Source organism: Schistocerca serialis, chromosome 3, assembly GCF_023864345.2.
Source record: "Schistocerca serialis cubense isolate TAMUIC-IGC-003099 chromosome 3, iqSchSeri2.2, whole genome shotgun sequence".
In the NCBI taxonomy this organism is placed as follows: domain Eukaryota; kingdom Metazoa; phylum Arthropoda; class Insecta; order Orthoptera; family Acrididae; genus Schistocerca; species Schistocerca serialis.
Genome location: NC_064640.1, coordinates 1,088,757,287 through 1,088,901,465, shown reverse-complemented (window position 1 = coordinate 1,088,901,465; position 144,179 = coordinate 1,088,757,287). Strand labels below are relative to the sequence as shown.

At 41.6% G+C, this 144,179-nt stretch overlaps 1 protein-coding gene across 1 annotated transcript; it reads right to left on the bottom strand.

Annotated features, from left to right (window-relative positions):
* Window positions 1–53,356: 53,356 nt before the first annotated feature.
* LOC126471395 (molybdenum cofactor biosynthesis protein 1-like) lies at window positions 53,357–140,354 on the bottom strand. Its single transcript, XM_050099520.1, has 7 exons — window positions 140,337–140,354; window positions 120,081–120,273; window positions 115,632–115,858; window positions 103,955–104,179; window positions 92,275–92,420; window positions 78,847–78,932; window positions 53,357–53,436 (listed from the first exon to the last, which is right to left on the bottom strand). Exons 1-7 carry the CDS (start codon window positions 140,352–140,354, stop codon window positions 53,381–53,383), a joined length of 951 nt encoding a protein of 316 aa, XP_049955477.1. The 3' UTR covers window positions 53,357–53,380.
* Between the last annotated feature and the right edge of the window lie 3,825 nt (window positions 140,355–144,179).

Genomic DNA, 144,179 nt, shown 5'->3' with positions numbered 1-144,179 from the left:
TTGGTTTGCCCATATCTGGCCTTGTCCAAGGCAGTTCGATGTGTAAGAGGGTTAGGGCTGTAGTTTGTAACTCATACAATGAATCAAAGCAGTAGTGAAATTTCACTTATAGGATTGGCAGACTAAGGTATGCAGAATAATGTAAATCGTTAAGAACTTCGTGTGATTTATCCAGCTAATGTGAAACAAAACGAGGAAAAGAATTTAAACAATGAATCACATCTATTTAATATTTATGTTAAGATTTATTGGGATGTTTGAATGAATTTTGTTTGCCGTGGCTTCCGGCTGCATGAAAGAAACCAGCCTGGAGCTGTTAGCGAGCGCGCAGCGCAGGCGTAGGTGCGGAGTAGGCAACGGCACGTCAGCGGTTATGTGAGAAGGCGTGTAGCCGCGAGAGACCGGTCGCTACTGCAGCGACAAATATCACGCGCTTAGCGTGTACCAGAAATAACGATGAATTAGAAATTGCTAATTATCTAGCATAAGAGTTTTTTTTAAAAAAAAAAAAAGGCTGTTAGTTACATAAACTGATGGTAAGTGCATTGTAGTCTGTCATACACGGAGGATAGGGCAGTAATTTGCGGTTTGTTTTTGTAACTACTCGGACGCGCTGCGTGTTGAGACGCTGGAGGCGGCAGCGCACGTGGTGATAAGATACGTCATCGCGCGGAGCGCTGTTACTGGCTGAGAAGGAATGATGGCCGCTGGCCAGTTCTTGGCGAGGAGACGGGACAGCGCTGAAGAGGAGGGGAGGCGACAGCTGATGTTTTGCCCCGTCAACAGCTGGTCCCGTAAACAAAGCGTACGAGGCGTATGCATTTCAAGTCCTGGCTTTATCTGTTCCGATTACTTACGAATAGCTGCAGCAAATACAGAACTAGGACATATAGTTCAATACACTAGACGTCAACGTAACAAGTATTAAGAAAAGCTCGGAGTAAAAATACTCCACATGTACTGGTTTGCCAAATAGATGGCAATAGAGGACATTGAAGAATATTATTCGGAGTTAGCAGCCGCGGTTCTGCCAACAACAAGTGTAATGGTTGCATTTGAAGCAAGTCAGTTGCGTGACGTCTAATGCGTGGCATTGCTTGCAAAACATAAAACATAATCATACATATAAAAATGAGCAAAAATACATGACCGGACTGGAAACTGACAATTGAGAATGGCTGGGAACTCCGTGGTGGGCAGGCACATCTTGCTTCCAAGTCCCTGGAGAAAATGACTTAAACTAAGCTGCAATAGAACATATCATAAAACTCTAACTAGGCGTGATTAATCACGCGACCTCAACCCATAAGGGTGTCGATTCCGCAGAGGGTATCTACAACCCTGTGGAGGTAATCTCCTCCGTTTTTTATTTCGTTTTTGTTCTACTTGAGGTGGAGGTGACACAGGCGGATCGGGGGCTGCGACCTGTTGTGGTGACACAGCCCTACCGTGGTAAGGTTGCAGGCGGTCAAAGTGCACTATCACCGTACGATCGGTTAATTGCAGTTCTGCATTGACTGGTGAGGTCAACCGTACAATCCGATACGGGCCTTCAAAGCGGGGAGAGAACTTTTTAGTTCGTCCCTTTTTGATTGCCGGGTTTCGTAGTAACACTAAATCACCTGTCTGATAAGTCGGTAAAACAGCATTTTTGTTCTTCCTGTGCAACAGTTTATTAGTAGCTTTGATATTATTCCTCTTTACCTTATACCAGATCGCTTTTAGCCGGCGGGCTAAACCTCATACTTCCTTTATTTCTACACCTTGAGGTAGTTTGTCTATTTCGAACGGCGAATTCATCGGGGGTCCAAACACAGCTTCGTAAGGGGTATACCCTGTGGATTCATGTATTCGGGTGTTGTATGCCGAAGAAATATACGGTACATATCTGTCCCAATCAGCGTGCGTTTTTGCAACATAATAGGATAACATTTTACAAATTCTACGGTGTACGCGTTCAACGCGACCGTTGGCTTTAGGATGGAAGGGAGTTGTACGCCATTTTTTGATTCTTAATAGTTTACAAACTTGTACAAATAAAGCAGACATGAAATTGGTTCCTTGATCCGTTAAAATGGCATCAGGACTTCCAAAAGGTAGTATCACACGATTTACAAACTCTCTCGCCACAGTTTCAGCTGTCATGTCGGGGAGGGGAACCAAAATTAGATAACGTGAAAAGTGATCAATAATAGACAAAATGTATTTGTTACCTTGTTGCGACTGTGGAAAAGGACCTTGGAAATCTAAAGCAAGAATTTCGAAGGGTGACGATGCCTGAGGAAGTGTTTGCAGCGGCACTCGCGGATGCCTATTTTGTGCTCGTTGTGCACACGGCAGGCAAGATCTTACATACCTGTCCACATCACGTTGTCGGTATTGCCACCAATAACGTGTCGCAATTCGAGCGTTCGTAGCGCGTTTTCCGCTGTGACATGCTTGGATGGTATCATGGCATTGCCGTATTATACGTTGCTGCAAGCATTCCGGTATTACCAAACGATTCCCATGTGGAGTTCTTCGATACAAAAGGTCGTCTATTACTTCAAATTCTGGGAAGGTGGCGTATCTTTGACATTGAACGTCCACCTGCTGTGCTTCTTTTAACTCTTCAATTGATACCTCATCTGATTCAATGACACGCACTTTTCTACTTAACGCATCAGCATTTTGATGCAACCGACCAGGCTTGTGCCGAACTTCAAAATCATATTCTGACAGTTTCATGGCCCAGCGCATAAGTTTGCTGCTAGGTTCTTTAAGATTCAATAACCACTGCAGAGCAGAGTGATCGGTAAGAACTGTAAATTTGCGACCATAGAGGTAACATCTAAAATAATTAATTCCAAAAAGAAGGGCAAGCAATTCCTTTTCTGTAGTACTGTAATTAGTTTCTGCTTTATTCAGTTGACGAGAGGCATACCCAACGGGTTTTTCCTCACCATCTTGCACTTGGCTTAGGACACATCCTACAGCAAAATCAGATGCGTCACAAGATAAAATAAAAGGTTCAGCGAAGTCTGGGTAAACAAGTAGAGGTGAACTAGTTAAAATAGTTTTCACTGTTTGAAAGGCGGTCGAACATTCATCCGTCCAAACAAAAGGAGTATCCCTTTTCAACAATTTAGTAAGTGGTTTGGTAATAGTAGCATAATCTTTAACAAAACGGCGGTAATAATTTGCAAGGCCAAGGAAGGATTGTAATTCCTTTAAATTTGTTGGAATAGAAAAAGTGTCTAATGCTTCAGTTAATCGTGGATCTGGTTTGACTCCGCTGGAACTGATGACATGACCTAAATACTGCACTTGTGATTGAGCAAAAGAACATTTTTTCTAATTTTAAGCTTAAATTAGCATTTTGCAAGCGCAACAGTACACTGCGTAGATGTTCAGCATGTTCAGCAATGGATTTTGAAAATATAATTATATCATCAAGATACACAAGGCACATAGTAGGTTTCAACCCACGTAATAGCAGATCTGCAAATCGCTGAAAGGTTGCTGGTGCGTTGCGAAGCCCGAAAGGCATCCTTAAGAATTCATATAAGCCGCCAGGAACTACAAAAGCTGTCTTAGCTCGATCTTCAGGGGCAATTGGAATTTGATGATACCCACTGCGCATGTCTAATGTTGTGAAGTACCGGCAATTGCCCAGACGATCGAGTGTTTCATCGATCCGGGGTAATGGATAATGATCTGGAGTAGTAACTTTGTTTACTGCTCGCATGTCTACACAGAGGCGATAGGATTTTTCTCCGTCTATAGATTTCTTTGGAACGACTACAATTGGGCTAGACCACGCACTAGAAGAGGGTTGTATTATTCCTGCTTCTAGTTGCTGTTGTATAGTTTCCTCTACCACTGACTGAAGATGGTAGGGAATTCGGTACCCTTTTTGAGCTATTGGCCTAGCATTTCCGGTTGGAATCTCATGTTGGATTAGATCTGTTGCTGGTAAATATTTCCTGTCTTCAAACAACCATGAATACTCATTCAATACTTCATTTATTAGCTTTTGTTCATGCAATGGGAGGTGACTAAGCTTAGCTTTAAACTTATCTGTCAGATGTGACGTGATTGTCAAAAGGTGTTGAGAGGCGGCAGCAGTCTTTTTCTTTTTCAGAGAAGGGGTTCTCTTTGACAACTCATCTTCTGGGATAACCTGTAAGCTGGCTAATACTGTACCACGCGGTATGAAAGCTTGCTTGTGACTAAAATTGTCTAAACACACGGGTACGCAATTTTCTTTCTGTACTTGCTGCGCTTTGCACAGGCTACGTTTTACGTGGACCTGCATCTGGTCAAGAGTTTCATTCTGGCAGAGTGGATCTACCAAGAAATGAACCTCTTCGGATTTACGTATCCCGACAGGCACCCAAAGGATCTTTCCTGTGCCTTCTGGTATCTCCACGGGATTATCGGCTTTTAGCATCGTTACGGGAGACTCTGAAACTTGGGAAACGGATCCTTTTTTCCCAGTTCCGCTCGCCCGCAACGTGCAGTCACGTCCAAAACGGTGCACGTTGTCGCCGAATTGGACGGTATTAACCTATAGTCAATAACCCCCTGGAAATGACGCAGAAAGTCACTTCCTAGGATGATGTCGTAATCCATGCGCCTGTTTCGTACAACCTCCATCGTAAAAGCATATTCTGTGGAGTCCAACATGAACTCAACGCAACAGCTTCCATCAGGTTTCACTATGCCGGGACCAATACCACTGATATGGTACCGCGACAGTTGCAATGTTCTTTTATCTCTCTTCGATAAAAATGCCAAGCTGATCTGTGCGCCTGTGTCAATTAGCACGCGTATTGGTTTGCGGCCTCTAACACCATCGACAACCACGCTTGCCACCTGCGTGATTCCCTTATCAACTAGGGGGGTCACTATTTTTAACGGGGGCCGGGAGGGGTGGCACTTCCTGCCCCGCGGCCGTTTCCCGAATTCTGTGGTTGGTTTGCATTTCGCCTGGAATTTGCAGGCGGTTGTGGCCTACTATTTGGACAATGCACGCTTTGGTGGCCCATGTTCCTGCACTGATGACAATATGGCACGCGACATTGCTCTGCCACATGTCCTTGTCTATTACAGCGCCCACACTTAGTATCGTTCGAAAAGACACGTCGGGGCTCACTTTGCCGCGCGGAGACGGCCACAAATCGGCTCGCCTCCTCTCTCAAGAGTGCTAATCGCACGGCTTCGTGTAAGGTGCGGGGGGAAGCTACCTTGATTTCGCCCCCTATTTGAGGGTTTATGCCACGAATAAACACGTCTATCGCACGACATTCTGATTCTTCCAACAGAACTTCGTTACGAGCAGAACTGGCACTTCGTGCGTACGTGTGGCATGCAACGCTTCGAATCCTGTCCGCGAATGCTTCTAAATCTTCACCCGTTTTTTGCTTGAGGGTGGAAAGCAAGTCGCGATAGTAACTAGTACCACGTTTGTCTGTATACCTTTCAATCAACCCTGTTGCAAGGGACTGGAAGGTAGGGGCATTTTTCAAGCTCTCGACCGACTGCACGTAGTTCCGCGCTTCGCCAGTGAGTTTCATTTTCATCACGTTTAAGAGAAATTCATCTGGCCAACCGCAAAGCTTTCCGATGTCCTGGATATTCTGGACAAGCGTTTGAATATCCTCGTGCGGCTTTCCAGCGAACGCCGGAATAAACGCTACTGCTGGGAAGCTCTGCACCAAAGTTGAGGTGGCTACTGCCACAGGTGATTCTGCACTAGTGAGTGGTGGAATCACCTGCTTCGGCTGTTCTTCCACTAGCACTGGCTTAGCAACATTAGATTGCGGAGAAGCCATTTTGAGATCATCTATCTGTTGCTTAAGCTCCGCGTTAGTCAGAATTAATTGATTTAACTGGGACTGCAGCGCCAAGAGGGGATCCTCATCCGCTCCGGCTGCTCCTGCCTCCGATTGCTGCCTGGTGATCGGCATGTTACAATAGTGTGGGCATCTACACCACCGTAGCGTCGCTAGCGACTTACATTATTTGGTGGCGTGCAGACGACGGACGGCGGCGGTGTCGACGAGCGGCGGCAGGCGCGTTGATCACGCGTGGGCGCAGCAGGCGGCGGGCGACAGCACGGACAGCTGCGACGGCGGGGCGGCGCGAGGGCCACACTCCGGACCCTGGCGCAGGCGGTGACCCGTGGCAGCTACGGACAGCGGCGGCGGCGGTGGCGGCGAGCGTGACTGCATCGCGGACCCTCCTCGGCTCGCGTCCGGTGGCGAACTGCGTCACGCTTGTGGCGCGCTAGTGCGCGGCCACGCACATTCTGCAACGCAGGCGCCCGGCTGGCACGTGCATGGCGCGCTGCAGCCTCGCCACGTTCGGTCTATTTTCCCTTAATTGCTCAAACTCGGCCCCTTCGTAGTACTCATACTCAACTGATGAGTTGATTTTACAACCGTAAGGTGGGTCGCATCCCACTTCTGACACCATTTGTTCGTCAGGATAGAAGTCAGGAGCGGAGGGCGTTGTAAAATGAAAATTAATTGAGTGGAATGGACCCAGTTTATTCTTGTAATGATGGTACAGTAGTGCCTACGTAGGGCTGAGCAGCCCCAAGAGGGGTTGCCGTCTGCTCATCAGAGAGGCAGAGGCTAGAGGAGCGACTACTCGGGGCCGAGGTCAGAAGCTAAGAGAGCGCGGAGCTGTTTCCAAGTCGCCCTCGCCGCTCCCGGCCGCGTCCCCACGTGATCACACGATTAGTCTCTGATTGGAGGATTGATTCCGCCAACGCGGCTTGCTAGTAGCGTGCTCCCGTCAGCGCAACCAACCCGTGGGACTTGAGTCTGACCGAGGAGCACGTGGCAGGAATGTGCCGACCATGGTCTTCCGGCCAGCACCTTCCACCACAGTATGCCCAAGCCGGCTACGGCCGAACATTATGCATTGAAAATTTATTTAAATAAAATTTTGTCGGCAATGATCCCTCTTGGGGGTCTCCTCCCTGCACATACTTAAGTCAGCATTGTCCCTTTTGTATTCAATCCCGATGCCATTTCTGTGTTTCATGGTCAATGTGAAGGTCCAAGGGATACAGCAAACCTGCACTGATGCTTCGGAATCTAATACTGGTCTCCAAGGAGCCGCACATAGCAGAAAATTTTAGAAGATTCTGTCTTCTTGTACTTAAGTCGGCATTGTCCCTTTAGTATTCAACCCCGATGTAATATTTTTGCTTAATGGTGAATCTGAAGGTCCAAGGGATACAGTACACCTGCACTGGTACATCGGAATTTAATACTGGTCTCCCAGGAGCAACTCAAAACACAATCTCTTAGACGATTCCCTCTGCTTGTGCTTAAGTCGGCATTGTCCCTTTTGTATTCAATCCCGTTGCGATTTCTCTGTTTCATGATCAATCTCAAGGTCCAAGGGATATAGTACACCTGCACTGGTGCATCGGAAACTAATACTGGTCTCCCAGCAGCCGCTCAAAGCATCAACTCTTAGACGATTCCCTCTGCTTGTGCTTAAGTCGGCATTGTCCCTTTAGTATTCAATCCCGATGCAATTTCTGTGTTATATGGTCAATGTGAAGGTCCAAGGGATACAGTAAAGCTGCACTGGTGCTTCGGAATCTAATACAGGTCTCCTAGGAACCGATCAAAAGCACAAACTCTTAGAAGATTCTCTCCTCTTGTACTTAAGTCGGCATTGACCATTTTGTATTCAATCCCGATGCAATTTCTGTGTTTCACGGACAATGTGAAGGTCCAACGGATACAGTAAACCTGCACTGGTGCATCGGAATCTAATACTATTCTCCCAGGAGCCGCTCAAACCACAAACTCTTAGAAGATTCACTCTTCTTGTACTTAAGTCGGCATTATCCCTTTTGTATTCAGTTCCGATGTAATTTCTGTGTTTCATGGTCAATGTGAAGGTAAAAGGGGTACAGTAAACCTGCACTGGTGCATCGGAATCTAATGCTGGTCTCCCAGGAGCCCCTCAAACCACAAACAATTAGCAGATTCACTCTTCTTGTACTTATGTCGGCATTGTCCCTTTTGTATACAACCCCGATGTAATATTTGTGTTTAATGGTCGATCTGAAGGTCCAAGGGATACAGTACACCTGCACTGGTGCATCGGAATCTAATTCTGGTCTCCCAGGAGCCGCTCAAATTACAAAGTCTTAGACGATACCCTCTGCTTGTGCTTAAGTCGGCATTGTCTCTTTTGTATTAAATCCTGTTGCGATTTCTCCGTTTCATGATCAATTTGAAGGTCCAAGGATACAGTAAACCCGCACTGGTGCATCGGAATCTAATACAGGTCTCCCAGGAGCCGCCCAAACCACAAGCTCTTAGAAGATTCACTCTTCTTGTACTTAAGTCGGCATTGTGCCTTTTGTATTCAATCCCGATGCGATTTCTGTATTTCATGGTCAATGTGAAGGTCCAAGGGATACAGCAAACCTGCACTGATGCTTCGGAATCTAATACTGGTCTCCAAGGAGCCGCACATAGCAGAAAATTTTAGAAGATTCTGTCTTCTTGTACTTAAGTCGGCATTGTCCCTTTAGTATTCAACCCCGATGTAATATTTTTGCTTAATGGTGAATCTGAAGGTCCAAGGGATACAGTACACCTGCACTGGTACATCGGGATTTAATACTGGTCTCCCAGGAGCCGCTCAAAACACAATCTCTTAGACGATTCCCTCTGCTTGTGCTTAAGTCGGCATTGTCCCTTTTGTATTCAATCCCGTTGCGATTTCTGTGTTTCATGATCAATCTCAAGGTCCAAGGGATATAGTACACCTGCACTGGTGCATCGGAAACTAATACTGGTCTCCCAGCAGCCGCTCAAAGCATCAACTCTTAGACGATTCCCTCTGCTTGTGCTTAAGTCGGCATTGTCCCTTTAGTATTCAATCCCGATGCAATTTCTGTGTTATATGGTCAATGTGAAGGTCCAAGGGATACAGTAAAGCTGCACTGGTGCTTCGGAATCTAATACTGGTCTCCTAGGAACCGATCAAAAGCACAAACTCTTAGAAGATTCTCTCCTCTTGTACTTAAGTCGGCATTGACCATTTTGTATTCAATCCCGATGCAATTTCTGTGTTTCATGGACAATGTGAAGGTCCAACGGATATAGTAAACCTGCACTGGTGCATCGGAATCTAATACTATTCTCCCAGGAGCCGCTCAAACCACAAACTCTTAGAAGATTCACTCTTCTTGTACTTAAGTCGGCATTGTCCCTTTTGTATTCAGTTCCGATGTAATTTCTGTGTTTCATGGTCAATGTGAAGGTAAAAGGGGTACAGTAAACCTGCACTGGTGCATCGGAATCTAATGCTGGTCTCCCAGGAGCCCCTCAAACCACAAACTATTAGCAGATTCACTCTTCTTGTACTTATGTCGGCATTGTCCATTTTGTATACAACCCCGATGTAATATTTGTGTTTAATGGTCGATCTGAAGGTCCAAGATATACAGTACACCAGCACTAGTGCATCGGAATCTAATTCTGGTCTCCCAGGAGCCGCTCAAATCACAAACTCTTAGACGATACCCTCTGCTTGTGCTTAAGTCGGCATTCTCTCTTTTGTATTAAATCCTGTTGCGATTTCTCCGTTTCATGATCAATTTGAAGATCCAAGGATACAGTAAACCCGCACTGGTGCATCGGAATCTAATACAGGTCTCCCAGGAGCCGCCCAAACCACAAGCTCTTAGAAGATTCACTCTTCTTGTACTTGAGTCGGCATTGTGCCTTTTGTATTCAATCCCGATGCGATTTCTGTATTTCATGGTCAATGTGAAGGTCCAAGGGATACAGTAAACCTGCACTGATGCTTCGGAATCTAATACTGGTCTCCTAGGAACCGCACATAGCAGAAAATTTTAGAAGATTCTGTCTTCTTGTACTTAAGTCGGCATTGTTCCTTTTGTATTCAATCCCGATGCAAATTCGGTGATTCCAGGTCAATGTGAAGGTCCAAGGGATACAGTAAACCTGCACTGGTGCATCGGAATCTAATACTGGTCTCCCAGGTGCCAATCAAACCTCAAACTCTTAGAAGATTTCATATTCTTGTACGCATTGTCCCTTTTGTATTCAACCCCGACTAAATATTTCTGTTTAATGGTCAATCTGAAGGTCCTAGTGAGACAGTACACCTGCACTGGTGGATCGGAATCTAATACTGGTCTCCCAGGAGCCGCTCAAAGCACAAACACTTAGACGATTATCTCTACTTGTACTGATGTTGGCATTGTCCCTTATGTGTTCAATCCCGATGCAATTTCTATGTTTCATGGTCAATGTGAAGGTCCAAGGGATAGAGTAAACCTGCACTGGTGCATCGGAATCTAATACTGATCTCCCAAGGGCCGCTCTAAACTCAAACTCTTAGAAGATCAAATTTTCTTGTACTTAAGTCACCATTGTGCATTTTGTATTCAATCCCGATGCGATTTCTGTGTTTCATGGTCAATGTGAAGGTCCAAGTGATACAGTAAACTTGCACTGGTGCAACGGAATCTAATACTGGTCTCCCAGGGGCCGCTCAAGGACAAACTCTTAGAAGAGTCACTCTTCTTGTTCTTACGTCGGCATTATGCCTTTTGTATTCGATCCCAATGCAATTTTTGTGTTTCATGGTCAATGTGAAGGTCCAAGGGATACAGCAAACCTGCACTGATGAGTCGGAATCTAACACTGATCTCCCAGGAGCCGCTCAAACCACAAACTCGTAGAAGAATCACTCTTCTTGTAGTTAAGTCTGCATTGTCTCTTTTGTATTCAATCCGATGCAATTTCTGTATTTCATTGTAATTGTGAACGTTTAAGGGATACAGTAAACCTGCACTGGTGCATCGGAATCTAATACTGGTCTCCCTGGAGGCCATAAAACCTCGAACTCTTAGAAGATTTCATATTGTTGTACTTAAGTCGGCATTGTCCCTTTAGTATTCAATCCCGATCCAATTTCTGTGGTATATGGTCAATGTGAAGGTCCAAGGGATACAGTAAAGCTGCACTGGTGCTTCGGAATCTAATACTGGTCTCCTAGCAACCGATCAAAGTACAACCTCTTAGAATATTCTCTCCTCTTGTACTTAAGTCGGCATTGACCATTTTGAATTCAATCCCAATGCAATTTCTGTATTTCATGGACAATGTGATGGTCCAAGGGATACAGTAAACCTGCACTGGTGCATCGGAATCTAATACTGGTCTTCCACGAGCCGCTCAAAGCAGGAAATCTTAGAAGATTCACTCTTCTTGTACTTAAGTCGACATTGTGCCTCTTGTATTCAATCCCGATGCGATTTCTGTGTCATGGTCGATGTGAAGGTCCTAGGGATACAGTAAACTTGCACTGGTACATTGGAATCTAATACTGGTGACCCAGGAGCCGATCAAGCCTTAAACTATTAGAAGATTTGCTATTCTTGTACTTAAGTCGGCATTGTCCCTTTTGTATTCAATCTCGATGCAATTTCTGTGTTTCATGGTCAATGCCAAAGTCCAAGGGATACAGTCATCCTGCACTGGTGCATCGAAATCTAATACTGGTCTCCCAGGAGCCCCTCAAACCACAAACTATTAGAAGATTCACTCTTCTTGTGCTTATGTCGGCATTGTCCCTTTTGTATTCAACCCTGATGTAATATTTGTGTTTAATGGTTAATGTGAAGGTCCAAGGGATACAGTACACCTGCACTGGTGCATCGGAATCTAATACTGGTCTTCCAGAAGCCGCTCAAAGCACAAACTCTTAGACGATTCCCTCTACTTGTACTTAAGTTGGCATTGTCCCTTTTGTGTTCGATCCCGATGCAATTTCTATTTTTCATGGTCATTGTGAAGGTGCAAGGGATACAGTAAACCTGCACTGGTGCATCGGAATCTAATACTCATCTCCCAGGAGCCGCTCTAAGCTCAAACTCTTAGAAGACTCACTCTTCTTGTACTTTAGTCGGCATTGTCTCTTTGTACTCAAACGCGATGCAATTTCTGTGTTTCATGGTCAATGTGAAGGTCCAAGGGATACAGTAAACCTGCACTGGTGCATCGGAATCTTATAGTGGTCTCCGTGGAGGCGATCAAACCTCAAACTCTTCGAAGATTTCATATTCTTGTACTTAAGTCGGCATTGTCTCTATTCTATTCAAACCCGATGCAATTTCTGTGTTATATGCTCAATGTGAAGGTCCAAGGGATACAGTAAAGCTGCATTGGTGCTTCTGAATCTAATACTGGTCTCCTAGGAACTGATCAAAGCACAAACTCTTACAAGATTCTCTCCTCTTGTACTTAAGTCGGCATTGACCCTTCTGTATTCAATCCCGATGCAATTTCTGTGTTTCACGGACAATGTGGAGGTCCAAGGGATACAGTAAACCTGCACTGCTGCATCAGAATCTAATACTGGTCTCCCACGAGCCGCTCAAAGCAGAAAATCTTAGAAGATTCTCTCTTCTTGTACTAAAGTCGACATTGTGCCTCTTGTTTTCAATACCGATGCGATTTCTGTGTCAAGGTCAACGTGAAGGTCCTAGGGATACAGTAAACTTGCACTGGTGCATCGGAATCTAATACTGGTCTCCCAGGAGACGATCAAGCCTTAAACTCTTAGAGGATTTCATATTCTTGTACTTAAGTCGGCATTGTCCCTTTAGTATTCAATCCCGATGCTATGTCTGGGTTTCATGGTAAATTTGAAGGTCAAAGGGATACAGCAAATCTGCACTGGTGCATCGGAATCTAATACTGGTCTCCCAGGTGCCAATAATACCTCAAACACTTAGAAGATTTCATATTCTTGTGCTTAAGACCGCATTGTCCCTTTTGTATTCATCCCGATGTAATTTCTGTGTTTCATGGTCAATGTGAAGGTCCAAGCGATACAGTAAATCTGCACTGGTGCATCGGAATCTAATGCTGGTCTCCTAGGAGCCCCTCAAACCACAAACTATTAGAAGATTCACTCTTCGTGTACTTATGTCGACATTGTCCCTTTTGTATTCAACCCCGATGTAATATTTGTGTTTAATGGTTAATCTGAAGGTCCAAGGGATACAGTACACCTGCACTGGTGCATCGGATTCTAATTCTGGTCTCCCAGGAGCCGCTCAAATCACAAATTCTTAGACGATTCCCTCTGCTTGTGTTTAAGTCGGCATTGTCTCTTTTGTATTAAATACCGTTGCGATATCTCTGTTTCATGATCAATGTGAAGGTCCGAGGATACAGTAAACCTGCACTGGTGCATTGGAATCTAATACTGGTCTCCCAGGAGCCGCCCAAACCACAAACACTTAGGAGATTCACTCTTCTTGTACTTAAGTCGGCATTGTGACTTTTGTATTTAATCCCGATGCCATTTCTAAGTTTCATGGTCAATATGAATGTCCAAGGGATACAGTAAACCTGCACTGATGCTTCGGAATCTAATACTGGTCTCCCAGGAGCCGCACATAGCAGAAAATTTTAGGAGATTCTGTCTTCTTGTACTTAAGTCGGCATTGTACCTTTTGTATTCAATCCTGATGCACATTCTGTGATTCCAGCTCAATGTGAATATCCAAGGGATACAGTAAACCTGCACTGGAGCATCGGAATCTAATACTGGTCTCCCAAGTGCCAATCAAACCTCAAACTCTTAGAAGATTTCATGTTTTTGTACTTAAGTCCGCATTGTCCCCTTTGTATTCAATCCCGATACGATATCTGGGTTTCATGGTCAATGAGAAGTTTACAGGGATACAGTAAACCTGCACTGGTGCATCAGAATCTAGTACTGGTCTCCCAGGAGCCCCTCAACCACAAACTATTTGAAGATTCACTCTTCTTGTACTTATGTCGGCATTGTCCATTTTGTATTCAACCCCGATTAAATATTTATGTTTAATGGTCAATCTGAAGGTCCAAGTGAGACAGTACACCTGCACTGGTGCATCGGAATCTAATACTGGTCCCCCAGGAGCCGCTCAAAGCACAAATTCTTAGACGACTCCCTCTACTTGTACTTAAGTTGGCATTGTCCCTTTTGTGTTCAATCCCGATGCAATTTCTGTGTCTCATGGTCAATGTGAAGGTCCAAGGGACACAGTAAACCTGCACTGGTGCATCGGAGTCTAATACTGATTTCCCAGGAGCCGCTCTAAGCTCAAACTCTTAGAAGTTCCAATTTTCTTGTACTTAAGTCAGCATTGTGCATTTTGTGTTCAATCCCGATGCGATTTCTGTGTTTCATGGTCAATGCGAAGGTCCAAGTGATACAGTAAACCTGCACTGGTGCAACGGAATCTAATACTGGTCTCCCAGGGGCCGCTCAAGGACAAACACTTAGAAGAGTCACTCTTCTTGTTCTTACGTCGGCATTATGCCTTTTGTATTCGATCCCGATGCGATTTTTGTGTTTCATGGTCAATGTGAAGGTCCAAGGGATACAGCAAACCTGCACTGGTGAGTCGGAATCTAACACTGGTCTCCTAGGAACCGATCAAAGCACAAACTCTTAGACGATTCCCTCTGCTTGTGCTTAAGTCGGCATTGTCCCTTTTGTATTAAACCCCGATTAAATATTTATGTTTAATGGTCAATCTGAAGGTCCACGTGAGACAGTACAGCTGCACTGGTGCATCGGAATCTAATACTGGTCTCCCAGGGGCCGCTCAAGGACAAACTCTTAGAAGAGTCACTCTTCTAGTCCTTACGTCGGCATTATGCCTTTTGTATTCGATCCCGATGCGATTTTTGCGTTTCATGGTCAATGTGAAGGTCCAAGGGACACAGTAAACCTGCACCGGTGCATCGGAATCTAATACTGATTTCCCAGGAGCCGCTCTAAGCTCAAACTCTTAGAAGTTCCAAATTTCTTGTACTTAAGGCAGCATTGTGCATTTTGTGTTCAATCCCGATGCGATTTCTGTGTTTCATGGTCAATGCGAAGGTCCAAGTGATACAGTAAACCTGCACTGTTGCATCAGAATCTAATACTGGTCACCCAGGAGCCGCCCAAACCACAAACTCTTAGAAGAATCACTCTTCTTGTACTTAAGTCTGCATTGTCCCTTTTGTATTCAATCCGATGCTATTTCTGTATTTCATTGTAATTGTGAACGTTTAAGGGATACAGTAATCCTGCACTGGTGCATCGGAATCTAATACTGGTCTCCCTGGAGGCGATAAAAACTCAAACTCTTAGAAGATTTCATATTGTTGTACTTAAGTCGGAATTGTCCCTTTAGTATTCAATCCCGATGCAATTTCTGTGTTATATGGTCAATCAGAAGGTCCAAGGGATACACTAAAGCTCACTGGTGCTTCGGAATCTAATACTGGTCTCCTAGGAACCGATCAAAGCACAAACTCTTAGAAGATTCCCTCCTCTTGTCCTTAAGTCGGCATTGTCCATTTTGTATTCAATCCCGATGCAATTTCTGTGTTTCATGGACAATGTGAAGGTCCAACGGATACAGTTAACCTGCACTGGTGCATCGGAATCTAATACTATTCTCCCAGGAGCCGCTCAAACCACAAACCCTTAGAAGATTCACTCTTCTTGTACTTAAGTCGGCATTGTCCCTTCTGTATTCAAACCCGATGTAATTTCTGTGTTTCATGGTCAATGTGAAGTTCCAAGGATACAGTAAACCTGCACTGGTGCTTCGGAATCTAATACTGGTCTCCCTGGAGGCGATCAAACCTCAAACTCTTAGAAGATTTCATATTCTTGTACTTAAGTCGGCATTGTCCCTTTAGTATTGAACCCCGATGTAATATTTTTGCTTAATGGTCAATCTGAAGGTCCAAGGGATATAGTACACCTGCACTGGTGCATCGGAATCTAATACTGGTCTCCCAGGAGCCGCTCAAAGCATCAACTCTTAGACGATTCCCTCTGCTTGTGCTTAAGTCGGCATTGTCCCTTTAGTATTCAATCCCGATGCTATTTCTGGGTTTCATGGTAAACGTGAAGGTCAAAGCGATACAGTAAATCTGCACTGGTGCATCGGAATCTAATACTGTTCTCTCAGGTGCCAATCAAACGTCAAACTCTTAGAAGACATCATATTCTAGTACTTAATTCCGCATTGTCCCTTTTGTATTCAATCCCTATGTAATTTCTGTGTTTCATGGTCAACGTGAAGGTCCAAGGGATACAGTAAACCTGCACTGGTGCATCGGAATCTAATGCTGGTCTCCCAAGAGCCCCTCAAACCAAAAACTATTACAAGATTCACTCTTCTTGTACTTATGTCGGCATTGTAACTTTTGTATTCAACTACGATTAAATATTTGGGTTTAATGGTCAATCTGAAGGTCCAGGTGAGACAGTACACCTGCACTGGTGCATCGGAATCTAATACTGGTCACCTAGGAACCGATCATAGGACAAACTCTTAGAAGATTCAATCCTCTTGTACTTAAGTCGGCATTGACCATTTTGTATTCAATCCCGATGCAAATTTCTGTGTTTCATGGACAATGTGAAGGTCCAACGGATACAGTAAACCTGCAATGGTGCATCGGAATCTAATACTGATTTCCCAGGAGCCGCTCCAAGCTCAAACTCTTAGAAGATCCAATTTTCTTGAACTTAAGTCAGCATTGTGCATTTTGTGTTCAATCCCGATGCGATGTTTGTAATTCATGGTCAATGTGAAGGTCCAAGGGATACAGCAAACCTGCACTGGTGAGTCGGAATCTAACACTGGTCTCCCAGGAGCCGCTCAAACCACAAACTCGTAGAAGAATCACTCTTCTTGTACTTAAGTCTGCATTGTCCCTTTTGTATTCAATCCGATGCAATTTCTGTATTTCATTGTATGTGAACATTTAAGGGATACAGTAACCCTGCACTGGTGCATCGGAATCTAATACTATTCTCCCAGGAGCCGCTCAAACCACAAACTCTTAGAAGATTCACTCTTCTTGTACTTAAGTCGGCATTGTCCCTTTTGTGTTCAAACCCGATACAATTTCAGTGTTTCATGGTCAATGTGAAGGTCCAAGGATACAGTAAACCTGCACTGGTGCATCAGAATCTAATACTGGTCTCCCTGGAGGCGATCAAACCTCAAACTCTTAGAAGATTTCATATTCTTGTACTTAAGTCGGCATTGCCCCTTTAGTATTCAATCCCGATGCTATTTCTGGGTTTCATGGTAAATGTGAAGGTCAAAGGGAGACAGTAAATCTGCACTGGTGCATCGGAATCTAATACTGGTCTCCCAGGTGCCAATCAAACCTCAAACTCTTAGAAGATTTCATATTCTAGTACTTAAGTCCGCATTGACCCTTTTGTATTCAATCCCTATGTAATTTCTGTGTTTCATGGTCAATGTGAAGTTTACAGGGATACAGTAAACCTGCACTGGTGCATCGGAATCTAGTACTGGTCTCCCAGGAGCCCCTCAACCACAAACTATTTGAAGATTCACTCTTCTTGTACTTATGTCGGCATTGTCCCTTTTGTATTCAACCCCGATTAAATATTTGTGTTTAATGGTCAATCTGAAGGTCCAAGTGAGACACTACACCTGCACTGGTGCATCGGAATCTAATACTGGTCTCCCAGGAGCCACTCAAAGCACAAATTCTTAGACGACTCCCTCTACTTGTACTTAAGTTGGCATTGTCCCTTTTGTGTTCAATCCCGATGCAATTTCTGTGTCTCATGGTCAATGTGAAGGTCCAAGGGACACAGTAAACCTGCACTGGTGCATCGGAATCTAATACTGATTTCCCAGGAGCCGCTCTAAGCTCAAACTCTTAGAAGTTCCAATTATCTTGTACTTAAGTCAGAATTGTGCATTTTGTGTTCAATCCCGATGAAATTTCGGTGTTTCATGGTCAATGTGAAGGTCCAAGTGATACAGTAAACCCGCACTGGTGCAACGGAATCTAATACTGGTCTCCCAGGGGCCGCTCAAGGACAAACTCTTAGAAGAGACACTCTTCTTGTCCTTACGTCGGCATTATGCCTTTTGTATTTGATCCCGATGCGATTTTTGTGTTTCATGGTCAATGTGAAGGTCCAAGGGATACAGCAAACCTGCACTGATGAGTCAGAATCTAACACTGGCATCCCAGGAGCCGCTCAAACCACAAACTCGTAGAAGAATCACTCTTCTTGTACTTAAGTCTGCATTGTCCCTTTTGTATTCAATCCGGTGCTATTTCTGTATTTCATTGTAATTGTGAACGTTTAAGGGATACAGTAAACCTGCACTGGTGCATCGGAATTTAATACTGGTCTCCCTGGAGGCGATAAAACCTCAAACTCTTAGAAGATTTCATATTGTTGTACATAAGTCGGCATTGTTCCTTTAATATTCAATCACGATGCATTTTCTGTGTTGTATGGTCAATGTGAAGGTCCAAGGGATACAGTAAAGCTGCACTGGTACTTCGGAATCTAATACTGGTCTCCTAGGAACCGATGAAAGCACAAACTCTTAGAAGATTCTCTCCTCCTGAACTTAAGTCGGCATTGACCATTTTGTATTCCATCCCAATGCAATATCTGTGTTTCATGGACAATGTGAAAGTCCAAGGGATACAGTGAACCTGCACTGGTGCATTGGAATCTAATACTGGTCTCCCACGAGCCGCTCAAAGCAGAAAATCTTAGAAGATTCACTCTTCTTGTACTTAAATCGACATTGTCCCTCTTGTATTCAATCCCGATGCGATTTCTGTGTCACGGTCGATGTGAAGGTCCTAGGGATACAGTAAACTTGCACTGGTGCATTGGAATCTAATACTGGTCTCCCAGGAGCCGATCAAGCCTTAAACTCTTAGAAGATTTCATATTGTTGTACTTAAGTCGGCATTGTGCCTTTTGTATTCAATCCCGATAGATTTCTGTGTTTCATGGTCAATGTGAAGGTCCAAGGGATACAGTGAACCTGCACTGATGCTTCGGAATCTAATACTGGTCTCCCAGGAGCCGCACATTGCAGAAAACTTTAGAAGATTCTGTCTTCTTGTACTTAAGTCGGCATTGTCCCTTTTGTATTCAATCCCGATGCAAATTCTGTGATTCCAGGTCAATGTGAAGATCCAAGATATACAGTAAACCTGCACTGGTGCATCGGAATCTAATACTGGTCTCCCAGGTGCCAATCAAACCTCAAACTCTTTGAGGATTTCATATTCTTGTACTTAAGTCCGCATTGTCCCTTTTGTATTCAATCCCGATACAATATCTGGGTTTCATGGTCAATGTAAAGGTTAAAGGGTTACAGTAAAACTGCACTGGTGCATCGGAATCTAGTACTGGTATCCCAGGAGCCCCTCAACCACAAACTATTTGAAGATTCACTCTTCTTGTACTTATGACGGCATTGTAATTTTTGTATTCAACCCCGATTAAATATATTGTGTTTAATGGTCAATCTGAAGGTCCAAGTGAGACAGTACACCTGCACTGGTGCATCGGAATGTAATTCTGGTCTCCCAGGAGCCCCTCAAGGCACAAACTCTTAGACGATTCCCTCTACTTGTACTTAAGTTGGCATTGTCCCTTTTGTGTTCAATCCCGATGCAATTTCTATGTTTCATAGTCAATGTGAAGGTCCAAGGGATACAGCAAACCTGCACTGCTGCATCGGAATCTAATACTGATCTCTTAGGAGCCGCTCTAAACTCAAACTCTTAGAAGATCCTATTTTCTTGTACTTATGTCAGCATTGTGCATTTTGTATTCGATCCCGAAGCGATTTTTGTGTTTCTTGGTCAATGTGAAGGTCCAACGGATACAGCAAATCTGCACTGGTGAGTCGGAATCTAACACTGGTCTTTCAGGAACCACTCAAACCAGAAACTCGTAGAAGAATCACTCTTCTTGTACTGATGCCTGCATTGCCCCCTTTTGTATTCAATCCGATGCAATTTCTGTATTTCATTGTAATTGTGAACGTTTAAGGGATACAGTAAACCTGCACTGGTGCATCGGAATCTCATACTGGTCTCCCTGGAGGCGATAAAACCTCAAACTCATAGAAGATTTCATATTGTTGTACTAAAGTCGGCATTGTCCCTTTAGTATTCAATCCCGATGCAATTTCTGTGTTTCATGGACATTGTGAAGGTCCAACGGATACGGTAAACCTGCACTGGTGCATCGGAATCAAATACTGGTCTCCCAGGAGCCGCTCAAAGCAGAAAATCTTTGAAGATTCACTCTTCTTGTACTTAAGTCGACATTGTGCCTCTTGTATTCAATCCCGATGCGATTTCTGTGTCATGGTCAATGTGAAGGTCCTAGGGATACAGTAAACTTGCACTGGTGCATTGGAATCTAATACTGGTCTCGCAGGAGCCGATCAAACCACAAACTATTAGAAGATTCACTCTTCTTGACCTTATGTCGGCATTGTCCCTTTTGTATTCAACCCTGATGTGATATTTGTGTTTAATGGTCAATGTGAAGGTCCAAGGGATACAGTACACCTGCACTGGTGCATAGGAATCTAACACTGGTCTTCCAGGAGCCGCTCAAAGCACAAACTCTTAGACGATTCACTCTGCTTGTACTTTAGTCGGCACTGTCCCTTTTGTGCTCAATCCCGATACAATTTCTTTGTTTCATGATCACTATGAAGGTCCAAGGGATACAGTAAACCTCCACTGGTGCATCGGAATCTAATACTGATCTCCCAGGAGCCCCTCTTAGCACAAACTCTTCGAAGATCCAATTTTCTTGTACTTAAGTCGGCACTGTCCCTTTTGTGTTCTATCCCGATGCAATTTCTATGTTTCATGGTCAATGTGGAGGTCCAAGGGATACAGTAAACCTGCACTGGTGCATCAGAATCCAATACTCTTCTCACAGGAGCCGCTCAAACCACAAACTCTTAGAAGATTCACTCTTCTTGTACTTAAGTCGGCATTGTCCCTTTTGTATTCAAACCCGATGCAATTTCTGTGTTTCATGGTCAATGTGAAGGTCCAAGGAATACAGTAAACCTGCTCTGGTGCATCGGAGACTAATACTGGTGTCCCAGGAGCCGCTCAAACATAAAACTCCTAGAAGATACACTCATCTTGTACTTAAGTCGGCATTGTACGACTTGTATTCAATCCCGATGCTATTTTTGGCTTTCATGGTAAATGTGAAGGTCAAAGGAATACAGTAAATCTGCACTGGTGCATCGGAATCAAATACTGGTCTCCCAGCAGCGGCTCAAACCACAAACTCGTAGAATATTCACTCTTCGTGTACTTAAGTCGGCATTGTCCCTTTTGTATTCAATCCAATGAAATTTCTGTATTTCATTGTAATTGTGAACGTTCAAGGGATACAGTAAACCTGCACTGGTGCATCGGAATCTAATACTGGTCTCCCAGGAGCCACTCAAAACACAAACTCTTAGAAGATCCACTCTTCTTGAACTTAAGTCGGCATTGTGCATTTTGTACTCAATCCCGATGCGATTTCTGTGCTTCATGGTCAATGTGATGGTCCAAGTAATACAGTAAACCTACACTGGTGCGACGGAATTTAATACTGGTCTCCCAGGAGCCGCTCAACGACAAAATCTTAGAAGAGTCACTTATCTTGTACTTAGTTCGGCAATGTGCCTTTTGTATTCGATCACGATTCGATTCTTGTGTTTCATGGACAGTGTGAGGTCCAAGGGGTACAGTAGACCTGCACTGGTGCATCGGAAACTAATACTGGTCTCCCAGGACCCGCTCAAACGACAAACTATTAGAAGATTCACTCTTCTTGTGCTTAAAACGGCATTGTCCATTTTGTATTCAACCTGATGCAATTTCTGTGTTTCATTGTAAATGTGAAGGTTCAAAGGATACAGTAAACCTATACTGGTACATCGGAATCTAATACTGGTCTCCCAGGAGACGCTCAAACCACAAACTCTCACAAGATTCACACTTCTTGTACTTAAGTCGGTATTGTCCCTTTTGTATTCAATCGCGTTGAGATTTCTCTGTTTCATGGTCACTAAAGGTCCAACGGATACAGTTAACATGCACTGGTGCATCGGAATCTAATACTGGTTCCTAGGAGCACTTGAAACCACAAATTCTTAGAAGATTCTCTCTTCTTGTACTTAAGTCGGCATTGTGCTTTTTGTATCCAATCCCGATGCGATTTCTGAGTTTCATGGTCAACGTGAAGGTCCAAGGGATACAGTAAATCTGCACTGGTGCATCGGAATCTAATACTGGTCTCCTAGGTGCCAATCAAACCTCAAACTCTAAGAAGATTTCATATTCTTGTACTTAAGTCCGCATTGTCCCTTTTGTATTCAATCCCGATGTAATTTCTGTGTTTCATGGTCAATGTGAAGGTCCAAGGGATACAGTACACCTGCACTGGTGCATCGAAATTTAATTGTGGTCTCCCAGGTGCCGCTCAAATCACAAACTCTTAGACGACTCCATCTGCTTGTGCTTAAGTCGGCATTGTCTCTTTTGTATTAAATCCCGTTGCGATTTCTCTGTTTCATGAACAATGTGAAGGTCCAAGGATTCAGTAAACCTGCACTGGTGCATCGGATTCTAATACTGGTCTCCTAGGAGCCGCCCAAACCACCAACTCTTAGAAGATTCACTCTTCTTGTACTTTAGTCGGCATTGTGCCTTTTGTATTCAATCCCAATAGATTTCTGTGTTTCATGGTCAATGTGAAGGTCCAAGGGATACAGTAAACCTGCACTGGTGCATCGGAATCTAATACTTATTTCCCAGGAGCCGCTCAAAGCAGAAAATCTTAGAAGAATCACTCTTCTTGTACTTAAGTCGACATTGTGCCTCTTGTATTCAATCCCGATGCGATTTTTGTGTCATGGTCAATGTGAAGGTCCTAGGGATACAGTAAACTTGCCCTGGTGCATTGGAATCTAATACTGGTCTCCCAGGAGCCGATCAAGCCTTAAACTCCTAGAAGATTTCATATTCTTGTACTTAAGTCGGCATTGTCCCTTTTGTATTCAATCCCGATGCAATTTCTGTGTTTCATGGTCAATGCGAAGGTCCAAGGAATACAGTCATCCTGCACTGGTGCATCGAAATCTAATACTGGTCTCCCAGGAGCCCCTCAAACCACAAACTATTAGATGATTCACTCTTCTTGTGCTTATGTCGGCATTGTCACTTTTGTATTCAACCCTGATGCGATATTTGTGTTTAATGGTCAATCTGAAGGTCCAAGGGATACAGTACACCTGCACTGGTGCATCGGAATCTAATACTGGTCTTCCAGGAGCCGCTCAAAGCACAAACTCTTAGACGATTCACTCTGCTTGTACTTAAGTCGGCACTGTCCCTTTTGTGTTCAATCCCGATGCAATTTCTATGTTTCATGGTCAATATGAAGGTCCAAGGGATACAGAACAACCTGCACTGGTGCATCGGAATCTAATGCTGGTCTCCCAGGAGCCTCTCAAACCAAAAACTATTAGAAGATTCACTCTTCTTGTACTTATGTCGGCATTGTCCCTTTTGAATTCAACCCCGATGTAATATTTGTGTTTAATGGTCAATCTGAAGGTCCAAGGGATACAGTACACCTGCACTGGTGCATCGGAATCTAATATTGGTCTCCCAGGAGCCGCTGAAAACACAAACACACGATTCCCTCTGCTTGTACTTAAGTCGGCATTGCCACTTTTGTATTCAATCCCGTGCCGATTTCTCTTTTTCATGAACAATGTGAAGGTCCAAGGGATACAGTATAGCTGCACTGGTGCATCGGAATCTAATACTGGTCTCCCAGGAGCCGCTCAAACCACAAATTCTTAGAAGATTGACTCATCTTGTACTTAAGTCGGCATTGTGCCTTTTGTATTCAATCCTGCTGCGATTTCTGTGTTTCATGGTCAATGTGAAGGTCCAAGGGATACAGCAAACCTGCACTGGTGCAACGGAATCTAATACTGGTCTCCCAGGGGCCGCTCAAGGACAAACTCTTAGAAGAGTCACTCTTCTTGTACCTACGTCGGCATTATGCGTTTTGTATTCGATCCCGATGCGATTTTTGTGTTTCATGGTCAATGTGAAGGTCCAAGGGATACAGCAAACCCGCACTGGTGAATCGGAATCTAACACTGGTCTCCCAGCAGCGGCTCAAACCACAAACTCGTAGAATATTCACTCTTCGTGTACTTAAGTCGGCATTGTCCCTTTTTGTATGCAATCCAATGAAATTTCTGTATTTCATTGTAATTGTGAACGTTCAAGGGATACAGTAAACCTGCACTGGTGCTTTGGAATCTAATACTGGTCTCCCAGGAGGTGCTCAATCCACAAATTATTAGAAGATTCACACTACTTGTACTTAAGTCGGCATTTTCCACTTTGTATCCATTTCCGATGCGATTTCTGTGTTTCATGGTCAATGTGAAGGTCCAAGGTATACTGTAAACCTGCACTGATGAGTCGGAATCTAATACTGGTCTCCCAGGAGCCACTCAAAACACAAACTCTTAGAAGATCCACTCTTCTTGTACTTAAGTCGGCATTGTGCATTTTGTACTCAATCCCGATGCGATTTCTGTGCTTCATGGTCAATGTGATGGTCCAAGTAATACAGTAAACCTAAACTGGTGCAACGGAATTTAATACTGGTCGCCCAGGAGCCGCTCAACGACAAAATCTTAGAAGAGTCACTTATCTTGTACTTACTTCGGCATTTTGTGCCTTTTGTATTCGATCACGATTCGATTCTTGTGTTTCATGGTCAGTGTGAGGTCCAAGGGGTACAGTAAACCTGCACTGGTGCATCGGAAACTAATACTGGTCTCCCAGGAGCCGCTCAAACGACAAACTATTTGAAGATTCACTCTTCTTGTACTTAAAGCGGCATTGCCCATTTTGTATTCAACCTGATGCAATTTCTGTGTTTCATTGTAAATGTGAAGGTTCAAGGGATACAGTAAACCTACACTGGTACATCGGGATCTAATACTAGTCTCCCAGGAGCCGCTCAAAACACAAACTCTTAGACGATTCCCTCTGCTTGTGCTTAAGTCGGTATTGTCTCCTTTGTATTAAATCCCGTTGCGATTTCTCTGTTTCATGATCAATGTGAAGGTCCAAGGATACAGTAAACCTGCACTGGTGCATCGGATTCTAATACTGGTCTCCTAGGAGCCGCCCAAACCACCAACTCTTAGAAGATTCACTCTTCTTGTACTTAAGTCGGCATTGTGCCTTTTGTATTCAAACCCGATAGATTTCTGTGTTTCATGGTCAATGTGAAGGTCCAACGGATACAGTGAACCTGCACTGATGCTTCAGAATCTAATACTGATCTCCCAGGAGCCGCACATAGCAGAAAATTTTAGAATATTCTGTCTTCTTGTACTTAAGTCGGCATTGTCCCTTTTGTATTCAATCCCGATGCAAATTCTGTGATTCCAGGTCAATGTGAAGGTCCAAGGGATACAGTAAACCTGCACTGGTGCATCGGAATCTAATACTGGTCTCCCAGGTGCCAATCAAACCTTAAACTCTTAGAGGATTTCATATTCTTGTACTTAAGTAAGCATTGTCCCTTTTGTATTCAATCCCGATACAATATCTGGGTTTCATGGTCAATGTGAAGGTTAAAGGGATACAGTAAACCTGCACTGGTGCATCGGAATCTAATACTGGTCTCCCAGGTGCCAATCAAACCTCAAACTCATAGAAGATTTCATATTCTTGTACTTAAGTAAGCATTGTCCCTTTTGTATTCAATCCCGATGCAAATTCTGTGATTCCAGGTCAATGTGAAGGTCCAAGTGAGACAGTACACCTGCACTGGTGCATCGGAATCTAATACTGGTCTCCCAGGAGCCCCTCAAAGCACAAACTCTTAGACGATTCCCTCTACTTGTACTTAGGTTGGCATTGTCCCTTTTGTGTTCAATCCCGATGCAATTTCTATGTTTCATGATCAATGTGAAGGTCCAAGGGATACAGTAAACCTGCACTGGTGCATCGGAATCTAATACTGGTCTCCCTGGAGGCGATAAAACCTCAAACTCTTAGAAGATTTCATATTGTTGTACTTAAGTTGGCATTCTCCTTTTAGTATTCAATCCCGATGCAATTTCTGTGTTTCATGGACAATGTGAAGGTCCTAGGGATACAGTAAACTTGCACTGGTGCATTGGAATCTAATACTGGTCTCCCAGGAGCCGATCAAGCCTTAAACTCTTAGAAGATTTCATATTCTTGTACTTAAGTCGGCATTGTCCCTTTTGTATTCAATCCCGATGCAATTTCTGTGTTTCATGGTCAATCGAAGGTCCAAGGGATACAGTCATCCTGCACTGGTGCATCGGAATCTAATACTGGTCTCCGAGGAGCCCCTCAAACCACAAACTATTAGATGATTCACTCTTCCTGTGCTTATGTCGGCATTGTCCCTTTTGTATTCAACCCTGATGTGATATTTGTGTTTAATGGTCAATGTGAAGGTAAAAGGGATACAGTACACCTGCACTGGTGCATCGGAATCTAATACTGGTTTCCCAGGAGCCGCTCAAAACACAAACACACGATTCCCTCTGCTTGTACATAAGTCGGCATTGCCACTTTTGTATTCAATCCCGTGCCGATTTCTCTTTTTCATGAACAATGTGAAGGTCCAAGGGATACAGTATAGCTGCACTGGTGCATCGGAATCTAATACTGGTCTCCCAGGAGCCACTCAAACCACAAATTCTTAGAAGATTGACTCTTCTTGTACTTAAGTCGGCATTGTGCCTTTTGTATTCAATCCCGATGCGATTTTTGTGTTTCATGGTCAATGTGAAGCTCCAAGGGATACAGTAAACCCGCTTTGGTGAATCGGAATCTAACACTGGTCTCCCAGCAGCAGCTCAAACCACAAACTTGTAGAATATTCACTCTTCGTGTACTTAAGTCGGCATTGTCCCTTTTGTATTCAATCCAATGAAATTTCTGTATTTCATTGTAATTGTGAACGTTCAAGGGATACAGTAAACCTGCACTGGTGCATCGGAATCTAATACTGGTCTCCCAGGAGGTGCTCAATCCACAAATTATTAGAAGATTCAAACTACTTGTACTTAAGTCGGCATTTTCCACTTTGTATCCATTTCCGATGAGATTTCTGTGTTTCATGGTCAATGTGAAGGTCCAAGGGATACAGTAAACCTGCAATGATGGATCAGAATCGCTGGTCTCTCAGGAGCCGCTCAAACCACAAACTCTTACAAGATTCACTCTTCTTGTACTTAAGTCGGTATTGTAACTTTTGTATTCAATCGCGTTGAGATTTCTCTGTTTCATGGTCACTAAAGGTCCAAGGGATACAGTTTACATGCACTGGTGCATCGGAATCTAATACTGGTCTCCTAGCAGCAGCTGAAACCACAAACTCTTAGAAGATTCTCTCTTCTTGTACTTAAGTGGGCATTGTGCTTTTTGTATCCAATCCCGATGCGATATCTGTGCTTCATGGTCAACGTGATGGTCCAAGGGATACAGTAAATCTGCACTGGTGAATCGGAATCTAATACTGTTCTCCCAGGTGCCAATCAAACCTCAATCTCTTAGAAGATTTCATATTCTTGTACTTAAGTCCGCATTGTCCCTTTTGTATTCAATCCCGATGTAATTTCTGTGTTTCATGGTCAATGTGAAGGTCCAAGGATACAGTACACCTGCACTGGTGCATCGGAATTTAATTGTGGTCTCCCAGGTGCCGCTCAAATCACAACCTCTTAGACGATTCCCTCTGCTTGTGCTTAAGACGGCATTGTCTCTTTTGTATTAAATTCCGTTGCGATTTCTCTGTTTCATGATCAATGTGAAGGTCAAAGGATACAGTAAACCTGCACTGGTGCTTCGGATTCTAATACTGGTCTCCTAGGAGCCGCCCAAACCACCAACTCTTAGAAGATTCACTCTTCTTGTACTTAAGTCGGCATTGTGCCTTTTGTATTCAATCCCGATAGATTTCTGTGTTTCATGGTCAATGTGAAGGTCCAAGGGATACAGTGAACCTGCACTGATGCTTCGGAATCTAATACTGGTCTCCCAGGAGCCGCACATAGCAGAAAATTTTAGAAGATTCTGTCTTCTTGTACTTAAGTCGGCATTGTCCCTTTAGTATTCAATCCCGATGCAATTACTGTGTTTCATGGACAATGTCAAGGTCCAAGGGATACAGTAAACCTGCACTGGTGCATCGGAATCTAATACTGGTCACCCAGGAGCTGCTCAAAGCAGAAAATCTTAGAAGAATCACTCTTCTTGTACTTAAGTCGACATTGTGCCTCTTGTATTCAATCCCGACGCGATTTTTGTGTCATGGTCGATGTGAAGGTCCTAGGGATACAGTAAAATTGCACTGGTGCATTGGAATCTAATACTGGTCTCCCAGGAGCCGATCAAGCCTTAAACTCTTAGAAGTTTTCATATTCTTGTACTTAAGTCGGCATTGTCCCTTTTGTATTCAATACCGATGCAATTTCTGTGTTTCATGGTCAATGCGAAGGTCCAAGGTGTACAGTCATCCTGCACTGGTGCATCGGAATCTAATACTGGTCTCCCAAGGAGCCCCTCACACCACAAACTATTAGATGATTCACTCTTCTTGTGCTTATGTCGGCATTGTCCCTTTTGTATTCAACCCTGATGTGATATTTGTGTTTAATGGTCAATGTGAAGGTCCAAGGGATACAGTACACCTGCACTGGTGTATCGGAATCTAATACTGGTCTTCCAGGAGCCGCTCAAAGCACAAACTCTTAGACGATTTACTCTGCTTGTACTTAAGTCGGCACTGTCCCTTTTGTGTTCAATCCCGATGCAATTTCTATGTTTCATTGTCAATATGACGGTCCAAGGGATACAGTAAACCTGCACTGGTGCATCGGAATCTAATACTGATCTCCCAGGAGCGGCTCTAAGCACAAACTCTTAGAAGATCGAATTTTCTTGTACTTAAGTCGGCATTGTGCTCTTTGTATTCAATCCCAATGGAAAATCTTTGTTTCGTGGTCAATGTGAAGGTCCAAGGTATACAGTAAACCTGCACTGGTGCATCGGAGACTAATACCGGTGACCCAGGAGCCGATCAAACCGCAAACTCCTAGAAGATACACTCATCTTGTACTTAAGTCGGCATTGTCCGACTTGTATTCAATCCCGATGCTATTTCTGGGCTTCATGGTAAATGTGAAGCTCAAAGAGATACAGTAAATCTGCACTGGTGCATCGGAATCAAATACTGGTCTCCCAGGTGCCATTCAAACCTCAAACTCTTAGATGATTTCATATTCTTGTACTTAACTCCGAATTGTCCATTTTGTATTCAATCCCGATGCAATTTCTGTTTTTCATGGTCCATGTGAAGGTCCAAGGGGTACAGTAAGCCTGCACTGGTGCATCGGAATATAATACTATTCTCCCAGGAGCGGCTCAAACCACAAACTCTTAGGAGATTCAGTCACCTTGTACTTAAGTCGGAATTGTCCCTTTTGTATTCAGTCCCGAAAAAATTTCTGTGTTTCATGATCAATGTGAAGATCCAAGGGATACAGAAAACCTGCACTGGTGCATCGGAATCAATACTGGTTTCCCAGGAGCCGCACAAACCACAAAGTGTTAGATGATTCACACTTCCTGTACTTAAATCGGCATTGTCCCTTTTGAATTCTATCCCGATGCAAATTCTGTGTTTCTTGGTCAATGTGAAGGTCCAAGGTATACAGTAAACCTCCACTGGTGCATCGGTATCTAATACTATTCATACAGGAGCCGCTCAAACCACAATGTCTTAGAGGTTTCACTCTTCTTGTACCTAAGTCAGCATTGTCCCTTTTGTGTTCAATCTTGTTGCAATTTCTGTGTTTCATGGTCAATGTGAAGTGAAGGGATGCAGTAAACCTGCACTGGTGAATCGGAATTTAATACTGGACTCCCAGGAGCAGCACAAACCACAAACTCTTAGAAGATTCATTCTTCTTGTACTTAAGTCGGCATTGTGCATTTTGTATTGAATCCAATGAAATTTCTGTATTACATTGTAATTGTAAACGTTCAAGGGATACGGTAAACCTGCACTGGTGCATCAGAATATAATACTGGTCTCCCAGGAGGTGACCAATCCACAAATTATTAGAAGATTCACACTACTTGTACTTAAGTCGGCATTTTCCACTTTGTATTCATTTCCGATGCGATTTCTGTGTTTCATGGTCAATGTGAAGGTCCAAGGTATACTGTAAACCTGCACAGGTGTGTCGGAATCTAATACTGGTCTCCCAGGAGCCACTCAAAACACTAACTCGTAGAAGATTCACTCTTCTTGTACTTAAGTCGGCATTGTACATTTTGTACTCAATCCCAATGCGATTTCTGTGCTTCATGGTCAGTGTGATGGTCCACATAATACAGTAAACCTACACTGGTGCAACGGAACTTAATACTGGTCTCCCAGGAGCCGCTCAAACCGCAAACTCTTAGAAGATTCACTCTTCTTAAACTTCAGTCTGTATCGTCCATTTTGCATTCAATCCCGATGCGATTTCTGTGTTTCATGGTCAATGTGAAGGTCCAAGGGATACAGTAAACCTGCACTGATGGATCAGAATCGCATTCTGGTCTCTCAGGAGCCGCTCAAACCACAAACTCTTACAAGATTCACTCTTCTTGTACTTAAGTCGGTATTGTCCCTTTTGTATTCAATCGCGTTGAGATTTCTCTGTTTCATGGTCACTAACGGTCCAAGGGATACAGTTAACATGCACTGGTGCATCGGAATCTAATACTGGTCTCCTAGGAGCAACTGAAAACACAAACTCTTAGAAGATTCTCTCTTCTTGTACTTAAGTGGGCATTGTGCTTTTTGTATCCAATCCCGATGCGATTACTGTGTTTCATGGTCAACGTGAAGGTCCAAGGGATACAGTAAATCTGCACTGGTGCATCGGAATCTAATACTGGTCTCTCAGGTGCCAATCAAACCTCAAACTCATAGACGATTTCATATTCTTGTACTTAAATAAGCATTGCCCCTTTTGTATTCAATCCCGATACAATATCTGGGTTTCATGGTCAATGTGAAGGTTAAAGGGATACAGTAAACCTTCACTGGTGCATCGGAAGCTAGTACTGGTCTCCCAGGAGCCCCACAACCACAAACTATTTGAAGATTCACTCTTCTTGTACTTATGTCGGCATTGTAGTTTTTGTATTCAACCCCGATTAAATATTTGTGTTTAATGGTCAATCTGAATGTCCAAGTGAGACAGTACACCTGCACTGGTGCATCGGAATCTAATACTGGTCTCCCAGGAGCCCCTAAAAGCACAAACTCTTAGACGATTCCCTCTACTTGTACTTAGGTTGGCATTGTCCCTTTTGTGTTCAATTCCGATGCAATTCTATGTTTCACGGTCAATGTGAAGGTCCAAGGGATACAGTAAACCTGCACTGGTGCATCGGAATCTAATACTGATCTCTCAGGAGAAGCTCTAAACTCAAACTCTTAGAAGATCCTATTTTCTTGTACTTAAGTTATCATTGTGCATTTTGTATTCGATACCAATGCGATTTTTGTGTTTCATGGTCAATGTGAAGGTACAAGGGATACAGCAAACCTGCACTAGTGAGTCGGAATCTAACACTCGTCTAACAGGAGCCACTCAAACCACAATCTCGTAGAAGAATCACTCTTCTTGTACTTAAGTCTGCATTGTCCCTTTTGTATTCAATCCGGTGCAATTTCTGTATTTCATTGTAATTGTGAACGTTTAAGGGATACAGTAAACCTGCACTGGTGCATCGGAATCTAATACTGGTCTCCCTGGAGGCGATAAAACCTCAAACTCTTAGAAGATTTCATATTGTTGTACTTAAGTCGGCATTTTCCCTTTTGTATTCAATCCCGATGCAATTTCTGTGTTTGATGGACAATGTGAAGGTCCAAGGGATACAGTAAACCTGCACTGGTGCATCGGAATCTAATACTGGTCACCCAGGAGCCGCTCAAAGCAGAAAATCTTAGAAGAATCACTCTTCTTGTATTTAAGTCGACATTGTGCCTCTTGTATTCAATCCCGATGCGATTTTTGTGTCATGGTCGATGTGAAGGTCCTAGGTATACAGTAAACTTGCACTGGTGCATTGGAATCTAATACTGGTCTCCCAGGAGCCGATCAAGCCTTAAACTCTTAGAAGATTTCATATTCTTGTACTTAAGTCGGCATTGTCCCTTTTGTATTCAATCCCGATGCAATTTCTGTGTTTCATGGTCAATGCGAAGATGCAAGGGATACAGTCATCGTGCACTGGCGCATCGGAATCTAATACTGATCTCCCAAGAGCCGCTCTAAGCACAAACTCTTAGAAGATCGAATTTTCTTGTACTTAAGTCGGCATTGTGCACTTTGTATTCAATCCCAATGCAAATCCTTTGTTTCGCGGTCAATGTGAAGGTCCAAGGGATACAGTAAACCTGCACTGGTGCATCAGAATCCAATACTCTTCTCACAGGAGCCGCTCAAACCACAAATTCTTAGAAGATTGACTCTTCTTGTACTTAAGTCGGCATTGTGCCTTTTGTATTCAATCCTGATGCGATTTCTGTGTTTCATGGTCAATGTGAAGGTCCAAGGGATACAGCACACCCGCACTGGTGAATCGGAATCTAACACTGGTCTCCCAGGAGCCGCTCAAACCACAAGCTCGTAGAAGAGTCACTCTTCTTGTACTTAAGTCGGCATTGACCCTTTTGTATTCAATACAATGAGATTTCTGTATTTCATTGTAATTGTGAACGTTCAAGGGATACAGTAAATCTGCACTGGTGCATCGGAATCTAATACTGGTCTCCCAGGAGGTGCTCAATCCACAAACTATTAGAAGAATCACTCTTCTTGTGCTTAAGTCGGCATTTTCCATTTTGTATTTAATCCCGATGCATATTCTGTGTTTCATGGTCAATTTGAAGGTCCAAGGGATACAGTAAACCTGCACTGGTGCATCGGAATCTAATACTATTCTCCCAGGAGCCGCTCAAACTACAAACTCTTAGAAGATTCACACTACTTGTACTTAAGTCTGCATTTTCCACTTTGTATCCATTTCCGATGCGATTTCTGTGTTTTATGGTCTATGTGAAAGTCCAAGGTATACTGTAAACCTGCACTGGTGAGTCGGAATCTAATACTGGTCTCCCAGGAGCCATTCAAAACACAAACTCTTAGAAGATCCACTCTTCTTGTACTTAAGTCGGCATTGTGCATTTTGTACTCAATCCCGATGTGATTTCTGTGCTTCATGGTCAACGTGAAGGTCCAAGGGGTAAAGTGAACCTCCACTGGTGCAACGGAAACTAATACTGGTCTCCCAGGAGCCGCTAAAAGACAAATTCTTATAAGATTCACACTACTTGTACTTAAGTCTGCATTTTCCACTTTGTATCCATTTCCGATGCGATTTCTGTGTTTCATGGTCTATGTGAAGGTCCAAGGTATACTGTAAACCTGCACTGGTGAGTCGGAATCTAATACTGGTCTCCCAGGAGCCACTCAATACACAAACTTTTAGAAGATCCACTCTCCTTGTACTTCAGTCGGCATTGTGCATTTTGTACTCAATCCCGATGTGATTTCTGTGTTTCATGGTCAGTGTGAGGTCCAAGGGGTACAGTAAACCTGCACTAGTGCATCGGAAACTAATACTGGTCTCCCAGGAGCCGCTCAAACGACAAACTATTAGAAGATTCACTCTTCTTGCACTTAAATCAGCATTGTCCATTTTGTATTCAACCTGATGCAATTTCTGTGTTTCATTGTAAATGTGAAGGTTCAAGGGATACAGTAAACCTACACTGGTACATCGGAATCTAATACTGGTCTCCCAGGAGCCGCTCAAACAACAAACTCTTAGAAGATTCACTCTTCTTGTACTTAAGTCGGCATTGTCTTTTTGTATTCAATCCCGATGCAAATTCTGTGTTTCATGGTCAATGTGAGGATCCAAGGGATACAGTAAACCTCCACTGGTGCATCGGAATTAATACTATTCTCCCAGGAGCCGCTCAAACCGCAAACTCTTAGAAGATTCACTCTTCTTATACTTCAGTCGGCATCGTCCATTTTGCATTCAATCCCGATGCGATTTCTGTGTTTCATGGTCAATGTGAAGGTCCAAGGGACACAGTAAACCTGCACTGATGCATCAGAATCGCATTCTGGTCTCTCAGGAGCCGCTCAAACCACAAACTCTTACAAGACTCACTCTTCTTGTACTTAAGTCGGTATTGTCCCTTTTGTATTTAATCGCGTTGAGATTTCTCTGTTTCATGGTCACTAAAGGTCCAAGGGATACAGTTAACATTCACTGGTGCATCGGAATCGAATACTTGTCTCCCAGGAGCAGCTGAAACCACAAACTCTTAGAAGATTCTCTCTTCTTGTACTTAAGTGGGCATTGTGATTTTTGTATTCAATCCCGATGCGATATCTGTGTTTCATGGTCAACGTGAAGGTCCAAGGGATACAGTAAACCTCCACTGGTGCAACGGAATCTAATACTGGCCTCCCAGGAGCCGCTAAAAGGACAAATTCTTAGAAGTGTCACTCATCTTGTACTTAAGTCGGCATTGTCCCTTTTGTATTCAATCCCGATGCAATTTCTGTGTTTCATGGTCAATGTGAAGGTCCAAGGGATACAGTAAACCATCACTGGTGCAGCGGAATCTAATACTATTCTCCCACGTGCCGCTCAAACCACAAACCCTTAGAAGATTCACTCTACTTGTACTTAAGTCGGCATTGTGGCTTCAGTATTCAATCCAGATGCGATTTCTGTGTTTCATGGTCAATGTGAAGGTCCAAGGGAGACAGTAAACCTGCACTGGTGCATCGGAATAAAAAACTGGTCTCCCAGGAGTCGCTCAATCCACAAACTCCAAGAAGATTCACTCTGCTTGTACTTAAGGCGGCATTGTCCCTTTTGTATTCATCCCGATGCTATTTCTGTGTTTCATTTTAAATGTGAAGGTTCAAAGGATACAGTAGACCTGCACTGGTGCATCGGAATATAATACTGGTCTCCCAGGAGCCGCTCAAACCACAAACTCTTAGAAGATTCATTCTTCTTGTACTTAAGTTGGCTTTGTTCCTTTTGTATTCAATTCCGATTCAATATCTGTGTTTCATGGTCTATGTGAAGGTCCAAGGGGTACAGTAAACCTGCACTGGTGTATCGGATTATAATAATATTCTCCCAGGAGCCGCTCAAACCACAAGCTCTTAGAAGATTCACTCTTCTTGTACTTAAGACTGCATTGTCCCTTTTGTATTCAATCCCGTAAAAATTTCTGTGTTTCATAGCCGATGTGAAGATGCAAGGAATACAGTAAACCTGCACTGGTGCATCCGAAGCTATTTCTGGTCTCTCTGGAGAAGCTCAAGTGACAATCTCATAGAAGATTCACTCTTCTTGTACTTAAGTCGGCATTGTGCCTTCGGTATTCAATCAACTCTTAGAACATTTACTCTCCTTGTACTTAAGTCGGCGTTGTGTTTTTTGTATTTAATCCTGATGCTATTTCTGTGTTTCATGGTCAATGTGAAGGTCCAAGGGATACAGTAAAGCTGCACTGATGATTCGGAATGCAATTCCCGGCTACCAGGAGCCGATCAATGCACAAACTCTTAGAAGAATCACTCTCCTTGTACTTAAGTCTGCATTGTGCCTTTTGAATTCAATCTCGATGCGATTTCTCTGTTTCATGGTCATTGTGAAGGTCCAAGGGATACAGTAAACCTGCACTGGTGCATCTGAATCTAATACTAGTCCCCTGAGGACCTGCTCAGGCCACAAACTCTTAGAAGATTCACTCTTCTTGTACATTAATCTGCATTGTCCCTTTTGCATTCAATCCCGCAGCGATTACTGTGTTTCATGGTCAATGTGAAGGTCCAAGGGATACACTAAACCTGCACTGGTCATCGGAATCTGATACTGGTCTCCCAGAAGCCGCACAAAGCACATACTGTTAGTAGATTCACTCATCTTGTACTTGAAGCGGCATTGTCCCTTTTGCATTCAATCCCGATGCAATTTCTGTTTTTCATGGTCAATGTGAAGGTCTAAGGGATACAGTAAACCTGCACTGGTGCATCGGAATCTAATACTGGTCTCCCAGGAGCCGCACATACCCGAAAATATTAGAAGATTCCCTCTTCTTGTACTTAAGTCGGCACTGTGCCTTTTGTATTCAATCCCGATGCAATTTCTGTGTTTCATGTTCAATGTGAAGGTCCAAGGGATACAGTAAACCTGCACTGGTGCATCCGAAGCTAATTCTGGTCTCCCCGGAGAAGCTCAAGTGATAATCTCATAGAAGATTCACTCTTCTTGTACTTAAGTCGGCATTGTGCCTTCGGTATTCGATCCCGATGCGATTTCTGTGTTTCTTGGTCAATGTGAAGGTTCAAGGGATACAGAAAACCTGCACTGGTGCATCGGAATCTAATACTGGTCTCCCAGTAGCCTCTCAAAGCACATAATCTTAGAAGATTCACTCTTCTTGTACTTAAGTCGGCAGTGTGATTTTTGTATTCAATCCCGCTGCGATATCTGTGTTTCATTGTCAATGAGAAGGTCCAAGGGATACGGTAAGCCTGCACTGGTACATCGGAAACTAATACCGGTCTCCCAGGAGCCGCTCAAACCACAAATTCTTAGAAGATTCAATCTTCTTGTGCTTAAGTCGGCATTGTCCCTTTTGTATTCAACCCGATGGAATTTCTGTGATTCATGGTAAATGTGAATGTTCAAGGGATACGGCAATCCGGCACTGGTGCATCGGAATCGAATACTGGTCTCCCAGGAGCCGCTCAAACCACAAACTCTTAGAAGTTTCACTCTTGATGTACTTAAGTCGGCATTGCCCCTCTTGTATTCAATCCCGATGCAAATTCTGCGTATCATGGTTAATGTGAAGGTCCAAAGTATACAGTTAACCTGCACTGGTGCATTGGAAACTAATACTATTCACCCAGGAGCCGCTCAAACTACAAACACTTCGAAGATTCGTTCTTCTTGTACTTATGTCTGCATTGTCCCTTTTGTATACACTCCCAAAAAAATTTCTGTGTTTCATGGTCAATGTGAAGATCCAAGGGTTACAGTAAACCTGCACTGGTGCATCAGAATCTAATACGGGTCTCCCAGGAGCCGCTCAAACCACATTTTCTTAGAAGTTTCACCGTTCTTGTTCTTAAGTCGGCATTGTGCCTTTTGTGTTCAATCCCGATGCAATTTCTGTGTTTCATGGTCAATGTGAAGGTCCAAGGGATACAGTAAACCTGCACAGTTGCATCGAAATCTAATACTGGTCTCCCAGGAGCCGCTCAAATCACAAACACTTAGAAGATTTGCTCTTCTTGTACTTAAGTCGGCATTGTCCCTTTTGTATTCAATCCCAATGCAATTTCTGTGTTTCATGGTCAATGTGAAAGTCCAAGGGATACAGTTAACCAGCACTGGTGAAACGGAATCTAATACTGGTCTCCCAGGAGCCGCTCAAACCACAATGTCTTAGAGGTTTCGCTCTTCTTGTACCTAAGTCAGCATTGTCCCTTTTGTGTTCAATCTTGATGCAATTTCTGTGTTTCATGGTCAATGTGAAGTCGAAGGGATGCAGTAAACCTGCACTGGTGCATTGGAATATAATACTGGTCTCCCATGCCCCGCTCACACCACAATCTCTTAGAAGTTACACTCTTCTTGTACTTAAGTCAGCATTGTGCATATTGTATTCAATCCCAATGCGATTTCTGTTTTTCATGGTCAATGCCAACGTCCAAGGTATACAGTAAACCTGCACTGGTGAATCGGAATTTAATAGTGGACTCCCAGGAGCCGCTCAAAGCACAATATCTTAAAAGTTTCACTCATCTTGTACTTAAGTCGGCATTGTCCCTTTTTTATTCAATCGCGATGCAATTTCTGTTTCATGGTCAATGTGAATTTCCAAGGGATACAGTATACCTGCACTGGTGCATCAGAATCTAATACTGGTCTCCCAGAAGCCGCTCTAACCACAAACTCTTCGAAGATTCACGCTTCTTGTAGTTAAGTCGGCATTATGCATTTTGTATTCAATCCCGATGCGATTTCTGTGTTTCATTGTCAATATGATGAACCAAGTGATACAGTAAACCTGCACTCGTGCATCGGAATCTAATACTGTTCTCCCAGGATCCGCTCACAGCACAAACTCTTAGAAGATTCACTCTTCATGTACTTAAGTCGGCGTTGTGGTTTTGAATTTAAACCCGATGCGATTTCTGTGTTTCATGGTCAATGTCAAGGTCCAAGTGATACAGTAAACTTGCACTGGTGCATCGGAATCTAATACTGTTCTCCCAGGAGCCGCTCAAAGCACAAACTCTTAGAAGATTCACTATTCTTGTATTGACGTCGGCATTGTAGCTTTTGTATTCAATCCCGATGCGATTTCTGTGTTTCATGGTCAATGTGAAGGTCCAAGGCATACAGTAAACCTGCACTGGTGAATCGGAATCTAATTCCCGTGTCCCAGGAGCCGCTCAATGCACAAACCCTTAGAAGGTTCACTCAATTTGTACTTAGGTCGGCATTGTCCCTTATGTATTTAATCCCAATGCAATATCTGTGTTTAATGGTCAATGCGAATTTCCAAGTGATACAGTAAACCTGCACTGTTGCATCGGAATCTAATTCTGGTCTCCCAGGAGCCGCTCAAAGCACAATGTATTAGAAGATTCACTCTTCTTGTACTTAACTCGGCAATGTCCCTTTTGTATTCAATTCCGATGCAATTTCTGTGTTTCATGGTCAATGTGAAGGTCTACGTGACACAGTAAACGAGCACTGGTGCATCGGAATCTAATACTGGTCTCCAAGGAGCCGCTCAAACCACAAACTCTTAGAAGATTCAATCTTCTAGTACTTAAGTCTTCATTGTCCCTTTTGTATTCAATCCCGATGCAATTTCTGTGTTTCATGATCCATGTGAATGTCCAAGGGATACAGAAATCGTGCACTGGTGCATCGGAAACTAATATTGGTCTCCCAGAAGCCGCTCAAACCACAAACTCTTAGAAGATTCTTTCTTCTTGTACTTAAGTCGGCATTGTCCATTTTGTATTCAATCCTGATGCAATTTCTGTGTTTCATGGTCAATATGAAGGTCCACGGGATACAGTAAACCTCCTCTGGTGCATCGGAATATAATACTGGTGTCCCAGGTGCCGCTCAAAGCACAAACCCTTAGAGGATTCGTTCTTCTTGTACTTAAGTCGGCATTGTACCTTTTGTTTTCAATCCCGATGCAATTTCTGTGTTTAATGGTCAATGTGAAAGTCCCAGGGACACAGTAAACCTTTACTGGCGCACCGGAATCTAATACTGGCCTCCCAGGAGCCTCTCACACCACAAAATCTTAGAAGATTCACTCATCTTGTACTTAAGTCGGCATTGTGCCATTTGTATCCAATCCCGATGCAATTTCTGTGATACATGGTCAATGTGAAAGTCCAAGGCATACAGTAAACCTGCACTGGTGCATCGGAATCTAATACTGGTCTCCCAGGAGCCTCTCACATCACAAACTCTCATAAAATTCACTCTTCTTTTATTTAAGTCGGCATTGTGCCTTTTGTATTCAATCCCGATGGAATTTCGGTGTTTCATGGTCAATGTGAAGCACCAAGGGATACATTAAACCTGTACTGGTGCATCGGAATCTAATACTGGTCTCCCAGGAGCCGCTCAAAGCTCAAAGTCTTACAAGAGTTACTCCTCTTGTACTCTAGTCGGCATTGTGCCGTTTGAACTAATCCCGATGCAATTTCTGTGTTTCATGGTCAATGTGAAGTTCCAAGGGATTCAGTAAACCTGCACTGATACATCAGAATCTTATACTGGTCTTCGAGGAACCGCTCAACGCACAAACTCTTAGAAGATTCACTCTTCTTGTATTTAAGTCGGCATTGTGCCTTTGTATTCAATCCCTATGCAATTTCTGTGTTTCATGGTCAATATGAAGGTCCAAGCAATACAGTAAACCTGCACTATTGCATCGAAATCTAATACTGGTCCCCGAGGAGCCGCTCAAACCAAAATCTCTTAGACGATTCAGTCTTCATGTACTTAACTCGGCATTGTGCCTTTTGTATTCACCCCGATGCAATTTCTGTGTTTCATGATCAATGTGAAGGTCCAAGGGATTCAGTAAACCTGCACTGGTGCATCTGTATCTAATACTGGTCTCCCAGGAGCCGCTTAATGCACAAAGTCTTAGAAGATTCACTCTTCTTGTACTTAAGTCGGAATAGTGCGTTATACATTCTAGCCCGATGCTATTTCTGTGTTTCATGGTCAATGTTAAGGTCTAAGGGATACAGTATAGCTGCACTGTTCCATCGGAATCTAATACTGGTCTCCCAGGAGCCGCAATAAGCACAAATTCTTAGAAGATTCTCTCATCTTGTTCTTAAGTCCGCATTGTGCCTTTGGTATTCAATCCCGATGCAATTTTTAAGTTTCATAGTCAATGTGAAGGTCCAAGGGATACAGTAAACCTGTACTGGTGTATCGGAATCTAATACTGGACTCTCAGGAACCGCTCTAGCACAATTTCTTCGAAGTTTCACTCTTCTTGTACTTAAGTCGGCATTGTGCCTTTTGTATTCAATCCCGATCAAATTTCTGTGTTTCATGGTCAATGTGAACGTCCAAGGGATTCAGTAAACGTGCGCTGGTGCATCAGAATCTAATACCGGTCTCCCAGGAGCCACTCAAAGCACAAACTCTTAGAAGATGCACTCATCTTGTACTTAAGTCGGCATTGCGCCTTTTGTATCTGATCCCGATGCAATTTCTGTGTTACATGGTCAAACTGGAAGTCCAAGGGAAACAGTAAACCTGCACTGGTGCATCGGAATATAATACTGGTGTCCCAGGTGCCGCTCAAAGCACAAACCCTTAGAGGATTCGTTCTTCTAGTACTTAAGTAGGCATTGTGCCTTTTGTATTCAATCGCGATGCGATTTCTGTTTTCCATGGTCAATGTGGAGGTCAAATTAATACAGTAAACCTGCACTGTAGCATCGGAATCTAATACTGGTCTCCCAGAAGCCGCTCAAAGCACAAAATCATATAAGACTCACTCTTCTTGTACTTAAGTCCTCATTGTGAATTTTGTATTCTATCACATTGCGATTCCTGTGTTTCATGGTCAATGTGAAGGTCCAAGGGATACAGTAAACCTGCACTGGTGCATTGGAATCTAATACTGGTATCCCAGGAGCCGCTCAAATCACAAATTCTCATAAAATTCACTCTTCTTTTATTTAAGTTGGCATTGTGCCTTTTGTATTCAATCCAGAAGCAATTTCTGTGTTTCATGGTCAATGTAAAAGCCCAAGGGATACAGTAAACCTGCACTGGTGCATCGATATCCAACACTGGTCTCCCAGGAGCCGCTCAAATCAGAAACTCTTAGAAGATTCACTCTTCATGTACATAAGTCGGCAGTGTGCTTTTGTATTCAATCCCAATGCAATTTCTGTGTTTCATGGTCAATGTGAAGGTCCAAGCAATACAGTAAACCTGCACTATTGCATCGGAATCTAATACTGGTATCCGAGGAGCCGCTCAAACCAAAATCTCTTAGACGATTCACTCTTCATGTACTTAAGTCGGCATTGTGCATTTTGTATTCAATCCCGATGCAATTTCTGTGTTTCATGGTCAATGAGAAAGTCAAAGGGATACAGTTAACCAGCACAGGTGAATCGCAATCTAATACTGGTCTCCCAGGAGCCACTCAAAGAACAAACTCTTACAAGACTCAATCTTCTTGAACTTAAGTCTGCGTTGTGCATTTTGTATTCCATCCCGATGCCATTTCTGTGTTTGATGGTCAATGTGAAGGTCCAAGGGTACAGTAAACCTGCACTGGTGCATTGGAATCTAATACTGGTCTCCCAGGAGCCGCTCAAACCACAAACTCTTAGAAGATTCACTCTTCTAGTACTTAAGTCGGCATTGTGCCTTTTGTATTCAATCGCGATGCGATTTCTGTCTTCCATGGTCAATGTGGAGGTCAAATTGATACAGCAAACCGGCACTGGTGCATCGGAATCTAATACTGGTCTCCCAGGAGCCGCTCAAACCACAAACTCTTATACGACTCACTCTTCTTGTACTTAAGTCCTCATTGTGAATTTTGTATTCTATCACATTCCGATTACTGTGTTTCATGGTCAATGAGAAAGTCCAAGGGATATAGTAAACCTGCACTGGAGCATCGGAATCTAATACTGGTCTCCCAGGAGCCGCTCAAAGCACAAACTCTTAGAAAATTCAATCTTCTTGTACTTAAGTTGGCATTGTGCCTTTTGTATTCAATCGCGATGCGATTTCTGTTTTCCATGGTCAATGTGGAGGTCAAATTGATACAGTAAACCTGCACTGTTGCATCGGAATCTAATACTGGTCTCCCAGGAGCCGCTCAACGCACAAACTCTTATAAGACTCACTCTTCTTGTACTTAAGTCCTCATTGTGAATTTTGTATTCTATCACATTGCGATTCCTGTGTTTCATGGTCAATGTGAAGGTCCAAGGAATACAGTAAAACTGCACTGGTGTATCGGAATCTAATACTGGTCTCCCAGGAGGCGCTCAAACACAAACTCTCATAAAATTCACTCTTCTTTTATTTAAGTCGGCATTGTGCCTTTTATATTCAATCCCGATGGAATTTCGGTCTTTCATGGTCAATGTGATGGTCCAGGATATACATTAAACCTGTACTGGTGCATCAGAATCTAATACTGGTCTCCCAAGAGCCGCTCAATGCTCAAAGTCTTAGAAGATCCACTCTCCTTGTACTCATGTCGGCATTGTGCCGTTTGAACTAATCCCAATGAAATTTCTGTGTTACATGGTCAATGTGAAGTACCAAGGGATTCAGTAAACCTGCACTGATGCATCGGAATCTAATACTGGTCTTCCAGAAGTCACTCAACGCACAATCAATTAGAAGATTCACTCTTCTTCAATTTAAGTCGGCATTGTGCATTTTGTATTCAATCCCGATGCAATTTCTGTGTTTCATGGTTAATGTTAGGGTCCAAGGGATACGGTAAACCTGCACTGGTGTATCGGAATGTAATACTGGACTCTCAGGAGCCGCTCTAGCACAATTTCTTGAAAGACTCACTCTTCCTGTACTTAAGTCGGCATTGTGCCTTTTGTATTCAATCCCGATCCAATTTCTGTGATTCATTGTCAATGTGAAGGTCCAAGGGATTCAGTAAACCTGCACTGGTGCATCAGAATCTGATACGGGTCTCCCAGGAGCCACTCAAAGCACAAACTCTTAGAAGATTCACTCTTCTTGTACATAAGTCGGCATTGTGCCTTATGTATTCAATCCCGATGCAATTTCTGTGTTTAATGGTCAATGTGAAAGTCCAAGGCATACAGTAAACCTTTCCTGGCGCACCGGAATCTAATACTGGTCTCCCAGGAGCCGCTCAAACGACAACCTCTTAGAATATTCACTTTTCTTGTACTTAAGTCGGAATTGTCCATTTTGTACTCAATCCCGAAGCAATTTCTGTGTTTCATGGTCATTGTGAAGGTCCAGTTGAGACAGTAAACCTGCACTGGTGCATCGGCATCTAATACTGGTCTCCAAGGAGCGGCTTAATGCACAAAGTCTTAGAAGATTCACTCTTCTTGTACTTAAGTCGGAATAGTGCGTTTTATATTCTAGCCCGATGCAATTTCTGTGTTTCATGGTCAATGTTAAGGTCTAAGGGATACAGTAAACCTGCACTGTTCCATCGGAATCTAATACTGGTCTCCCAGGAGCCGCAAAAAGCACAAATTCTTAGAAGATTCTCTCATCTTGTTCTTAAGTCCGCATTGTGCCTTTGGTATTCAATCCCGATGCAATTTTTAAGTTTCATAGTCAATGTGAAGGTCCAAGGGATACAGTAAACCTGTACTGGTGTATCGGAATCTAATACTGGACTCTCAGGAACCGCTCTAGCACAATTTCTTCGAAGTTTCACTCTTCTTGTACTTAAGTCGGCATTGTGCTTCTTCTATTCAATCCCGATCCAATTTCTGTGTTTCATGGTCAATGTGAAGGTCCAAGGGATTCAGTAAACCTGCGCTGGTGCATCAGAATCTAATACCGGTCTCCCAGGAGCCACTCAAAGCACAAACCCTTAGAAGATTGACTCTTCTTGTACTTAAGTCGGCATTGTGACTTTTGTATCTGATCCCGATGCAATTTCTGTGTTACATGCCAAATTGAAAGTCCAATGGATACAGTAAACCGGCACTGGTGCGTCGGAATATAATTCTTGTGTCCCAAAAGACGCTCATGACACAAACCCTTAGGGGATTCACTCATCTTGTACTTAAGTCGGCATTCTGCCTTATGTATTCAATCCTGATGCAATTTCTGTGTTTAATGGTCAATGTGAAAGTCCAAGGGATACAGTAAACCTTTACTGGCGCACCGGAATCTAATACTGGTCCCCCAGGAGCCGCTCAAACGACAACCTCTTAGAATATTCACTTTTCTTGTACTTAAGTCGGCATTGTCCATTTTGTACTCAATCCCGATGCAATTTCTGTGTTTCATGGTCAATGTGAAGGTCCAATTGAGACAGTAAACCTGCACTGGTGCATCGGAATCTAATACTGGTCTCCCAGGAGCCGCTCAAACCACAAACTCTTAGAAGATTCACTCTTCTAATACTAAAGTCGGCATTGTGCCTTTTGTATTCAATCGCGATGCGATTTCTGTTTCCATGGTCAATGTGGAGGTCAAATTGATACAGTAAACCTGCACTGGTGCATCGGAATCTAATACTGGTCTCCCAGGAGCCGCTCAAAGCACAAACTCTTATAAGACTCACTCTTCTTGTACTTAAGTCTTCATTGTGACCTTTGTATTCTATCCCATTGCGATTCCTGTGTTTCATGGTCAATGTGAAGGTCCAAGGGATACAGTAAACCTGCACTGGTGCATCGGAATCTAATACTGGTCTCCCAGGAGCCGCTCAAATCACAAACTCTCATAAAATTCACTCTTCTTTTATTTAAGTCGGCATTGTGCCTTTTGTATTCAATCCCAATGGAATTTCGGTGTTTCATGGTCAATGTGAAGGTCCAAGGGATACATTAAACCTATACTGGTGCATCAGAATCTAATACTGGTCTCCCAAGAGCCGCTCAAAGCTCAAAGTCTTAGAAGATTCACTCTTCTTGTACTCAAGTCGGCATTGTGCCGTTTGAACTAATCCCGATCCAATTTCACTGTTTCATGGTCAATGTGAAGTTCCAAGGTATTCAGTAAACCTGCACCGGTGCATCGGAATCTAATACTGGTCTCCCAGGAGCCGGTCAATGCACAAACTCTTAGAAGATTCACTCTTCTTGTGTTTAAGTCGGCATTGTGCCTTTTGTATTCAATCCCAAAGTAATTTCTGTGTTTCATGGTCAATGTGTAAGCCCAAGGGATACAGTAAACCTGCACTGGTGCATCGATATCTAATATTGGTCTCCCAGGAGCCGCTCAAATCAGAAACTCTTAGAAGATTCACTCTTCATGTACTTAAGTCGGCATTGTGCCTTTGTATTCAATCCCAATGCAATTTCTGTGTTTCATGGTCAATGTGAAGGTCCAAGCGATATAGTAAACCTGCACTATTGCATCGGAGTCCAATACTGGTCTCCCAGGAGGCGCTCAAAGCACAATCTCTTAGACGATTCACTCTTCTTGTACCTGAGTCGGCATTGTGCTTTTTGTATTCAGTCCCGATGCAATTTCTGTCTTTCATGGTCAATGTGACGGTCGAAGGGATACAGTAAACCTGCACTGGTGCATCGGAATGAAATACTGGACTCCCAGGAGCCGCTCAAAGCAAAAACTCTTAGAAAATTCAGTCTTCTTTTATTTAAGTCGGCATTGTGCCTTTTGTTTTCAATCCTGATGCTATTACGGGGATTCACGGTCAATGTGAAGGTCCAAGGGAAAAAGTAAACCTGCAATGGTGCATCGGAATCTAATACTGTTCTCCCAATAACAGCACAACGCACAAACTCTTAGATGATTAACTCTTCTTATACTTAAGTTGGCATTGTACCTTTGGTATTCAATCCCAATCCAACTTTTGTGTTTCATGGTCAATGTGAAGGTCTAAGGTATACAGTAAACCTGCACTGGTGTATCAGAATCTAATACTGGTCTCCCAGGAGCCGCTTAAAGCACAAAGTCTTTGAAGATTCACTCTTCTTGTACTTAAGTCGGCATTGTGCCTTTTATATTCTATCCCGATGCAATTTCTCTGTCTCATGGTCAATGTGAGGGTCCAAGGGAATCACTAAACCTGTACAGGTGCATCGGAATCTAATACTGGTCTCCCAGGAGTCGCTCAGATCACAAAGTCTTAGAAAATACAATCTTCTTGTACTTAATTCGGCATTGTCCCTTTTGTTATCAATCCCAATGCAATTTCTGTGTTTCATGGTCAATGTGAAAGTCCAAGGGATACAGTTCACCAGCACTGGTGAATCAGAATCTGATACTGGTCTCCCAGCAGCCGCTGAAAGCACAAACTCTTAGAAGATTCAATCTTCTTGTATTTAACTCAGCATTGTGCCTTTTGTATTCAATCCCAATGCAATTTCTGTATTTCATGGTCAATGTGAAGGTCCAAGAGATACAGTAAAGCTAGAATAGTGCATCGGATTCTAATACTGGTCTCCTAGGAGCCGCTCAAAGCACAAAGTCGTAGAAGATTCACTCTTCTTGTACTTAAGGCGGCATTCTGTCTTTTGCATTCAATCCCGATGCATTTTCTGTATTTCATGGTCAATGTGAAGGTCCAAGGTACACAGTAAACCTGCACTGGTGCATCGGAATCTCATACGTAACACCCAGGAGCCACTCAAAGCACAAACTCTTGAAGATTCACTCTTCTTGTACTTAAGTCGGCGTTTTTTATTCAATCACGATGCAATTTCTGTGTCTCATGGTCAATATGAAGGTCCAAGGGATTCAGTAAACCTGCACTGGTCCATCGGAATCTAATACTGGTCTCCCAGGAGACGCTCAATGCAGAATCTTTTACAAGGTTCACTCGTCTTGTTCTTAAGTCGGCACTGTGCCTTTTGCATTCAATCCGGATGCATTCTCTGTGTCTCATGGACAATGTGAATGTCCAAGCACTACAGTAAATCTGCACCGATTCATTGGAATCTAATACTGGTCTCCCAGGAGCCGCTCAAAGCACAAATTCTTAGAAGATTCACTATTCCTGTACTTAAGTCGGTATTGTGCCTTTTGTATTGCATCCTGAACCAATTTCTGTGTTTCTTGGTCAGTGTGATGGTCCAAGAGATACAGAAAATCTGCACTGGTGCATCGGAATCTAATAGTGGTATCCCAGGAGCCCCTCAAAGCACAAATCTTAGAAGATTCACTCGTCTTGTACTTAAGTCGGCATTGTGCCTTTTGTGTTCAATCCCGATGTAGTTTCTGTGTTTCACAGTCAATGCAAAGGTCCAAGGTATACAGTAAACCTGCACTGGTGCATCGGAATCACATACATAACCCCCAGGAGCCACTCAAAGCACATACTCTTGAAGATTCACTCTTCGTGTACTTAAGTCGGCATTTTTTTTCAATCACGATGCAATTTCTGTGTCTCATGGTCAATGTGAAGGTCCAATGGGTTCAGTAAATCTCCACTGGTGCATCGGAATCTAATACTGGTCTACCAGGAGCAGCTCAAAACACGAACTCGTAGAAGATTCACTCTTCTTGTACTTAAGTCGGCATTGTGCCTTTTGTATTCAATCCCGATGCATTTCTGTGTTTCATGGTCAATGTGAAAATCCAAGGTTTACAGTAAAGCTGCACTGGTCCATCGGAATCTAATACTTAACCCCCAGTAGCCGCTCAAAGCACCAACTCTTAGAAGATTCACTCTTCTTGTACTTAAGTCGGCATTGTGCCTTTTGTATTCAATCACGATGCAATTTCTGAGTTTCATGATCAGTGTGAATGTCCAAGGGATACAGTAAACCTGGACTGGTGCATCAGAATCTAATACTGGTCTCCCAGGAGCCGCTCGAAGTACAAACTCATAGAATATTCACTCTACTTGTACTTAAGTCGGCATTGTGCCTTTGTATTCAATCCCGATGCAATTTCTGTGTTTTACGGTCAATATGAAGGTCCAAGGGATACAGTAAACCTGCACTGATGCAGCGAAATCTAATACTGGTCTCCCTGGAACCACTCAAAGCACAAACTCTTAGAAGATTCACTCTTCTTGTACTTAAGTCTTCATTCTATCTTTTGTATTCAATCACGATGCAATATCTGTGTTTCATGCTCAATGTTAAGGTCCAAGGGATTCAGTAAAACTGCACTGGTGCATCAGAATTTAATACTGGTCTCCCAGGAGCCGCTCAAAGCAGAAACTCTTAGAAGATTCACTCTTCTTGTACTTAAGTCGGCATTGTGCCATTTGTATTCAATCCCCATGCAATTTCTGTATTTCATGGTCAATGTTACGGTCCAAGGGATACAGTAAACCTTCACTGGTGAATCGAAATCTATTACTGGTCTCCCAGGAGCCGCTCAAAGCACAAACTCTTAGAAGATTCACTCTTCTTGTACTTAAGTCGGCAGTGTGCCTGTTTTATTCAATCACGATGCAATTTCTGTGTCTCATGGTCAATGTGAAGGTCCAAGAGATTCAGTAAATCTGCACTGGTGCATCGGAATCTAATACTAGTCTCCCAGGAGACGCTCAAACTACAAACTCATAGACATTTCACTGTTCTTGTACTTAAGTCGTAAATGTGCCATTTGTATTCAATCCCAATGCAATTTCTGTGTTACACGGTCACTGTGAAAGTCCAAGGGACACAGTAATCCTGCACTGGTGCATCAGAATCTAATACTGGTCTGCCAGGAGCAGCTCAAAACACAAAATCTTAGAACTTTCACTCTTCTTGTACTTAAGTCGGCATTGTGAATTTTGTATTCGATCCCGATGCATTTTCTCTGTTTCATGGTCAATGTGAAGGTCCAAGGTTTACAGTAAACCTGCACTGGTGCATTGGAATCTAATACTTTACCCCCAGGAGTCGCTCAAAGCACAAACTCTTAGAAGATTCACTCTTCTTGTACATAAGTCGGCATAGAGCCTATTGTATTCAATCACGATGCAATTTCGGAGTTTCATGGTCAATGTGAACGTCCAAGGGATTCTGCAGACCTGCACTGGTGCATCGCAATCTCATACTGGCCTCCCAGGATCTGTACAAAGCAGAAACTCTTAGAAGATTCACTCTTCTTGTACTTAAGTCGGCATTGTGCCATTTGTATTCAATCCCCATGCAATTTCTGTGTCTCATTGTCAATGTGAAGGTCCAAGGGATTCAGCAAACCTGCACTGGTGAAACAGAATCTAATACTGGTCTCCCAGGAGCCGCTCAAAGCACTAACTCTTAGAAGATTCACTCTTCTTGTGTTTAAGTCAGCATTCTGCCTTTTGTATTCAGCCCCGATGCAATTTCTGTGTTCCATGTCAATCTGAAAGTCCAAGGGATACAGTAAACCTGCACTGGTGTATATGAATCTAATACTGGTCACCCAGGAGCCACTCAAAGCACAAAATCTTAAAAGATTCACTCTTCTTGTACTTAAGTGGGCATAGTGCCTATTCTATTCAATCCCGATGCAATCTCTGTGTTTCACGGTCAATGTCCTGCAAAGTAGTGTTCCACAGCCCGCACAATCTAAAGAACATACTTGTCCGCCACTAATCCTGTGAGTGACCCAGGTGCAAGACCTGTCCCACAAATCCACCCACCACCTCCTACAGCAGTCCAGTCGCAGGCATCTCCCACCATATAAAAGGCACGATCATGTGCAAAAGCAACCTGTTAAAAATCTGCTATGCTGCAATTACCATAAAATTTTCCATGTAGGGATGACAAGTAACCAACTGTTCACTCGCAGTAATGTCTAGCACCAAACTGTGGCAAACCAGAGACTTCACATTCCAGTTGCCAAGAGGCTGTACACCACTTGAACAACTGCTTCACTAGACATACCATTTGGATATTCCCTTCCAGTGCAAGTTTTTCTGAACTATGCAGGTGGAAATTGTCTCTCCTGCACATCTAGTGCCATCCACCTGACCGAAACCTCTGCTAATTTTTTTCCCACTGTATCACTTTACCTTTTCCCTTCTATCTTCTGTACCCACCAATCTTTTCCCATTCAGACCATGTACTGTCTTCTCCAATCACTCTGCCCCCCCCCCCCCCCCCTGCAGCTACTGCAGGTGTGTACATTTGGGTGTTTGTGTGGTTTCCAAATTAAACCATGTGCATTTTAGATATGTTAGATCCATATACTTTACCTGAAACTAATTCTCTGAGGTACTGAGACTACTGCTTCCGGGCCCAGGGTTTCTATTTTCAGCTAACACAGAAGTATTGTCTACAAACAAAAGTGTATGGGACAGGATATTTACCAGTGAATCATTCACACTGGACACCAAAAAGACTGTTGTGGGGCATGTAGACAACCCCCGAGATGGTGCACCAAGGCTGTGTGACTGCAGGAGCAGACAGCAAAAACTCTACACAAAAGATGGTCCAGCACTTCTCAGAGCTTACAGTCAAAAATTATCAGGCAAGGTGTCCATATTATGCAAATTAATGTAGGATTAACAAGTGACAAATGCAGTTACCAAAACAAATTAAATGATGAGCATGCCATCAGTATTATAGCTCTATAGGAAATGCATTTAGGTGATAATTCAGCAGCTACATGCAAGATTACGCAATATAAAGCAATATCAATACTCCTCTCAATTGTTAGGTGCATCCACAATAAATGAAGAAAGAAACAGCTCTTGGATTATGCTGGCTTAAGCTGTCAGAAAATTAGTGATGTAGAAGTAATTAGGATAAAACTCAAAGGCCTGGTTATTACATCAGTCCACAAATCACCTAACGGAAAGTGTCTGACACTAGTCTTACACACAGCAACTAGACAGCACGTATATGTTTAAGATTTTAATTCCAAAACACAACCCGGAGATACATAAATAGAGACAAAAATAGAGAACCATTGTTCGAATGGATCAACACACAAGAAATTATCTAAGTTTGATGCCAAGGAATTTAAAACGTTTTGGGCAGGCAGATGGAAACTGATACAAAACCTGACCCATCCATCTTTTCCACTGATGAGAACAAATTACCACTGAATCACTCAATAGTAGTACTGAAACATTTTTCAAGGAGTGTACATTGGCTCACAAAAGTTATCATTGGTGCTGAAATATCAGTTACAAAATACATTGATAAACCCTCATGGAAATTTGAAAAAGGTAACTCGATACAATACACCCAGGAAGTGGAGAGCAACCCACACTGGACACCTCAAAAGGCAGAACATTGGGAATTATTGTAGATGTAGCTAAATGGAATATCTGAAGGGTAGTAACAAAATAATGTGTACTAGGATGGGACAAACCTGCCCAAGTCCTCTACAAAGGATACCAAGTGTCTAAATAATGTTTTGATAACATTTTGTATTTAAAAATATGTGTGTGTATAAATTGTTCATGTTGTTGTAAATTTGACAATTTAAGAAATGGTCATGCTTTTGAACAATGTAAGAAATAGGTGTTATGTAAAAGCCAGTGTGCTTTTGTTTGAAACGAAAATGGCTGTGGCGAGTGGAAAAGGTGCGAAAGGCGAATTGGCGTGCTACCTTGAGCAAGTTCGGGAAGTAAGTCACACAGTCTGAAGGCAGCAGTGATTGAGGTAACTCCTTTGTGGAGCAGAAGCTTTGCCTGCAAATTTTCATAAAAATGCCTCGGTTGAAGACTGCAAACAGCTTACAGCATAGCTGCGAGTTGTTGAGCTACTGTATGTAAAACTGAATGAAGCCAAGAAGATAAATTGAGCCCGTACAGCAAGAAACTTGCAGGCCGTAGTGTGGGTAGTGTAGCCATCATAACTGTTCGCCACACCCAAGCCTACAGCCACCAGATAAGATTTTTTTCTATTTTTACCTTTGTACAGCATGAACCATTAATTTAAACTGTGTTTTAATAATCATTCTTGAACTTTACGGAAAGTGGCTCACCCTGTTATTTCATCCTAATCATACATCTGTATAGGGTTCCTTCCTGGTGTTTGATTAATCCGAGTGTCCTGTTTTACAGACTTATGAAGTGCCAAGTTAATATAAAGAGGCACCATTTAAATTGCTTTAGTGTAAATAATAAAAATGTTTTCTTAACTATTGCAAAGTGTTATGGTTTGCTTACATAAAATTCAATCAGAGTGAAGCCAAGTTACTAGAACCTGTTAGATGGCTATACAGAATTAGTTCAAAGAATAATGTCTTCTGAAAGTAAATTCCACCAAGAAAGAGGTTTTCTTTAAGTGAAATGTTCAGTTAAAAAGTGTGTGCTTTAGTGTCTAAGTATTTAAGTTTCTTGATTATGGAAAGTGCTTTTCTAAAGGTAGTCCCCCCCACCCCGGCTAATTTTTTTTTACCTTCCTTGAAGTTATCTACTGGGTTTTTTCTTTTTTAAAAACATAATGTATAAAGATGTAGCCCAAAATTGTTTAAGTGGGGTAATTTATTTGAAGAGCCAAACTAAACAGTAGCAAGAAAGTAGGCAAAATTCACATTTCTGCTTCTCCAATACCTCACTATTTCATTGCCAGGATAGGTTGGTGACCATTAAGTACATGTTTTAAATCACTAAATGAACTTGGAAATGAGTTGTCCTAGCTTCAGTATATTATTATTCATACTGTGTTCCTATCTAGCCACTGGGTAAGATCTTAGGAAAAGAAGTGAATAGTCCATTAGACGCAACACATGGTAAATCCTGTAAGAAGGATAACTCTATTGATTATCTTTTCCTATAAACAGGACTATCCTTCCATAGTGTATTTTATTTGGAAACTAAACTAAATTTTAGTAAGAGGGTTATACGTGGCAACATAGAGACAGGGTTTCTGTTATTTACGTAAAAGCATACTAATATCATAATGGTAGTGTTATAAGGTCCTATTAATGTGTGGTCATGACATTTGTTAAATGTCTCACCACATTCCTATTGAAACTATTTACTCTTCTTGTAAATAACACCTATGACAATTTTATACAAATGTCCACTAAGACTTTGCTCGTCAACTTTCATTTAGGTAACAGCGATCTTTTAGATATATTTAAATCAGTACTGTTAAGAAATACTGACTAGCTTTATTTTCAAGAATCTCAAGTTTAAGTTATACATACTGTTATCCTCCAATAAGAATCATTGGCCGATTCTTCATCTTTGACAGGTTCATCATGCCTGCAATGCAAAACATTATCTTTTGTATTAACAGATGAAATCTAACTTTTTAAATTTAATAAATGCTTATACAAACATAAATTTTCTTCAAAAAATGTATTTCTGACAACTTCCTGTCACAGATAATTTTCACTGAATGTTGCAACCCAGTTATATTGCTGATGAGAAGCAAATGTTGATCTTTTCCCTCTCTTCCTTCACCATCTCCTGTTTTGTTCACCTTGACATATTTCTACCAAAAAGACTACCGCAATGGATCCACTGCTTATATTTAACACACAGTAAATTCAGTTCAAATATTTCCTTAACACAGGATGTGCATTGACGAGCTTGAATTAATCAGAAAAATATAAACAGATACTAACCGTTCCACAGCTCTTACAAAATACTTGCATTAAGTAATCATCAAAGCTACTTTTTGCACAGCAAGAGGACTAACAGTCAAAATGGTGCTACATGCTACAGGCAGTGCAATACAATTTATTTTACTCAATGCTACAGCAACAAATGTACTTATAAAAATATTCAGATTTAGACTATAATCAAATACAGAGAGAGAAAATATTCTAACTAAAGAGATATAGCAGCCATAGGCAGAAACAAATAAAAAAACTGATACTAATCTTAGCTTTGAGGACCAAAAGTTTCTTCATCTGGAAAACGTAAAAAGAGAAATGAGACTGTTCAAGAATTAAGGATGAAAATTCAGGATCTTGAGTCAAGGAAGATGGACATGATGAAATTCAGTTGCGAAAGAGCAGCAGATGATGTAATTTTAAATGACGAGAAATAAGATCTCTTCAAGAGGAGCCACCAAAAGGTCAAATAAGTAAAGAACAAGCTGAAAATACCGGTAAATGGGCTAAAATGGCGGCAAATAGATAAACGAAACAGAAAGAAAGTGCTGAAGAACAGGCAACCAAACAACAACAACAACAACAACAACAACAACAATAATAACAGCACATTGTAGCAATATATAATAGCAGTCCCACAACATCTGGAGGAAGATTTTCCACTAACAGAGCAATAAATTCATGAAGCCATCAAATCTTCCAAAACTTCAAAGCAACAAATGAAGACTCCACTACAGCAAAATTATTGAAATAGTCAGAACACACAAATGATCTACAACTGCTGTTTGAGAACATTTGGAAAGCTGAAGAGATTATGGAAAGCATTAATCCACAGCTATGGAAAAAAGGGGACACACAAAATGTCAACAATGGCAGAGATGCCTCACTTCTGCCAGTGGTATACAAAATATTATCAAAAATTCTCTGGACAGAGTTGTAGAAACTTTAGACAAATAACTGGGAGAATCTCGAGGAGCTCTAGAAAGGGAAGACCCTGCACAGAGCAGATGTTTATTAGAAAATCGATAATCCTCCACAGACTGCTAATAACCAAACCTATAATAGTATCATGTATTGGTTTCAAGAAAACATTTGATTTGGTAGGCAGAGAAACTATAGGTAAAATCATCAAAGAATTTTGTGTTAAAGCAAACATAATCCTCAAAACAATAGCAAATAGGATGACTGAAGCTAAATTTATGGGAGAAGTATCTCAACCATTTGAAATAAATCTGGTGTTAGACAAGGGGACAGTTTATCACCTTTACTGTAACACTACATTCTAGAAAAAATAGAAAGTATCTGGAATTTGGAGAAAAAAAAAATCACAAAATTGAACCAATAATTTTAGGACGAATAACAAGTGGAATTAAGGTAAACTGCCTGGCTTCTGCAGATGATTCTGATATACTTTCAAAAAATCTGACAGACAGTTATTGAAAGAAATCTTTTGGAAGAAATAGCAAAGAGAGCTGGTCCCAAAATTTCAGCTGAAAAAACAACATTGATGACAATTTCAAACAATGCATCAACATTCTTAGAAAAACAAAAATGTAAAATAGCATTAGTAAGTAAATTTAAATATATTGGACAAACTGTACAACAAAATGGACTAGAAGAATTAACAGTAGATGCAAGAGTCAGCAAACTGGAGAGAGCAAATCGTTTGACAAAGGATATTTACAACAAGAAATGCACAACTAAAAAAACAAAACTAAAACACTATCCCACAGTGGTATGACCAGGATGTTTATATGGATGAGGATGCCTAATGATGAACTATAAGCTGGACAGAACAGAGGATCCTCAAAGGAGGATTATTAGAAAATAATGGTTGCAATACAAGCTACAGATGGCTGGAAAATGAGAAGTAATGAGGAGATCTACAAAAATTTTGAGAAAATATCAGAAGTAATGGCTAAAAGAAGATTAATCTTTTTTTAGAGACCTATACTGAATGAGTAGTTCTGGAAGAAGGAATCAATGATAGCATGGATTACAGAAATAAGAAAGAAACAACATAAAACAATCAGAAATAATAGAAAGAAACCTTTTTACAGATAAAATACTGAATTTAAAAGGATCATCACCTCTCCAAGATCAAAATTAATTTCATCCCTCTCAATAAGACCGTGAAAACCGGAAATAAAATTCATAAATATGATATTGCGAAGCTCAAAATCAATCAAAACATATTGGAACAATGCCACCAGTAACTGACAGTTGAATCCCATAAATGGGCAGACATTGCCTCCATGATCCAACAAGCAGCTAATACTACAATCCTGACAGCTAAAAAGAGGAATCAGGAATGAGGTTTGTGGCGAGGTGGTGGCCCAAACAGCAAGTGCATGGAAAAAGTGGAACTCTACCAGGAGACCTGATGATTTTGATGTATTCCATGAAGTTCGAAAATATGCAGCCAGAACTCTATGAAGGTCTAAGCAATTGCATGAGAAACCGCAGTTAGAACAGATCGATCAGCGTTTTCAGATAAACAATGTCAGAGACTTCTATCAGACGTTCAAATCGAATTTGAAAGGATACCAAGCCCCTAGTTTTTGTTTTAGAGACGAAAATGGAAAGCTCAGTGTTGTGTACATAGTTCCGCATATTCAGCGCGTACACAAATTGCCCACTAGAGTGCGCCCCGCTAAGCACAACAGCGCAGGCGCAGCGCTCGTCCATCTCCGCACTATGAGATGGCGCTCCCATAGAGACGGACCAAATTCTGCTTCCGCCGATCCACTTATTAATATGTAGCGCAGCCAATGAGATTTCTGCTAACATAGAACATTTTCTCCTTGCGCATAACACTCGCGCAGTGATACATGAACGTGCGAGGTATTATAACGAGTGTAAAGACCTTCGATCAGTCAGTCTGCATTTGTCTGCACCAGTCTGTACCAGTCTGCATTAGTCTGTACCAGTCTGCATTAGTCTGTACCAGTCTGTCGAGTTCTACAATTGTCTGTACCAGTCCATAGTCAAGATTCAGTCTGCGCCTAATAAGATTACCATATTCCTGTACATAGCCATGAAGATAAATGTATAGACACTTTTGTCAAGTATCTGAGATATATGTGAGACTAAGATTAACGTACCAATCCCAAAGAACTTCAGATTGTCAATTGTAAATAGCATCCAGAACCAAGTTAAGTAATTTTTATATTTGTTATTATTTTAATAAATGTGTGTGAAAATTAATCAAGTTCTGTTTAAAGTTGGTCACCGTCAATCTGCTACTCTAAGCGTGCAAGTGGCATTTCTATCATCTGACCTAATGGCAGAAGATAAACACACCATGATAAGACCACGAGACATATTGCTGACACTCGCTTACTTCGTTAGAGCAACAAGTCAAATAATCTGATGGTGTGTGTACTGAAGGTCTTACAGTACGCACACCACACTCGGCCTGACCAACAAAGAAAACTGCAAGATCATGTCTTGTTACTTTGAAAACCTACTTAATTGTGATGAACCAAAAGAAAGATTCCGTGTATGTGCCCCAATCCACAAACTACCCCTCATCTCCATCTAGTAAAGAGGAGACCAAAGAGATCATCAACAACTTTAAGAATAATAAGGCAGCTGGAGAGGATTCAATAGTGGTGGAACTACTGAAGCTGGCAAATAATGAAACTCTAGATATACTAGTCCAACTTTTTGAGGAGATCTGGAGAGCTGGGATGATACCAACTGAATGGCAGTCAGCTTTAATCCATCGTCTACACAAAAAAGGTGATAAATTGAATGTCAATAACTATAGGGGTACCTCATTAGTATCTGTTCCATATAAGATTCTCTCCAAAGTGATACAGAATAGAATAGAAGGTCATTGTAACCAACTGATTGGGGACTATCAAGCTGGTTTCCGAAAGGGCGATTCTTGCGCAGAACAGATCTTTAGCCTGAAGAACATCATCAGGTCCAAAAAACTGGAAGAAATAACTATGTGGTCATGTTTGTTGATTTTCAAAAAGTATATAACTCCATCGACTGACAGGCATTAATGAATATTTTGGAAAAGTTTGGGATGGATAATACATCAAGAAAGCTGATCAAACAAACTCTTACTAACACAGTGTCAAAAATTAAATTTATGGGTGAGGTATCTGAACCCTTTACAACCAGAACGGACATAGAACGAGGAGATGGACTATACCTCTCCTTTTCAATTGTGTCTTGGAAAAGGTCATTCGAGAGTGGAGAAAGTTATTAGCCCAAGAAGAAACAAATGAAGAGTGGTTCAGACTTGGTCCTAAGAACAAAGGGGTGTGCATTGACTGCTTAGATTTTGCGGCTGCCCTGGCCATTTTTGCTAACAACATAGAGTCAGCAGTCAACAAGATAAATAGGCTGTCAGAAATTGCTGAAAAAAGTTAGACTCCGGATCTCTATTCAAAAGACAAAATATATGATGAACATCTGTAACGGACCTGAATGGATGATAACCAACCTGGGAAAAAATCGGATGAGTTAAGAATTTCAGGTATCTCGGTGAAGTCATCCACCAGGAGAATGGATTAAAAGAAGAAGCAATTGTCGGGATGAGGAAGTTAGACCAAGCATACCAACTGACAAAGAATACTTATAACAAAAAGTCTATGAGTATATGGGCCAAGTTCCAACATTATAATACAGTTGTAAAACCTGAGGGCTTATAAGCATCCAAAACTTTGACCACGAATAGACAAGGTCAAGCTGAGCGGCTGGAAAAGCGTGAGTGTAGGATATTAAGGAAAATCCTAAGGTAATAGATGGGTCGATGGACAATGGCGAATGAGAGCAAATGAGGACTCGTGCAGCAAGACAGAACCTATCACAGCAGCCATTACGAAGAAATGATTGTTATTTTATGGTCATCTCATGAAAATGGACGGTGATCGACTAACAAAAAGAATACAGAGTTTCATCCTATCTAAGAAAACGAGGCCGAGATGGTTCAAAGAATGTGAAAAAGATCTTAAGCAGATTGGTGTCTCAGAGAGAAATTCCTGAAAGGAACAAATTTAGAAGATTGGTGACCAACTACCAAGGTTTTAACATGGCATCAACATCCGAAAGACAGTGAGGACCATTATCTGAAGGGCATAAAAAGGCACTTCTTGGAGGGACTCAGAAGATACTGGCAGGAAGTCAAAGCTGGAGCAAGTACAAGACCTGGACACTAGAGTGAAGTCGGTTGTTACCACGCAGTCCATAGAGACTCACCTCGATAAAAAAAATAAATAAATAAAAATAAAAGGCTTTCGATGCAGAAGAAATAGGGGATTGAGAACAACACAAATAGAATAAAGGGGGAAAACATGAGGAGGAGATGGACGAGTACAGGAAAAACAGGAGATGACAAGAAAAGAAGAAGAAGTGAAGTTATTACATGACGAGAGATGGTGATTGGATTTGATTTGATTCAGTTTTCGTTACATACACCGAAAAAATGAGATGATTCTCGAGGGTGTGGAACATGTCAGAATGTATAACACAAAACATTTTAATATAATGAATACTACCCTGATCATTTGTCACGAGATTGTCAAAATAGGTGAATACAATACAGTAAACTGGGAAAGCTAATATTTACAGAATTAATACGCTGTCAGAATGAAACATTGTTATGCACTATTAATAAATTTAGCATACACAAAATACCTAATATTGACTGTTGCAACCAAGTGCTGTCAAAACTTAAATCTAACATATTTATACTTACGCTGGCCTAACAGTCTCTGTTAGGATATTCATCTATACAGTAGAAGGCATTGCCTATCAAAAAGTCATTCAAACTCTGTTTAAACTGTGCTTTATCTGAAACCAAGTTTTTAATGGTTGCTGGTAATTTATTGAAAATGTGTGTTCCTGAATATTGGACCCCCTTTTGGACCAACATAAGTGATTTTAGGTCTTTATGTAGATTTTTCTTATTCCTAGTATTGATAATATGTATTGAGCTATTTGTTGGAAATATAGATATATAACTTGCAACAAATTTCATTAAGGAGTAAGTATACTGAGAAGCAATGGTTGGAATTCAAAGTTCCTCGAATAGGTTCTACACGATGTTCTTCAAAGACTGATCCCAGATACTCCATTGCACCATTCACCAAACCTGATAACCCCGAGCTGTCAGTAACAAAAATTAAGTGTTGCTTAAGAGATTTACAACACTACATGCACTTGTTACCAAAGTCTCATTTACTTTTAGAGCTATCTGTTCCACTTCCTTTTTGGCCCCACTTCTCTCTGTCTTCACTATATCCCATACAGTTCTTATTTTGTTGCCCGATACAATTATCTTTTTCTCTTAATAAAGCTACTTCGATTTCTGGATTACTTGATTCAATATTTTGCAGTATTCTTTGTAATGCATTACAATGCTAATATCAGAAATGTTCCTAGATAGTAGATACAGTCTCCTTTTTGCCCCACATGATATCTTTATTCCTTGTGTAATCCATGGTTTATCTTTTGACTTTTCTGTGTGATTTGAGTTACCTTTAGGGGAAAACAATTTTTAAAAGAGGAGGTAACTTTATTAATAAATGCTTTGTATTTTCCATTTGAGTCAGGTAAATATCTCTACAGTTCATGTCTTTGAGCAATTTCCTGGATTCCTCAATTTCTGGCTTATTCATTATCCTCCTGTACTCAGATTTAATATTTTTTTATCCTGACAAGTTTCAACATTTAACACAAGATGCTGCATGTCGTGATCAGATAGTCCATTTACTATTGGTTTTGTGATATGATGTTTTTCCCCTAGATTTGTTCATAAAGATATTATCAATAGCAGTCTCAGAGCATTTACATATCCCAGCTGCAAAGTTCACAATAGGAACTAAATTGAATGATAGTGTTAAAAACACCAGCAACCACTATTTCCTCTTCTTTTTTTTTTTTTTTTTTTTTTTTTTTTACACAAGCCATTCCTTTCGCTTTGTGAAATGAAGCACTGCCTAGTTACAAAACACAGGACTACTATGACAAGGTGAAATGTTCTCAGAGTGCTACATGTATGATAGTAAATGTAATCCGCACTATAGTTGTTTTCTGAGTAGTTATGCTGTGTGTGTTTCATTCAATCAGATGAAATGGAATAAAATCATCAATTTATTTATTTTGGCTCTTTATCACCAAGATACATTCAATGTTGGTTGAGGTTTATCTTTTGAATTCACTCCAGTGTAGATTGTCAAAATTTTATCAGTTGTCAAAGTACTTGTAACACAGTTTCCGAATTTACTGCCATCCAGGGAAGTCTCCAACTCAAATTATTCTCAGAGACTGAGAGCTGGCTGAAGCCCAGAGTAGAAAGCTCTGACATATTTAGTGATTAATGGAATGTATATCGGAAAGGCAGGTTAGACACTGTAGGAGAGGGAGTGTCCATTGTCTCTATTGAGGTCAAAGCTGATTGTGACAGTGAAGTTATCTGGTTGCCTATAACAAGTCTATGTGAAATCACGTTAATTAATGGATGTTTTAATCAGCCACCCGGTTCTGCTATGACAGTTTTGGAGCCATTCAAAGAAAGTCTACAGACAGTAGCATGTAAATACCTAGATCATGCAATACTGGTTGGAGGTGAATTTAGCCTACTGAGTATAGATGGTAGCCTATGCCTTTATTACAGGGGGTGCAGTCAATCTTGTGAAGCACTTTTGAATGTGCTTTTCGAAAATTGTCTTGGGCACCTAGTTTGGCACGCCACATGCAATGGAAATATCTTAGACCTTGTAGTTACAAACGGGCCACATATCATCAATGACTTCAGCATAGAGATGGGGATTAATAATCATGATAACATCATAACAACTAAGATTACAAAAATTAATAAATCAGTCAAGAAAGCTAGGAAAATGTTCATGCCAGAAAGAGCAGATAAGCAGATGTTAGCATCTCACTTAGACAGAACTGACATCACTTAGATCCATTAAGATGGACGTAGAGAGATTATGGTCAAAGCTTAAATAGTTCGTGAATTGCACTCTCAACAAGTCTGTACCTAGTAAACGAATTATGGATGCAAAACAGCCACTGTGGTTTAACAATGAAATTCAGAAAATACTGAGGAAGGAAAAGCTACTGCACTCTTAGTTCAAAAGAGAATGCCAAATGCCAACAAGGAAAGGTTACTACCACTGTCATACCTCAGCAAAAGATCTGGCTGAGAAGCAGGGGAAATTATTGTCCTATGTAAAATCACTAAGTGAGTCAAAGTTTTCCATCAAGTCACTTGACCAGTCTGGTGTGGCAGTAGGAGATAAATGTTTTAAATTTTGCATTCAAGAAATCATTCATGCAAGAGAATCATATAAACATACCGTCATTTGACAATAGCACAAAGACACCTAACAGCAATCACCACAAGAGGCCAGCGCTAGCACAAGTTGTTCACATGATATTCGTTGGACTGTTGCCTGTAAACACGTGCCATGTCAGTGCTCTTGGAAGAGAGCTGTGGCAGTGACACGGCTCTGTTGTTGTTCCTGTGTAGTGATCTGCAAAGACGTGACAGTACACGGGGGTTGGGGGGGGGGGGGGGGGGGGGGGGTCGAGATTCAAGCAGTGATTAATTACTTCATAAAGAAAGGTATGAAAGTGAAGGACATTCATGCCGATTTCCAGAATACACCAGGGGAATCTGCTCCTTTGTCTTCAACTGTTGCCAAGTGGATAAATGAATTTAAATTTGGTCAGGAGAGCTTAGATGATGATCATCCATGAATAGGTCAGCCAAGATGAGTCACTACTCTATAAATCATTGCAAAAGTGCGCATAATGATCAAGGAGGATCACCAATTTAGAGGGCATGAAATTGCTCACGCTTGCCAGATGTATCTGAAAGGTATTCACAAGATGGGTGCCGCGACTCTTGACGCTGGGTCAAAAACGCATGAGAATGGACATATCACAACAATGTTTGGCCTGTTTTAGGAGAAACAAACAAGATCTTTTGTGCTGGTTTGTGACCACGAAGAAACTTTGGTTTACTACTATACCCCAGAGACAATGTTGTTGTTGTGGTCTTCAGTCCTGAGACTGGTTTGATGCAGCTCTCCATGCTACTCTATCCTGCGCAAGCTTCTTCATCTCCCAGTACCTACCGCAACCTACATCCTTCTGAATCTGCTTAGTGTATTGATCTCTTGGTCTCCCTCTACGATTTTTACCCTCCACACTGCCCTCCAATGCTAAATTTGTGATCCCTTCATGCCTCAAAACATGTCCTATCAACCGATCCCTTCTTCTAGTCAAGTTGTGCCACAAACTTCTCTTCTCCCCGATCCTATTCAATACCTCCTCATTAGTTACGTGATCTACCCACCTTATCTTCAGCATTCTTCTGTAGCACCACATTTCGAAAGCTTCTATTCTCTTCTTGTCCAAACTGGTTATCGTCCATGTTTCACTTCCATACATGGCTACACTCCATACAAATACTTTCAGAAACGACTTCCTGACACTTAAATCTATACTCGATGTTAACAAATTTCTCTTCTTCAGAAACGATTTCCTTGCCATTGCCAGTCTACATTTTATATCCTCTCTACTTCGACCATCATCAGTTATTTTACTCCCTAAATAGCAAAACTCCTTTACTACTTTAAGTGTCTCATTTCCTAATCTAATCCCCTCAGCATCACCCGATTTAATTTGACTACATTCCATTATCCTCGTTTTGCTTTTGTTGATGTTCATCTTATATCCTCCTTTCAAGACACTGTCCATTCCGTTCAACTGCTCCTCCAAGTCATTTGCTGTCTCTGACAGAATTACAATGTCATCGGCGAACCTCAAAGTTTTTATTTCTTCTCCATGAATTTTAATACCTACTCCGAATTTTTCTTTTGTTTCCTTTACTGCTTGCTCAATATACAGATTGAATAACATCGGGGAGAGGCTACAACCCTGTCTCACTCCTTTCCCAACCACTGCTTCCCTTTCATGGCCCTCGACTCTAATAACTGCCATCTGGTTTCTGTACAAATTGTTAATAGCCTTTCGCTCCTTGTATTTTACCCCTGCCCTCTTCAGAATTTGAAAGAGAGTATTCCAGTTAACGTTGTCAAAAGCTTTCTCTAAGTCTACAAATGCTAGAAACGTAGGTTTGCCTTTTCTTAATCTTTCTTCTAAGATAAGTCGTAAGGTTAGTATTGCCTCACGTGTTCCAACATTTCTACGGAATCCAAACTGATCTTCCCCGAGGTCTGCTTCTACCAGTTTTTCCATTCGCCTGTAAAGAATTCGCGTTAGTAATTTGCAGCTGTGACTTATTAAACTGATAATTCGGTAATTTTCACATCTGTCAACACCTGCTTTCTTTGGGATTGGAATTATTATATTCTTCTTGAAGTCTGAGGGTCTTTCGCCTGTCTCATACATCTTGCTCACCAGATGGTAGAGTTTTGTCAGGACTGGCTCTCCCAAGGCCATCAGTAGTTCTAATGGAATGTTGTCTACTCCCGGGGCCTTGTTTCGACTCAGGTCTTTCAGTGCTCTGTCAAACTCTTCACGCAGTATCTTATCTCCCATTTCATCTTCATCTACATCCTCTTCCATTTCCATAATATTGTCCTCGAGTACATTGCCCTTGTATAAACCCTCTATATACTCCTTCCACCTTTCTGCCTTCCCTTCTTTGCTTAGAACTGGGTTGCCATCTGAGCTCTTGATATTCATACAAGTGGTTCTCTTCTCTCCAAAGGTCTCTTTAATTTTCCTGTAGGCAGTATCTATCTTACCCCTAGTGAGACAAGCCTCTACATCCTTACATTTGTCCTCTAGCCATCCCTGCTTAGCCATTTTGCACATCCTGTCGATCTCATTTTTGAGACGTTTGTATTCCTTTTTGCCTGCTTCATTTACTGCATTTTTATATTTTCTCCTCTCATCAATTAAATTCAATATTTCTTCTGTTACCCAAGGGTTTCTATTAGCCCTCGTCTTTTTACCTACTTGATCCTCTGCAGCCTTCACTACTTCACCCATTCTTCTTCTACTGTATTTCTTTCCCCCATTCCTGTCAATTGTTCCCTTGTGCTCTCCCTGAAACTCTCTACAACCTCTGGTTCTTTCAGTTTATCCTGGTCCCATCTCCTTAAATTCCCACCTTTTTGCAGTTTCTTCAGTTTCAATCTGCAGTTCATAACCAATAGATTGTGGTCAGAATCCACATCTGCCCCTGGAAATGTCTTACAATTTAAAACCGGGTTCCTAAATCTCTGTCTTACCATTATATAATCTATCTGATACCTTTTAGTATCTCCAGGATTCTTCCAGGTATACAACCTTCTTTTATGATTCTTGAACCAAGTGTTAGCTATGATTAAATTATGCTCTGTGCAAAATTCTACAAGGCGGCTTCCTCTTTCATTTCTTCCCCCCAATCCATATTCACCTACTATGTTTCCTTCTCTCCCTTTTCCTACTGACGCATTCCAGTCACCCATGACTATTAAATTTTCGTCTCCCTTCACTACCTGAATAATTTCTTTTATCTCGTCATACATTTCATCAATTTCTTCATCATCTGCAGAGCTAGTTGGCATATAAACTTGTACTACTGTAGTAGGCATGGGCTTTGTGTCTATCTTGGCCACAATAATGCGTTCACTATGCTGTTTGTAGTAGCTTACCCGCATTCCTATTTTCCTATTCATTATTAAACCTACTCCTGCATTACCCCTATTTGATTTTGTATTTATAACCCTGTAATCACCTGACCAAAAGTCTTGTTCCTCCTGCCACCAAACTTCACTAATTCCCACTATATCTAACTTTAACCTATCCATTTCCCTTTTTAAATTTTCTAACCTACCTGCCCGATTAAGGGATCTGACATTCCACGCTCCGATCCGTAGAATGCCAGTTTTCTTTCTCCTGATAACGACGTCCTCTTGAGTAGTCCCCGCCCGGAGATCCGAATGGGGGACTATTTTACCTCCAGAATATTTTACCCAAGAGGACGCCATCATCATTTAATCATACAGTAAAGCTGCATGTCCTCGGGAAAAATTACGGCTGTAGTTTCCCCTTGCTTTCAACCGTTCGCAGTACCAGCACAGCAAAGCTGTTTTGGTTAATGTTACAAGGCCAGATCAGTCAATCATCCAGACTGTTGCCCCCGCAACTACTGAAAAGGCTGCTGCCCCTCTTCAGGAACCACATGTTTGTCTGGCCTCTCAACAGATACCCCTCCGTTGTGGTTGCACCTACGGTACGGCCATCTGTATCGCTGAGGCACGCAAGCCTCCCCACCAACGGCAAGGTCCATGGTTCATGGGGGAAGCCCCGAGACAAAGCAACAATCAAAGCAGTGGAAACATGCTGAATCTCTGCCGCCAAACTCCTTCAGCGGGGAAGGACTTGGCGTCAGTGTTCTGGGATGTGCCACCAAATTCCTTCAGCTGGGAAGATCATGGCATCAGTGTTCTGGGATGAGAAGGGGATTCTGTTTGTACATTGTCTCCCCACTGGGCAAACAATTACTGGAGAATATTATGCTAACCTTCTGGACAAATTACAACAAAAGGTATACCAAAAAGGCCAGGTTTAATAAGGAAGAAAGTCATCTAGCATCAAGCCAATGCACGCTCGCACGCGTGTGCCATCGCCATGGTAAAATTACACAAACTAAGGTATGAACTGTTGCCACACATGCCTCTTCCCTAAACAGAAAATTTTTCTTTGTGGATGAAGATTCACTTAAATGAAGAATTGGTAGCCTGAGTTGACAACTATTTTGTAGGCCTGGAGGAAAATCATTGTCGAGATGGGATCAAGGTATTGGAACACTGTTGGACCAAGTGAATTAATCTACAAGCAGGGTACATTGGAAAACAAAAAAGTTTCAGTGACATAAGTACTTTTTTTCTATTCTGTTTCAAGAACTTTTCAAACCACCCTCGTAAGCATCCCTGACACCTGAAATAATTAAAAACAAATAAGTCGCCAGTTGCAGATGGAATCTCAATTTGGTTTTACAAAAAGTGCTATATGGCACTGGACCCTTACTTAGCTTGTATTTATTGTGAATCTCTCACCCAGCAGAAAGACCTAAGCAACTGGGGAAAAAAATACAGAGGCGTCTCCTGTATATATGAAGGGCAAAAGAACAGACCCACGAAATTACAGACCAATACCCGTAACATCAGTTTGCTGCAGAATTCTTGAACATATTCTGGGTTTGAATCTAATCAGTTTCATAGAGACCAATAAGTTTATGTCCACAAATCAGTACAAAGCATCGCTCATGGGCAACTCAGCATGCTCTTTTGTCATACGACGTCTGTTCAAAAAATTCCAGAACTTTGTCCACAAAATTTTCTATGCTTATCTTTTAGTTACTACGGATTGTCTCCTTCGAAATACTCTCCTCCACAATTGATACACTGCTCCCAATATCATTTCCACTTCCAGGAGCAGTCTTGACACACCTTTTGCTGGGTCGCATAAAGTGCCGTCTGCGAATTTTCTTTTATCTCATCTTCCATTGCAAAACTTCATCCTTTTCAACTTTGGAAATAAAAAGAAGTCTGCAGGGGTCATACCATTCTCACACGGAACATCTCATTCTCTTTTGTGAGATCCAAAAAGTTTTTTTGGTCTTGACTCATGAGCCGTGGAATGAACTTGGCGGCAACACAATGCATTCCAAGATGCTGTGTCATTTCATAACATGATCCAATTGAAATGTTACATTCTTCTACAATCTCTCGGACAGTGAATCTTTGACTGGCACACACAATTTCGTCGACGTTCCTGACACAAGCGTCATCAGAGGACATCTAAGAGTGTCCTGAACAAGGATCATTTTTGACTTTTGTAAAGCCATTTTTAAAATGTGTGAATAATACGTAACACCGAGTATGGCTTAAGCACTCATCGCTATTGGCTCCCTGCATCATTTGGTGTATCTCTGTAAAGGTTTTCTTGAGTTTCACGCAAAATTTAATGCAGATGCATTGCTCCTCTAAGTTTGCCATCACAAAATTCACAAACCCAGATTCCATATTTCTTGATTTCCGAGAAGCATTTGACATAGTGCCTCACTGCAGACTTTTAACAAAGGTACAAGCACATGGAATAGGTTCCCAGACATGTGAGTGGCTCAAAGACTTCTGAAGTAATAGAACCCACTACATTATCCCGATGGTGAGTGTCCATCAGTGACTAGGGTATCATTAGGATCGTTCCAGGGATGTGTGATAGGAGCGCTATTACTCATATTTTCTATGTGCATAACTGATCTGATGGACAAAGTGGACAGTAATCTATGGTTGTTTGCTGATGATGTTGTGGTGTATGGAAGGTGTCATTGTTGAGTGATTTAGGAGGATAAAAGATGACTTGGACAAAGTTCCCAGTTTGTGCCATAAATGACAGCTAACCCTAAATGTAGAAAAATATAAGTTACTGCAAATGAGTCGGAAAAACAAATCCATAGTGCCAGAATCCAGCATTAGTAGTGTCATGAATGAAGAAGTCATATTGTTTCAATATCTGGACATAACTTTGCAATGTGATATGAAATGGAACAAACTTGTGAGGGTCATGGTAGGGAAGGTGAATAATCATCTTTCGTTTGTTGGGTGGATTTTACTTGTGTGGCTCAGCTGTGATGGACATCACATATAGGGTGCTAGTGTGATCTCTTCTTGAGTACAGTTTGAGTGTCTGGGATCCACAAGGGATCGAATTAAAGCAGACATTGAGGTATTTCAGAGGCAGGATACTAGATTTGTTAACAGTAGGTTGAAACAACAACATACAAGTATTATGGAGACGTTTCTGGAACTCAAATGGGAATCCCTGGAGGGATTTTGAGGAACACTGTGCTGACTGCAGAACAATTCTGCTTGCACCAACATACATTATGCATAAGGACCACGAAGATAAGAGACGAGAAATTAGGACTCATAGAGAGGCATATAGACATTCACTTTTTCCCCACTCGATTGGCAGATGGAACGGGAAAGGAACTGACTACAGTCGAATTAAAATTACTTGATAGTTGGCACTTCAAACGTCAATAAGAGTTGTCAGCGTCACACTTGAACTGTCTGCTGTTGCCAAACTCCACCAAAATTGGCCAGTCACTTCCAATTCCTGGTTCAGCATTCTTTCTTGATGTATTTGTATCCCGAATTATGAGCCCAACACTTTTATTATGTATTTCATGACACGCGATACTACACCAAAAACAACACACATTAACAATGCTAATGAAAGACACACATTTCATTCATAGCACTAACCAAACATTACCGAATAAATCAGCACAAGGTGTAATTCAGTATCATACTTATAGTTATCATATTCACAGAGATCATGTTACATTAGATAAGCTTTTCACTACACTGCGTGAAACTGAAATTTTTAGGGTCACTACATTCACATATATAAATACTTCATGCAGTGCTGTGGCATAGCACAATGGTTGGCAGATTAAGCTAATGTGTAGCATGTCGTAGGTTCGAATCTCATCAATGTAGCAAAATTTTTATTTCTAAATCTAACCAAATGAGTGTGATTATTATTTTCATTCAATTAATTGGTTTAAATGTATTTTTTTATTTTTAATACTTTGCTGCATCATTTTTCATCATTGTTTTGACTGTTCTATTTGGTCTTATTTTTTGTCCTGTCATTATTTCTTCATTTGGAATCTGCCTCAGTCATCTATAATCCACGACTAAGGGCCCACACGGACTGTTCACTGGTTTCTAACATGGCAGCATGTGCAGCTAGTGTAAGGATAGTTACAGGTAACAAATGACACGGAGAAATTTCAATTTGCTTTCAGCCCTGAAACTGAGTTTTTGTTGTCTTGAGTTTACCCTTAAGGGTTAGCTTTAATCGCCATGAACAAAGCGATAGTGATATTAGTACTGCTGCAGACTGTTGACCACAATTTTCTCAGCTGGGTTAGGACACAAGTTTACAGTCAGGGATACAAAACGGGTTGTCTGCCCCAGTTCAGTCACTGATCACATTAAATCAATAGTCGACAGAGTATCCAACATTTCTGACATACCTTGCACCAGCCACCAGAAAAATTGCTCTGTGTTAAACATTTAACATAATTTGTGAAGTGAGCCGCTTGTTTGTTGTCACCTGTAACCAAACGGTAGCTGGTAGCCAATGTGGCAACATTGTTGCAGCAAGTGATTGATGTCAACTGTCAAGTAATTTTATTCAGACTATTGTAGTGAGACAGGGTACCTTCTGCCATGCACCATATGGTGGCTAGTGGAGTATGTATGTAGATGTGGAATCAGTCTTTCCTTCTGGAAAGTCTCCCCTGATCTGCAGTTCTGGGTAACTTTCTCAAAATCTACCCTTTTCCTAGACCTATCCTTCACCCCTCTTCCTTCCACTTCAACCCTTCTGCCTGAAGAATGAGCTACTGGCTCTGAAAGCTCGCCTAATAATAATCTTCTTTTATTTGTGTGTTCTGCCGCCACTTAGCGAGTAGATTGTTTATCTATCCAATTCAATTATCATGTAATCAAAAGCTGCATTTAACACGGCAAGTCTCTTTTACCAATCATTTTTAATATGTCCTACAGAATGTACTGTCTATCCTGTCCTTTTTTGAGATTACTGTTTTGCTGTACTTTTCTACAGGCATCATCTTACTTATTAGGAGTCAGTTCATTCATGTTGTTGTTGTTGTGGTCTTCAGTTCTGAGACTGGTTTGAAGCAGCTCTCCATGCTACTCTATCCTGTGTAAGCTTCTTCATCTCCCAGTACCTACTGCAACCTACATCCTTCTGAATCTGCTTAGTGTATTCATCTCTTGGTCTTCCTCTACGATTTTTACCCTCCACACTGCCCTCCAATGCTAAACTTGTGATCCCTTGATGCCTCAAAACATGTCCTACCAACCGATCTCTTCTTCTAGTCAAGTTGTAGAGCTGCATGTACTCGGGAAAAATTACGGCTGTAGTTTCCCCTTGCTTTCAGCCGTTCGCAGTACCAGCACAGCAAGGCCGTTTTGGTTAATGCTACAAGGCCAGATCAGTCAATCATCCAGACTGTTGCCCCCGCAACTACTGAAAAGGCTGCTGCCCCGCTTCAGGAACCACATGTTTGTCTGGCCTCTCAACGGATACCCCTCCGTTGTGGTTGCACCTACGGTACGGCCATCTGTATCGCTGAGGCACTTAAGCCTCCCCACCAACGACAAGGTCCATGGTTCATGGGGGGAGTTCCTTCACAGTCAACAGTTAAGGAATGGGTGGCTGAATTCATATGTGGCATATGTCTGTAAGATGACTCATGAACAAACTTCCTAGAATTACAATCAAATATGAAAATGCTGAGAAAGAACACAGTGTGATATTGCAAGATCAGTAATTAAAAAGATGTGCAAACCAGCTGATGCCGTGGCTGTACCAGAAAGTGAGTGGCATGTCTGTTGAAGCCTGACTACAACCTAATGTGAAAAACAATTTGGGACAATCTGACACACAACTGATTCTATGCACCAATCTGTTCCCGTGGATGAAATGAAACAGCAGTTGCACAAAAATAGCCAAGGTGACTTCATCAGAGAGAAAGAGTGGTCATTGTTTTCTAGGATGCAAAAGGGATTGTATTTTAGATTAGCTTGCAAGACTGAAACAATACCTCACAAATACTATGCAAGTATTATGACTCAACTGGATGAAAAAATATGGAGCCAAGACCCAGGGGGTGAAAGAAAGTTTATCGTCAGTGAAATGCATATGGTCACAAAGGTACTTTCACAATAGGAAAACTGGGAGTTTCAAGTGTGAAGTCTTCAAATATCTATTCCATTCCCCAATTTTTTCACATTCTGACTTTAGCTTCTTCTTCTTTTCTTTTTGTATGAATGATTCACTTGAGACTACATGCGTCACAGCTCAAAACCGTTTTGTGAGTCAACAACTGGATATGTTTTCACTGCTCTGTCTCTTGTAACTCCGTTGGACATGGAGGTAGCAAATGAGGATGTAGGATGTCCATGACATACTGCTGTGCTGTCAGAGTGACCTGAAGTCATATCCGATGCTGCCCCACACGCCCTCTCCCTATGTCGTTGTCATACTCACTGACAACTGTCATTGCGGGTCTTGCAGAATGTGACTCACTGCTGATCACATGACAGGTGCAGGTGTGAAAGGGTTACAATGTGCTCGGCGTACATTACAGCGATTCTCCCATGGGCTCGTCAGACACGGTCAACTGGAAGCTTGCTGACAAGCACGCCGCCCTTACGTTCCCAAGCAGTCCAACATGGGGCCACTACCACGTCTGAATGTCTCACAAATCTGCATATTGCATAATTCAATCAGCCTGGCAAATGGAGACACACAATTAGGCCCCTTCAAATTTTGTTATGTGCTGATAATGCTGACTCACAGAAGTACAGGGCATCTGCGTCCTTCACAGGGATCACTCAACATCTTACACTCTTCACATCTCTTATAGGTCCTACCATTCATGGTAACAATCCCAGACACAAACAAAGCTAATGCAATCTGGTGGCCTTTGTATCCATTTCAGAGAGTTGCGACTCTCATAATTTACCACTGGTATGCACACTCGTGAAACTACGTTGCTTCAGGGAGCTTCCCTTTTTTTTCTTCAAGCAGTTTAGTTCTTTGAATCCATTTTTTTGTAGCTCAGAATAATTATTTTATTGTGTAGCAAACTTACAGACTAGCATTCTGGTCTCAGCTGTCGGAGTTGGCGGTCATGTGTGTGTGAGGTGTGCTTGCTTGTGTGAATGAATGGTGTGTATTTCTATTTCTTTTTCTGATGAAGGTTGTGGCCAAAAGCTTATGTGTAAGTGTCTTAAGTGTGCCTGTCTGCATTTTAACGTGCCATCTTTATGGTAATTAGCACTCTATCTTTTCCTACACTGCTGATATTCCAACCTGGAGTTTCCATTGTTTGAACTTACGGTCTACTGTTTTATGTTGCAGTGCACTTCTACAAGTGTAATACACAAATGTTGCCTTAGGAAAGAGTCACAATAACATCCATGTCTACCGTTTGCTATTTTTTATGAAATAGCATGTCACACTCGAATTTTAACTTAGCCAATGAAATAAGTTTGAAGATTTATTGTGTGTAAAAGGCACTATGGCCCACTGTGTGGGAAATGTGGGAAGTTCTGTGCAGAGACGGAGTTATCCACAGACGTGGTAAGTCTGGGGAGCTATACGGGTGTTAAAACATCGCCACCTGCTGGGATGAGGGGCCACTTACTCTGTGGTGGCACTGTGCCAGCAACGAGCTCGACCCATTGATTAGCACCACAGATGACAATGAGCAACCAGCTGCTTCTCTGTGCAGAGATATAAAATTTATCTATTTTGGACGTTGGGTGACAATCTGTCACATGGAGAACAATGTTTACTCTGGCAATTTTAACACTAATCTAGTGTTCTGCAACATATTAATGTGAAATGTTGTCTATGATGTTGAAGAGTGTAAGTTAAACTGATATCTGAGAATTTGTTGTTTTTGTGGCACTATCTGGAAAATGACCTCTCTTGCAGCTCCAAGCATAAATGTCAAGTGAAGAAGAATAATTAGCACAGCACACTGGAACCGAGTAGGGATCCGGTTTACTGCTCAGCCACTAAATTAGCATATTGTGAGTACACCAGAATAGACGCTGTACACACTTGCATATACTACATACACAAGTACAAGCATCGATCAAGCTACTGTGAAACTGCACTCTGTGTGACTCATCACTACATCAGAATACTGGAAATGTAGTGATTCCAATTTCTTAAGGTCTCTTCCTGTTTGTTTTCATCAGTTGGATCTTATTTTTCAAGTATGTGGGAATCCAATGAGCTGCCTGTTTGGATACATTCTTTCTGTATGTCCCACAAGTTGGAGTCTTTGGAGACACATTGTAACAAGAGTTTTTTGGAATTTGCCTGGAGATTTCACGCTGGGTTCTGTGTGATGTGTTCCATCTTTTATTCTTGGACCTAAGATTTTTACTACAGTTTTACATTCTTCTAATTCAGTTTGCTGTTTTCATGTCTTGTGTTGGACAAAGAGTCTCTCTCATGCATAAAGAAATTCTAATTTGATCACTGTTGTACAATGTTAGATTTTAAAGTTCCAGGAAAAATACTTTTAGTTAACTGAGAGACAGTTTGTATTTTCTGAAGTCTGGATTCTATGGCCTTCTTTTCATTATGATGTTCAGTGGTCTTTTTCACCTAATTATTTAAACTCTTTAACGCCAAATACTATGTCGTTGCCTATATAAGTTCAACTAGTGCCATGTTGGTATCAGCCAAGAATTTTTTCTCCAGGTGAAATTAGTAGTCCAATTTTCCTAGCTTGCTCCCTTAATATTTCAAATTGCTTTAGCACATCAGTGATGTTTTTGTCAATTAGTATTATGTCATCGGTATAGGTTACACAATATAATTCTATCTTTAAGTTTACGTTCTTGTCAGTGTAATAGTGCACCTGCTCTTCTCCATTACCTTACAATTTTCTTAGGGGCATAGTTGAATAGCAATGTGATATGCCATCCCATTTTCATATTCTTATGTCTGTCTTAAATTACACTGCTTGAAGAAAAGTGAGACACTCAGAAGGTGGGGAGAAAACAAATTGAAACATAGCGAATTTAGAGGATATGTGATGTTATTTCAGTGATAACAAAACAGAGTCAAATTTACACAGAACTTATCAGTTTGAGCCCACTTATCAATACAGAAATGCACCCCGTCTGGCTTGGACAGTGCGGGAGGATGTCGTAAAGCTGCTGCATACCCTCCTGAGAAAGGTGATCCACAACTGTTGTAACTGGACATTGCAATCATGGATACAGGTAGTGGGACGGAGTTGACGTCCATGTTGGTCCCATAATGTTCTATCGGGGACAGATATGGGGATTTTGCTGGCCACAGGAGTATATCAACATCACGCAGACAATTTAAAGAGACACATACTACATGTGGACAAGCACTGGCCTGTTGAAAAATAGCACCACAATACTATTACACACTGCTGTACCATCAGAGTTCCCTCGGCCATTACAAGCCGTGACTTGAAGTCATACCCAATGGCTCCCCACACCATGGGACTCCTTTGTGACCCCCCCCCCCCAAAATGTGGAAGAATGGGACCTCTCCCAATCTCCCCGGGTCACTGTCAAACTTCACGATAGTCATTTGGAGCAGTGCAGGACTGGGACTCATTAGTGAACATAATGTGACACCATTCATTAGCAGTCCATACTTCTCGATCATGGCACCACTTCACACGCAGTCATTTGCTTGGGTGTTAATGGCAGCCTATGCGCAGGATGGCAATTCCAGTCTGGCTGCTCCTAGCTGTATGACACAGCATGTTGCAAGGAGTCTATTACAGTGAACTCCTGTTTATCCAAAATGATCAGGACGGTGGCCGGTTCCGATAACGAAAATTTCAGATAAATCAAAGTCCCCCTGTTTTCACATGTGAACACTTCAAATTGTGTCAATATTGCGAAATACGATCGTAAAACGTGTGTAGGGTATGTAAAACGTTTCTGATACGGTTGCAAATAACCCTGCACTTTTTTACTGAAAAAATTGTGTTGACATGTTAAAAAGGCACCAAACTATGATTGAAAACTCAAAGTTTTTAAATGCTGTATAACAAAGCTCGTTTATTTTGCATTCTTACAGAAAAAAAATCTCCCTTATTTGGCAGCAGGAAAAAACAGGAGTTTTAATTTTATTACCTGCTCTTTTGAATAAAATATAAACTACTGAACAAAATTACGAAACAAATCTAGAGATTACTCAAAGGAACGAAAAGTCTGTCCAGAGGAACTTTCAAGAAAAGTAAAAAAAAAAAAACTTTTTAAGTTATGGACATAGAAGTTCTAGGATGCTTCATTAGAGTTTATTTTTTGGTAACGAAGTCACGAATGTCTTTTTTTTTGTTTTTTTGCTTGAGAAACTATTGCTGCAACAATACATCTCCAACGTTGAAATCAAACTATTTCAGGATAAATCATCTCCTCCTGTTGGCTGATGTACTCCAGGGCAGTTTGGATCACTTCGTAACAGAATGTGTGAGGAATATTTTTCTCTGATTCATCATCAGAAACATAGTCTTCTGACACTTTATGAACGGTCACAATTTGGACGATTTCATCCTCAGTCACATGAAAAAATGCCATTTTCCATCCACTCTTCAATGTCTTCGAAGTGTGTGTCTTTACAACCAGCTTCTCCAGTAAATTCACCAAAATTATGTCAGCTTGAGTTTCGGTGTTGCCTCCTCCTTCCCATCACTTAGGTTGCCTTACGATCTAAGAGTTTTTTCCAAGACCTAACAAGAGGAACTGGAGGAATTAGATTCCAAGCTTCAGCAATCAATGAATGACACTTAAAACATCGATTTTTTTAAGAGCTTCCACAAAATCATCTGCAGCATCAATCACACCTATTAAGTATTCCAGCATCTTGCGTCTGTAATGTTTTTCCATCGCCTCAAGAATACCTTGGTCCATCGGTTGACATAGAGATGTGACATTTTGTGGGAGAAATACAACTTTGATATCCCCATCTTGCAGATCACCTGGGTGATAAGGAGCACTGTCCACAAGAAGTAGCGCTTTTCAAGGAAGTCCATTTCCTTCCATGTAATTTACTACAGCTGGAACAAACTCTGCCTGGAACCACTCTCTGAAGATGGCACTGTTCATACATGCCTTAAGACTGATTCGTGTACCTCAGTGGCAAAGCTGGTTGGTTGGTGTCTAAATGCTCTTGGTGTTTTGGATTTGCCAATTAAAGTAAGACACAGTTTATGATTACCAGTGGCATTACTGCAAGTGAGGACAGTAAATCTTTCTTTGATTTTTTTGTATCCGGAAGCCATTTCTTCTTCTTTAGAGGCAAGGGTTGTCGTTGGCAGCACTTTGTAATTCAACTCAGTTTCATCACATTTGTAAAGTTGATTGCCAGTATAACCTCCTTTGTCAATGATTGTGTGCAGTTTCTTCTTAAAATCAGCGTAGCAGCTTCATCCCCAGATAATGATTTGGCACTGATGGCAATTTCATGAATGCCATGCCGCTTCTTGAAACGATCCTGCCAGCCATTACTTCCGAGGAATTCTTGCTTCTTTCCTTCAATCAACTCATCAGCTCATTTTGACAAAATAGAGGACCTGAAACTGACACACCTTTGGCTCTTATTTATTCGTGCCACAAAAATAATGCCTCTTCTAAATGAGGATGTGCACCTTTTCTCATTGTTTTTCAAGATTTCACTGCGCTGCCCAATGCTTGGATGGAACAAAATTTTTCAATTCCTGATCGATTTGTCTTCCGATCAGTAATTGTACTCCTACTCTGCAGCAACTTTTGTGGGTGGCTCACCAGCATCAATTCTCTGCAAAGTGTGAAGCTCTTTTTCCAACAAGATCACATTCGTTTTATGTTTTGTGCCCGTAGTCACGTTCAGTGTTCTTTTTACAGACACTCGACTGAGTCCTTTATGGTTTTTGGTCCCTTTTATCTCTGGACACTTTAAGGCACATAGTGGGAGCACAAAACCTCAAATCAGAAACACACAGATGCACAACTTGACAACACTCGAGATGCACTAGACAAACTTTTGACTTTTGAAACCAGGCTGTGGCAGCCATCAAATGAAAGCATTCGATACATCTATGCCATTTCCTCTGTTATACCCAAGCCCACGTGGCAACACAACAGGGTGTTGTACATTCACTGTTAAACACTCAGCTTTGATGTACCGACAACAAGTGGAAAGTGTTAGGCGGCGCACTCTAATTGTCGGTTTCGACAGGGCTACGTTGCACTGCACAGAACAATACTGTATGTACTGTACTTCCAAGGAGTTCCAATAGATGGCAGTGGCATGAAACCATGCAATACGAATAAGAAACACACTAGAGCTTCAACCAACACACGCACAAATTGACGATACTTGGACTTTTGACACGCACCTGTGCACTGATTAGCACTAGATTGCCAAAAAACACCAGCAAATGCTTGGCTCCAGGTGCACGCAAATTGAAACTTGTCAAGTGTCAATCTAGCTAGCCAAAAGTGTAGCTGCACGAGAGTTTACTGTACTTGTTCTCAGATGGCAGTCACAGACGTGTACAGATTACAATGTACTCAGTACACTACACAGTGATGCTCACTTATAGTGGTCTGATGTAGTCAACTGGAAGATTGATGATGAGTATGCCCTTACTTTCCAACATCAGGCCACTGCCAGATCCAAATACTCCAAAAATACAGATGTTGCAAGGTTTAACCAGGCGACCAAATAGACATCCCCAATGAGGTTTCTTTCAAACTCTCATCAGATAATGCTGTCTCACACCAATATGCAGCACCTTCATATCCTCCAGAGTGATGATTCAACATCTGACGCTATTCACATCCCTTATATACCACACGATGCTTGCTAAACAGCAATAAAAACAAAGAACACTAATGAATAATGAAGGAAAAGACAGACTGTTACTTACCATAAAGAAGATACCTTAGGCTGCAGATGGGCAGAATTAAAAGACACTTACATAAAGCTTTCAGCCACAGCCTTCATCAGTAAGTAGTAATCTGTCTTTTCCAACATTGTTGATATTCCTACTGGAGTTTCCATTGTTTCAAGGACACTGATGCTTTTCTGTGAGTGTTTCCTTTATGATGTTTTCTGCATTTTAGCTATTTTTAAAAAAAGAAAAAAAAAGAAAGAAAGAAAGAAAAAAAAAAGATTTGTTGCTGGAAAACTTCTGAAGTCCAATAAAGGAGTTACAACAGCCATATATGGTTATCTGGTGGACCTTGCAGAACCAAATTCTAGGGCTGAAATGTACTGTTGACCAATGGGCATTAATCAGAATGAATACTAAATAAAAAATTAAATCCAATTTTACACAAAAAACTCAGGTTCTATCACTGTTGTTTTTCGTTCTATTTTGCTCTTATGTTTGCTATGACTTGTTAAGCAGAAATTTCCTTTCTATCTATAGAGTTACATTTGCTGTAATGTATCTTACCTGCATGTTGTTTCTTCTTTCTTCTCACTGCTGCCCCAATCATGGCAAGCAAGTCATCCTCACTGCATTTGCTTCGTATTGCATCTCTGAAACAACAGTTAAAACACCCGTTAAACAGTACCAGGCAATTACCACACAGTGAAATGTTGGTACACTAAAAAGAAAGAAAAATTTTGCAGAAATCTTCAACAGTAATCTTGTAGTCTGCAGTAGGCAACAGCAGGATAACAAACCCACTGGACAAGAATGGGAAAGTCATGATAGAAGTTACTTTTATTTTTATAAATAAACAGGTATCTTACACAAATGCTCAAGAGTATACATAGGATCTCGGGCTGAAGAGGTGGAGCAGAAACTGACATTAGTTTTGTTGAAGAGGGAGTAGTGGAACACAGCACAATTTCTTGCAAAATGAAGCCAAATTTATTGATAAACTGTTAATTAATTGCCAAGCTCACTAATGTGGCCATTTTACAACAGGTACTTACTGCTTGGAGTATATGTGACTTTTCAGGCTTGCCTGATAGATCTGTTGCAAAAACACTTTGGGTTCCCCACCAGATAACATTATGCAAGTCCCTCCCTCAATACTTCAGTGACACAACGTTTTGGAATCTTCAGGTGGTGGTGATTTCCACCATCACTGCTGCAAGATGGAACTGGCAATTTCCACATGACAGCTTTGAAATTTATCATGTGGATGACTATGACCGTCATATTTAGAATTCAGAGGATTTCATAGAATACCTGAAGATGCTTAAACTAGAACTTTCAGATCTTTTAGTTAGCTCAAATGTTATATCATTACTTACACAAGTGCCCTGCAGCCCTCATTAGAGGTTATTAGCAGCAAGTTTGAGAAAGAAATTGTGGTGCTGTTTAAACATGTGCATACCTCATCCTATTTCTTATGTAACACCAACTACTTTGATCAAGTGGACAGTGTTCCCATGGGAGATCCTCTATTTCCCTTAGTAAATATCCAACTTTCCTCCTTCTGGCAGAATGCTGAAGAGACATTTGTGGTGTGGCCCACATAATACAGACACTACCTATGTTCCTGCAGCATTTGCACTCGGTCCATCCGAATATTCAGTTCACTGTGGAAGTACAAAAAGATAGCAGCTTACCATTCCTGGATGTCACGGTTAGAAGAAAAGCTGACAGAACACTGGGGCATAGTCTCTACTGCAAACTGATACATGCAGAGTTATATTTGCAGTCCAAAAGTTGCCATCACCCTGCACAATGTGGTAGTGTCTTACACTCCCTGGCACATAGAGCACACGTGATCTCAGATACTGACAGTCTGCCTGGTGAACTGTAACACCTAAGAACAGTGTTCCAGCAGAATGTTTATTCTTGTAAACAGATTTGCAATGTGTTCTGAGCAAAGCAAGTTCAGTGTAGGGATGTAAATGAAGATACTTAGACAAGCACTGCAAATGGCTTTCCTACCATATTTCAGTGGCATGTTTTCAAAAATAGAAAGAATCACTAAGAGAAACAGAATCAAGTGTGTTTTTCGTCTACCAGCAAAACTAAGGAATTGTTTGTGTTCAGTTAAAGACAATCTTGACCTTAGAAAACACAGATCATATATAAGATCTGATGCCATTATGGGAAATCTTATATAGGGCAGACACCTCACATTGTGCAAGAACACTGTGTTCAACAGCGCTGACAAAAATGCCACCCAGTAAATTAGTGGTAGCAGAGCACTGCCTGAATACAGGGCACCACACATTTCCCAAGAGGACTGAAATTTTATCCTCAGCATCATCACTTTAGGATTGTGTTTTTAAGAATGAGGCATGTATCCACACGGTGGGCAATCTTACCAACAGGAATATGGAATTTTGACTAAGCACTGCCCAGAATCCAGCACTGACTGCCATGAAATTAAAACAGTAGAAACCAGATCCTCCGATGTATGACCTGATGCAGCACCTTGCAGAGAGTTAATTCAGCTTTTAACCACATGAGTGTCCAGAAGTGCAGTCATTGCCCACAACACATAAGCAGAAGGCTACTATGAATAGCATTTCCATCCAACTGGGAGTGCCTGTCCACATATTCGTACTCCTGCTTCTAGCCTGACAAATTTCAATTCTGCTGTGCAAATATCACCAGTCACATCTTGCAGCAGTGATGACAGGACCCACCACTACCTGAAGATGATGAACAGTTGTGTTGGTGAAATATTGTGAGGCTTGCACAAAGTTATTCAGTGGCAAATCTGAGAAGATTTGTATACATTATTTTTATGTGACGCATGTAATGTGCAGCAAAATGTGATAATTTTCTACATTTGCCTTTTTGTACATTTCAAAATACCCCAAAAATTGGTGAGAAACACTGAACATATGACATAACCAGATGACATACCCCGCAGCATGTGCAGCAGTCAGGGCTGAGTGTAAAGGAATGATTGAGCAGTGCAATACTTTCATTTGAGCAAACAGAGCAAATTTCGAAAACATTTTGTAAATATGATCTGTTGTAATTGTATATGTTACAAAATTATTGTCCCTGCTGTAATCAAGCAAAACAAGTTCTGATTTTGTGTTTTTTGCTTCTGTCCTCTTTTTGTTTACAGACATTAGTTAGTAAAGAAAACATAGGTCATTTAATGGCAATGATGCTATTCTGAAGTTTATACTCATCTACTTTTTATGCAATACGGTAGGTTTTCATTGTACTGTACTTTGCAAGAAATCAAGGAAACTGCAAGATCGGTAAATAAAATAATAAACTTCAATATAAATACATAATTGTTTAACACAATGAAAAAATACTGCCTGCCAGATGCAAGACTCAAATCCTGAACGCCATCACTAAAGTCGCACATGTGTGTCCGTAGCCACAATGATATGAATACTTGACTTGGGTTGGGATGATCAAGTGTGACAGACCGAGAGGCTCTACCACTGCAAGCATGGCAAGGTACATCATCTGGTGACATTTATCATTCACTTTTGACACATTTCCCAACATTTGTATTGTATCCAACATTTGTGATCCCATGTGTCTTGTATTAAATTACTTGTCTCAGGGTCATCTACAGTGCTTTGGAGGTTTTTAAATGTTAATACGCACCACCCTGTCTGTGTGTGTGTGTTTGTGTGTGTGTGTGTGTGTGTGTGTGTGTGTGTGTGTGTGTGTGTGTTTATATATATGAAACAAATACTAACAAAGAGATAGAGGGCCTGGCCAGTACTTACCTCAGCTCAGTACAGCCGATACATACACAAAACAGAACAGAAAATTGACGTATCCTAGCTTTCGGAACTTCGTTCCTACATCAGGGAGGAGAGAGGGGAAAAAAGGGGAAGAAGGGAAAGTGGATTCAGTTATTCACAACCCAGGTTATGAAGCAACAGGGGAAAGGTAAACAGGGAGGGTAGCAAAGATGGAGGCATGGATGTCAGAGGGAAGCCAAAGATATTCTACTGTAATTACTTTGCCAGCTTCAAACCAAGGAGGATGAATACAGAAGTAAAGAGGTACATAGTATAAAGATAAATGCAACTATGTAGGATGAAAAGATGCATGAATGGCTAAAGAGGAAAGGGAAAGAGGAGAAGACTAAAGAGTAAATGGGAGTGAGGTTGGTTAACATAGTTTCAGTCCAGGGGGATGGCGGGATGAAAGGATGTGTTGGAGTGCAAGTTCCCATCTCCGCAGTTCCGAGGTACTGGTGTTGGGTGGGAGAAGCCAAATGGCACATATGGTGTAGCAGGTTCCTAGGTCCCTAGAATTATGCTGGAGGGCATGCTCCGCTACTGGGTATTGGACATCTCCTAGGTGGACAGTTCGTCTGTGCCCATTCATGCGCTCAGCCAGTTTAGTTGTCGTCATACCAATGTAAAAGGCTGTGCAGTGCAGGCATGTCAGCTGATAAATGACGTGTTGTCTCACATGTGGCCCTGCCTTGAGTTGTGTATGTTATACCAGTAGCGGGGCTGGAGTAGTTGGTTGTGGGGGGATGCATGGGGCAGGTTTTGCATCGGGGTCGGTTACAGGGGTAGGAACCGCTGGGTAGAGAAGGTGGTCTGGGAATATTGTAGGGTTTGACAAGGATGATACGGAGGTTAGGGGGTTGGCAAAAGGCAACTCTGGGTGGTGTGGGGAGAATATTGTCAAGGGATGATCTCATTTCAGGGCTTGACTTGAGAAAGTCATATCCCTGGCGGAGTAATTAGTTGATGTACTCGAGGCCAGGATAATATTGGGTGACAAGGGGGATGCTTCTGTGTGGTCTGGGGGTAGTAACATTGTTGTTGGGTGGGGAGGAATGTATTGCTTGGGAGATCTGTTTGTGGACAAGATCTGCAGGATAGTTGTGGGAGAGGAAAGCACTGATATATAATATAATACAGGGAAACATTCCAAATGGGAAAAATATATCTAAAAACAAAGATGATGTAACTTACCAAACGAAAGCATTGGTATGTTGATAGACACACAAACAAACACACACACAAAATTCAAGCTTTCGCAACCCACAGTTGCTTCATCAGCAAAGAGGGAAGGAGAGGGAAAGACGAAAGGATGTGGGTTTTAAGGGAGAGGGTAAGGAGTCATTCCAATCCTGGGAGTGGAAAGACTTACCTTAGGGGTGTGTGTGTGTGTGTGTGTGTGTGTGTGTGTGTGTGTGTGTGTGTGTGTGTGTGTGTGTGTGTGTGAGAGAGAGAGAGAGAGAGAGAGAGAGAGAGAGAGAGAGAGAGAGAGAGAGAGAGAGAGTATGCAACCTTCAAATGGAAGTTTTTTGATCACTCCTTATTTTGCTCCCTGCCACCTTGGCAATATGTACCGCAAATCATCAGACCTTCCTGCATGCTTCGTGTTGTGTCTAGACAAGACAGCCTAGACACAATGAGAGGAATCCAAAAGGCATGCTCTAAGTTAAAAAAGGAGGGCGTGAGGTCTGAAACAGGATACGTAATGAATGCTATAAAGAAAAGTACGTAGCTTCTGGAATACTTAACTTTAATCCATCCTTTTGGTACATCTGGAGATTGTGGTGATACAAGTGAGACTCTTTATATACATGCAATGTTACTAATGGCGCCTTGCTAGGTCGTAGCCATTGACTTAGCTGAAGGCTATTCTAACTATCGGCTCGGCTAATGAGCAATGCTTCGTCCATGTAGTCGCTAGCAAAGTCGTCCATACAACTGGGGCGAGTGCTAGTCCGTATCTCGAGACCTGCCTTGTGGTGGCGCTCGGTCTGCAATCACACAGTGGCGACACGCGGGTCCGACATGTACTAATGGACCCCGGCCGATTTAAAGCTACCACCTAGCAAGTGTGGTGTCTGGCGGTGACACCAGATTCCTCCCCTGCAAATCGGCGAACGGTCGTGTTATAAGGCTTCCGCCCGCCGTGGGGAGAACCCCATGTTGACGTATGCGATGAGGTGGGGAGCCTAACAACAGGCGAGGCTGTGCCACCCGCACCCGGCCATTCGGTCCAAGGGGAGCTAGGAAACACCTGAAAACCTAGTCCAGGGTGCACGTCAACATGCGGTGTATGCGCCCGTAAAGAGACAGGAGGGGCCGAAGGGTCAACCTCCATTGCGTCGGGGTACCCGACGCGCGAAGACGCCATGTGGTCCGGAGCGGGCAAGAGTTCCATGGTGGAGGACAGCTGGTCACGGGAAGCGATCGGTGGTGCATGACCCAGGGAGGCGCTTGGTGGCTGCAGCGAAGCATCCACTGCGGGCGGCACTAGCTGGAGGACAGGCGGCGGCGGAGGCGGCAGCGGCGCGTCGCCATGGGGCAAAATGGAAGGCATCGTCGGTAACACCTGGGGATGAGGCGAGCCAGTAGATGGGTCCCGAGGGCGCTGACCGGATGGCACCGTCGCTGAAAGCAGACGGGGAGCGGCAGAACCCGTGCGACAACAGAGGCGCAGCTGATTGAGATGCCGACGCACCTCACCAGAGGCCCCCAAAACCAAATACATCGCGCGGCCAAGGCAGCGAAGAATGCGCCCAGCGACCCAACGCCGTGAACCTCGATAGTTGCGATAAAATACAACATCGCCTGGAGCAAAAGCAGAAGTCTGCCGCTGCACAGGAACCTGATGCGGCGGGTGCAGCAAAGACATCAAGGTTTGATGAGGACGACCGTGGAGCAACTCAGCCGGCGAGCGACCATCTCGGGGCTGAGAGCGATACGAAGACAAAAAGAGCAACAACGCGTCCTCCCGAGAATGCGACTCTTTCAACTTCAACATCTGTGACTTGAAAGTCCGGACCAATCGTTCAGCGGCACCGTTTGACTGAGGCGAAAACGGTGCGGATGTCAGATGTTGAATACCATTGGCCTGGCAGAATGACTGAAATTATGCGGACATGAATTGTGGGCCATTGTCGGAAACAATAGTCTGCGGAAGACCTTCAGTGCAAAAGATAGCAGACAACGCTTGGATGGTGGCAGTTGACGTCGTGGAAGACATCCGGACCTCAAAAGAAAAATTACTGAAGGCATCTACCAGAACAAACCACCGAGCATTCCAGAATGGACCAGCAAAATCGATGTGCAAGCGTTGCCAAGGGGAAGTGGCTTTTGGCCATGCAAAGACTTTCCGCGGCGGTGCGGATTGTTGTTCGGCACACGCCATGCAAGAAGAACACATATTCGTAATTGCAGCATCAATTCCGAACTAAGTACAGTGCTGACGAGCAAGTTGTTTCGTTCGCACTATACCCCAATGTCCTTGGTGAAGAAGCCGTAAAACAGAGGACTGTAACGAACGTGGGACCACGACTCTGGACTGATGATTATCAGAACGCAACAACAAAACACCACGTCGAACAAAAAGTCTCTCCTTGTGAGCAAAAAATCGGCGAACCAACGGATCCTCGATCCGAGACTTTGACAAAGGCCATTGCGTAGCAACAAAACGCAAAACGGTAGCAAGGACCGGGTCAGCAGCTGTGGCTGTAGCTACACGACGAAAATCAATCGGAAATGAGTCGACCACGTCATCGGTTTCCGAATCAATGAACATGCAAGCAAGTTCGGAAGAATCGAATGCTCTATCCTCAGCAACAGGCAAACGGGACAACGCATCGGCGTTTCCGTGCTTAGCAGTGGACTGATACAAGATATCATAGCGGTACTGCGAGAGGAAAATAGACCAGCGAATGAATTTCTGCGCTGTACGCGTAGGTACAGGCTTGTTCGGATGAAAAAGCGACGTCAAAGGTTTGTGGTCTGTGATGATGGTAAAGTGATGACCATACAAGAAATCATGGAACTTAGTAACACCAAACACGAGAGCCAAAGCTTCTTTCTCTATCTGTGAATAATTTCTTTGCGCAGACGAGAGCAATTTGGAAGCAAAGCCAATAGGGCGATCATGCGACCCATCTTTGTGCGTAAGCACAGCACCGATCCCGAAATCTGATGCATCTACCATCAACAAAAGGGGTTTCTGGGGATCGAATGGCATAAGGCAAGTATTAGAAAGCAACGCCGATTTCAACTGGCGAAAGGCGCGTTTGCATTCCGTCATCCAGACGAACGGAACACCCTTACGGCGTAAGCTATGAAGCGTAGCTGAAATGGAAGAGGCATTGCGCAGAAAGCGATGATAATAGTTAATTTTACCCAACACACTCTGTAGCTGCTTCAAATTCTGCGGCGAAGGCAAGTCTTGTATGGCACGGAGGTGCTCTGGACTCGGATGTATGCCTTGGGCATTGATGACATGTCCCAGGTATGGTAAGTCACGAGCAAAAAACACACATTTGTCCTTCCGCAAGTGAAGACCATTTTGTCGCAATACCTGAAATAATGTTCGTAGGTGTGCTAAATGCTCGTCTGCTGTCTTTCCGGAGATCACAATATCGTCCAGATAGTTCGCAGCAGTAGGGACCGACACACAAACAGTTTGTAAATATTGCTGAAACAATGCAGGGGCGGATGCACACCCGAATGGCAGTCTTTTGAATCGGTACAAACCAAGATGCGTGTTAACCACCAAGACACGCTGGGATTCTTCGTCCACTGGTATTTGCAAGTACGCATCTGCGACGTCCAACTTTGAAAAATATTTACCCGGGCACAGTTTGTCAAAAAGATCTTCGGGGCGGGGTAATGGAAAAGTTGCAATCACTAGTTGTGGATTCACAGTGGCCTTGAAGTCCACACAAAGTCTCAGTTTTCCGGAAGGTTTGGGCAAAATTAGTAATGGTGAGGCCCAGAGAGAAGCCTGCACACGTTCAATTACACCTTGTGATTCTAAATCGTGTAATGTTCTTGCGACCTCATCACGCAATGCGTGAGGAACATTGCGCGCTCTGAAAAATTTCGGTTGCCCATTGACTTTCAGTTCCAAATGTGCTTCATAGTTTTTAGCGCAACCTAAGCCCGGTGAAAAAATGTCTGCAAATTCTTCACACAGACGAGAAACATTGTCTGAAGGCACAGTCTGATTCATTGATAGGACCTGATTTACTATAGACATGTTAAACAACTGAAATAAATCGAAACCAAACAAGTTCACTGCAGTAGAAGAACGAAGAACATAAAATGAGACAAGTTTTGTTTGTCCCTTGTATGTTGCAAGAAGGCTGCACTGTCCTAACACAGGGATATTCTGACCTGAATAACTATTTAACTTAACATTTGCGGCACGCAACGGAGGTTTGCCCAGTTGTTTGTACGTGTCGTGATTGAGCAATGAAACTGCAGCTCCAGTATCGAGCTGGAATGGTATGACCATTCCATTAAAGTCCAAATCTACAAAAAGTTTATTGTCCTGCTGACGACAAGAGCGACTGTCTCGTGCAATCTGAACTGATACAGGTACAGCATCACTTGCTAATTGATGTGATTTCCGGCGACGTCGACGCACACTTTGTGTGGGACGAACACTGTCACTGTTTGAGAAAGTGGCACTGGACGGGGTGGAATTCACTACATGAATGTCCATGGGCGAAGGTCCACGAGCCCGAGTGTCCTTGGTTCGATTCCAGCGCGAAGCAAAAGGCCTGGAATGGTTGTGATTGTCTGATCTGAGCTTTTTCTGGCAAACACTTTGAACATGTCTTTTCTTATTACAGAAAAAGCAAATAGCTTGGCGTGCCGGGCAATTTTCACGCGAATGTCTAGTAGCACACCGCGGGCATGATTTCACTGCAGTTGTATGCTGTCACGGCACACCTGGTTTAGAGCGTAGCGGCAGCTGCGTGGACGTGCGCGAGGGCAGTTTACCGGGCCGTGCAGAGCGCCCGGCGGGCCGGTTAATGTTACACACGGCTGGCGAAGTTGCAAATGATTCCTGAGCAAAGTCAAGCGTGTCTTGTCTATCTAATATGTCTATCACTTGCTGAAGGGAGGGATTAACTAGTTTCAAAATCTGTTCCCGTATACGAACATCAGAAACGTTCTGTGCAATTGCATCACGGACCATTGTATCTGAATAAGGGAGTCCACATTCACACTCAAAAGCACAATCCCTTGTAAGGCCTTGCAATGTTGCAACCTACTCCCTATTAGTTTGACCAGCCGTACATTTTGTACGAAAGAACGTATACCTTTTTGCAACTACATTAACTGTTTCCTTGAAATAGGCATCTAAAGCAGACAAAAGTTCTCCGTAGGACAGAGTTGCTACGTCGCGTCGGGGAAATAATTTCACTATCACACGGTACGTTTGCACCCCTACACACGCCAATAAATGAGGCTGCCGCTCGTTACCTTGAATTCTGTAGGCGGCGAGATGAAATCCAAACTGGCGTGACCACTCCGTCCATGTTTCCTTAGCTGGGTCAAACGGCCTAAAAGGCGGTGCAACTGTGAGTTGTGGCTGCGGTAGTGGTAGAGCGGCGGCTGCCGCATCGTTGTGCAGTTCACGTTGACCCTGGACGAGCTGTCCAAGGGCATCCAATAACGCCTGCGTCTGCTGATTCTGCAAGCGATAAAATTCGGACAGTACATCTGGCGAAGACATGACACAAGTAAATGTAAGCAATTAGAAAGGACAAGACCCTTTCCGTTGACTCGTCGCCAAAAATTGTTGTGTCTAGACAAGACAGCCTAGACACAATGAGAGGAAGCCGAAAGGCACGCGCTAAGTTAAAAATGGAGGGTGTGAGGTCTGAAACAGGATACGTAATGAATGCTTGTGTGTTGTGCCTGGTGCAACTTTGTTTTCTTTATGGTAAATAGTGATCTATCTTTCCCTGCACACACACAGAGAAAAAAAAAACTGCCAAGTCCAGCAGCTAGGGGCAAGCTGCTGGAGTTGGCAGTCATATGTGTGTGACATGTGCTTGCCTGTGTGTATGAATGTGTGTGTTTCTCTGTATCTCTTTTGCTGATGAAGGCTGTGGCCGAAAGCTTTGTGTAAGTGCCTTTTTAATTGTGCCTGTCTACAGTGTAACATGTCTCCTTTACAGTAAGCAGCAATCTATGTTTTCCTATATTTTTCATTTACACAGATGTAATTAACAAATCAGAGTCTATTTATTCCAGAGAAGTGACAGTTTGTTTATGACAGTTCAGCACAAATCTGATTTTTTATATACAGCAAGGCTACCTATAAATTATTCTGTGTGCCAGTGTTCACGCTGACTATAGGGATTCACACTGATCATGTGTAATTTGACACCTGGTCCTGTAAACTTACTTCTGCTCAACGTGAAAAATTCTCCAATTCACATTTTGTAATTAACCTTAACATATCAAATAATGCACCATTCGATATAACTGCTTATTGTCCACTTCCCATCACTCTATTCCCAATGTCAATCCAGCTGACCTCTACTTCTAATCCAAAAACCATGGTTTACTCAATGTTTGCTATTGCAAGCTATTGCTATTGCAACACAAAAGTGCCAGAGGCACCAGTAATGATATACAATTAAAAATACTAGAAAGTAAGGCACACCAGTTAGTACATGCTAAGACAAACACTACAAGTGTCTAAGACACTGCGCTCTCACACAACAAGTACGAGGTCTGAATACATTCCAGATATGATACACTAAACTGTTTCATTCACAGTGGCAATATACATACTCTCTCCCCAATAAACAGAATAATTATAACTCAATTGTTCACAAGTATATATTATGACTCTTGCCACAGCCATGCAGTCAGTATGCCACAGGCGTGCCATAGAAAGGGATCAGGTTCAATTCCTTGTAGAGCCGGGAAATTCTGCTCGGTGGACAGACTGGAATAGGGTACACTCTGCTTGTAGTTCCAGCTGAGGAGATACTCAAGTGAGAAGTAGTGTCTTCAACTTCTGGAAGTTGATAACAGCCTGGAGAGTTGTATACTGACCCCCTAACTCTCCATAGATATATAGTAGAGGACATCTCTCGAAGAGCATTGCGTGGTCTTCTGGGCCCAATGCAGAGTTCCTTTATCAATGTATATTGTACATCACCACTTGTACACACTCATCAGCACAGTACCATATTGTCTCTTCACGTGGAAAATTTTTATTCCCTTGTTTGCAGATCAACATTTTTCCTCTTCTTCTTCTTCTTCTTCTTCTTCTTCTTCTTCTTCTTCTTCTTTTTTTTTTTTTTTTTTTTTTTTTTTTTTTTTTTTTTTTTTTTCCCCCCCCCCCTTCTTGTACCACACATATTCCACATGGTTTATGCTCACTCCTTCAATGATACTGCCCATCCTTCTCTAGTGTGCGAGTTGTCCCTGCTTTCCTGCGTGTTTGTTGGTTTAAACACCCTTGTTTCAAAAGAGAGTGACAGCTTAGATACAGTCTTGTCAACATTTTGTATTTTTATTTAGCAATTATTGAATTATTGTTTGAGCCTTATAGGTGAATGTCACAAGATATTGTCAACCACTGCATTCACTAGATTGGAATGGGGTTCATGGTAACTTATCAGTTCATTTTTTAAGTTGCTGTTATCTTTTTCATCCTATCTTGGACTAGCTTTTCCATACTCCCACTCTATTTTACGTAGTCAAACAGTTATCTGCCCTTGCAAACTTGCTCCTTTACTACCAAGTTAACTAATACTGGGCAGCCTAACAGAAGTTCCAATATCCAATCTTTCACCACAATTCACCTACACACACTTTTCACTCACTGATTTTCTTTTTTCAATGTCATAAATATTTTGCTTTCACAGACTGCTGTGCTTTGAACATAAAATTGTAGGAAAATCTGCCTCACATGTCAGTTTTTTTTTTTTTTTTTTTATTAAAGAATATGTTCCTTGCTTATTCCTATCTGCTTCTGATACATTTCCATTCTCACTTTTATTTTGTTTCGATCCATTTCTTTTTTCTTTGATAGACAAGTCAAACAACAATGGCAATATGTTGCAGCCCCCTGTGTTTCACCCTACTTACTACGAACTTACTTTTCTTAGCTTCCAATTTTATTAGTCATTTGGTTTTTAAGATACTTAAATTAATTGTTTGACCCTGTATTTTTATATCTTATTTTACCTTCGGTTGATAAAGGATTTCTGGTATGCTCACAAAGAGAGAGCTGATTCTTCCCACCCCCCACCCCCCTTACCTTGTCCTGAAACAAACTTATCGCCAAGTATCTTGCAGTTTTTTTCCTATTATTAATCTCTTAGTCTAGTCATCAATTTAAAAGTGTCAGTTGTTGGTCCCATTGTCTAATAATTTGTACATTTATACACATGACGTTCCAATTTTTATTTGGAACATATAGACTCTGATAATCATGAATCACAGTTCAAATGGCTCTGGGCACTATGGGACTTAACATCTGAGCCAAGGCACGATTCAAACCTGCGACCGTAGCAGTCGCGCAGTTCTGGACTGAAGCGCCTAGAACCGCTCGGCAACGGTGGCTGGCGAATCATAGTTACCATCACATGGACAGAAATACTGTGTTAACTTTATTACAACCTAGGGACGTAGCTAAAAATGTCTTCACATAATTTCCAGTCCTGATTACTTTCCTTTAATTTAATCTCACAAATATGTTAGTGTAACATGATGTTGACAGAGGCAAATTATATATACTCACAAATTATTTAGCTAGAGGTATCTGGTTTGTATGTCTGGGAGGGAGGAGGGTGCAAGCTGAAAACTTCAAGAAAAGATTACTCATTTCATACCTGCTGGATTTAACTGCAGTTTATCTCTTCCATATACCAACCACATACCTAATGTGCATGGCAAACAGTTTGAAAGTATTATTCTATACTCAGCATTTGGAACTATCAGTTCCTTCATGAGAGAGGAAAGAGGGATAAGTTTCTGAAGGTCTGAAAGGTCACTCGGACTCCACAACTAATGTGAGGACAAGAGGAACAAATGTGTCTATAAGAAGTTTTGGAATTTCACCTCCTGAAGGTAAAATACTGATCAGTCTGTCAGTCTTCTAGTAATTTTATGGTTTCCTTGCATGAATTTTCACTTGGACATGATTATTCTATGTTTCATCACTCACCTGAGAGATATCTCTGAATTCCCAAAGAGACACACCTTCAAATTGCCATCAGCTGTTATCGGTAAACGGTTGCACGTGCCACAGAAGTGTTCACTCATTGAGGTAATAGATCCCACACGTCCCTTGAAGCCCGGGACATGGTATGCCTGCAAAAAGAAATTGTAAGAAAATAGCTACTGCTGTTGTGAAAATACTATAAATGTGTTGCTCACCAAGTGGAGGAAGGAGAAAATGTGCATTAAGGGGAGTTTGAACGCCCTATCCTGACAATGTTAAATTAAGTGACTTAACTTCCCCGTACTTCAGGAACAACTGTAGCCATTGACAAGAAACTTTTACAGGACATTAAACTATATGTTCTGAGTCTTACAATAATTGCATTTCAGCCACTGCTTTTGGAAATACAATTTTTTAATTACACAGTTAAAATTTTGTGTACTTTTTTGTATGTTATTCTAAATAATTTTATTTATACATAACATTATGTTCTTCTTTTAGTTCAGAAGACTCAGGATACGTATGTCATTACTCCCTGAAAATTTGAATTCGCTACTTGAACTAGTTTCTGAGATTTAGGGAAAAATGCAAGAGAAAATGTAAATTTTCAGGAAGAGTTTTTAAAGTTTTAATAGACTGTAACTCAATATATGCTTAACATTTTATTTTTAGTCACTCAGAAGCACCCTGCACCATACTGTATATCATCCTCTTGATCTTTTTTAAGTTTTTTTTGTTTTCTTCTTTCTGGACTCCGTAGTGGCCAACTGTGCTGCATACTCTGCTTTACCATTGCAAACCGTGTCCATCCATTCAAATTCTCTGATGCAGTTTGCTCCAGAATTAATTCCCATATGTTGTAGCACTTTCACGCTACCAATGTTGCCATCATTAAAAGCAATAACAGCATGACTGACCCCCACTTTAGTGTCTTCATTACAAGAAAAACATTTTTTGGTCTACATCTACATCTACATCCATACTCCTCAAGCCACCTGACGGTGTAGGGTACCTTGCGTACCTCTATTGGTTCTCCCTTCTATTCCAGTCTCGTATTGTTCGTGGAAAGAAGGATTGTCGGTATGCCTCTGTGCGGGCTCTAATCTCTCTCATTTTATCCTCATGGTCTCTTCATGAGATATACGTAGGAGGGAGCAATATACTGCTTGACTCTTCAGTGAAGGTATGTTCTCGAAACTTCAACAAAAGCCCATACCGAGCTACTGAGCGTCTCTCCCGCAGAGTCGTCCACTGGAGTTTATCTAACATATCCGTAATGCTTTCATGATTACTAAATGATCCTATAACGAAGCATGCTGCTCTCTGTTGGATCTTCTCTATCTCTTCTATCAACCCTATCTGGTACGGATCCCACACTGCTGAGCAGTATTCAAACAGTGGGCGAACAAGTGTACTGTAACGAAATTCCTTTGTTTTGGGATTGCATTTCCTTAGGATTCTTCCAATGAATCTCAGTCTGGCATCTGATTTACCGACGATCAACTTTATATGATCATTCCATTTTAAATCACTCCTAATGCATACTCCCAGATAATTTATGGAATTAACTGCTTCCAATTGCTGACCTGCTATATTGTAGCTAAATGATATGGGATCTTTCTTTCTATGTATTCGCAGCACATTACACTTGTCTACATTGAGAATCAATTGCCATTCCCTGCACCATGCATCAATTCGCTGCAGATCATCCTGCATTTCAGTGCAATTTTCCATTGTTGCAACCTCTCGATATACCACAGCATCATCCGCAAAAAGCCTCAGTGAACTTCTGATGTCATTCACAAGGTCATTTATGTATATTGTGAATAGCAACGGTCCTACGACACTCCCCTGCAGCACACCTGAAATCACTCTTACTTCGGAAGACTTCTCTCCATTGAGAATGACAGGCTGCGTTCTGTTATCTAGCAACTCTTCAATCCAATCACATAATTGGTCTGATAGTCCATATGCTCTTACTTTGTTCATTAAATGATTGCGGGGAACTGTATTGAACGCCTTGCGGAAGTCAAGAAACACAGCATCTACCTGGGAACCCGTGTCTATGGCCCTCTGAGTCTCGTGGACGAATAGCGCGAGCTGGGTTTCACACGATCGTCTTTTTCGAAACCCATGCTGATTCCTACAGAGTAGATTTCTAGTTTACAGAAAAGTCTTAATACTCAAACATAATACATGTTCTAAAATTCTACAACTGATCGACGTTAGAAATATAGGTCTGTAGTTCTGCACATCTGTTCGACGTCCCTTCTTGAAAACGGGGATGACCTGTGCCCTTTTCCAATTCTTTGGAACGCTACGCTCTTGTAGAGACCTACGGTACACTGCTGCAAGAAGGGGGGCAAGTTCCTTCGCATACTCTGTGTAAAATTGAACTGGTATCCCATCAGGTCAGCGGCCTTTCCACTTTTGAGTGATTTTAATTGTTTCTCTATCCCTCTGTCATCTATTTCAATATCTACCATTTTGTCGTCTGTGCGACAATCTAGAGAAGGAACTACAGTGCAATCTTCCTCTGTGAAACAGCTTTGGAAAAAGACATTTAGTATTTCGGCCTTCAGTCCATCATCCTCTGTTTCAGTATCTTTTTGGTCACAGAGTGTCTGGACATTTTGTTTTGATCCACCTACCACTTTGACATAAGAGCAAAATTTCTTAGGATTTTCTGCCAAGTCAGTACATAGAACTTTACTTTCGAATTCATTTAACGCCTCTCACATGGCCCTCCTCACATTACATTTCGCTTCGCGTAATTTTTGTTTGTCTGCAAGGTGTTGGCTATGTTTATGTTTGCTGTGAAGTTCCCTTTGCTTCCGCAGCAGTTTTCTAACTCGGTTGTTGTACTACGCTGGCTCTTTTCCATCTCTTATGATCTTGCTTGGCACATACTCATCTAACGCATATTGTACGATGGTTTTGAACTTTGTCCACTGATCCTCAACACTATCTGTATTTAAAACAAAACTTTTGTGTTGAGCCGTTAGGTACTCTGATATCTGATTTTTGTCACTTTTGCTAACCAGAAAAATCTTCGTACATTTTTTTAATATTTCTATTTACGGCTGAAATCATCGATGCAGTAACCGCTTTATGATCACTGATTACCTGTTCTGCGTTAACTGTTTCAAATAGTTCAGGTCTGTTTGTCACTAGAAGGTCTAATATGTTATCACCACAAGTCAGTTCTCTGTTTAACTGCTCAAGGTAGTTTTCAGATAAAGCTCTTAAAAAATTTCACTGGATTCTTTGTCCCTGCCACCCGTTATGAAAGTTTGAGTCTCCCAGTCTATATCCGGCAAATTAAAATCTCCACCCAGAACTATAACATGGTGGGCAAATCTACTTGAAATATTTTCCAAATTATCCTTCAGGTGCTCAGCCACAACAGCTGCTGAGCCAGGGGGCCTATAGAGACATCCAATTACCATGTCTGAGCCTGCTTTAACCATGACCTTCACCCAAATTATTTTACATTTCGGATCTCCGTCAATTTCCTTCGATACTATTGCACTTCTTATCGCTTTAAACATGCCTCCCCCTTCACTGTCCAGCCTGTCTCTGCGGTATACATTCCAATCTGAGTTTAGAATTTCATTACTGTTTACATCTGGTTTCAGCCTACTTTCTGTCCCTAGTACTATGTGGGCATTGTGACCGTTTATTAATGAGAGCAGTTCTGGGACCTTTCTATAGACGCTCCTGCAGTTTACTATTAGCACATTAATATTGTTATTCCCTGCTGCATTTTGTCTATTCCTACCTTGCCGCATCTCAGGAGGTGTCTTGTCGGGCCTAGGGAGGGAGTTCTCTAACCTAAAAGACCCACATCTGCACTCCACACATACTCCGCTACACTTGTAGCCACTTCCTGCATGTAGTGCATGCGTGACCTATTCAGGAGGACCCTACATTTCTCCACCAGATAGCGGAGGTCGAGAAATTTGCACCCCAGATCTCCGCAGAATTGTCTGAGCCCCTGGTTTAAGCCTTCCACTCGGCTCAAAACCAGAGGACCACTATCGGTTCTGGGAATGATACAACAAATAGCTAGCTCAGATTCCACCCCACGAGGCTTTCCGCCTTCACCAACTCCTCTAACCACCTGTACGAACTGAGGATGACCTCTGAACCCAGACGGCAGGAGTCATTGGTGCCGACATGAGCAACAATTTGCAGTCGGGTGCACCCAGTGCTCTCTATCACTGCCAGCACGGCCTCCTCCACATCACGGATGAGACCCCTGGCAAGCAGACAGAGTGAACACTGACCTTCTTCCCCGACCTTTCCGCTATTTCCCTAAGGGGCTCCATCACCCGCCTAACGTTGGAGCTCCCAATAACTAATATACCCCTCCCCCCATGTGCCTGCTCGGACCTTGCTGAAGGAGTGGCCACATGTCCACTCACAGGCAGAACGGGCGATGCCACACGGCCAGCCTCCACACTGACCCTCCGCCTCATGCGCCACGAATGCCGCTGAACCCGCCACTCCCCTTGGGAAGAGGGTGGCCCAACTGCGCCCGGTACCCGCAAAGATGTCTTGACAGCAGGGTCAGTGGGTGAAGCATGTAACACCTGGGGTGTACCATGCAATGCACCAGACTCCCCACTGCTGCTACACTCTGAGGCAGCAGCCTGAAGATGGCTAACCGCGGCTTCAATACATTCAGCTGTTCGCGAACAGTGGCCAGCTCCTCCTGTGTCGGTACACAGCAGTCACACATCCTATCCATCCTAAGAAATCAATTTACTGTAGAGAGTTAATCAACTTATAACTAGACTGCTAATTCACTAAAGGCGGCTGATAGTTGACTAAACTGTGGTTACTAGACACTTCCTGTAGAAAACAATGAAAATAGCACTACCTGTCTCTGGACTGTATTGAAAACAAACACTAGCACTACTGGCACTATGGCTGACTAAACGGACTCTCTCTGACTGTATTCAAAACAAACACGAAATCTATGGAACACTATTACTAGCACCCGACAATTAAAGCTTCCTAAAAGCAAAAACACTCGGAAAAAGAAGTGACAAGTAAGAAAAATAGAGTTAATACTTAAATTAGCATAGCTCGCTGCACAGCAGACGTGACCCAGATGGCAGTTACGATGACACTGACACAATGTTGTTGTTGTTGTGGTCTTCAGTCCTGAGACTGGTTTGATGCAGCTCTCCATGCTACTCTATCCTGTGCAAGCTTTTTCATCTCCCAGTACCTACTGCAACCTACATCCTTCTGAATCTGCTTAGTGTATTCATCTCTTGGTCTCCCTCTACGATTTTTACCCTCCACGCTGCCCTCCAATACTAAATTGGTGATCCCTTCATGCCTCAGAACATGTCCTACCAACCGATCCCTTCTTCTGGTCAAGTTGTGCCACAAACTTCTCTTCTCCCCAATCCTATTCAATACTTCCTCATTAGTTATGTGATCTACCCATCTAATCTTCAGCATTCTTCTGTAGCACCACATTTCGAAAGCTTCTATTCTCTTCTTGTCCAAACTATTTATCGTCCATGTTTCACTTCCATACATGGCGACACTCCATATGAATACTTTCAGAAGTGACTTCCTGACACTTAAATCTATACTGGATGTTAACAAATTTCTCTTCTTCAGAAACGCTTTCCTTGCCATTGCCAGCCTACATTTTATATCCTCTCTACTTTGACCATCATCAGTTATTTTGCTCCCCAAATAGCAAAACTCCTTTACTACTTTAAGTGCCTCATTTCCTAATCTAATTCCCTCAGCATCACCCGACTTAATTAGACTACATTCCATTATCCTTGTTGTGCTTCTGTTGATGTTCATCTTATATCCTTCTTTCAAGACACTGTCCATTCCATTCAACTGCTCTTCCAAGTCCTTTGCTGTCTCCGACAGAATTACAATGTCATCGGCGAACCTCAAAGTTTTTATTTCTTCTCCATGAATTTTAATACCTACTCCAAATTTTTCTTTTGTTTCCTTTACTGCTTGCTCAATATACAGATTGAACAACATCGGGGAGAGGCTACAACCCTGTCTTACTCCCTTCCCCACCACTGCTTCCCTTTCATGTCCCTCGACTCTTATAACTGCCATCTGGTTTCTGTACTAATTGTAAACAGCCTTTCGCTCCCTGTATTTTACCCCTGCCACCTTTAGAATTTGAAAGAGAGTATTCCAGTCAACATTGTCAAAAGCTTTCTCTAAGTCTACAAATGCTAGAAACGTAGGTTTGCCTTTCCTTAATCTTTCTTCTAAGATAAGTCGTAAAGTCAGTATTGCCTCACGTGTTCCAGTGTTTCTACGGAATCCAAACTGATCTTCCCCGAGGTTGGTTTCTACTAGTTTTTCCATTCGTCTGTAAAGAATTCGTGTTAGTATTTTGCAGCTGTGACTTATTAAGCTGATAGTTCGGTAATTTTCACATCTGTCAACACCTGCTTTCTTTGGGATTGGAATTATTATATTCTTCTTGAAATCTGATGGTATTTCGCCTGTTTCATACATCTTGCTCACCAGATGATAGAGTTTTGTCAGGACTGGCTCTCCCACGGCCGTCAGTAGTTCCAATGGAATATTGTCTACTCCGGGGGCCTTGTTTCGACTCAGGTCTTTCAGCGCTCTGTCAAACTCTTCACGCAGTATCATATCTCCCATTTCATCTTCATCTACATCCTCTTCCATTTCCATAATATTGTCCTCAAGTACATCGCCCTTGTATAGACCCTCTATATACTCCTTCCACCTTTCTGCTTTCCCTTCTTTGCTTACAACTGGGTTTCCATCTGAGCTCTTGATATTCATACAAGTCGTTCTCTTATCTCCAAAGGTCTCTTTAATTTTCCTGTAGGCGGTATCTATCTTACCCCTAGTGAGATAGGCCTCTACATCCTTACATTTGTCCTCTAGCCATCCCTCCTTAGCCATTTTGCACTTCCTGTCGATCTCATTTTTGAGACGTTTGTATTCCTTTTTGCCTGTTTCACTTACTGCATTTTTATATTTTCTCCTTTCATCAATTAAATTCAATATTTCTTCTGTTACCCAAGGATTTCTACTAGCCCTCGTCTTTTTACCTACTTGATCCTCTGCTGCCTTCACTACTTCATCCCTCAAAGCTACCCATTCTTCTTCTACTGTATTTATTTCCCCCATTCCTGTCAATTGCTCCCTTATGCTCTCCCTGAATCTCTGTACAACCTCTGGTTCTTTTAGTTTATCCAGGTCCCATCTCCTTAAATTCCCACCTTTTTGCAGTTTCTTCAGTTTTAATCTACAGGTCATAACCAATAGATTGTGGTCAGAGTCCACATCTGCCCCTGGAAATGTCTTACAATTTAAAACCTGGTTCCTAAATCTCTGTCTTACCATTATATAATCTATCTGATACCTTTTAGTATCTCCAGGGTTCTTCCATGTATACAACCTTCTGTCATGACACAATAAGATTATTGAACGACTCATTGGGATTTTGAGTCTGACAATGCAGACACTTCTTCAATAATTCAGGATTGCCAGGTCTCTGTAAACAGGTTTTATGATATCCACAACTGCTGCTGGGATAGAATGTTTATGGCTGTATGACCTGTTTGAGTACTGGGCATTGCGGTAATTGCACCATGAACCAGATCTAGGAGGGCAAAGATGGTGTACTGGTTTATCATCAGCTGACAGTCTCTGGAAGAAGGTAGCCCATACTGCCTGCTTCATTTTCAACAAATCCTCAGTATTATTTCTAATGGCAATCTCATAATACTGTTGTACTTCATCAATCATTTTGTCTGTCAGCCTGCTTCTTATGGTCTTACCACCTGAAAGTTTCTTGTCTCTCAAACTTTGTTTCAACTTCCTCAATCTGGTACCCATCCTCTTCAGGACATGACCAACTCATTCCAGTTCTGTGATAAACTTCTCACCATAAGGCTGAGTGGCTACTACACTGTTATACGAATTTGAGTCTGCATAACCTAAGAACTTAGTGTAACACACTCCCCTTTAGTTTACAGATCGATTATAAATTTCAACAGCTGCACAGGCCTCCGTACGACTAGTTGTCCTTCATAATTTCTGTCACAGATATGCCCTTCTTCATTCCCTGATTTATACTTATAACAATGTTTGGTTAAAATCTGGAAATCTATTAGCTTTCCAGTATCCACACTGGTCACTGTAGCAACAGAATTCTTAGAACTGCAGCTGCGCTTCTACCAAGTGCCCCAAAAGCTATGTCAATCATACCATCGTTTATTTCAGCAGCTTCATTTGCAGCACCCTTAATTGACTCACATGCAGTGAATTTCACAGCAGCTCCAATAAATCCTGCATACTTGTCCATTTTACAAAGTGGGTGTGGCATATACATCACGAAACACATTGTTTCTGCTGCAGTGTGTCCTTTGCCAATAGCTCTCAATCCATAAAACCACCTAACATTTATGTCAAAATAATTATCTTTACACTTATCAGAATTCCAAAATGAATGAGTGTATTTACAACTGGCAGAATTAATGATAAGTTTCCTGGCTAGTCCATTTGATACCTTAATGTCTTCATGTAAACTAACTGGCCCTCCACATACATACAGCATACACATTCACATAACACCCCTGTTAGGATGTGTAAATGTATCAGAATATAACCTAACCTACCGTTTACATGAGTTTTGTTTTGAGATAACTGTGTTATCACTATGTTTTATTTTAATCTTCGAAGCACTAATGGGTGTTTCTCTAGATACTCATGAGTTTGCCAGTATTTCATTGTCTGTAACTTCACACACCACATGCTGAACACAATGTTTCTCTTTATTCAAAAATTTATTACCATGAAACCCACATTTCTTAAAAACACTTCATTTTGGAGAAATACTTTTTGAGAGATTTACCAGTCTATTCGTCACTTTTCCTCGGAAAAACGTTAGCACTTCGATATACAAAGCATGTTTATACTATGAAAAGATACGATACTATTTTTGACAGTGCTACCAATACAAACACATAATTTAACCTTTATAACACAGCAATCCACAGCTTTCTACAGGGTAGTCCATTGATAGTGACCGGGCCAAATATCTCACGAAATAAGCATGAAATGAAAAAACTACAAAGAACGAAATTCGTCTAGCTTGAAGGGAGAAACCAGATGGCGCTATGGTTGGCCTGCTAGATGGCACTGCCATAGGTCAAACTCATATCAACTGCATTCTTTAAAAATAGGAACCCCATTTTTTATTACATATTCATGTAGTACGTAAAGAAATGTGAATGTTTTAGCTGGACCACTTTTTCACTTTGTGATAGATGGGGCTGTAATAGTCAAAAATGGTTCAAATGGCTCTGAGCACTATGGGACTTAACTTCTGAGGTCATCAGTCCCCTAGAACTTAGAACTACTTAAACCTAACTAACCTAAGGACATTACACACATCCATGCCCAAGGCAGGATTCGAACCTGTGACCGTAGCGGTCGCGCGTTTCGAGACTGTAGTGCCTAGCACCGCTCAGCCACTCCGGTCATCTGCTGTAATAGTCACAAACATATAAGTATGTGGTATCACATAACATTCCGCCAGTGTGGACGGTATTTGCTTCGTGATACATTACCCGTTTTAAAATGGACAGTTTACCAATTGCGGAAAAGGTCAATATCGTGTTGATGTATGGCTATTGTGATCAAAATGCCCAAGGGGCGTGTGCTATGTATGCTGCTCGGTATCCTGGACAACATCATTGAAGTGTCGGGACCATTCGCCGGATAGTTACATTATTTAAGGAAACAGGAAGTGTCCAGTCACATGTGAAACATCAACCACGACCTGCAACAAATGATGATGCCCTAGTAGGTGTTTTAGCTGCTGGGGCAGCTAATCCACACATCAGTAGCAGACAAATTGCGCGAGAATTGGGAATCTCAAAAACGTCGGTGTTGAGAATGCTACATCAACATCGATTGCACCCGTACCATATTTCTATGCACGAGGAATTGCATGCCGATGACTTTGAATGTCATGTACAGTTCTGCCACTGGGCACAAGAGAAATTACGAGACGATGAAAGATTTTTTGCATGTCTTCTATTTAGCGATGAAGCATCATTCACCAACAGCGGTAACCTAAACCGCCATAATATGCACTATTGGGCAACGGAAAATCTACGATGGCAGCGACAAGTGGAACAGCAGCGACCTTGGCAGGTTAATGTATGGTGTGGCATTAAGGGAGGAAGGTTAATTGGCCCCCATTTTATCCATGGCAATCTAAATGGTGCAATGTATGCTGATTTCCTGCGTAATGTTCTACCAATGTTACTACAAGATGTTTCACTGCATGACAGAATGGCGATGTACTTCCAACATGATGGATGTCCAGCACATAGTTTGCATGTGGTTGAAGCAGTATTGAACAGCACATTTCATGACAGGTGGATTGGTCGTCAAAGCACCATACCATGGCCCGCACGTTCACCGGATCTGACGTCCCCGGATTTCTTTCTGTGGGGAAAGTTGAAGGATATTTGCTATCGTGATCCACCGACAATGCCTGACAACATGCGTCAGTACATTGTCAATGCATGTGCGAACATTACGTAAGGCGAACTACTCACTGTTGAGAGGAATGTCGTTACACGTATTGCCAAAGGCATTGAGGTTGACAGACAACATTTTGAGCATTTATTGCATTAATGTGGTATTCACAGGTAATCACGCCGTAACAGCATGCGTTCTCAGAAATGATAAGTTCACAAAGGTACATGTATCACATTGGAACAACCGAAATAAAATGTTCAAATGTACCTAGGTTCTGTATTTTAATTTAAAAAACCTACCTGTTACCAACTGTTTGTCTAAAATTATGAGACATATGTTTGTGACTATTACAGCGCCATCTATCACAAACCGAAAAAAGTGGTCCAACTAAAACATTCATATTTCTTTACGTATTACACGAATATGTAATAAAAAATGGGGTTCCTATTTTAAAAAACACAGTTGATATCAGTTTGAGCAATGGCAGCGCCTTATAGCAGGCCAACCATTGGACCAGCTGGTTTCCCCCTTCGAGCTAGACAAATTTCGTTCTTTGTAGTTTTTTCATTTGACACTTATTTCGTGAGATATTTGGCCCGGTCACGATCAATGGACTACCCTGTATATAAAAAATTACCGATTTTATTAGGTCTTGAAGTAATGCATGTAAAAATTTTAACATTTTCAACTGGTGTAGATTATATTTTAGAAAATAAAATAAAATACTTCCCACGCAAGTTTATAAGTAATATACATATCATTTTATTTGGAAAATTGCAAATTTTATAATCAGATAAAAACACGAAAAAGTGAAAAAGAATGTTTTCCCCTTCTAACTCCCCTTAAAGTTATGGAAATGTGCAAGCTTTCGGAGCCAGTGGCTTCTTCTTCTGGCAGAAACAATGAAGGGGAAGGAAAAGGGAAGAAAGAAAAGGATTGTCAAGGTTTAGGAAATGGGGAGAGTTGCAGAAAAGCTGCAGAGAAACCCAGGCCAGGACAGACTTACTGAATGGGATGAGAAATATGTAATTAAACCAGTCTATCTCTCATACCACCAGCAGATGTGAAGTATTCTTGTGATTGGTAGTAAGTCATAAACATTAAATTATTTTCAATGTATGTTCATATGTAATACTGCACGTACCTTTGAGGTATCATTGGGCCCATTGGGAAGAGGATCAAAATCAGGCCACTGCTTTCTAATTATTTGGAGCATTTCACTAAATGAGACCATCTTCCCATCATTCCATTTGTTGCCGCTGGAAGGCATGTACTCGATAAATCTTACATCAACATTTTTCTCTTTTGTTAACTCCACAAAACTGCACACTTCATCTTCATTAAAACCTCGCATTACAACACAATTTATCTGTGGAAGAAAGACACCATTAAAAACTTGATATCAGATAAAGCATGATTTAAACAGAGTTTGAAAGACTTTTTGATAGGCAACTCATCCTACTCTATAGATGAATATCTTAACAGTGGCTGTTGGGCCAGCTTAAATAAGAATGTCTGTTAGATTTCAGTTCTGAGAGCACCTTGTCATAACAGTCAAGATTATGTACTCTTTGTTTGATAAATTTATTAATAGTGCATAACAATGTTTCAGTTTGACAGTGTATCAATTCTGAAAATATTAGCTGTTCCAGTTTGTATTGTATTCACCTAGTTTGACAATCTCCTGACAAATGATCAGGGTATTCAAATGTTTTATATTTTTTATGTTATACTTTCTGGCATGTTACTCACCCACGAGAATCATCTCATTTTTTGGGTCTTGGAACAAAAGCTGAATCTAATCTAATCTAACCTACAAAATAATGGTTCTACAAGTCTGCTGTTATATTTGTATACCTCACTGATTCTGTAAAATTAATCTTTTTCTCTCTTTTTAGAGAATGTGGGAATTTATCTTAGCATGCCAAGCTGTTAACCATCTTAACAACTTACGAAAATTAAACTACATACATCTCCAATCTTTTTCCCCACTCCAACGCACCAAAAGCTTACGTGTTTAATGGGTGGTGTATTTCCCCCCCCCCCCCCCCCCCTGCCTGCAACACAACATCTACACTATACAGTGAGTGCCTATCTATCCTTTTCATAATACTGTCGTTACCACCTTGCCAAGAGGCATATCGTGGAGTAATCCGAAGGGCTCTACTAATTTGTACAAGAGGAAGGAGAGCACAATCTCAATGTAAGTTTTTAGAAAACTGGTATGTGCATTACTTCTACTTACCTTTCAGAAAAGACACGGTATGCACTTCATTTAGCAAGATGAGTAATAAACAATATTAGCGATACTGCATCAAACTTGTTCACTTTCATCTTTGGATTAAACATTCGATTTCAGAGAGTACAGAATTTGGGAGAATCAAATTTTGGGGATATGTGGAACTGGGACAATGGCATATTTTTTACCCATTCAACAAACCAAGCACTGCTGATTGCTACTTTTATTGTGTCTGCTGCTGCAATGCATATATGAAACTGTAAGTGCAGCATCTATGATGGAATAAAATGTTATATAAATGAAACAAACAGGCACAGTGAAATAGAGTAGTATGGCTCATCATTTCGGTCTCACAGATTAGCAGGTGTTGACTTGAAAGATAATACTTAAGAAGTTGAATCCAAAGGAGAGGATGTACCATATTTACTCAAATCTAAGCCGCATTTTTTCCGGTTTTTGTAATCCAAAAAACCGCCTGCGGCTTAGAATCGAGTGCAAAGCAAGTGGAAGTTCTGAAAAATTTTGGTAGGTGCTGCCACAACTAACTTTTGCCATCGAATATATGTAGCGCTACACAGGCATGCTTCGTAGGCACAAAGATAAATACTGGCGCCAAAACCTCTGCGTCAGTAAATAGATTAAAAAAAAAGGTGGAAGACAATTTTCATACATTATCCAACGAAGTAAATATAAATTCCGTATTGTTCATCTTCGAATGTAGCAGAACTTCAATGTATTACGAAAATCCGACTGGCAAGACTGTTTCGGATGTTTGCCAATATGGCCAACTCTACGTTCTGAATTTTTTCCTACCTGTGAGAAGAGATGGTTGCTTATAGGAACCTGATGAAATGTGAATCACATGCAGTATTCTCTTCATCATAAGAGTAATACGAATATAAACATGTTGCCACGTATTCTTTCGTGTTTGCTGCTATCTTATTTAAATCCTGTCTGCCTAATAAACTACGAAACTAGAGTGAGACAACAGCAAATGCGGAAGAATATACGTATCGTGTCATGTTTATATTCGTATTATTCTTATGCCTAATAGTGATACAGTCAGAAATGAAGCACGGCAACTGACTAGATTTTTATATCCAAGATGACTCTAATTTCTGTGCAGAATTTGATGTACTAAAGAAGCGGCCGCAAAGATTTTCAAATGGAGATAAATTTTCGCCTAACTCTCGTTCAGAACATGTTCTATCATACGCAGTCTATTATTTGGTTCTTGTTGATCATTATCAAAGAAAGCAGCAGTGTAAGTGACAACAAATAGTCTCTTGCCATTGTTTCGCTAATGAGACGATTTCCCTCTCTTTTTTTTTTTTTTTTAAATTGTAGACGGTGGTAGCGTGCATAAAAGCAAGCCATGCCGCGAGCGACGACAGGCCACAAACACGCACTATCAGAATGCGACAAACAATGCATGACACAGTACAGTAATGTATTTACAGCTTAGAGTGACATAAACGCCTATAACAAGGAAAACAGCACTTATCAGATCAAAGCAAAATAAGCAATTGATTCAAACCAGACGAAGCACGTGAAAAAGGAAGGGTACCAGTATAAATACGGACGGAGCGCCTGACACATAGCAAAGGCTACCTGGTAAAGCTTAAGTGCTAAGCTTTCGACTCGAACCAAACTACTGTAGCTGTATCGTCATTCATTCGACCTAAATTTTGTATCATATTACAATGGACTGACTTTGTTTCGATTTGGAGGTGCGGCCTAAAACTTTTCTCTCCCCTTGAACTTTGAGTCTCAAATTTCAGGTGCGGCTTAGATTCGGGAATTTTTTTTTTTCCTTCCTTTATTTCGAGTCTCATTTTTCAGGTTTGAGTGCAGCTTAGATTTGAGTAAATACGGTAGGTGGTATTTCAACTAATTCTGACTATGAAATAAAACAAAGTACAGCAGGGAGCTCTGACGAATCAAAGAGCAGCGATGAAGATTCTGATGAATAGTAAAGTATGAGTTAAGAAATAAGATGCTACTGAGATCGTAAATTTTTGTTGTGTTGATGAATCTGTTAACAAACATATTCAAAAATGCACTGAAACATTGGCACATGTAGTGTTGGGAGGTGATAAACTGTCATTACGGTTAGAGGAGCTACGTATTTCTTGCTGTTCTACTCCTACATGACACTGTATCTGTAGGTATAGAATGAATCTTCACTGGCTAGAGAAATGGGTAACACAATTTTACAAGTCTCTGCTGTCATGTAATCTCTTCAGGGAAATCATGACTGTACTAAGATTTGGTTTTTGGTTGACAAGGTCAGAGTCATTAACAAATGCAAGGCAGCTACCATGTCAGTCCTAGAAGAGAGAGACGTAGCAAACTGTCAAAGCATGTACATTCCCGGTCCATATGTTTGTGGTGATGTAATAACCAAGTAATACTGAAGTGTGATCCAAGTCGCACAAATATGGCTTTAATAATAACCTCCGAACAATATGCCTCTAAGGACTCAACAAGACAGAACACTGATGTGCACATTACAAACTAGAATCACACAGAGAGACAGTCAGCACTGTTCCACACCTATATATGTGCGAGTCGCCAGCAGATGGCACGGCAGGGACCGCGCCACATGCTTGGCTTCCAGAGACGGCATCCAGCAGCCAGCCTGCAGTGATCAGTGGGTGACCAATTTAAAGACGCATGTACGGCAACACCACTCTCGGTGCACTCACACTGACACGTACTAGTAGCACGATACAGCAGTGATAAGCAGTAGTACCCCTCCTGTCTTGCGCGCCTTTTATCTGGCTCTACAATTTACTTTCCTAGACCCACACAAATGCCTGATCCTCCTAATTCAATTTGCTCTGCAGACTATTTAAAATTCACAAAGACAAAAAGGAGCCACAATTGCACTTTGTGTGCCAGTTACTTTCCAATACATTGCCACCAGCTGATCTTATTTAAGAATACTCAACTTTCGTAGCCATACTTACAGCACATCCTTTGCTTCCTGACCTAAATCCAAGTTAACTACCAGCCCCCCTACCCCCCCCCCCCCCCACACACACATGCCACTCCCCCACCCCTCTCCCCTCCCCCCCCCCCCGCCAATCAGCTAGTTGTGTGCTGTTATCTTACGTCACACCCTAGTCTATGAGTGCCCAGCTGTCTGTCGCCTGACCCCTCTACCTGCACCCCTAGCTAGCCCACAGATGGCTCCCCACTTTCCCACGAGCCACTAAATGCTTCCCTCCAAACCCCTTCCATCTCTCTCCATCCCTCACATTGCCTCAACCCACCCCATCCTACCCCACTGGAAGGTAGAAGACGAGGTACTGGTGGAAGTAAAGCTGTGAGGACGGGTCGTGAGTCGTGCATGGATGGCTCAGATGGTAGAGCACTTGCCCACAAAAGGCAAAGGTCCCAAGTTTGACTCTTAGTCCGGCACACACTTTTAATCCGCCAGGAAGTTTCATATCAGTGCACACTCCACTGCACAGTGAAAATCTCATTCTACATACCTTTTGTTCGTGTGCCTATCGATGAGACAGTGCTTCTGCCTTTTGGTGAGCCATCTCCTTTATTCCTAAATAATTCGTAATTTTCAACAGAAACTTTCCGTACGTTATTATTGCATCCTACATTACAATATGCAATTTCCACAATATGTGGTCATCTGTGAATATAATGGGGGTAACAAGTGTAGGAGACCAAAAACTGACTGCAGTAGGCAAGTTCAAGTTTTTGTACGCTGCAGTAGTTACGCAGAGGTGAAGAGGGTCACACAGGATAGGCTAGCATGGGCAACTCCATGAAACCAATCTTCAGATGGAAGATCAAAACAATAAAAACATTTGATTCAGCATACACCAGACTCCAAACAGCGTACACAACCTGTATGCTCAGAAACACAGAAAATCATATTGGTTCCATCAGCAGGAAACTTCAGCCCGTAATTGTTATGGAACACTGCGGCGATTTTGTTCATTAATAAAAACCAAAACTGGGGAGTAATAAGAGAGTATTGTTGTAACTTCTTATCAACCTCGTGACCAAAATACATATTAAGAAGACTGGTAAATTGTTATTTTAAAGGGGTCACTCCAAAGCGCCACGAAAGTATTTGAGCAATGTATAAAATTAGAGAATCGGTGCACAATATTGAAAGCCTATCTACATTATCTATATCTGCATGACTAGTCTGTAATTCACAATTAAATGCTGGCAGAGGGTTCAGAGAACCACCCTCAACCTATTTATCTACCATTACACTCCCCTACAGCATTTGCGGAAAAACAAACACTTCAATATTTCCGTACAAGCTCTCATTTCTCTTATTTTATTACAATGATCATTTTTCCCTATGTAAGAGGGCTCTAACAAAATATTTTCACATTCGGAGGAGAAAGTTGATGATTGAAATTTTAAGAACCTGCTCCAGCAAAATGCTTTTGCTTTAATGACTGCCACCCCAATTCACATGTGATATCTGTGGCATGCACTTTCCTGTTTCCCAATAATACAAAATGAGCTGCCTTTCTTTGAACTTTTAAATGATGTCCTCTGTCAGTCCTATCTGGTACGGATCCCACACCATGCAGAATACTCCAAAAGCGGACAGACAGGTATAGTTGTAGATAGTCTCTTTAGTAATCCTAATCTTCTAAATGTTTTACTATTAAATCACAGTCTTTTGTTTGCTTTCCCACCGCATTATCTATGTGAGCATTCCAATTTAAGTTATTTGTAAATGTAATTCCTAAGTATTCAGTAGACTTCACAGCCTTTAGATCTGTGTGAATTATCATGTAAACAAAATTTAGTAGATGCCTTTTACTACTCATGCAGAAGACATAACAATTTTTATTATTTAAGGTCAGTTACCACTTTTTGCATCATATGGATAGGTAGCCTAAATCATTTTGCAGTTCATTTTGATCATCTGATCACTTTAAAAGACAGTAAATGATTTGCAAGACTGTAAATGATAGCATCATCTAAGAGGACTGCTCAGATTCTCTCTTAAATTGTTAATGTAGATCGGCAACAGCAGGTGGTCTATAACACTTCCTTGAGGAATGTCAGATATCACTTCTCTTTTACTTGACGATTTTCCATCAATTACTATGAACTGTGACCTTTCTGACAGGAAACCACACATCCAGTTGTACAACTCAGACAATACTCCATAGGCACACAATATGATTAGAAAATGCTTGTGAGGAACTGTTTCAAAAAGTCTTCTGGAAATCTACAAATATGGAATCAATTTGAGATCCCCAGTCGACAGCACTTATTACTTTGTGTGACTAAAGAGCTAGCTGTGTTTTAAAAGGTCAATATTTCTGACTCTATCTTGGCTATTTATCAATGAATCATTATCTTTGAGATAATTCATAATATTCAAACACAATTTATGTTCCAAAATCCTAATGCAAATCAACATTAGTGATATGAGTCTGTTATTTAGTAGATTACTCCTCTTTTCTTTCTTGAGCATTGGTGTGACCTGAGCAACTTTTCAGTCTCTAGGTATGGATCTTTATCAAATGAGCAGCTATATATGATTTCTAATGGAGCTATTGTATCAACATTCTCTGAAAGAAACATAAATGGTTTATGACACTGAGGAGAGCTACTACTAAGTTACTCACAGTTGCAGTTGTTCTTGATTTGAATACTGCAATATTTACTTTGTTGTCTTTGGTGAAGAAATTTCAGAAATCCGTGTTTAGTAACCCTGCTTTAGTAGCACTGTCATCAGTAACATTACCACAGCTATTGCGCAGTGAAGGTATTGGTTGTGTCTTGCCATTGGTGTACTATACATGCAACCAGAACCTCTTTGGATTTTCTTCCAGATTTCAAAACGAAGTTTCACTATGGGAACTATTAAACACATCTTGCACTGAAACCCACCCTAAGTTTCGAGCTTCAGTAAAACATCGCTAATCTTGGAGATTTTGCATTCTTTTAAATTTTGACATGCTTTTTTTCATTGCTTCTGCAGCTGAGTTTTGACATATTTTGTGCACCACCCTTTTAATTTATTTTGTATCCTTTCAATTTATTTGGTATATATCTCTTAATTGATGTCGATACTATTTCTCTGAATTCAAACCATCTCTGGTCTACACTTACATAGTCAGACTTGAAGGAGTAGAGACTTAGTAGAGACCATCTCCTTTGAAGGCATCAAGTTAATTTTTATCTGCTTTCTCATTAAATGCCCTATTGTGTAGGGCTAAAAATTAATAGAGATAAGGCAAACAGAATGTGCAAAGTAAGTGGAAATTACTCGTCTCTTCCCCGATTACATTGCAATAGAAGATACTACAAGATGTTGACAGATGCCATATCTCGGTAGCTTTATATGTAATAATGAGGTCACAGATACAGAAATCACCAGCAGAACTGGAAAATCAGTCCATATGGCAATTAGGTCTGTAATATGTCAACAAAGCTTTGACTGTACTCCTTTATCGTTTATATGTGTGAGACTTGGAAAATGTCAGTAAAATCAGCACACAGTCTCCATATTTTTCACCAACAATGCTAGAGATGAATTCTGAAGATGTTAACCCAACCAAGTTACAAACGATGAAGTGCTGAGAATACGAGGTCTACACAGCCTGCACAAAATTATTGTTGAAAGAAGACTGAAGATTGCAGGTTATGTTCTACGCATGTAAGGTGGAAGAATCCCAAAATCGCCACTGTTGTTGAAATCAATGGACAGATACAGATGTACAGGAAGACCTTTTAACACCTGGAACTTTTGCAATGAATCTTCAATGCACGGACACAAACTTGGAGGAAGGTGAGAACTTGGCAGCTGATCGAGTGAACTAGTTGAAAGCAGTTCCTTGTATGGTACACAGCAAATCTGAGTAAGTTAGTAGTAAGTAAGTAAAGTAAGTACAACTGGGGATTTTGCAAAACTGTTGGATGATCGATATTATTGTCTAGATTTGACACTGTTGGACTTCTGCCTTTTCCTTGATGTGTATTCTTCAAATTGTGAGTTTTATGAGAAAGCTGATAGGTACTTACCAATCAACCTTCCCTCACACGAACTGACATTGTCTCTTTATAAATTCTACTGTGCTAACAATTATCTACTGAGATTCCTCGACTAGGTCTCCGCAGCTCAAATGAGCCAGTTTCTTTTAAATTTCTGTCTTTGGCTATAATTGTCTTCCAAGTATGGTGACACAACATCCTGTCATGAAACTTTTGCCTTTACACTTGTTTACTTTTCTGGACACTGCCTTTTTCTGCACTGTGCACCAAATACACTATGTGAGTAACGCCCAATCTCCAACAACCAATCGTGAACTGTAAACAGTTGTACACTCTACCAGGGCACATAACAAACAATTAACATTTGTGTTTTAGTGTTCTAAGCTGTGAGGTCATCAGCGGACAAATAATTTAGTACCTATTCCTGGACAGCCGGAGTGGCCGTGCAGTTCTAGGCGCTACAGTCTGGAGCCGAGTGACCGCTACGTTCGCAGGTTCGAATCCTGCCTCGGGCATGGATGTGTGTGATGTCCTTAGGTTAGTTAGGTTTAATTAGTTCTAAGTTCTAGGTGACTGATGACCTCAAAGTTAAGTTGCATAGTGCTCAGAGCAATTTGAACCTATTCCTGATGTGCTGTTGTTTGGAACAACAACTGACATGATCCAAAATATTACTTTCTTTTATTATAGCTTCACTTTTATTTTGTCTAATGATTACTAATTTCAGTATCAAATTCCATCATCAAGCCACTATATGATCAGAAAGCATCGTGTATCATTAAAATATTGTTTAATAAACAGATTACCATTATATCATCATTCCTTAAAGTAATGTCCAAAGTGGAAGGACAGATGATTAATTTTGAGTATATACAAAAGTCAGAGTACTGAACCGGATATGAAAGAAGGAAAACCAGAAGGGCAGTGAGAGAAGGGCGCCTTCTATCACCTTACTTCCTTAATATGTTCATCAAGGAAGTGATAACAACAACAAAGAAAAGATGACAAGAATCAAAAGGTAATTTCTGGAATACTCCAAGGAAATGTGATAGGACCATTACATTTACAATGTATATAAATGATCCAGTAGAAAGTGTCAGAGGCTCCTTAATATCGTTCACAGGTATTACACTTGTCCATAAGAAAGTATCAACAACAGAAGACAGCATCAATTTGCACAATGACCTGCAGAGGATTGGTGAATGATGCAGGCTCTGGCAGTTGACCCTGCACATAAATAAATGTAACATATCACACACACACACACACACAGGAAAAGAAATCCAATACTGTACAACTACACTATTAATGACAAATTGCTGGAAACAGAATCTACCATAAAATATCTAGAAGTAACTATCCAGAGCAAACTTAAAGTGGAATGACCACATAAGACAGCAATAGAAAAGCAGATGCCAGACTAAGATTCACAGGAAGAATCTTAAGTGAATGTAAATTACCCCTGTGTCCTTACCCAGTACAACTGACAGAAGAGAGAAAGAAGATCCAATGAAGTGCGGAGTGTTTTGTCACAGGATCATTTAGTCACTGTGAGATCATTACAGAGATGCTCAGCAACTCCAGTGGTAGATGCCATAAGAGAGCAGTTGTGCATCACGGAAAGATTTACTACCCAAATTTCGAGAGAGTAGTTTCCGAGAAGAGTCTGACAACATAATAGTTTCTCTCATATACAATTCACGAAATGATCACGAGAAGGAAATTTGAGAAGTTAGAGATAATACAGAAGCGTACTGACAGTCATTCTTCCGAAGCACTGTTCACAAATGGAACAAGGCAGAGGGGATCAGTTGGTAGCATGAGACGTACCCCCTGCCACACACAGTTAGGTGGTTTTTGGAGCATGATGTCGATATGGAGACTTAATTGCATGCATATACACTGCAGATTGACGACATCGCAATAGTAAATCAGAGTAGGAACTAAATAAAATGTTTCAGGCCTTAAATCAAGAAATGGTAAAACTAAAGCTAAAAATGAATACAAAGAAGACAAAAGTTATGGCTACAGACAAGAAAGGAGGTGGAGGTAGGACTGACACAAGAACAGGCAATGAGCAACTCAAGAAAGGAACTGAAATTCACTATCTCAGTAGCATTTTGCAAGAAAACAACCAATATTTCAAGGCATTCAAGAAAAGAATAGCACAGGTGAAGAGTTCCTTCCAAAATAAGAAGAAGCTGCAACTGAATAAACATATCAGCTCCCACATTAAGAAAATATTTGTAAAGACCTTTGTGTGGAGTGTTCTGACACACAGATGCAAAATCTGTACATTAGAAAAGCCAAAGGAAGCTCACCTCAAACCTGTTGAAATGTGGTTCTGGAGGAGAAGTACAAGAACTAGCTGCATTGACAGAAAAATTAAAGGAAATAGGAGAGAAGAAAGAACCACTGAAAGTTATAGGCCAGAGCAAAGCAAAATACACTGGACACTTAACTGGAGATGATAATCTTTTAAAAAACATTTCTGAAGGCAAGATCGTAGGTAAGAAAACAAGGGGATGACTGAGAACATCCTACTTAAACAATATGATCAATGAATGGGATTTTCTTCACACATGGAGATGAAGACAACTGCTGAAGAGAGGAAGCTGTGGCTGCAGAGACAAGGTTTAACCTTTTAGAAGAGTAAGGACAAACTAATACAAAATATGATTCTGCATGGCAGCTACATGTGGAATAAATGACAACTTCTTGTGTGCATTCATCAAGTCACTTACCCCAGTAGGTGTCTTATCTACTAAAAGTAAAGGTCACTGTTGTGCTTTCAATAGATGTGAACTGCACCCTGAAAATGGTATGTCTAGTTTGCAGTTGTACAGAAGCTTTTTATTTTGCAAAATGGTTCAAATGGCTCTAAGCACTATGGGACTTAACATCTGAGGTCATCAGTCCCCCAGACTTAGAACTACTTAAACCTAACTAACCTAAGGACATCTCTGCCTGAGGCAGGATTCGAACCCGCGACCATAGCAGCAGCACGGTTCCGGATTGAAGTGCCTAGAACCGCTCGGCCACAGTGGTCATCTTTTATTTTGCAAAGAAATTTTTGATAATAAGATGAACTGATGCTGGTACTTGCTACTGAAACCAGTAGTACTTAGACACAACAAAAGTGTGACTATAGAATTAAGAATAATTTTTCCAAACAATTGAGTATTTTTTTCAAAACAACACCACAATAGAGGAAACTTACTTTAAACTAAAGACACAAAAGAAAAAAAGAGAAACTATAAAGATCTTGAGTCTCATAAGACTCTCTTTGGAGGAAAATATAAGACATTTAATTGGTAAACTTGCAAGGCATACTTTTTATGTTGTATAAACTACGAAACTGTTAGCATCGTCAGCTAAAATTTACTTCTTCTGTCTTAATATACCTTCCTTCACTTACAGCTGCAGTGTGGAGACAGGGGTGAGGGTGGGAGCAGGGATGGGGGCGAGGGTGAGGGCGTACTGCTTTAAAATGGTGATTCTTGTATTGATATTCTTAACAACAGATTTATATCTTTTGCTTATGAAAGTCTGCATGCGATGACAGCTGCACTAGTAATACCTTCACAGGGTCGTATTCAAGTTGCAAGGCTAGATCTATGCCAGCCATGACACGCTCCCAGCCTTTCCTCCTCGTGATCTGGTCGTAGCGTTGGGACTGCAGGGTGTCTAAGCTGATGTTCAGACCGTCAAGCCCTGCCCTCTGCAAGGCAACCAGCTGTCTTGTCAATATGAGGCCATCGGTTGTCATTAAGACACTTTCGAGATCTTTTATTTTCTTTAAGGCACCTGTGAAACAGCAAATTATTCTAAACAAACTGAAACAAATAATTTGTAACATTGCTGTTGCATATGAAACAAAACTCCAGTTGATAAATTGAAAATACAAATTCCTTAAAAGTTAACTGTACATTTGCCCTAATACAAAGAGATAAGAAGGGTTAATAAACTGAATTGAAGAATGCAAGTTAAGATAGCAATGAAAAAATAATTAGAGGCATAAGATCACCTACTGCAACAGGGAAATGGGAATCAATATGAACCATTACCCAGCTACTGTCAACTGATTCCATGTCTCCATGCACACTGTATAAACCACTGTGGGTTTGTCCGACACAGTACATTGTTGTACCACCTATTATGGTTTTTCCCCATTCAATGCTCATGTGGAGTGTGGGAAGAATGATTCTTTAAATGGTTCTGTGCATGCTGTAATTAATCTTGCCTTCATGGTCCCTATAGGAGTGATACATATGTGGTTATTGTATAATCCCCAAATACCTCGCTTAATACAGGTCCCTGAAATTTCATAAGTTGGGTTTTGTCATATATTTGGCATCTATCTTCACTTGTCTGGCATTTCCAATTTTTAGTAGCTTCTTGATGCTCTCCCAAGCATCAAATAAATCTATGATCAATCACGCTACACTATTTTGTATACATTCAATGTCTGCCATTAGCCTTATTTGTTATGGGTCATACTTAAGCAATATTCTAGAATGGGCCACACAAGTATTTTGTAAGCAATGTCCTCTATAGACTGATTGCATTTTCCAGTATCTTACCAACGAATTGAAGTCTGCATTCTGCTTTGCCTACAAGTGAGTCTATGTCACCATTTCATTTCATCCAGATATTTGTATGAGTTGACCAGTTAAAACTGTGATTATTTGATAATGTAGTCATACAATACTGTCTTTTATTTGTTTTGTGATGTGCTCCAATTTACATTTCTGAAAACTTAAACTCAGTTGCCTATCTTTGGACCAATTTGAAATGTTATGATCTGACTCAAATTTGTGCAGATCTTTTTCAGGCAATAATTCATTATAGACAACTCTATCATCCAGGAAAAGTATGAGGTTCCTTATAATATCATCTTCCAGAACATTAAGGTACAACATTAATGTAATGGTATAAATTACTATAACTGTATAAATAAGTTTATAAGTGTGTAAAATACATTGAACTATGTGTTACAACAGAACATTGTACTGGTATACTCAGCAAGATGTTAAATCAGCAGATAGCTATATTTTATGTTCAACATTTTGTGTACAGCATATATGCTGGAAAGGATTTATACCCAAATTAAATAAATCTGAAGAAATGGTAGTGTGTCTCTGGAAAAAAAATCAATAAAAACTCATACAGTCCAATTTGCTATTATGTCACTGTTACTGAAATATAATACAAAGTAACTGAATTCGATGAACATTCTCAGAGTGCAATATGCCTCAGAGTGAAATGCACAGTAATGTCAACATTATTTTTCAAGGCTATGTTTGTGAAAATGGATGACAGCAAACTGCACATTTTGTTCTCAATCAGTGGAAGTATTATGCACTGTAAAACACTGTACTGCTGTTCTACATAAAAGCTGTCTCATTGCCAACATCTTTCCCCTGCTGGCTGTTCTACACTTCTCATCACTGATTCAACACGTTGTAAGATATTTTATGCTGTATGACACCACAGTCCAATCTGGTAAGGATAGCATAAAAATAATATATGAATTTCAGTATTGAAACTGGAACAGCAGAACAGCTCTCATCACACTGGATATCAAATCGAGGTTGGATTACAGCCATGGGTACATTAATTCATGCTACTCAACTGTATGTCATATGTCAGAGTTCATCAACTGTAGTGGTTGGCGACTGGTGGCTGGCGACTGGTGGCATACCCATCTCTTGGCATTCTGTGAACAGACGTTCTCCACACTTGACAGATTTGAAGAAAATGCTGGATATGGCAACAGTGGAACACTCTCTGTATCGAGGTAGCTCAGTACAGCTCAGGTGATGTGTAGTCTTGCATTATCTTGTTAAAAGATAACATCATGGAGCCCTTGAAAATAGGGCACAGCGATAGGCCTTAACAAAACACAAATGCAATGGCTGCTGTCCAAATTATTGGCGATGCGAACCAGAGGTTGTGACATGTATCCAGTTGCACCCCATACCATCACATCACATGCTGGACCCGCATGGGAATGACAGGTACAATCTGGCCAGGTCTGTTGGCATCAGAGCCTCCACACACAAGTACATCAATTGTGACGATGTTGCAGAACCGAGACTCATCTGATACGATGACACAGTGCCATTCCTGTGTCTGGCATTGTTGTTAGTTGCACCGCTGTCAGTTCACCTCTCTCTAGAGCTGCATTAAGGGCTTGACAGTCTGTGCTGCTCCAGATGCCATCACATTGTCTGTGTGGATACTTGTCTCACTGTATACAAGCCCACTTCCTGACTAAATGTACACAACTTCACTGCAGGATCATGTACGCATGAGCGAACACTTGTCTGCCCTCTCAGGTGCTAGTTGGGTGGCACTACTGAGGCCCTGCAAGGCATTTAGCATGGCCCATCTGAACCTACCAATTCAATGTTCGCACAAAATGAGATTCTGAGCAATGCAAGCAGCAATATAGTGAAACAATAAACCAGAGTCTCAGCAGACCATGAGCCTGCCACTGCCAAATCTGGAATGCTGATAAACATTTCTCCTTCTTCCATTATGCTTAACACGGTCTTCGTGTAAACAACCAACACTGAAATAGAATTTCTGAATGAGAAACCTGCTCCATAAGCTTGTCTTGCATACAGAATATGCATGGGAGTGCTGAAAAGTAATGCCTCTGAATTTTTTATTCTGTTCTCAATATCGGTCGAGGTATGACACGTCACGCATATTACTTGGTCAGCTTTCCCACTTCACTGACTTGTGGCACACCCCCCTCCCGCAAACAGATGGAGTCACAATAGGCAGGCCACTCTGACCAGAGATTGTGAATATGTTTACGGTGCACTTCGAGGAAGAGGCCCTGATGTCATCCAAATGGAAATCCATCTTCTTCTTCTTCTGTTATGTAAATAACACACTTGTCATCTGGCCTCATGGAAGAGACAAACTTCTTGACTTCTTTGTACATGTGAACTCCACACGCCACAAAATCAAATTCACTATGGAGACCAAAGAAGAAGGAAGACTACCATTCCTGCACATCATAGTCAGGAGAATAACGGACAGCACCCTGTGCCACAGCGTGTATCTGACTCTATAAAACACATAAACTCAGTTCTCCTTATGGCACTGTGAATAAATTCAATAACAAAAAGTGTGATGAATGTTGCAGCGTACATTTAATTTCCACTTTGGCTTTGCATTCAAGATCAGTCTTACCTGAGAGTGCAACATTACATCTTTGGTTAATTTAATTATATGTTCATTAGATTTTGGTTATAAGGCACGTTTTGCTGCCTAATGTTTCATCTCCAAATGCTGGAAACAATTCATGGAGGAAGAGGAGTATGTAAGACATTGGTGGACCAGGTTTGAAGAATCTGTGAATTTCAATACTGTGTAGAAGAGCTCAATCATTTGAAAATAACTTTCAGACCTTGTGGCTATTCTAACAGATATACATAAGGCACTACATTCTAAAATATTTGAATCTTTCACTGAAAAACAAGCAACTAGAGGAAAAGTTCTCTTGCCATTTGTAAAAACAGTCGCAGATCGCGACCTCCGAGTGCTATGAAGAAAAGGTATTGACGCAGTGCTTAAACCAAACTGAAGACCACAACAGCAGCCATACTCAAGTAAATTGCTATGCAGTAGTTTCAGTGAATTTGACAATGATGTAGCTGCTTTCATGGTGGCCCAGTCATATTGTGGGGTAGGGAATGCCAGTGACAGGGCTGGAATTGTAGGTGACAGATGGATTTTTGGCAAAGCCTTGTATCAATACCTCCTTAATTATTGAGCTGAAAAACTGTAAAAAACATTCATACAGTAAAATCACACAAACAAATTTCCTATTTCTGCAGGTATTGTGCCTTCTGTTTCTTTTTCATTACAAAAACATATTGATTCAAGTTTATAAAGTCACAACTATGTCACTGTGATTTGTGTAACACACATTCTGGAACATGTTCCAGGAATGTCATGAAACAGACAGCTTTAAATACTTAATCTAGCTCATCTTTCAAGACTTGCATGCCAACAACAACTCCATCTATCCAATCTGTTTTTATTTCTCTTTCATGTAAAGATTTCTCCACAATGGATATCATCTGCCATGTAGGCAGTGCAAGAGGAAATTCCACACTCACATTTGGGTAATCAAGTGGAGTCTGTGTCTTGTCAGAACCAAGTACAATCAACCCAATTTCATCTTTACCACTGGTAAATATCTGGAAACATATTAAATGGTAAAAATAAGTTATGTTTATAACAAGTTGTATACCAATAAAAACATCACACACAGATACTCTTTATAAAATTATTTAATTGGATAGATAAAAAATCTACTCACCAAGCAGTGGCAGAACACACACATAAAAGACTGTTGTGATAGGGAAGCGTTTGGAGTCAGTGACTCCTTCTTCAGGCTGAAGGGTTGCAGGGGAAGCAAGAAGGGTAAAGGAAAAGGACTGGAGAGGTCTAAGAAAAGGGGTAGATTTTGAGAAAGTTACCCAGAACCGTGGGTCATGGGTGACTTACCGTACAGGATGAGAAGGAAAGACTAATTGTTGGGGACTGCATCAGGCAAGATTTGGAAACCTGAGAGCTTAAAGGTGGAAGACAGGGTAATATGCAAGACAGAGATTACTACTAAAACTGTACATGACTTAATAAGAGTGAGAAGCTAAGCGTATTGTATACAACAGCTGTGGGAGGGGGCAGTGAAAATAGACGGGAAAGACAATGAAAGATGTAGAAAGCTAAAACGGAGTGAAGCAAAGAGTAATTACAGTGAAGAAAGGCTGAGACAGGAGAAATTAACGTAAATTAAGGCAAGGTGGGTAGTGAGAGCCAAGGACACGTTGTAGTGCTAGTTCCCACCTGCAGAGTTCTGAGAAACTGGTGTCTGGCAGAAGAATCCAGGTGGCATGTGTGGTGAAACAAGTGTCGAGGTCACGTATGCCATGTTGTAGAGCGTGCTCTGCAACAGGATATTGTGAGTTTCCAGTATATACACTATGCCTATGCCCATTTATCCTAACTGATAATTTGGTGGTAGTCATGCAGATGTAGAAAGCTGAACAGTGTTTACATAATAGCTGGTATATGACATGTGTCGTTTCTATTTTTCGCCTGATCCGCAGTTCTGGGTGACTTTCCCAAAATCTACACCTTTTCCTGGAACTCTCCAGGCCTTTTCCATTACCCTTCTTCCTTCCCCTTCAATGCTTCTATCTGGAGGAGTCACTGGCTCCGAAAGCTTGCCAATCACAACAGTGTTTTATGTGTATGTTCTGCTGCCACTTGGTGAGTAGATTTTTTATCTATTCAATTAAATAATTTTATCAATAATTTATTGTTTTTGTTGTTATAGTTACTCTTTATAACCTACTTAAAATACATCACGTACCCTCCTCTCCACAATTCTTCGAACACATAGTTTTGCCTTTTGTAAAAAATCACTGCGTTTCTGTATAACATACTTGGAGTCAAAGTGTCCAACATCTATTACAATCATAAACAGAAGAAAGAAAGTCATTGTATTTATTGGCAGTATTACCCAATCAAATATTTTGAAAGAGTTCCAGTGGTATAAATTTACAAAATCTTACAAATAAATATATACGTTTATTCTTTAAATCAATTCTTAGCAATAACATAATAGTATAAATTGCAGAATCAATATAGCCAATTTTAATGTAATGACTGCAGTACAAATACAAAATAACAGCGGTAAGTTATAACAAATGAGAGAGAGAGAGAGAGAGAGGCATTTAGACATTGTTTCATTACAGTGTGAAACTTATTAGAATTAAAATGAAGCCATAGTGAATTATTACATTCCAAAAATAATAATTATTGTGCTCTTTCACCCCAAAATACTACATTCATTAGGTAATATATACTTTTAATTTCAGAAATTTTTACAACAGCTCTGGACTTCACTGACTCGATGAATTTATTACATGTGTCAATGAATGAGGGTTGATAACACTGCTTTAGTCATTCAATTGTTCGTCATGTGATATTCGCAATGTTCTTAATAACTTCTTATGTAAAGTTCTATCATCAAAAAGATAATCTACATAAGTTTTAAAAGTCGCGAATCTTTAAACAACAACTTGAAAATGGGTATATCAGTATTTTGTATACATTCTAGCATTGCTAGATTTACTTTTAAATTTTAAAGTATATGAGCAGATTGAGCAACTTTTCATCCAGAAAATTTGCTGTTGGCAAGACCTCACTACAAAGAAAAATTCATAAATACCAGCATTGTAAGTGATACAAAACAGGTATTAAGCAACGGGCATAAATATCGTTCTGCTTGACGAGAAAAAAAGTAGGTAGATGAAAGAGTAAATTGGGTGCAAGGATTGAACATAAACTCACCCAAATTACAAAGGATCTTTTTTTTTTTAAAAAAAAGAAAAAGAAAAAAAAAGAGGGTCACTGCTCAAGAATTGAGAACTACCCCCCCTTTCTTTTACAGGCTTGCTTTCACTTTTCAGATGAGACCATGTCCGACATATGTGAAGAAAATAGCCAATATGTAAAGAGAATTCCAGTTAAAGAGTTTTCTAGAATGAGATTTTCACTCTGCAGCATAGTGTGCACTGATATGAAACTTCCTGGCAGATTAAAACTGTGTGCTGGACCAAGACTCAGACTTGGTGATCATAACCCCAGACCTGTGTTGCCATTTTCGGAGGTAGATCTCGTATCTGGAAAGAGGAGATGACAGTTAGGGTACTATGGGCGAGCAGCTGCCATCAATTTTTGATGGTGCAGAACACACAATAGTGCAACTGCTGCCTAGTCAAAAGGCACCTGTTACCAGTCTTACCCCACAATAGTGTATCGAATCCAGACTTAATGCTGAAGCTGATAAAAAGTCATATGAGAGATTCCTGTAATCTAGGTGTGACTGCACAGCCATATTAAAGTAGAGTGGACCACACCGCGGTCGGTGTCGCTGAGGCATAGAAGAGCATTCAGGTGCGACCTACATGTCTGCTTTAGTTGACAAAGACGGGGAAGCCATGTCAACTAGGCATCAAAGACCAGTCCTAAAAAACACAATGACAGAAATGCATAACGTAGGTCATGGCAGCCAAAAAATGGATGCTATGAGTGAAAGCGCAGGATTGTGCTTAGTGTATTGCTCCCTGCATTCTGCCTCCAGCAATAGCCGTCGCGGACGAACAAAAAAGATGGGGACACCATATGTCATGCAGCTGCCGCCAGATCATTGATAGCCGCATAAAGGAGAGCGGCACTCAAAACAGAACCTTGTGCAAGCCCCTTCTCCTGCAGGGGGGGATGCTACAGGAGGCACCAACCTGTACCCAAAAAGTGTGACATGGAAGAAAGTTCTGGATAAAAATCTGTAGTGGGCCATGGAGGCCCCACTCCTTTAAGGTGGCAAGGACGTTATGGCACCATGTGGTATCATAAGATATATACACAGGTCAATGAAAACTGCAACAAGGAACTGATGCTGAGCAAAAGCTGTTCAGATAGCACACTTCAAGTGGACTAAATTATCTTCAGTAGAGCGCCCTTGGCGAAAAGCACCCTGGATCGAAGCCAAAAGATCCGGGGATTCAAGGACACAATACAGCCTTCGACTAACCATATGTTCAAGTAACTTTCAGGACACTGAGTAAACAATCTGGACGACAGCTGTCCGTTTGAAGAGGCAATTTATCTGATTTCAAAATTGGAATAACAGCATTTTCTCGCTACTGGGAAGAAAATTCTGCATTGCACCAGGGGTGGTTAAAGAAAGGCCAGGTACACTGACGGAAAAATTTGCAACGCCAAAAAATAATTAATGTAGAGTAATGAAATACCAGGAATATATTTGTTGAGACAACATATGTAAAGTGATTAACGTTGCAGGATCAGAGATCAATGTGAGTGTGAGATAAGCCACTGCAAATATAAATGTAAATGCTGGTACGCTGTTGTACACGTGTCATGTGTCAGTTTGTGGGATGGAGTTCCATGCCTGTTGCACTTGGTTGGCCAATATAAGGACAGTTAATGATGTTTGTGGATCGGTTGAAGCTGTCATCAGATGATGTCCAATATGTGCTCGATTGGAGGTAGAGCTGGTTATCGAGCAAGCCAAGGCAATATGTTGACACACTATAGCATGTTGGCTTACAACAGCAGTATGTGAGCAAGTGTTATCCTGTAGGAAAACACCTCCTGGAATGCTGTTTGTGAATGGCAGCACAACAGGTCAAATAACCAGACGGACATACAAATTTGCAGTCAGCGTTCGTGGGATTCATACAGACAGTTTTGTCAGTGGAAAAGCGAAAGCCATTGTCGATGCTCCAGGAGTAAAGACAATCAAGACATTGCTGAAGATGCCACTAAGTGAGACAGGTTCATAGAGAATTGCAATAGAAGGCAAAATCGTCAAAAAAAAGGGAGCCGGAGATGCCCAGTGGGAGACAGGCCATTATAGGGTTTATGGTGATAGCAAAGAGAATGACACTCAGAATGGAACCCTGAGACACACCATTTTCCTGGATAAAGGTGTCCAACAAGGGAGACCCTTCATGCACCTCGAAAACTCAGTCTTTTAAAAATGTCTGAAGGAAACAGGGTAGGTGGCCACGGAAGCCCCACATGTGTAGAGTATGGAGGGTACTAGCTCTCTAGCAGGTGTCATAGGCCTTCTCCAAATTGAAAAACACGGCGACAGTCTGGGATTTCTGCAGAAAACCATTCATGACATGGGTGGGCAAAATAATGAGACGGTCAACTGCAGAATGCCGTGTTGAAAGCCACACTGTGCATTCATCAAAAATTGTGAGACTCGAGCCACCATATCATCCGGGCATGAATCATATGTCCCATCACCTTGCGAACACACTGGTAAGAGAGATGGAGTGGTAGCTAGAAGGAAGTGTGTGTGTGTGTGTGTGTGTGTGTGTGTGTGTGTGTGTGTGTGTGTGTGTGTGTGTGTGTGTGTGTCAGAGAGAGAGAGAGAGAGAGAGAGAGACAGAGAGAGAGAGAGAGAGAGAGAGAGAGAGAGAGAGAGAGAGAGAGAGAGAGCTAATTTCGGCAAGAGCTGGATTTCCATCAATAAACTGAGTTGAAGTCTGCTGTTGTGGTCTTCATCCAACTACTGCTTTGGTGCATCTCACCAGCCTATTCCAGCCTTTGTAAGCCTCTTCATCTCTGCATAGTATTTCAACCTAAATCCACTTAGAATGGTGAACCACCATTCAGAGAGTAACTTTTTAACAACACAGTTTGACTTCAGTAAAGGTTCTATACTGAGAATCCAACATAATATCTCAAAAATTCAATTCCAGTAGAATTAAATAGTGGAAATTATCCCCCCTGTCATCTTGCCAAAGCCTTTGACTGTTTAGATTAAAAAATTCTGTGAGGGGGAGCTAAAATAGTATGGCATTAAAAGTCTTCCCCTTGCATGGATTGAGTTGTACTTTAACTACAGAAAATGGAAGGTCACATTAACAAATGATAAGACAGTAATAAGATTAAACTCAAAAAGGGAAAACATAAAATATGGTGTGGCACACAGTGTTTGCTGTCAAGTCCACAAAAATGATTTACTTGGGGCACTGGAGGGCTTTGGAAAAACTCTAATGTTTTGCAGTGTCACAAACTTATTGATGCAAGATCTAAACTCATCCATACCAGAAACATTCAGGAGAATAACAGAACAGGCTTGTACTGATCCACAGGTACCAGCTTAAGGCCTAAAAACTTGTATTGTGCAGTTCTAAAGAAATAAAAGCGACTTACAGATACGAATATCAAAAGTAGGGATGTTGTTGTTGTTGTGGTCTTCAGTCCTGAGACTGGTTTGATGCAGCTCTCCATGCTACTCTATCCTGTGCAAGCTTTTTCATCTCCCAGTACCTACTGCAACCTACATCCTTCTGAATCTGCTTAGTGTATTCATCTCGTGGTCTCCCTCTACGATTTTTACCCTCCACGCTCCCCTCCAATACTAAATTGGTGATCCCTTGATGCCTCAGAACATGCCCTACCAACCGATCCCTTCTTCTGGTCAAGTTGTGCCACAAACTTCTCTTCTCCCCAATCCTATTCAATACTTCCTCATTAGTTACATGATCTACCCATCTAATCTTCAGCATTCTTCTGTAGCACCATATTTCGAAAGCTTCTATTCTCTTCTTGTCTAAACTATTTATCGTCCATGTTTCACTTCCATACATGGGTACACTCCATACGAATACTTTCAGAAATGACTTCCTGACACTTAAATCAATACTGGATGTTAACAAATTTCTCTTCTTCAGAAACGCTTTCCTTGCCATTGCCAGTCTACATTTTATATCCTCTCTACTTCGACCATCATTAGTTATTTTGCTCCCCAAATAGCAAAACTCCTTTACTACTTTAAGTGCCTCATTTCCTAATCTAATTCCCTCAGCATCACCCGACTTAATTAGACTACATTCCATTATCCTTGTTTTGCTTTTGTTGATGTTCATCTTATATCCTCCTTTCAAGACACTGTCCATTCCATTCAACTGCTCTTCCAAGTCCTTTGCTGTCTCTGACAGAATTACAATGTCATCGGCGAACCTCAAAGTTTTTATTTCTTCTCCATGAATTTTAATACCTACTCCGAATTTTTCTTTTGTTTCCTTTACTGCTTGCTCAATATACAGATTGAACAACATCGGGGAGAGGCTACAACCCTGTCTTACTCCCTTCCCAACCACTGCTTCCCTTTCATGTCCCTCGACTCTTATAACTGCCATCTGGTTTCTGTACAAATTGTAAATAGCCTTTCGCTCCCTGTATTTTACCCCTGCCACCTTTAGAATTTGAAAGAGAGTATTCCAGTCAACATTGTCAAAAGCTTTCTCTAAGTCTACAAATGCTAGAAACGTAGGTTTGCCTTTCCTTAATCTTTCTTCTAAGATAAGTCGTAAGGTCAGTATTGCCTCACGTGTTCCAGTGTTTCTACAGAATCCAAACTGATCTTCCCCGAGGTTGGCTTCTACTAGTTTTTCCATTCGTCTGTAAAGAATTCGTGTTAGTATTTTGCAGCTGTGACTTATTAAGCTGATAGTTCGGTAATTTTCACATCTGTCAACACCTGCTTTCTTTGGGATTGGAATTATTATATTCTTCTTGAAGTCTGAGGGTATTTCGCCTGTTTCATACATCTTGCTCACCAGATGGTAGAGTTTTGTCAGGACTGGCTCTCCCACGGCCGTCAGTAGTTCCAATGGAATATTGTCTATTCCGGGGGCCTTGTTTCGACTCAGGTCTTTCAGTGCTCTGTCAAACTCTTCACGCAGTATCGTATCTCCCATTTCATCTTCATCTACATCCTCTTCCATTTCCATAATATTGTCCTCAAGTACATCGCCCTTGTATAGACCCTCTATATACTCCTTCCACCTTTCTGCTTTCCCTTCTTTGCTTAGCACTGGGTTTCCATCTGAGCTCTTGATATTCATACAAGTCGTTCTCTGATCTCCAAAGGTCTCTTTAATTTTCCTGTAGGCGGTATCTATCTTACCCCTAGTGAGATAGGCCTCTACATCCTTACATTTGTCCTCTAGCCATCCCTGCTTAGCCATTTTGCACTTCCTGTCGATCTCATTTTTGAGACGTTTGTATTCCTTTTTGCCTGTTTCACTTACTGCATTTTTATATTTTCTCCTTTCATCAATTAAATTCAATATTTCTTCTGTTACCCAAGGATTTCTAGTAGCCCTCGTCTTTTTACCTACTTGATCCTCTGCTGCCTTCACTACTTCATCCCTCAAAGCTACCCATTCTTCTTCTACTGTATTTATTTCCCCCATTCCTGTCAATTGCTCCCTTATGCTCTCCCTGAATCTCTGTACAACCTCTGGTTCTTTTAGTTTATCCAGGTCCCATCTCCTTAAATTCCCACCTTTTTGCAGTTTCTTCAGTTTTAATCTACAGGTCATAACCAATAGATTGTGGTCAGAGTCCACATCTGCCCCTGGAAATGTCTTACAATTTAAAACCTGGTTCCTAAATCTCTGTCTTACCATTATATAATCTATCTGATACCTTTTAGTATCTCCAGGGTTCTTCCATGTATACAACCTTCTTTCATGATTCTTAAACCAAGTGTTAGTTATGATTATGTTGTGCTCTGTGCAAAATTCGACCAGGCGGCTTCCTCTTTCATTTCTGTCCCCCAATCCATATTCACCTACTATGTTTCCTTCTCTCCCTTTTCCTACACTCGAATTCCAGTCACCCATGACTATTAAATTTTCGTCTCCCTTCACAATCTGAATAATTTCTTTTATTTCATCATACATTTCTTCAATTTCTTCGTCATCTGCAGAGCTAGTTGGCATATAAACTTGTACTACTGTAGTAGGTGTGGGCTTCGTATCTATCTTGGCCACAATAATGCGTTCATTATGCTGTTTGTAGTAGCTTACCCGCATTCCTATTTTCCTATTCATTATTAAACCTACTCCTGCATTCCCCCTATTTGATTTTGTGTTTATAACCCTGTAGTCACCTGACCAGAAGTCTTGTTCCTCCTGCCACCGAACTTCACTAATTCCCACTATATCTAACTTCAACCTATCCATTTCCCTTTTTAAATTTTCTAACCTACCTGCCCGATTAAGGGATCTGACATTCCACGCTCCGATCCGTAGAATGCCAGTTTTCTTTCTCCTGATAACGACATCCTCTTGAGTAGTCCCCGCCCGGAGATCCGAATGGGGGACTATTTTACCTCCGGAATATTTTACCCAAGAGGACGCCATCATCATGTAATCATACAGTAAAGCTGCATGCCCTCGGGAAAAATTACGGCTGTAGTTTCCCCTTGCTTTCAGCCGTTCGCAGTACCAGCACAGCAAGGCCGTTTTGGTTAATGTTACAAGGCCAGATCAGTCAATCATCCAGACTGTTGCCCTTGCAACTACTGAAAAGGCTGCTGCCCCTCTTCAGGAACCACACGTTTGTCTGGCCTCTCAACAGATACACCTCCGTTGTGGTTGCACCTACGGTACGGCTATCTGTATCGCTGAGGCACGCAAGCCTCCCCACCAACGGCAAGGTCCATGGTTCAGGGGGGGGGGGGGGGATAAATGGGCAATTAGGCTCCCGTGTTCTAAGTTCCTGGGTATGCAGATACCAATCACGTGTGAGACCAGCATGTGGGTCAGTTAACCGAGAAGCTCAGTTCCGCCCATTTTGTGCTTAGAAATCTCTTACTGTATGAAACTGGACAAAGGATTGCTAACACACTTTCACTCAGTTTACTCATATGGCATAATCTTCTGAGGTACTTCAGCTAAGCGGAAAAAAATATTTATTCTACATCTTGAAAAAGCTTCTTCAGGGACCCATGGATTCTCACACTTACATGCCTATAGAAGTTATATTCCCTAATGGTATTTGTGATTAATAACAAGAGTTGGTTTAAGATGAACTCAGCAATTCAGAACTGCAATACTAGAAGCAAAAATAATTTCCATATATAAAAACCTAAAATCAGGGTTGCCACAAGTTTCTCCAAGTGAAATTCCCTGATATTTCTCTGATTCCACAGACACATTTTAGAATTTTTCCCCGACAAATTTTGAGGTCTCGAGGAGAGGTAAAGACATAAGTCAACAAAAGAATGTAAGGGCTTTGTATTTCTCCCCCATTTTGTTTTAGGGCGCAAAAACAACTAGGGTCATATGTGTCCATGCCAAAACTGTGAAACACAAAGATGAAGAGAGGAGTTAAAAATGATTACATGTCAACGTTTAATGACAGAAGAGAGGACAGCTATAAACAGGGACGTGGAGAAAGGTCTACGAAGTACGCAATAGGGAAATGGAGGCCCCGAACTAAAAATTAAATGGCCTTCACCATATTGCTACAACTGATAAAAAGTAAAACACGGTCGACAGCCCACGCATTGTTCACTAAAACGGCCAATAACTCAGATGGCAAACCCAAACGGGAACGTAAACGGTAAAAAAAAAAGGGCATCCCCTCAGGAAACGGCAGACAGTTAAAAGTTGGGTGCAATGTGCACAAAGTAGTGGGGGAGCACCACTTAACAAATGGTGATGGCTAAAAAGGCAGTGCCCAATATGCAACCTAGTTAAAATGACCTCGCCGCAGGAGGACTGAGAGGAGGTTGTCCAAGCCACTGGGAGAGGCTTAATAACCAAGAGCTTATTCCTATGAATGGAGGACCAGTGTCGATGTCAAAGTGACACCACCTCCTGACAGAAAGCTACAAGAGATCATCAGAGGGAATGCAAGAATTATTGGGCTGAAGTACGAGGAATGCAGCTTTGGCAGCAGTGTCAGCAACCTCTTGGACCGATATTACCTGGAACCCACATAAACATCACAGTGGCTCCATAAAAAGTGAGCAAGTGGAAGCTTTCCTGGAACCGGTGCATTAAGGGATGGACAGTCCACAGTGCACAGAGGCTTTGAAGGGTGCCGAGAGAGTCTGAGCAGTGACACAGTTGAAAAGAGTATGTCACCAGATGTACTCCATGATCTGATACAGGGTGAAGAGCTCTGCTGTAAATACTGAGCAATGTGCCAGAAGTCAGTACCAAAAAATGTTGGTTGACGTTGAAGGCACACCCGACACCATGGTCAGTCAAAGAGCCATCAGTGTACACAATGATACTATTGCAAAATTCCATGCATAGGTCGTGAAACTGAAGGCAATAGAGCGAGCCTGGTGCAGTGTCTTTAGAAAGTGAATGAAGGTCAAGGTGAAGATGGACTGCCGCACGAAGCCAAGATGGTGAAGGGTTCACACCCATCGAAAAAGCTGCAGGGAGCATGAAATGGGAGGACCAAGATAGTTTTGTATAAAGCAGGAGCCTCAGGAATTTTGTAGTTTCAATGAATGGAAGAGCAACAGGCCGAAGATGTAAAAATGGTGGGAGAAACCAGCTGTGCTGTCAGAAATTCATACAAATGTTTTTGTCAGTAGAAAAACGGAAGCCACTGTCGATGCTCCGTGAGTAAAGACGATCGAGACATTGCTGAAGACACCAATCAATGAAACAGGTTCATGGAGAGCAGCAGTAGATAGCAAAATTGTCAACAACAAGAGAGCCAGAGATGCCCAGCAGGAGACAGGCCATTGTAGGGTTAATGGCGACAGCAAAGACGACGACACTCAGGACAGAACCCTGAGGTACACCATTTTCCTTGATAAAGGTGTCCGAGGAGGCAGACCCCATACGTACTTCGAAAACTCGTCTTTTAAAAGTTCCTCAAGGAGATGGGGCAGTTGGCCCCATGTGCAGAGAGTACAAACGATACTAGTCCTCCAACAAATGTCGTAGGCTTTCTCCAAATTGAAAAACACAGCCAGTCTGGGATTTCCACAGAAAACCATTCATGACATGGGTAAACAAAGTGGGTAATAGCCAGAAGGAAGTTGTTTGTCCTTACCGGGCTTAGGTGTGGGTATGACAGTGGCTTCACGACAGTGGCTGGAAAACATGCCCACTGCCCAGGTCCGGTTGTACGTATTAAGCAAAAAGTGCTTGCCCACAAGAGAAAGGTGCTGCAACATTTGAAAGTTAACAGTGTCTGGTCCAGGACGGAGGATTGAGATGAAGTGAGAGCGTGATCTAGCTTCCTCATAGTAAAGGCAGCACAGTAACACTCACGATTCTGAGAACAGAAGGGTATTGCCCGAGTCTTCTCTGCTCATTTCCAATAGAGGTAGGCAGGACAATAGTGGGAGGAGCTCAAAATTTCTGCAAAATAGCGACCCAAGGTGTTGGAGATAGCAGTAGGGTACACGATGATATTGTCTGCTACTGTCAGGCCGAAAATTGGCGAATGGATCTTGCTCCCAGAGAACCGTCGGAGGTTGGTGCACACGATGGTAGAGGGGGAGTGAAACTGTTAAAAGAACTAGTGAATGAAGTTCAGCTACCTTTTTGGTTATCCCGAAGAATGCGAATTGCATCGCAGCAGGCTTCAGTCCACCACAGGACTGGGACACAGCATAGTAAAGAGGAAGTGTGAGGAATGGAATGTTCTGCGACAGTAAGGATAATGTTTGTAAGAAATTCCACCTGGTCATGACAACTGCGGAAATCGTGTTCGTTGAAGGTCGCCAGGGAGGAGTAAAGTCTCCAGTCAGCCTTAGTGAGCTGCCATTTCGATGTGCACGGAGGTGGGGTAGGAGTCAGCAAATGGATAGCACACAGGAAATGGTCGCTCGAGTAGGTGTCAGAAAGAACGGTTCGTTCAAGATGATGTGCAGGATGGGCAGTGAAGAAGGAAAGGTCCAAATGGGAATAGGTGTGTGACGAGTCTGAAAGCAACATGGGTGCTTCTGTGTTAAAGAAGACAAGGTTAAGTTGATTAAGAATGGCAGCGAAGAGGGCACCTCTCGGAAAGGTTCTGGAAGAGCCCCAAATGGGATGGTGTGCATTAAAGTCCCCAAGCAGCAGAAATCGGCGAGGAAGCTGTCCAATAAGCTGGAGGAAGTCGAACCTGGTGACATCGAATGACGGAGGGATGTAAATGGTAGAAAGGGAAAAGCTCAAGTGAGGAAGGAAAAGACAAACTGCAACAGCTCGATGACAGGTAGTCAGGGAGATGGATGGGTTGACTATGAATGTCATCCCATATGACTCCCCCATGAGACAGAATGCCAACCTCGAGCGGAAGGTCAAAACAGACCAGGAAGAAATGCAAAAGCTCAAAGCAGTCGCGAGGATGCAATTTTGTTTCCTGAAGGCAGAGTACAAGTAGAAGCTGCGATTCTAAAAGCAGTCATAAATCCTCTTTGTTGGTTCAAAGGCTGCAAAAGTTCCATTGGAGGACAGTCACGATGAGGACAATACGAAGGGGTGTCACCTCGGCAGCTGCCGAGTGCCAGTCTGCAAAAACTCGCTGCTACAGGGCACAGAGGCAAGAGGATCCTGCTCCATGAGGTCCTACAGAAGTGTCGGCTTTCTTCTGCTGTCGACATGAGGAATCCAGGGCACAAGAAAGGTTGGTGGGGCACACTGGCGACATGGAGGCCGGCCAGGAGAAGGTATCACATGGCGACACCGTCAAAGAGGATCTTTGGGTCAGCGAAAGAGAAGACCATTTGCCTTTGTTGGACTTTTTCGAGCCTTTCCAGTTGGCAGAGGGAGACTCATGTGTTGATTGGCTGGAGGGATGTAGCAAGTCTTCAAGGGAGTCTTCCTTCTGTCCTTTCCGGCCTGCCGGTTGTGTAGCTGGTGAGTTGCACAAATACTCTGAGAATCAACACTAATGAGGATAGTAGCAACTCACGCTAAAGATGATTGCTGAGCCACATCCAGGCATGTAAAAAAGACAATAACATTCTCACAACTAAACTTCCGCCATACCCTTTGTCACAAAACAGGAGCACACAGATATTCAGACACTCACCCAGACACAACTCATGTATACGTGATCACCACCTCTGGCTGATGCGTCAACAATCTCTGAGAATCAGATTCAAATAACCACTCCTCCTGTCTCCCTGTCTCTCATCGATAGCTGCTAGGCTAGTGGCAAGAAGTGGTGGCGGTACTGACTGCAATTCGAGGGGAGTGGTATAAAGGGGAAAAGCAGTAAGAATAAGGGAGTAGGGGAAGTTACGCACGTACTCAGCTGCATGCAGCCAGTGATGACACATGACATCTCAGTAAATAAACCATTTCATCTACTGAGACAAAAACAAGATTTTTCCAGTGCTCTTTTCAAATTTCCCTGATACATTTGAAATTCCCTGATTTCCAGAACATGCGGCAACCCTGGAAATACACATGATTGATGTGCCACAATAATATTTATTTCATATTAATAACCATCTAAGCTGTATTATTACACATTTATTGTGTTATGACCAGATTTGTTCACTGAACATATTCAGGTGGCCTACATGTGTAAAGTCATGACACAAATGGGCAATTTGAAGATGTTCAATCAGTGAAACCAACTGCAACAAGATAAATATGTAATAACACATATAATCATTAATATTGGTCTCAGCTGTGGTGCTCAGCATGATCAAAGTCATTTATTTTACAGTTCGTTATGAATCAGATTTTGGCTTTTTAGGACATCATCAGAAATTGTCTGAGGATGACACAGAATGCCAAACGCTGGTTTATAACAGACTATAAAACAAATACTATTGTGGAAAATCAATGATGTGAATTTAAGCATTAATATATCTATGTTCCCTCAAGTACCAATGGCATATTTCCATGTAGACTGTGCACCTCTCCGTACGGTTCAGATTACAGCTTTATATTCTGCTACAAAAGTGTAACTGTATGACAAGAGACGGACAGGCAAACAAAAATCCCCAAATCCTTAAAAATGAAGTAAAAAAATACCCCATGAGACAAGGTGTCCATAATTTATAAGAATACCTGGGCTCCAGAAGGTAAATTCTGCATACTAATACTATTATATAGATCCTGACTTTAACCATATATAGAGAGCTGACAGTAGTCTGTGTCCCATTACATGAATGTTTTGTTTGAAGTATTATATAAAAATAGCAGCTAAATAGTATAGGACAAGCAGTGGATATTTTCAAAATCGCTGTTTTACCCCTGACATAACAAATCTACAAGTAATTTCATAATTATCAATTCGAGCAGAGAAGCACTAGCCATAATTTGTTGTTAGCATATTTTACAGACATAGGCAGCAGGGGATTACCAAAAGTTCTTGTTCTCTTATTTGCTTTAACCCGTGGCATCTTCAAGATGCTGACACTCCTATTTCAAGCATTTTCAATATGGAGACCACGACATCTGTCACTACACCCATGAACAAACATAAACAGGCCCTAACAAGTGGAATATTTAACACCAGAAATAAAGTGAAACTAATGGGGGAACCGCTCGAAGTAGGGGTTTTGGGCAGTGTCAATCAGCACACACAACAATAAGTATCATGACACCATTCCAAAATAAATATCAAACCAAAAATTATGCACACAAAATCCTCAACAAACCCTCAACAATCATCCCACCCCAAAACTGCAAAAAACAGCTATTGGTATCATACATTTTGCCTGAACTAAACAGCTCCAATGAAGACAGTGATACTAGAAACCCACACATACACTGAAACTTTCACTTGGTCTATACCGCTCAAACATAGCCAGAGATACCATGAAACCAGACACAAAAACCTGGTACTGCAAATTTCACTTGACCTATATAGCTCAACCAAGGTGCACAATACTACCAACTGCCACAAATCAACAACACCAGACCACACTCCATAAAACCCACCGATATAAGCAAATAAATACCCCCAAAAAATAATACCAAATTAATCAAACATAAATTACCTCAATGAACCGTAAACAAATCCACTACACTCTTACAAAAAGGGAAAAGGTCTTACCAACCACGGTTTCCCCCCCTCCACTCTCTCTCTCTCTCTCTCTCTCTCTCTCTCTCTCTCTCTCTCTCTCTCTCTCTCTCTCTCACACACACACACACACACACACCTAAGCACCACTTACCAAACAACTGATGCCTATCCCATACATACACACACACATCAAAAAACGTTTTGCATCTCCTCGGTTCCTGAACCTGTGCAGAAATTTGCAATAGAGATCAACATCGTTTCCGCCCTTTCTATTGATCATGAAAACCACACAGTGCATGTTGTACCACCATACAGCGAGACTCTCAGAGGTGTTGGTCCAGACTGCTGTACACACGGGTACCTCTGATACCCAGTAGCACGTCCTCTTGGATTGATGCATGGCTGTGTTCGTCGTACCATACTATCCACAAGTTCATCAAGGCACTGTCAGTCCAGATCGTCCCACTCCTCAACGGCGATTCGGCGTAGATCCCTCAGAGTGGTTGGCAAGTCACATTGCCCATAAACAGCCCTTTTCAATTTATCCCAGGCATGTTTGATAGGGTTCATGTCTGGAGAACATGCTGGCCACTCTAGTCGAGTGATGTCATTATCTTGAAGGAAGTCATTCACAAGATGTGCACAATGGGGATGCGAAATGTCATCCACGAAGACGAATGCCTCGCCAATATGTTGCCAATATGACTGCACTATTGGTCGGAGGATGGCATTCATAAAACTTTGAACATAGCTGCTAAGGTTCAGTGCCCATGTCAGAATTATATTAGAACAAATAAGCCCTCTGTCAGAAATATTAAGTCAAAATTGACCAGGTTTCGACGCTACTATGAGCGTCGTCTTCAGAATTAGACTAACTGTTCTAAAACATATAAAGTATATAATACATTAATAAAATTAAAGTTTGTACTGCATCTTTTCCAGTCAGTACAAACTTTAATTTTATTAATGTATTATATACCTAATATATTTTAGAACAGTTAGTCTTATTCTGAAGATGACGCTCATAGTAGCATCGAAACCTGGTCAATTTTGACTTAATATTTGTGACCGAGGGCTTATTTGTTCTAATATAAGGATGGTATTCACTTATAGCACAGCTGTCATGGTGCCTACCATGACCACCAACAGTGTGCATCAGCCCCCCATAATCCCACCCAAAACAGCAGGGAACCTCCACCTTGCTTCACTCATTTGACAGTGTGTCTAAGAGTTCAACGTGACGGGGTTGCCTCCAAACACATCTCTGACAATCGTCGGAAGGCATATGTGACACTCATTGGTGCAGAGAACATGATGCCAATCCTGAGCAGTCCAATACAGCTTGTTATTGGGTTCATCTGTACCGTGCTGCACGGTGTTGCAGTTGCAAAGATGGACCTCGCCATGGATGTGTGGAGTGAAACTGCACATAATGCAGCGTATTGCACACAGTTTGAGTCGTAACGTGACGTCCGGTGGCTGCACGAAAAGCATTATTCGACACAGTGGCATTGCTGTCAGGGTTCCTCAGAGCCATAATCCATTGGTAGCAGTCACCCCCTGCATTAGTAGCCCTCGGGTGGCATGAGCAAGGTATGTCACCGACAGTTCCTGTCTCTCTGTATCTCCTCCATGTCCGAACAACATTGCCACGGTTCACGCCACGATGCCTGGACACTACCCTTGCTGAGAGCCCTTCTTGGCACAAAGTAATAACGCAGATGCAATCGAACTGCAGTATTGATCATCTAGACATTGTTGAACTACAGACAACATGCCCTGGATTCCTCATTTCAACAGCAGAAGAAAGCCGACACTTCTGTAGGACCTCATGGAGCAGGATCCTCTTGCCTCTGTGCCCTGTAGCAGCGAGTTTTCGCAGACTGGCACTCGGCAGCTGCCGAGGTGACACCCCTTCGTATTGTCCTCATCGTGACTGTCCTCCAATGGAACTTTTGCAGCCTTTGATCCAACAAAGAGGATTTATGACTGCTTTTAGAATCGCAGCTTCTACTTGTACTCTGCCTTCAGGAAACAAAATTGCATCCTCACGACTGCTTTGAGCTTTCGCATTTCTTCCTGGTCTGTTTTGACCTTCTGTTCGAGGTTGGCATTCTGCTCATGGGGGAGTCATGCTGCTCATATGGGATGACATTCATAGTCAACCCATCCATCTCCCTGACTACCAGTCATCAAGCTGTTGCAGTTTGTCTTTTCCTTCCTCACTTGAGCTTTTCCCTTTCTACCATTTACATCCCTCCGTCATTCGATGTCACCAGGTTCGACTTCCTCCAGCTTATTGGGCAGCTTCCTCGCCGATTTCTGCTGCTTGGGGACTTTAATGCACACCATCCCATTTGGGGCTCTTCCAGAACCTATCCGAGAGGTGCACTCTTTGCTGCCATTCTTAATCAACTTAACCTTGTCTTCTTTAACACAGAAGCACCCATGTTGCTTTCAGACTCGTCACACACCTATTCCCATTTGGACCTTTCCTTCTTCACTGCCCGTCCTGCACATCATCTTGAACGGTCCGTTCTCTCTGACACCTACTCGAGCAACCATTTCCTGTGTGCTATCCATTTGCTGACTCCTACCCCACCTCTGTGCACATCGAAATGGCAGCCCACTAAGGCTGACTGGAGACTTTACTCCTCCCTGGCGACCTTCAACGAACACGATTTCCGCAGTTGTCAAGACCAGGTGGAATTTCTTACAAACATTATCCTTACCATCGCAGAACATTCCATTCCTCACACTTCCTCTTTACCATGCTGTGTCCCAGTCCTGTGGTGGACTGAAGCCTGCTGCGATGCAATTCGCATTCTTCAGGATAACCAAAAAGGTAGCTGAACTTCATTCACTAGTTCTTTTAACAGTTTCACCCCCCCCTCTACCTTCGTGTGCACCAACCTCCGACGGTTCTCTGGGAGCAAGATCCATTCCCCAATTTTCGGCCTGACAGTAGCAGACAATATCATCGTGTACCCTATTGCTATCTCCAACACCTTGGGTCGCCATTTTGCAGAAATTTTGAGCTCCTCCCACTATTGTCCTGCCTACCTCTATTGGAAATGAGCAGAGAAGACTCGGGCAATACCCTTCTGTTCTCAGAATCATGAGTGTTACTGTGCTGCCTTTACTATGAGGAAGCTAGATCACGCTCTCACTTCATCTCAATCCTCCGCCCTGGACCAGACACTGTTAACTTTCAAATGTTGCAGCACCTTTCTCTTGTGGGCAAGCACTTTTTGCTTAATACATACAACCGGACCTGGGCAGAGGGCATGTTTTCCAGCCACTGTCATGAAGCCACTGTCATACCCACACCTAAGCCCAGTAAGGACAAACAACTTCCTTCTGGCCATCACCCACTTTGTTTACCCATGTCATGAATGGTTTTCTGTGGAAATCCCAGACTGGCTGTGTTTTTCAATTTGGAGAAAGTCTATGACATTTGTTGGAGGACTAGTATCGTTTGTACTCTCTACACATGGGGCCAACTGCCCCATCTCCTTGAGGAACTTTTAAAAGACGAGTTTTCGAAGTACGTATGGGGTCTGATCCTCGGACATCTCCCCCTCCCTTTTTTTGACGATTTTGCATTCTATTGCAGTTCTCTATGAACCTGTCTCACTTAGTGGCATCTTCAGCAATGTCTTGATTGTCTTTACTCCTGGAGCATCGACAATGGCTTTCGCTTTTCCACTGACAAAACTGTCTGTATGAATCCCACGAACGCTGACTGCAAAATTGTATGTCCGTCTGGTTATTTGACCTGTTGTGCTGCCATTCACAAACAGCATTCCAGGAGGTGTTTTCCTACAGGATAACACTTGCTCACATACTGCTGTTGTAAGCCAACATGCTATAGTGTGTCAACACTAACCAGCTCTACCTCCAATCGAGCACATATTGGACATTATCTGATGACAGCTTCAACCCAGCCACAAACATCATTAACTGTCCTTATATTGGCCAACCAAGTGCAACAAGCATGGAACTCCATCCCACAAACTGACACATGACACGAGTACAACAGCATACCACCATTTACTTTTACATTTGCAGTGGCTTATCTCACACTTACATTGATCTCTGATGCTGCAACATTAATCACTTTACATACGTTGTCTCAACAAATATATTCCTGGTATTTCATTACTCTACATTAATTATTTTTTGGCGTTGCAAAATTTTCCATCAGTGTACCTGGCCTTTCTTTAACCATTCCTGGTGCAATGCAGAATTCTCTTCCCAGTAGCGAGAAAATGCTGTTATTCCAATTTTGAAATCAGATAAATTGCCTCTTCAAACGGACAGCTGTCGTCCAGATTGTTTACTCAGTGTCGTGCAAGTTATTTGAACATATGGTTAGTCGAAGGCTGTATTGTGTCCTTGAATCCCCGGATCTTTTAGCTTCGATCCAGGGTGCTTTTCGCCAAGGGCGCTCTACTGAAGATAATTTAGTCCACTTGAAGTGTGCTATCTGAACAGCTTTTGCTCAGCATCAGTTCCTTGTTGCAGTTTTCATTGATCTGCGTATATATCTTATGATACCACATGGTGCCATAACGTCCTTGCCACCTTAAAGGAGTGGGGCCTCCATGGCCCACTCCTGATTTGTATCCAGAACTTTCTTCCATGTCTCACTTTTTGGGTAAAGGTTGGTGCCTCCTGTAGCATCCCCCCCTGCAGAAGAAGGGGCTTGAACAAGGTTCTGTTTTGAGTGTCGCTCTCCTTTTTGTGGCTATCAATGATCTGGCGGCAGCTGCATGACATATGGTGTCCCCATCTTTTCTGTTCGTCCGCGACGGCTATTGCTGGAGGCAGAATGCACGGAGCAATACACCAAGCACAATCCTGGGCTTTCACTCATAGCATCCATTTTTTGGCTGCCATGACTTACGTTATGCATTTCTGTCATTGTGTTTTTTAGGACCGGTCTTTGATGCCTAGTTGACATGGCTTCCCCGTCTTTGTCAACTAAAGCAGACATGTAGGTCGCACCTGAATGCTCTTCTATGCCTCAGCGACACCAACCGCGGTGTGGTCCACTCTAGTTTGATATGCCTGTATGCAGCATTGGTGCAGTCACACCTAGATTACAGGAATCTCTCATATGACTTTTTATAGCTTCGACATTACGCCTGGATTCGATACACTATTGTGGGGTAAGACTGGTAACAGGTGCCTTTGGACTAGGCAGCAGTTGCACTATTGTGGGTTCTGCACCATCAAAAATTGATGGCAGCTGCTCGCCCATAGTACCCTAACTGTCATCTCTTTCCAGATACGAGATTTACCTCCAAAAATGGCAACACAGGTCTGGCATTATGATCACCAAGTTTGAGTCTTGGTCCAGCACACAGTTTTAATCTGCCAGGAAGTTTCATATCAGTGCACGCTATGCTGCAGAGTGAAAATCTCATTCTAGAAAACTCTCTATCTGTAATTCTTTTTTTAAAAAAAAACCTTTGCAATTTGGGTGAGTTTATGTTCAATCCTTGCACCCAATTTACTCTTTCATCTACCTACTTTTTTTTCTCATCAAGCAGAACGATATTTATGCCCGTTGCTTAATACCTGTTTGTATCACTTACAATGCTGGTATTTATGAATTCTTTAGCATTTGACTCCGGAAAGACCATTTTTCTTTGTAGTGAGGTCTTGCCAACAGCAAATTTTCTGGATGGAAAGTAGCTCAATCTGCTCATATACTTTAAAATTTAAAAGTAAATCTAGCAATGCTAGAATGTATACAAAATACTGATATACCCATTTTCAAGTTGTTGTTTAAAGATTCGCGACTTTTAAAACTTACGTAGATTATCTTTTTGATGATAGAACTTTACATAAGAAGTTATTAAGAACATTGCGAATATCACATGACGAACAACTGAATGACTAAAGCAGTGTTATCAACCCTCATTCATTGACACATGTAATAAATTCATCGAGGCAGTGAAGTCCAGAGCTGTTGTAAAAATTTCTGAAATTAAAAGTATATATTACCTAATGAATGTATTATTTTGGGGTGAAAGAGCACAATAATTATTATTTTTGGAATGTAATAATTCACTATGGCTTCATTTTAATTCTAATAAGTTTCACACTGTAATGAAACATTGTCTAAATGCCTCTCTCTCATTTGTTATAACTTACCGCTGTTATTTTGTATTTGTATTGCAGTCATTACATTAAAATTGGCTATATTGATTCTGCAATTTATACTATTATGTTATTGCTAAGAATTGATTTAAAGAATAAACGTATATATTTATTTGTAAGATTTTGTAAATTTATACCACTGGAACTCTTTCAAAATATTTGATTGGGTAATACTGCCAATAAATACAATGACTTTCTTTCTTCTGTTTATGATTGTAATAGATGTTGGACACTTTGACTCCAAGTATGTTATACAGAAACGCAGTGATTTTTTACAAAAGGCAAAACTATGTGTTCGAAGAATTGTGGAGAGGAGGGTACGTGATGTATTGAATTTTGTGTGTATGTTTGTGTTTGTTTGTGTGTCTATCGACCTGCCAGCGCTTTTGTTCGGTAAGTCACCTCATCTTTGTTTTTATATATAATTTTTCCCACGTGGAATGTTTCCTTCTATTATATTGAAATTATTTAATTGAATAGATAAAAAATTTACTCACCAAGTGGCAGCAGAACATACACATAAAACACTGTTGTGATTGGCAAGCTTTCGGAGCCAGTGGATCCTCCAGATAGAAGCATTGAAGGGGAACGAAGAAGGGTAATGGAAAAGGCCTGGAGAGTTCCAGGAAAAGGTGTAGATTTTGGGTAAGTCACCCAGAACTGCGGATCAGGCGAAAAATAGAAACGACACATGTCATATACCAGCTATTATGTAAACACTGTTCAGCTTTCTACATCTGCATGACTACCACCAAATTATCAGTTAGGATAAATGGGCATAGGCATAGTGTATATACTGGAAACTCACAATATCCTGTTGCAGAGCACGCTCTACAACATGGCATACGTGACCTCGACACTTGTTTCACCACACATGCCACCTGGATTCTTCTGCCAGACACCAGTTTCTCAGAACTCCGCAGGTGGGAACTAGCACTACAACGTGTCCTTGGCTCTCACCACCCACCTCGCCTTAATTTACGTTAATTTCTCCTGTCTCAACCTTTCTTCACTGTAATTACTCTGTGCTTCACTCCGTTTTAGCTTTCTACATCTTTCATTGTCTTTCCCATCTATTTTCACTGCCCCCTCCAACAGCTGTTGCATACAATACACTTAGCTTCTCACTCTTATTAACTCACGTACAGTTTTAGTAGTAATCTCTGTCTTGCATATTACCCTGTCTTCCACCTTTAAGCTCTCAGGTTTCCGAATCTTGCCCGATGCAGTCCCCAACAATTAGTCTTTCCTTCTCATCCTGTACGGTTAGTCACCCATGACCCACGGTTCTGGGTAACTTTCCCAAAATCTACCCCTTTTCTTAGACCTCTCCAGTCCTTTTCCTTCACCCTTCTTGCTTCCCCTGCAACCCTTCAGCCTGAAGAAAGAGTCACTGGCTCCAAACGCTTCCCTATCACAACAGTGTGTGTTCTGCCACTGCTTGGTGAGTAGATTTTTTATCTATACAATTAAATAATTTTATAAAGAGTATCTGTGTGTGATGTTTTTATTGGTATACAACTTGTTATAAACAAAACGTATTTTTACCCCACAATATGACTGGGCCACCATGAAAGCAGCCACATCATTGTCAAATTCACTGAAACTAGTGCATAGCAATTTACTTGGGTATGGCTGCTGTTGTGGTCTTCAGTTTGGTTTAAGCACTGCGTCAATACCTTCTCTTCATAGCACTCGGAGGTTGCGATCTGCGACTGTTTTTACAAATGGCAAGAGAACTTTACCTCTAGTTGCTTTCTTTTCAGTTAAAGATGCAAATATTTTAGAATGTAGTGCCTTATGTATATCTGTTAGAATAGCCACAAACTGTTTGATGTAGCAATTTTTATGCATCTGGTACAGTGTACTATCACAAGATACCAGGTACATCTACAGATGGTAATATATATTCCCAAAAGCTTTGTAAAACCACTAAGTGGTTGGCAAGTATGCTTCCCGAGATTCACAAAAGACATAATTGTGTAATACCGTATTTACTCAAATCTAAGCTGCACTATTTTCCGGTTTTTGTAATCCAAAACATCGCCTGCGGCTTAGAATCAAGTGCAAAGTAAGCGGAAGTTCTGAAAAATGTTGGTAGGTGCTGCCACAACTAACTTCTGCCATTGAATATATGTAGCACTACACAGGCATGCTTTGCAGGCACATAGATAAATACTGGCGCCAAAACCTCTGCGTCAGTAAACAAATTAAAAAAAAACGGGTCTGGGGGGTGGAAGATGAGCTTTTTTCTCTGCCCCAAGTTTCGACCACTGCATTTTCATACTTTATCCAACGAAGTAAATACAAATTCCATATTCTTCATCTCCGAATGTTGCAGCCTTTCAATGTGCTACGAAAATCCGACTGGAAGACTGTTTGGGATGTTTGTCAATATGGCCAAGTCTACATTCTGAATTTTTGTCCTACCTGTGACAAGAGATGGTTGTTATTACCAACTTTTATGAATTGTGAATCACATGCAGTATTCTCTTCACCATAAGAATAATACGAATGTAAACATTTTGCCATGTATTCCTACGTCTTTCCTGCTATCTCATGTAAATCCTGTCTTCCTAAT

Bases quoted from the DNA above. Each gene is read 5' to 3' on its own strand.
- LOC126471395 (XM_050099520.1), bottom strand. The intron at 104,180-115,631 runs GTATTACTAGTG...TTTCTTCCACAG, and splicing joins TTGAATACGACCCTGTGAAG to ATAAATTGTGTTGTAATGCG. The intron at 92,421-103,954 runs GTACGTGCAGTA...TTCTTTTTGCAG, and splicing joins GGCCCAATGATACCTCAAAG to GCATACCATGTCCCGGGCTT.